This window comes from Dermacentor albipictus, chromosome 2 (assembly GCF_038994185.2).
Source record: "Dermacentor albipictus isolate Rhodes 1998 colony chromosome 2, USDA_Dalb.pri_finalv2, whole genome shotgun sequence".
In the NCBI taxonomy this organism is placed as follows: domain Eukaryota; kingdom Metazoa; phylum Arthropoda; class Arachnida; order Ixodida; family Ixodidae; genus Dermacentor; species Dermacentor albipictus.
The window spans coordinates 129,013,335-129,135,230 of record NC_091822.1 but is presented as its reverse complement, the minus strand read 5'-3'; the positions used below and the strand labels follow the sequence as shown (position 1 = coordinate 129,135,230).

At 48.1% G+C, this 121,896-nt stretch overlaps 2 protein-coding genes and 1 long non-coding RNA gene across 3 annotated transcripts; 2 read left to right on the top strand and 1 right to left on the bottom strand.

The window, feature by feature from the left end:
• The first annotated feature begins 1,108 nt into the window (after positions 1–1,108).
• LOC135897385 (uncharacterized) lies at positions 1,109–45,378 on the top strand. The gene is made up of 16 exons (XM_070533971.1): positions 1,109–1,180; positions 17,567–17,611; positions 19,061–19,124; positions 27,059–27,160; positions 27,232–27,328; positions 27,921–28,046; positions 28,435–28,585; positions 29,566–29,689; positions 30,570–30,812; positions 31,012–31,182; positions 34,534–34,658; positions 35,756–35,817; positions 35,894–36,136; positions 37,159–37,330; positions 38,337–38,485; positions 38,991–45,378. The coding sequence occupies exons 1-16, from the start codon at positions 1,125–1,127 to the stop codon at positions 39,146–39,148; spliced, it is 2,088 nt and encodes a 695-aa protein (XP_070390072.1). The 5' UTR covers positions 1,109–1,124; the 3' UTR covers positions 39,149–45,378.
• Positions 45,379–45,501: 123 nt separating this feature from the next.
• On the bottom strand, positions 45,502–47,159 carry LOC135897384 (P2X purinoceptor 7-like). The gene is made up of 3 exons (XM_065425995.1): positions 46,652–47,159; positions 46,047–46,262; positions 45,502–45,658 (listed from the first exon to the last, which is right to left on the bottom strand). Exons 1-3 carry the CDS (start codon positions 46,942–46,944, stop codon positions 45,502–45,504), a joined length of 666 nt encoding a protein of 221 aa, XP_065282067.1. The 5' UTR covers positions 46,945–47,159.
• A 36,121-nt stretch (positions 47,160–83,280) lies between these two features.
• LOC135897378 (uncharacterized) lies at positions 83,281–106,800 on the top strand. The gene is made up of 3 exons (XR_010563031.1): positions 83,281–83,365; positions 94,956–95,007; positions 106,532–106,800. It is a non-coding gene; the product is annotated as an uncharacterized lncRNA (long non-coding RNA).
• The last annotated feature ends 15,096 nt before the right edge of the window (positions 106,801–121,896 follow it).

The window sequence follows — 121,896 nt, the reverse complement described above, 5'->3', positions numbered from 1 at the left end:
GGCGAAACGCTCGTGGTCCGATCACAAAAACCGTAGTGTGGGGGTATGAGCCATTGTTTAGGGGGGTCTGAGCCATAGCATTCGCCTTACATGACGGACGGAGAAATTTCTTGTTGGGTAGACATAGAAAGGCTTATGCATTTAGAACATATACATAGATGTACGTGTTATTCCAGGAAAGGGACACAGAGGGGGACGGGCTTAAGACAAGATCATGATGTCACAATTATCTCGCAGCAAAAGTGTGGTGGGCCATTGGCTATGCCGATAGTGATGTCATTTCTCTTTCGCAACAGAGCGCACGTGCAGCACTCTCTCTACGACTTCCCAATAGGCTCAAAAATGTCTCCCTGTATTTAATTAAAATGAATGTGCAGCCTGGCCGTTTCACTTCGTAACTACAGTGCATAACCGAGTCATAAATATTATGATTAAAGCATTTCATAACACAAATGCGTAACATAACTTAGAAAGACTGATAAACCCTCAGGATTTAGAGCTTGATGAGGTGGCTCTAATGCCACAAAACTGACGCTACATGTAATAATACAAAAGTGATATATGCTTTCTGTTGTATAACTTGTAAGTGCGAATTCATTTGTTTGATTTGCTTGATTGTATCAGGCCTTTTGTACCCTTAGCTTGGCATTTTTGATGCTTAGGTGCTTAAAATGCTTAGAAATCCATAATTTGTATCCTTAGCAATGCATAACTGCAATATCTTGAATTTGTGCTTGAGCGCACTCACCTCTATAAAAATTCCACTACTAGTTGACAATATATTGAAATAAAATAAATGCCTGTGCTGCACAGCAACCAAGGGCTAAATTCAGTTCGTATGAATTTGCCAACGCTAACCCAATTTTTAGATGGTGTTTTATTTCGTATGTTCGAGCACATGACTCCATCACTGTGTAGCTATTGTTTGGAGCAAGCTGCCCTCGTATTCGAGAAAGTCAAGCCTACAGCTATTGCTCGTCGCTAGAAACAACAATATGTTCTGTATTATCACTGCTTCGCTGTGTGCCAGCTGTGCTTTGCTTCATCACTGGTGTATAAAAAACGCCGCAGTTTCGCGTTAGTTGCTTTCTCCCGTGAAGCATACAAGCAAAGCTGCTAAATTAATGGCTTCACTGAAATATATCACATACGCCATTCTCCTCACTACTGGCTTACTAACGTGAGTACCAGATTAGATTTTTTTTGGTGAAATGACGTTTTATTGTTTTTTATGTCGACACTCGGAAAGTACTTTCTTGGACAAATGCAAAAGTGTAGTAGAAGTAGTGGGAGCAACCTGGGAACACCCAGAACCGGCGCACTTGCTCCTACAGGGAACGAAGATCTACGACTCTTACAAAGGCCCTTTTGCGCAAAACACGTACTTCAGGTTGCGCGACCTCCAACGCTTCGGGGTAGGGTCAGACATGTAGTTTCAGAGGAATAGGACCGAGATTCAGAAACCCGACTCAAGAGAAAGCTCTGGCAAAGAAAAATCTTGCGAAGTGCATGTATATATTCATGAACTTTAAAACATTATTAAGATCAGCAAACATGCGATGCCCGCCACTCTAAAAAATTTGGTTGCCACAACTTCAGTTTAAAATGCAGCGTCAGCACACAGCTCACAAATCATTTCATCAGTTTTCTGCTTATCTGCATCCTTAGCTGTGGTCTAGAATTGAATGAGACTGCTTACATCTTCGCCTAGAATGACACAAGCTTAGTGACTGTATTATGTGTGATTAAATAACTACACCGTGCTTCAACGTCTCAAGTTATTAAATTTATCTCTGTTGAATGATTTCCTTTTCCACGGCAAACTACTCGCCTTCAGTACACTATTATATTACTCCTTCTGCGTATTGCATGTTTACGCGTTGACCGATCATTGGTTGCACCGGTCAGGTGAAGTCTTAACTACTCAGTTCCGAAACCCGTTGGCATGCCTCCTATGCCCGTTCCGGTGTCCGACCTTCGAACGTGGCTTTCCTACAACTCCGAGGAGGAAAACAACTCCGTGGCTTTTCGGGGTCTATTGCTAAGTATCTATGTCTCTAAACATTTTTCCACCTATCTGGGTCTCCGCTTGGTCCATGGTTAAATGGCTAGCGCCTCGGGCTGCTCTGCTGAGGGAGTCGGGTTCGAAACTAATTTTCGGACCAACTTGTGTCACTAAAGCAGGAAACACACGGTACGATTCGGCGTCCGATCCGACGTGCGGCGCCGCATGCTCCGGCATGCGGCATACGATGATTCGGGACACACGGTGCCTGCATCCGAAAAATTGTTCGGCGCGTAGGCTCCGCCCAGATCCAGCCCTCCAGCTTGACTTCAGAGCCACGTCGAGAAACGCAATATAAACAACTCTGCACAACACTGCGTCGCTTTGCGCGAAAACTGCCAATAACATTATGCCCCTGCGATGACAGAACACTTCACGACGGCGCGTCGTCCACTGACGACTCCGCTAACAGCCAGCGATAGGGCCAGTAAGCCTAGCTAGGCAGACGCCACGGCCGACGGCGCTTACGATCCAACCCGAGCTCGTCGAAGAGCGCTTATGTTTGCCAAAACAATTAACACTCTACACTTAGGTCGCCCGTCATCAAATACAATTGGTTTACTCGACGCAGTCGTTGCGAAGGGCAAACGTGCAAGCGAAGCGAGCAGCCTCGCTCAGACGGTCGGTGTGTGCTGTCTGCCGGCGAAATGCCCTCGCCTCGTGGCTCCTGATCTCGCCAGTAGCTTAGTCCTAGTGTACTAGGCGTTGCTTTGAATAACAGGCACACGTTCGAGATAATTTTACTGAACTGGTAACTATTTCATGTCGGAAACAAACTGCAGCAGGCAAGAAAACACTGCGAGAAAAACACTGCGAGAAACCGGCCAGCCAGCGCCGCCTCCTTGGAAGGAACGTCACATGCCAGCCGCGCTGTCATTGGCTGCGGCCAGACGACGGTGTGGTTGTCGGACACGTCGGACGATGAAAATCTGCCCGGTTTGTCGCACGCCGGACGTCCGATCCGGCGCTTCGGCACGGCAAAACACCTCGATTCCGCCTGCCATTCCGGCGCGTCGGACGCCAGATCGGACACCGAATCGGACCGTGTGTCTCCCGCTTAAGTATGTGCAATGTGTACACAGGTGTCGTTCTTCAACGAGCCTTTTTAACGTCTAGATGGACCACTGCAGATGTGCGAATGGGTACGTACCGCTCTTCAAATAAACTTTCGGACACCGAAATGGAGCACTGTATATGTGGCACTGGGTCTGTGTTGGCCTTCAATGAATCTACTTGGCACCACCTTCAATTAACGTCTCTGAGTCCCACTTGTGTAACAGGATATGTGCCATCTGAAATGTTCCACCCTGCAAGGGCAAAAGAAAATCGTCTGAACCAATCTCACGTTGACTGTTGACAGTAATGCGCTTAGAATTGAAGCAATATTGTAGCACAACGTACTGCCACTGTCGAAACGAGTTATGTGTGAGGTGTGTACTGCAACGAGACTCCTCTTTCGCGTTTCGTTAAGAACCCTCGGTGCCACCGAGTGGCGTGGCTGTGGAGCCTGCGCATAGCTTCCGAAACACATGGCATGCTGGTCCGTGGGAACGCTGAGAAACACGTCATGCGGCAGCCGGCCTCTTTTCGCGCGCTTTTTTTTAAACATGCGTTGCCATCTAGTGGCGCAGCCGAGAAATCCGTACATGGCGTCCGAAACAAGCAGCATGACGTGACTGCGGGTGCGAACGCTGAGAGTTGTTGCCTGGCTTGCTGTCCACCCACTGGCACCTAATAAGTAACCCAATTATGCAACAGGTTCAATGAAGAGCGGCACATGCGCAATGCAGTCATGGTGCAGCTCGCTGAAGCGTCGGCGTGAAAAACGTTAATTGAATAGCGGCACATGCCCAGGGCGTTTGTGTTGCAGCCTGCTAAAGCACCAGGTTGCTGTCCTTGAGGAAGCGTGTGACGTGGATTCGATTCCACCCAGCATCGGAGAATTTCAAGTATATGAAATGAATATGAAAGGCATAATGAATATGAAATGAATGAAGTATATGAATATGAAAGGCCCAAGACTGATCGCTCTATGAATACGTAAAATATATAGTTGCAATAAAACTATGACAATAACTACAGTGAGCTGTACTAGGTAAATAGATTAGATATAAACTTGAAACATTTAGTTAATGAGAATTTCCAAGCAGCACTACTGCCTCACTAGGGCCCTCGCGCACAATCACATTGGAGGTGTGTCCTGTAGATACTACTGCTGCAACATATGCCTCTATTGAGGGGCCGTCCTATGAATCGTTCTGTTGTAGAACGTCTAGTATACTAAGACCATTTTAAAAAAATCTAAAACTAATTTCGCGTCAAAGAGCGCGCTTTTGCAGAGAAAGAATGCCGGGCGTAATGGAAGACGAGGTATGTATTCTAGAAGACAGACAATGAACTTTATTTGATCCTGAGGAGCTTCAGCGGAGGCCCCTATCGGGGACCCGCGGAAGCCGCTGGCCGCGTCCAAGTCGGGGCAGGCATACCGTGATGTTCCGCCCTTTCTCGGGCCCTCTGGATTGCCTCTAGTTGTGTCTGGAGCGATGGGCTCCGAAGTGCCTCTTACCAGTCGGCTTCGCTGGAGAGAGGGCCGTTAGGTAACGCGGGGCATTGCCAGAGCATGTGCGCTAAGGAACAATAGATCTCATTACAGTCCGGACAGCTCGAATCGACGTCTGTGTAGATACGGCTGAGAAAGCCCAGCGAAGGGAATGAGCCCGTCTGGAGCACTCTAAGTAAAACTGTCTGAGACCTGTTTAACTTCGGGTGAGGAAGAGGGTAGGCCCTTCTGCTAAGCCGATAGTGAGATGTTATCTCGTGAAAAGTAAGGAGCGGATCGTTCTGCCGGATTTCATCCTGTCCCCATAAGGCCTCCATGCCGCCGCGGCGTGTTAGATCTCGCGCATGGTCATGGGCAAGCTCGTTGAGGTTAGGTATGTTCTGATGAACGTCCGCACCCATATGGGCGAGAAACCAAGAGATGAAGTGAGTGCCAGGGTTTGTTCTCTTTTCCAGAATGGAGGCAGCCTCGTGGGCTAGGTTACCCGATTCGAAAGCTTTGATGGCCGCTCGTGAGTCGGTGAAAACGTTGGTGCGCGAGGGGTCGGTCATGGCCAGGGCTATGGCGACCTGTTCCGCGACTCCACTTGAAGCGAACCTAACCGACGCCGAGGAGCGTAATTCCCCTTTGTCGTCAATGATTGCCAACGCGAACGTGCTAGAGTTGCCGTACTGAGCCGCGTCGACAAAGACAGTCCAATCCTGATTCTCACTTGCCTTCTGTAAAATCGCCCGTGCTCGGGCTTTTCGTCTCCCTACACTGTATTGCGGGTGCATATTCCGAGGGAATGGGCTGACCACAAAGGTTGCCCGTGCCTCCCTGGATAAGGTGATTTTCCGTTCATTGAGTATTCTTGGAGCCATGCCGGCCTCGTCCAGGATGCGTCTCCCTGCCCTGGTTGACGAGAGCCTGACTACCTGAGCGGTGAGCTGCGCTTCGATCACTTCATCAATGTCGCTGTGCATACCGAGTTTGCTTAACCTGTCCGAGCAAGTTGTTACTGGTAACCCCAGTACCTTTTTTGTGCTCTTGCGCATGAGAATGTCCAGCTTATTCTTTTCGGTTTTGGTCCAGTTAAGGGCCGAGGCTACATAGGTGATGTGGCTCATTAGGAAAGCGTGATGGATACTGAGGAGGCTGCCTTCACTTAGTCCCTTCTTTCGTCCGGATACTCTAGCAACTAGTCTCAGCATGCTCTCGGTTTTCGCCGAGATGCGCGTGAGCGTTTTGGCGTTACATCCACGCGCGTCAATCAGTAATCCTAGGATTCGGATATATTCGACTTGAGGAATGGGCTGCCCGTTTCTCGCAAAGAGGGATATGGGAAGTTGGTTTAGAGGGGTGAGCCCCCGAACACCTTGCCTGGCCGGCCTGTAAAGTAACAATTCAGATTTGTTTGGTGATAGTTGGAGGCCTGTGTCTTCCAGGTAGGACTCCGTTGCGTCTAGGGCTGATTGTAGCGAGTGCTCTACCTCTGCAAGTGATCCTCCGGGGCACCAAATCGTGATGTCTTCTGCGTATAGCGAGTGGCTTATATTAGGAAGGGATTTGAGCCTTTCTGACAAGCCCTTCATGACTATGTTGAACAGTAAGGGGGAGATGACTGCTCCTTGGGGAGTGCCTCTGGCCCCTAGTGCGAACTCATCTGACTTGAGTTGTGCAATCCTGATGGTGGCTGTTCTGTTCATGAGGCATGATCTAACAAAAGCCTGAAACCTTGCTCCCAGACCTAGGCTGGCCGTGGCCTGCAGGACAAATAGATGAGATACAGTGTCAAAGGCCTTGGTCAGGTCAAGGGCTAAGATGCCCCTAACATCCCTAGTATTGTTATCGAAAATGTGCTTCTTAAGGAGTAGCATTACATCCTGTGTGGAAAGGCCGGGCCTGAAGCCGACCATGTTGTGCGGGAACAGTTCGTTGCGTTCTATGCAATCCGATATCCTGTGCAGGATCGCATGCTCCGCTACCTTGCCAATGCAAGAGGTTAGCGATATCGGCCTTAGGTGGTCAAGGTTTAGGGGCTTACCCGGTTTCGGGATAAGCACAACCGAGGCCGCTTTCCACTCGTCCGGGACGCACCCATTCTCCCAAGTTTTGTTGACCTCTTTCGTTAGCAGCCCAATTGATCTATCATCCAGGTTCCTAAGCAGTCCCTTTGAGGAAAGTGTTTTTTTTCTTTGATCTTCTACTTCGTGACATTCAAGCCATTCTTGCAGAACAGTTTGCGTTTTTCCACATTTCCGACCGACAGGGGGATTACCGTTGGTTAACTGTTAAGTTTGTGTGCCTTACGTGTGGCTTATTCAAAGACGGCAGAAAGTGACCTCAGTTCGTCGTGTTTTTATCGTTGGTGGCAAACTTCCTAAACGTGGCTTTAATAAATGTAGCTTATTAAATGATCTTGCGTTCAACAAGCGTTCCCAAAAGGCCAGACTAGGGCAAGGAGGGAGCTTTGACGGATATACTTGCCCGGAAGGTGATTTTTGGCATTTCTGGTTCATGAGCAAATAACCTTTCGCACGCAGATATACAGCCCCACCAATTAAGCCGCTGTCGTACCCTAGTGTACATCTTTAAGAGGCAGGCATGTGTTCATTGCTGTTTAATGAGAAAAGCGGCTCATATACCAACACAAGGATGGCGGGGTATGATAAGCAGCTAATTTGGACATTCAGAGAAAGAGTTTCGACGTCAAAGAAGTCCCCAGCGAATCGCGGAGTGGGTAGCCGGGCGGTGAAAAGCGTAGGGAGGTGAAGCGGTGGAGGGGATAGAAAAGATGCTGATAAAAACACTAACCCAAGGGTCTTTGCGCTGCTACTGAGCCATTTTGCGCAATGCCGATGAGGAAAGCTTGTGCTTAAGGATGGAGAGGCAAGCGTTGTTAGCTGATGCTGGTGAGCGTGAAAGCGCGTCGGCACCTTTGTGCTTGCAGCGGGACCAGTAAGGTAGAAAGCGCGGAAGTCGTACTATATAGCTCAGTGCCTAGTAGGCAAGGCGGCGAGATGGCTATTTTGGGGTCGACAGCCAAGAAATGGCGTGATGGTCAGCAATGACATTGAAAGGGTGACCGTAAAAATACGGGCGACATTTTTCTAGAGCCCAGATGATGACAAAACACGCTTTTTTCTGCAACCAAGTAATCAGGCACTGCTTTAGTGAGAGTGTGGCTCCTATAGATTATGACATAATTATTGAACGCTGATTTCGGTTGCACGAGCGCAGCACCGAGTCGAACGACGACGCTTGCATCGGCGTGGACCTCAGTGTTGGCTGCCGGATGGAAATGACAAGGGATGGGTGGCGAGGTTAGCAAGAGAGACAATGTTGTGAAGGAATCATCGCAAGCTGGTAATCAAGCAGAATGATCTGTGTCACCGCGAATGAGGTTCGTAAGGAGACAGCTTATACAGCTACAATTAAAATAAAACATCGTAAATACAAACTTAAATCTATGATGCTCGCGATATTCTTTATTATTTTTCACTTTGGACAGTCTTTGATTGCGTTAACAGTGGTTGTAGCAAGAAGAATGCAATGTTGTCATTCAACGTGACCAAGAATGATGAGCGCTCGGGCAGCGAAACGACGTTTCCTTAAATTCCCGCTTCAGTGAGACATCGCAGAACGCTCTCTACACGGCTGCGCTGATTGTGAAAAACTACGGGAAACACCACTATGCCACCGAGATAACGAAGTCCCGTGTTGCATTTCAGGACCATGAAATTTTGTTCATCATACTCTTGAAATTCGCTCGCGCATTGGATTGTGGAAAAGGCAGGCAGGCAGGCAGGCAGGCAGGCAGGCAGGCAGGCAGGCAGGCAGGCAGGCAGGCAGGCAGGCAGGCAGGCAGGCAGGCAGGCAGGCAGGCAGGCAGGCAGGCAGGCAGGCAGGCAGGCAGGCAGGCAGGCAGGCAGGCAGGCAGGCAGGCAGGCAGGCAGGCAGGCAGGCAGGCAGGCAGGCAGGCAGGCAGGCAGGCAGGCAGGCAGGCAGGCAGGCAGGCAGGCAGGCAGGCAGGCAGGCAGGCAGGCAGGCAGGCAGGCAGGCAGGCAGGCAGGCAGGCAGGCAGGCAGGCAGGCAGGCAGGCAGGCAGGCAGGCAGGCAGGCAGGCAGGCAGGCAGGCAGGCAGGCAGGCAGGCAGGCAGGCAGGCAGGCAGGCAGGCAGGCAGGCAGGCAGGCAGGCAGGCAGGCAGGCAGGCAGGCAGGCAGGCAGGCAGGCAGGCAGGCAGGCAGGCAGGCAGGCAGGCAGGCAGGCAGGCAGGCAGGCAGGCAGGCAGGCAGGCAGGCAGGCAGGCAGGCAGGCAGGCAGGCAGGCAGGCAGGCAGGCAGGCAGGCAGGCAGGCAGGCAGGCAGGCAGGCAGGCAGGCAGGCAGGCAGGCAGGCAGGCAGGCAGGCAGGCAGGCAGGCAGGCAGGCAGGCAGGCAGGCAGGCAGGCAGGCAGGCAGGCAGGCAGGCAGGCAGGCAGGCAGGCAGGCAGGCAGGCAGGCAGGCAGGCAGGCAGGCAGGCAGGCAGGCAGGCAGGCAGGCAGGCAGGCAGGCAGGCAGGCAGGCAGGCAGGCAGGCAGGCAGGCAGGCAGGCAGGCAGGCAGGCAGGCAGGCAGGCAGGCAGGCAGGCAGGCAGGCAGGCAGGCAGGCAGGCAGGCAGGCAGGCAGGCAGGCAGGCAGGCAGGCAGGCAGGCAGGCAGGCAGGCAGGCAGGCAGGCAGGCAGGCAGGCAGGCAGGCAGGCAGGCAGGCAGGCAGGCAGGCAGGCAGGCAGGCAGGCAGGCAGGCAGGCAGGCAGGCAGGCAGGCAGGCAGGCAGGCAGGCAGGCAGGCAGGCAGGCAGGCAGGCAGGCAGGCAGGCAGGCAGGCAGGCAGGCAGGCAGGCAGGCAGGCAGGCAGGCAGGCAGGCAGGCAGGCAGGCAGGCAGGCAGGCAGGCAGGCAGGCAGGCAGGCAGGCAGGCAGGCAGGCAGGCAGGCAGGCAGGCAGGCAGGCAGGCAGGCAGGCAGGCAGGCAGGCAGGCAGGCAGGCAGGCAGGCAGGCAGGCAGGCAGGCAGGCAGGCAGGCAGGCAGGCAGGCAGGCAGGCAGGCAGGCAGGCAGGCAGGCAGGCAGGCAGGCAGGCAGGCAGGCAGGCAGGCAGGCAGGCAGGCAGGCAGGCAGGCAGGCAGGCAGGCAGGCAGGCAGGCAGGCAGGCAGGCAGGCAGGCAGGCAGGCAGGCAGGCAGGCAGGCAGGCAGGCAGGCAGGCAGGCAGGCAGGCAGGCAGGCAGGCAGGCAGGCAGGCAGGCAGGCAGGCAGGCAGGCAGGCAGGCAGGCAGGCAGGCAGGCAGGCAGGCAGGCAGGCAGGCAGGCAGGCAGGCAGGCAGGCAGGCAGGCAGGCAGGCAGGCAGGCAGGCAGGCAGGCAGGCAGGCAGGCAGGCAGGCAGGCAGGCAGGCAGGCAGGCAGGCAGGCAGGCAGGCAGGCAGGCAGGCAGGCAGGCAGGCAGGCAGGCAGGCAGGCAGGCAGGCAGGCAGGCAGGCAGGCAGGCAGGCAGGCAGGCAGGCAGGCAGGCAGGCAGGCAGGCAGGCAGGCAGGCAGGCAGGCAGGCAGGCAGGCAGGCAGGCAGGCAGGCAGGCAGGCAGGCAGGCAGGCAGGCAGGCAGGCAGGCAGGCAGGCAGGCAGGCAGGCAGGCAGGCAGGCAGGCAGGCAGGCAGGCAGGCAGGCAGGCAGGCAGGCAGGCAGGCAGGCAGGCAGGCAGGCAGGCAGGCAGGCAGGCAGGCAGGCAGGCAGGCAGGCAGGCAGGCAGGCAGGCAGGCAGGCAGGCAGGCAGGCAGGCAGGCAGGCAGGCAGGCAGGCAGGCAGGCAGGCAGGCAGGCAGGCAGGCAGGCAGGCAGGCAGGCAGGCAGGCAGGCAGGCAGGCAGGCAGGCAGGCAGGCAGGCAGGCAGGCAGGCAGGCAGGCAGGCAGGCAGGCAGGCAGGCAGGCAGGCAGGCAGGCAGGCAGGCAGGCAGGCAGGCAGGCAGGCAGGCAGGCAGGCAGGCAGGCAGGCAGGCAGGCAGGCAGGCAGGCAGGCAGGCAGGCAGGCAGGCAGGCAGGCAGGCAGGCAGGCAGGCAGGCAGGCAGGCAGGCAGGCAGGCAGGCAGGCAGGCAGGCAGGCAGGCAGGCAGGCAGGCAGGCAGGCAGGCAGGCAGGCAGGCAGGCAGGCAGGCAGGCAGGCAGGCAGGCAGGCAGGCAGGCAGGCAGGCAGGCAGGCAGGCAGGCAGGCAGGCAGGCAGGCAGGCAGGCAGGCAGGCAGGCAGGCAGGCAGGCAGGCAGGCAGGCAGGCAGGCAGGCAGGCAGGCAGGCAGGCAGGCAGGCAGGCAGGCAGGCAGGCAGGCAGGCAGGCAGGCAGGCAGGCAGGCAGGCAGGCAGGCAGGCAGGCAGGCAGGCAGGCAGGCAGGCAGGCAGGCAGGCAGGCAGGCAGGCAGGCAGGCAGGCAGGCAGGCAGGCAGGCAGGCAGGCAGGCAGGCAGGCAGGCAGGCAGGCAGGCAGGCAGGCAGGCAGGCAGGCAGGCAGGCAGGCAGGCAGGCAGGCAGGCAGGCAGGCAGGCAGGCAGGCAGGCAGGCAGGCAGGCAGGCAGGCAGGCAGGCAGGCAGGCAGGCAGGCAGGCAGGCAGGCAGGCAGGCAGGCAGGCAGGCAGGCAGGCAGGCAGGCAGGCAGGCAGGCAGGCAGGCAGGCAGGCAGGCAGGCAGGCAGGCAGGCAGGCAGGCAGGCAGGCAGGCAGGCAGGCAGGCAGGCAGGCAGGCAGGCAGGCAGGCAGGCAGGCAGGCAGGCAGGCAGGCAGGCAGGCAGGCAGGCAGGCAGGCAGGCAGGCAGGCAGGCAGGCAGGCAGGCAGGCAGGCAGGCAGGCAGGCAGGCAGGCAGGCAGGCAGGCAGGCAGGCAGGCAGGCAGGCAGGCAGGCAGGCAGGCAGGCAGGCAGGCAGGCAGGCAGGCAGGCAGGCAGGCAGGCAGGCAGGCAGGCAGGCAGGCAGGCAGGCAGGCAGGCAGGCAGGCAGGCAGGCAGGCAGGCAGGCAGGCAGGCAGGCAGGCAGGCAGGCAGGCAGGCAGGCAGGCAGGCAGGCAGGCAGGCAGGCAGGCAGGCAGGCAGGCAGGCAGGCAGGCAGGCAGGCAGGCAGGCAGGCAGGCAGGCAGGCAGGCAGGCAGGCAGGCAGGCAGGCAGGCAGGCAGGCAGGCAGGCAGGCAGGCAGGCAGGCAGGCAGGCAGGCAGGCAGGCAGGCAGGCAGGCAGGCAGGCAGGCAGGCAGGCAGGCAGGCAGGCAGGCAGGCAGGCAGGCAGGCAGGCAGGCAGGCAGGCAGGCAGGCAGGCAGGCAGGCAGGCAGGCAGGCAGGCAGGCAGGCAGGCAGGCAGGCAGGCAGGCAGGCAGGCAGGCAGGCAGGCAGGCAGGCAGGCAGGCAGGCAGGCAGGCAGGCAGGCAGGCAGGCAGGCAGGCAGGCAGGCAGGCAGGCAGGCAGGCAGGCAGGCAGGCAGGCAGGCAGGCAGGCAGGCAGGCAGGCAGGCAGGCAGGCAGGCAGGCAGGCAGGCAGGCAGGCAGGCAGGCAGGCAGGCAGGCAGGCAGGCAGGCAGGCAGGCAGGCAGGCAGGCAGGCAGGCAGGCAGGCAGGCAGGCAGGCAGGCAGGCAGGCAGGCAGGCAGGCAGGCAGGCAGGCAGGCAGGCAGGCAGGCAGGCAGGCAGGCAGGCAGGCAGGCAGGCAGGCAGGCAGGCAGGCAGGCAGGCAGGCAGGCAGGCAGGCAGGCAGGCAGGCAGGCAGGCAGGCAGGCAGGCAGGCAGGCAGGCAGGCAGGCAGGCAGGCAGGCAGGCAGGCAGGCAGGCAGGCAGGCAGGCAGGCAGGCAGGCAGGCAGGCAGGCAGGCAGGCAGGCAGGCAGGCAGGCAGGCAGGCAGGCAGGCAGGCAGGCAGGCAGGCAGGCAGGCAGGCAGGCAGGCAGGCAGGCAGGCAGGCAGGCAGGCAGGCAGGCAGGCAGGCAGGCAGGCAGGCAGGCAGGCAGGCAGGCAGGCAGGCAGGCAGGCAGGCAGGCAGGCAGGCAGGCAGGCAGGCAGGCAGGCAGGCAGGCAGGCAGGCAGGCAGGCAGGCAGGCAGGCAGGCAGGCAGGCAGGCAGGCAGGCAGGCAGGCAGGCAGGCAGGCAGGCAGGCAGGCAGGCAGGCAGGCAGGCAGGCAGGCAGGCAGGCAGGCAGGCAGGCAGGCAGGCAGGCAGGCAGGCAGGCAGGCAGGCAGGCAGGCAGGCAGGCAGGCAGGCAGGCAGGCAGGCAGGCAGGCAGGCAGGCAGGCAGGCAGGCAGGCAGGCAGGCAGGCAGGCAGGCAGGCAGGCAGGCAGGCAGGCAGGCAGGCAGGCAGGCAGGCAGGCAGGCAGGCAGGCAGGCAGGCAGGCAGGCAGGCAGGCAGGCAGGCAGGCAGGCAGGCAGGCAGGCAGGCAGGCAGGCAGGCAGGCAGGCAGGCAGGCAGGCAGGCAGGCAGGCAGGCAGGCAGGCAGGCAGGCAGGCAGGCAGGCAGGCAGGCAGGCAGGCAGGCAGGCAGGCAGGCAGGCAGGCAGGCAGGCAGGCAGGCAGGCAGGCAGGCAGGCAGGCAGGCAGGCAGGCAGGCAGGCAGGCAGGCAGGCAGGCAGGCAGGCAGGCAGGCAGGCAGGCAGGCAGGCAGGCAGGCAGGCAGGCAGGCAGGCAGGCAGGCAGGCAGGCAGGCAGGCAGGCAGGCAGGCAGGCAGGCAGGCAGGCAGGCAGGCAGGCAGGCAGGCAGGCAGGCAGGCAGGCAGGCAGGCAGGCAGGCAGGCAGGCAGGCAGGCAGGCAGGCAGGCAGGCAGGCAGGCAGGCAGGCAGGCAGGCAGGCAGGCAGGCAGGCAGGCAGGCAGGCAGGCAGGCAGGCAGGCAGGCAGGCAGGCAGGCAGGCAGGCAGGCAGGCAGGCAGGCAGGCAGGCAGGCAGGCAGGCAGGCAGGCAGGCAGGCAGGCAGGCAGGCAGGCAGGCAGGCAGGCAGGCAGGCAGGCAGGCAGGCAGGCAGGCAGGCAGGCAGGCAGGCAGGCAGGCAGGCAGGCAGGCAGGCAGGCAGGCAGGCAGGCAGGCAGGCAGGCAGGCAGGCAGGCAGGCAGGCAGGCAGGCAGGCAGGCAGGCAGGCAGGCAGGCAGGCAGGCAGGCAGGCAGGCAGGCAGGCAGGCAGGCAGGCAGGCAGGCAGGCAGGCAGGCAGGCAGGCAGGCAGGCAGGCAGGCAGGCAGGCAGGCAGGCAGGCAGGCAGGCAGGCAGGCAGGCAGGCAGGCAGGCAGGCAGGCAGGCAGGCAGGCAGGCAGGCAGGCAGGCAGGCAGGCAGGCAGGCAGGCAGGCAGGCAGGCAGGCAGGCAGGCAGGCAGGCAGGCAGGCAGGCAGGCAGGCAGGCAGGCAGGCAGGCAGGCAGGCAGGCAGGCAGGCAGGCAGGCAGGCAGGCAGGCAGGCAGGCAGGCAGGCAGGCAGGCAGGCAGGCAGGCAGGCAGGCAGGCAGGCAGGCAGGCAGGCAGGCAGGCAGGCAGGCAGGCAGGCAGGCAGGCAGGCAGGCAGGCAATGACCTTCATTTAGGTCCTGAAAAGCATCACCAGAAAGTTGTATAAACCGTCGGACTGGCTCCGTTCTGAAGCTGCCTACGTATTGGAGGAGATGCTGGGCCTTCGATTAAGTGATGGAAAGCGTCGAGGAGGGACTGGTCTATCACGGTATCTCACGTAACTGCGTCAATGTCTACAGAAGTTGAAGCACGCCTCAGATGCAAAGGCTGTCGATGGACTGAGCCCGACTAATGCATTCACCATGAAATAACGTTAGGGGCTACGCAAATATGTAGCTTCTTCATCATCATCATCATCATCATCATCATCAGCCTGGTTACGCCCACTGCAGCGCAAAGGCCTCTCCCATACTTCTCCAACTACCCCGGTCATATACTAATTGTGGCCATGTCCTGCCTGCAAACTTCTTAATCCCATCCGCCCACCTAAGTTTCTGCCACCCCCTGCTACGCTTCCCTTCCCTTGGAAGCGTAGCAGGGGGCGGCAGAAAGTTAGGTGGGTGGAAATATGTAGCTTATGAGTTCCTTTATTGCTCCAGTGTGAAGAATGTGGAAAGGAGAGGTCAATCCACAGCATTTGCTGCGGATAAATACTTCGGAGTGCGCAAAGAGGACAATAGTATCAGAAATCGTGGCACGTGACAAAGGCACAAGGACTGAAGAGCACGGAGGAATCGCGGTGTCGTCAGATACAAGCAGTTTATTGCAAACATGACGAATTTTGACAGCCTGAACGTCACGAAGAGCACAAAGGTCGTGTTCGGTGCGACAACAGTGAAGGTTAACAACAGCGTTAAGGTTGGCAAGATAGTCCCAACCTAAAATAATATTATGGAAACAGGAGCAGAACACAATGAACTCTGCAGTTTAAAGAAGTCCTTGAATGGTGAGTCGAGCAGTAAAGACAGCCGGAGCCGTTATGTTTTGGGCGCTCGCCGTTCGAAGGAACATGTCCGACAAAGGCGTCAGAACATTGCGAAGTACGCGGTGCAGTTAAGCGCTCATGACAGCGACGGCGGCTCCTGCATCGACGAGTGCAAGGGCAATGGCTCCTGTGACAGAGTCTTTAATTCTGTTGGCTAGAGAGAGAAGAGAAGTCATGCTTTGCGATGGGAACGAAATTCACGCTTGGGAAACTCTAGCCATCAGTTATCCTGCTCTGTTGACTCGGTGCGGCAAAGCAACGGAGAAAGCGAGCACCCCCGTTGAGATGGCGAGCGACGGGTAGGCACAGGTCTTCGATCTGGGTAAAATTAATATGTAGGAGGGCTGGGAAGTTCCGAAGAAGAACGAGAAGAGCAATATGAAGCATGCGACGACGACATTGGCGCAGCACATGACTAGTACCACCGCAAGCAAAGCATAATGGACAATCGCCCAAGACGCGCCACTGCTGACAGTACGTTCCAAGGTCGGCAAGTCTGGAAAATTTAGCCGTTCTGGTAGCAGCCAAAGTGGCGGCGAGAAATTCGGCGGTCTAAATCTGGCAGCTGTTTCTGCGTACGTGCTAGGTCCAGTCACTGGCGGCTGATCGCAGGCTTTAGAGACTAGCTCTCGGATGAAGCTGCCGACAGTAGGTGTGGGGGACGGTGGCGGCACGCAAGAGACCGAAGAAAGCTGGCGAGCGACCTCTGAGTGAAAGAACTCCTGGACCTTTAGAAGCAGAAGGGCGTGTTCGTCGGTTATGGCGAGCCTTGATAGGGTATCATCTAAAGGTGGAGGGCCCCTTGTTTGCAGACATTGCCTGTGCAACTCGTCGTAGCTTTTAGAAAGAACTACCAATTCGACGGCGGCGCGAGAACTGTTCGCTACCACACTTGGAACGAGTTTATTCAGTTTCATTCATAACAATTGCTTAATCTTATCCGCTTTGGGCACAAACTGGCTCACAGGTTTGCAAAGGTCGACGATGGCTCCTATACGAGTAACGTTTTCGGCGACCTGGTGGTATCTGTCAGGCAAGCGTTGCTCGGCGCGAAGCTTTCCTACTGCTGGGCGACTAAAAACACCGGTGAAACTGGTCCTAAAGACGGACAGTATAGTAAGGTTGGCTTTTTGGTTAAGAAATCATAGCTTGGCAAAGTGCCGTAGGTAAAAAATAGCGCTCCTCAGCTCGGTATTATCATTGAAATTATTATGGGCAAGCGCTCGCTCGTAGAAGGAGACCCAGTCTTCAACACTTTTGTCGTCTGTACCGCTTACGAGGAAGCTTTAGCTCGGGTTGTCCTATCTAAATGCATGCGAAAGGAGAATTGGTGTTTCTCAGGAACCCCTGCACCAAATTTGACGAGGCTTCTTGGTTTTAGAAGAGAAACTTAAAATGTCGTGTATTCTTGCTTCGAATTTTTTCTTTAGGTGGTCAAACTTTTACGAAAAATTAGCAAAGATCGCAAATTTTCTGAAAATGAAACTATCAAGTTTACAGCTGCGTAACTCCGCAATGAAAAATGATATCACAATTCTGTGAATTGAATCTGACAGTACATCTAAAGCAGACAAAATTTATATGTAACAAATGAACCTAAAAAAAAATTAGTAATATGGAACTACAGCTTTTTCAATACCCTTGTACACAACGTAACAAATTCACGAAATATATAGATTCACATATCCAATTTGGCCGCTTTGAATGGCCTTATGGTTGCCGTTTCCAGAACCGCGGTATCTGTTCTTCATGCAGAGCTAACTACTTGTAAACTTCGTGCTTCTATTTGTTTCAAACTTTTGAATGTTTGAACATTTGTGCAACAAAATTCATGTCCTAAATTGACATTCCGCTGCGAATAGTCACTAGAATTTAACTTTTTTTTTTCAAGGACAGCAAATTTCATAAACGTCGGTCCAGGGATTATCTCTGAAAAAAGTGTTCGCGTTTTACGTGTATTTGAATAAGCCTCATCGGAGTTGGGCACGAGCTAAAGCTTCCTTTTAAGGTGGAGGTATTTCACTGACACAAAGCATCGTCAGATATCCACCAGAGTGAGCAAGGTCTACAGAGGAGTGGTACTTGCATCATCGGTCGTGGTAGGGAACAGTCCGCGACTTCGACATTCCAGATTGTACGATGCCCAGCACTTCTACTAGATTAAATTAGGTTTATTGCAACGGGAAGCGGGCGCACGGGTAGCAGTCGGAGACGCTCAGCCAAGCACAGCCACCACGAGCAATTTTGTGCGCCAACACTGCGCATTGGTCTTGCGAGATTTCCACTACAAGGTTTGCTATAATAGCGGTAAACGGCTCATTGATGCTTATTCCTCTACAGCCCCTTCCTTTCCCGATGACTCTTTGTGACTATGCGTATTACATAAAATTTGGTCACTGTTGAAACATGGCATAATGGAGGAATTATACACAATACGCTTATATAAATATTTGTGGTGTAGATGTTCAATGACACAGTAATAGTCTTTAGGACACTTTTCAGGGTCTTTCACGCCTGGGTGTCTGCAGATTTTAATTCACTGCATGGGTAAGTCAATATGACAAGTTCATGACCACAGAACCCATTATTTAAAGCAACGCCAGAGGTGCAAAATTGTGTGCTGTGAAAATGGGGAGCTATAATTTATTACGAAGTTCCTTGCACTCCCATCGGACCTGACACCGATAAAATGTGAGATCGAAGATGACATTGTGCTATGGTGAGGCAGATGACAGGCGAGACTCTAGTTTCATTAGGTTAAAACCACCAGTTACAATCAGTAGGCCATTAGAGTGCGTTTTCCAAATGTTGCATTATGTTAGAATATCGGTATTTGAGATATGTTGGCGATAAACCACGAACAAAGTTAACATGTTGCGTAAGTTTATGCGTGGGTGCGGAATTTCATAATCTCCCCTGAGAAGGTTGAAGATATTTCATGCTTTAGTGTAACAACTACACCACCAACGTGAGGCCTGTCTCTCGTCCACAAATAATTTTAAAAGCATGTACTACGTTTTGATCACGAATTTCTTCGTTACGTCTCGTTGATGCAGAAAATGTGACAAAGCAATCGTTATATAGCATTATAACCTCAAGTTCAGCTATATTGTTAATTGCAGGGCATTCTTCTAGCGCCCAATTTGTAAGCAAACGTATGTATTACAATAAAAATGGTTTTTGAACCACTATTCTTTATATACGCAGCCTAATTGTTCGTTGCCCTAATCACTGAAATGGCATGCCTAACTTCCTGATATATTGAATGAGCATCATAATAAAAAAAGAGTGTCACTGCTGATAGCAAATTGTCTGTGTGGCACTATTTATAAATAATTTGTTATTTTACAAAAATACCAAGGTGTCCACGAACCACATTAATTCCGTCCTTTGTGTTTTGAATCGTTTTTTTTAATAATTTGTATGCACTAAGAAGTGAATAAGCAAATACGAAACCGCAAATGATTGTATTCAGGAGCGCCCTAATGAAACTGAAACGCCACGCTTCACGCCCGCTTCTTTGGAGTTTACACATTCATTGGTATCTTCAAAAACTTAACGCAGTATTCGTTTGCTTATTTTCAAGTGGCAGATGTTCCGCAGCAGTACATGTTTCACATACAGAGTAATGTCGCAGATTGTAACTCTATTTTAAAGGCCCCACTACTTATATAACTTGAACACATTACATAAAATTTGGAAAACATCACTTTCAACATTGAAAATCTTAAAGGCTAATTTTTAATTACATAGCAAAATCAATAAACGACTCTTCTTTGATCTCTATTTGCTGTGTCCGTTTGCAGTGGCATAAAATGTGTAAATCGCAAGTTCGCAATGGGACAATTAATACGTTATAAAATCGCAGGACCGGCACAAGTTCTGATTGGAAATAGAAGGAAAGCTAACGAAACAAACTCCCCAGTTAGTAACAGTCAACGCTTGTTATTCTTAAAATATTGCCAACGTGGTCATTGCTCTATTTCTACATTTCAGAAGCAAGAGTACTGGTATTCGTAACCGGGACCCATTTTTTGTTATATCCAACTGTCACGGAACGGTAAGAAATGTGGTAGCTCAGAAGGACTAACTACTGGGGCAGTTCGTCTTTCATAGCTGATGAGGCGAATTAGAGTAGCAACAGGCGCACGCACTAGAACGAAAGACGAAAACAAGCGCTTGGCTAAAGCATTAGTTTTTCTTATCAGCTGTGTGATAGCGCAGCCATATGAAAGCGTTCACTAGTGTACGTTTAGGTGCGAAGTGGTGCGTTCAATGCGAATTGTGCTCTCTTTCCTGCTTTAGTGTACGATTGGCTGCAATAACTGCTTTAACATGCCCTGTCTGTTACTGCTTCTTAGCCACTGTTACAACAATGCAGATAATAAAAATTATTTTCTTGATCGTCTGCCTAATATTTAAATCTAAAATATAAAGAGCTGCTAAATACAATGATAAATACGATTCTGCTTCACAAAAGCTCAAACAACTTTGCAACGTCACAACTAATTTTCTGATGAAGCCTCGGCTCCATTTCGATCAATGTTAAACTCGTCCCATTTTGCTCCCTCAAGAGATCGAGAGAGGGAAACTTTTATTTCAACCATCGACTCTTGAGGTCGAGTTGGTGGTGTCCTCATTCCAGAACTCTTTTGGCCATGGCTGCTGGACGAAATTGTTGGACGTGCGCTTCTTGGCCCGCCAAGGCATGAAGCCAAGACCAGGATAACATGTATATATAACCATTCTATAGCGCTTCTCAGGGACGAAATAAATATTAACTGCAACCTATAATTAACCTACAAGACTTAAAGGGACACTAAAGGCAAATATTAAGCCAAGCTGAAGTGATAGATTAGTGCTCTAGAATCTCTGAGACGTCAATCTTATTCTAAACATAGCTTTAGTAATCGAGAAATTGAGGTAAATGCACGACATGATTGGATACTCCCCCGGGAAATTCAGGTACTTTCCCGATGACAAAAGCACTCCTCAGTTCAATTCTGCCACTAGTAGTGAACCACTCATTGCACAAAACATCATCGTATTGTATCATAAAACTAAATAAAATGCTACTTGCCCAGTCCTATATCATGTTCAGGCCAAAGAACTCATTGAAATTACTCTTGACCACGACGCGGGTGGTCGAACGGTTTCGTTTTCTCTTGACTCCGTGGCGACCATGCTTTGGCATTTCAGTAGTTATCGCGTAGCGCTGTGCTAGTTTTTGCTGGCTTGCGAAAGTCTCAAAAACTGCAAGTCGCAGAGAATTCAACTTCCATGTGATGTCGTTAGAAGCCCGAACGGTCTACACCACTTGACCAAAAAGCAGGTGCAGCGGAGAATCCGCCGCTCTCACTTTATATGTCATGGCTCGGTGCCGTCGTCTATTGGACGCTGTTTTGCTCATCGACGGCAGCAAAACGCAGTGATGGCGTATAAAACGTCATCCCCTCCCCCGGTTGGGTGGCGGGAGATTTGAATTTCGATCAAGGTATTCGGACGGACGGACGGACGGAAAAAACTTTAATGGAAAAAGGACCTGCGAGGTTGCCAGCCCGGGCTCAGGCCACCCAGGCATTGTGTGCGGTGAGGCATAGCCTTTCCACCGCTGCGCGGGCCCGCTGGATAGCCCATAATTGGTCGTAGTTCTGAGCTAGTCAGAGCGCTTAGCCGTCGCTCCTCGAGAAGGTCCGGTTCTATCTTGTCCTCTACGTATACTGAACCGATATGTGTGCACTTCCACAAGATGTGTGCCATGTCTGCGTGTTCGTGTTTGCAGAGCTTGCAGCTTGCGTCTGGATATTGTGTTGAATTTATTCTGTTTTAGTGTACTGGGTTTCGGAACGTTCTGGTTTGCAATCTTCGGACGCTTCAGATATAATTTTCTCTCAAACTAAGTCTTTTCTTGGCTCTAAACAAGCGTTGCGAGGTTTCTAGAATGGTATTTATAGAGTCCACGTCGACTTAGTATTAGCCTCTAGTGCCCCTTTAAACTGTAGTGCAACGTATCTACTAACATGCCTCCGATTTCTGCCAGATATCAATAATGTACCATGTTTATGTGACCGAGAGCTTCAGGAAGAGCTACGCGTGTCCTATGACACCTAATAATGGCGACATAAAGCTAGCGAAGGGCTTCTGAAAAAACAAAGAAAAAATATGCTGACAGAGCGCACACGTGATGAGCGCACATGTAGGACTCTATAGCTTTAGTATAGTGGTTAATAAGAAGCTCTACAACAAATCGCGACGTGTACAATTTTGTATGCTTTAATTCTATGGAATACGTAACGCCATGCAATATTTATGTTTATGTACCCCAAAGGTCACAACTCTATTCTGTTCAATGTTTGTGTTTATGGACTACATCGCCCACAATCTATGCCAAAATGGAAAGTGCAAATCAGGTGGATGCTCAACTTTAGGTGTGTACGCGTTGGTGTCACGAGGTCGCAGACGATATATGATGCTTGGCAAGCGAAGAATGATTTAACAGGGAGAGGCGGGCTAATTGGTGGTCGATATTGGAATGCATTATGTAACCGCGCAAGCGACAGCGGACGAATAAGGAAACACACATGCATGTGCTGTGTGTTTCCTTCTTCGTCCGTTGTCGTTTCTGCGGTTACACAATGTATTCCAATATTGGCCACCAAATAGCCCGCCTCTCCCTGTTAAATATGTTGCTTCCTAGTTCAATGAGCCCTCTTTTTTGTTCCTTTCCATGTGGGAAAAAAATCAGCACTTGTCATGTGTGTTTCCTTCTTCGTCCGTTGTCCTTTGCGCGGTTACATATTGGAATCCAAGAATGATGATGGCAGGCTTATCCGCAGAATTGGATGACACGTATCAAGCAACATTAAGGTATTCGATTCGTATTGCATCACAGTGGCACATAATCATACTGGAGGATTGACCAAGAACAGGCACACACCTAGCGGCAAATACCGAATGGCCTAATAAAATAAAATAAAGTGATACGAATAACCCAATAAATATTACCACATCTGTTATATTTTGACAAAAAGGGAACGGCGGGAGTTTTAGCACATTCCGTTTCGCTGTCTCGAAGACTCAGACTTAGCCCGGGTGGCACTACGCTTGATTTCTAAACGAGGTAATTTTCCTAATCCGTGTCCTCATCTTCTGTTTTCGGTGCACTAAGGCAATCTCAGTCATCATTTCATTAACAGTTCAGTGTGCTTTACAGATAGATACCCGTGGGGCGGCATTATTGGTTCATGTATTATGTAAGAATTTATTTTTACATAGGACACAGGTACATACACCTGGTTTTTATACTGGTCCGTGCCTAGTACTGTCATTCGGTTCATATATAACCATTGTATCCACACATATTACCCCGAAATATTGAGCGACCCAACCAGCAGTAACTCCTAACCTGGGATAGTTGGGAAAAAAAGCTTCGCTTTAAAAAATGTGCCTTGCCTGCAGCACTAAAGTATCATAGGCACAATATTCCGGGCTAAAGAGATTTTTGTATCTAGAAATTCCGCAGATAAACCGAAAACGGTACAATTTCTTGAGACAAACAACTGCAAGAAACTTTTTGACCGAATGAGAAGCCCAGTTTAAGATATTGTAGATGCAGAAGAGCCTTCATGCAGCATTCTACTTCGAGTATACAAGTGCAAGCGTCATGAAAAACTCTCAAAAATAGCTTTAATACCTATACTGAAAGACAAACGCCGCCATAACCGCTCGGCTAAAGCGACGCATGGCCAAAAACGTGGGCGCCTTAGCGTTACCTACGAAACTAAGCGGCGCCTGCGGAGCGCCAGAAAATCCCCAAAATGGCGTGCTGGGACTTTTGTCATAGCTGCTGTTCATGTGCATGAATATTCTGCTAATATACTATTTAGAGGATCGTAATAAGAAATTGCGGCTTCGCCAAGATTTATTTAAGTAGTACGTACTACTCATTTAAAATACATCGAACAAAAGGGAAGATTGCTAGCATTTGGCTTTCCTTATATCGTTTATTTTAGTCCAATATTACCTGCTAATTTGGGGAGACTGCACACTGAGAAACTTCCGTGTACGGGTGTATACGCAAGGAAAGCGATTTCGAGCCTTTGCTTAACTACGAAAGCAACATTAACCGTGCAGTAAACTTTGAAGTTTGGATGTTGTACACCAGTAATGCTGTTTTTATCATTTTCGTAAAATTTTAATTCTATATTAGTGCAGTGTTCACCTGTGTTCGTGACGTGGGTGGCTCGCGTGATTAAGTTACTATTGAGCTTGGTACGAGACCTCAGACCAGTGGTGGTGCCTGTCTTGTTGCTGCACAACCGATGGCATTTCTAACAATCACTGCCAGAGGACGTTTGATACTGAGACGCAATTCAGCCGCCATGTCGAGTTCTTGGTGTGACATTAATATTGTGCGGTCGGGTGTACTAGGGTTGTCCGGTGTACTGGATGTACTGTGGTTGTTCACGTCAGGGAATTTCGTTAACTTGAGAATGAGTTATAGTTTTCATAAGATATCGTACAAACGCACTATCTAGGATTATTTACCATTTTAATGCTGCGAAAATTCTGAATACTTTACCTGAAACGCTGTAAATATTCGTCAGAATCCATGCTGTGTAAAAAGGGCAAGCATAGCAAGCGCCTTCTTTACACGAGCACTAATCTAGGAACCAATTACAGTTTCGAAACGCACCGGAAAGCCCTATTGGATTCGCAGAACGATCGAAAATGCAGAGAAAGCGATTGTTAAGTATTCGTAACTGCAATACTATTTAGACCCGCATAAGTTCAACATAGTCCACACATTCGAGAAATTTTTATGTGACTACATAACTCCATTCAGTTCACCGGCGACCCTGAGTAAACGTATACCCACTTCTTATAACGGCTGAATATAGGGAAAATGAGTATTCCGTATTTATAGTCCATCTGTCTAACTGACGCAGAAAACTTAACCATAGTACATTTTACGTCTGTACTGCTCCCCATTGCGATTCTGTCAACGTAGTGCGGCGTTTAGTTATTACAGAACGCTGGAAAACTACATATGGTCCGTCTCTTGCTCTCGGATATGTAAGTTGCTGCTAAAGTCACAATTACATCACGCAATTTAATCTTTGTATACACATCCCCCATAACACGTTCCCCGTTCTCATCAAATACAAAATATTGTGTGGCCTTTGTTTGATCCTAGATTTTGGAATACGTCTAAAAAATGGCACGAAAGCGAGTACTCAAAAATTCCCAACAAACATTCAAATAACCCCCCTAGTGCTTGCAACACACAACCATTTCTGCCACGTAAACTCATTGCCGCAATGATTTCTCATCATCATCATCATCATCATCATCATCATCATCAGCCTAGTTACGCCCACGGCAGGGCAAAGGCCTCTCCCATACTTCTCCAACTACCCCGGTCATGTACTAATTGTGGCCATGTTGTCCCTGCAAACGTCTTAATGTCATCCGCCCACCTAACTTTCTGCCGCCCCCTGCTACGCTTCCCTTTCCTTGGAATCCAGTTCGTAACCCTTAGTAACCATCGGTTATCTTCCCTCCTCATTACATGAACGGCCCATGCCCATTTCTTTTTCTTGATTTCAACTACGATGTCGTTTACCCTCGTTTGTTGCCTCACACAATCTGCTCTTTTCTTATCCCTTAACGTTACACCCATCATTCTTCTTTCCATAGCTCGTTGCGTCGTCCTCAGTTTCAGCAGAACCCTTTTCGTAAGCCTCCAGGTTTCTGCACCATATGTGAGTACTGCTAACACACAGCTGTTATACACTTTCCTTTTGAGGGATAGTGGCAACCTGCTGTTCATGGTTTGAGAATGCCTGCCAAACGCACCCCAGCCCACTCTTCTTCTGCTGGTTATTTCAGTCTCATGATCCGGATCCGTGGTCACTACCTGCCCTAAGTAGATGCATTCCCTTACCACTTCCAGTGCTTCGCTACCTATCGTAAACTGCTGTTCTCTTCCGAGACTGTTAAACATTACTTTAGTTTTCTGCAGATTAATTTTGAGACCCACCTTTCTGCTTTGCCTCTCCAGGTTAGTGAGCATGCATTGCAATTTGCAATGATTTCTCTTAGGACACTGAAAAGCGGTGTGGTTAACTGCCTATGTCACTCTACAGTCCGTCAGCGTTACCTCTAGCGTGTGGCTCTTTAACCCAACCAGCCGAGAGATTTATTCAGTTGTTCTCATCAACGATATTTCCGCTTTCTTATTGCGAAGAAATCTTCTCCGTCAACCTAGTTCTTGTGGTGTATGTCGGCGTCTTCATGAGCTAATCCCGAAGGTAGTGCGGCCTAAAAATATGTGCCACTGGCATCGCTGTGTGTTTGCCACTAGGGTCACTGACTGTGTACCACTACATATGAGTACTTGAAGCCACTGCGTACGTGCCACCGGGTGCGACTACTGGATCTGTGTTAATGGGCAGTTGTCACTAGGTATATGCACTGGGGCAAGTGGATATGTGTTGCTCGATATGTGCCCCTTGACTACAGGGCTTCTTCCATTGACTCCACTGGGTATATAAAATTGGGCCTTGTCATGCATGAAGTCTAATATGCACGTCTGGCTTGGCGGAGCGCCAGTGACTTAAAAGAAGAGAAAAAATGGCGGGATGCGGCACAAGCATGCACGACGCGACATTTTGGCCCACAACCAGTCTCGAAATCACATGGATTCTTGAAGGGAGAGGAGAAGAACATGAGGAAGAAAAGGAACGCCTTAGGAAGACTGCCGCTATGCTGAGTGAAAGAAACGAGGCTGTTGGGCTGCGGGAGCGAGCTTCAAGACTTCAGAAGTGTCGGGCAGAGAAGCGTGGCTGCAAGTCTGCTTGAAGTCGCAGAACCTTGTCCGAGCTTGAAGATTTCAGCGGTACCGAAAAAGCCATCTAAAAGTTTATACGAGGCGATCTGGCTTCCGTCGTACCTCAAGAATGTGCTCTTCGCTTGGTCCTGAAATTATGGGGCTGAAGGCAAGCACTACGCTCCACTCATACTCGACACATTGAACGAGCTGTGCCTAATCCTCAAGAAGCGAGCAGCAACTTATCTTCATGCGAATGACGCCCTGCAGCTGCACCGACGCATGTCAAGTAATTAAGGCCAATCTCGGACCTTACTTTCTTTTTATTCTTTAATTGTATAAGAAAACTTCGAGCCGCATGAAGGTTTCTTTTGGTTTTGGGTTCTCGTTTAGTTCATCTGTGTGTCTGATGTTTTCTTTGGTTTATAAGTTCACGCTTCGCTAACACTCGGTTTCGTTGCTTCCTTTCCTCACTGTCAATTCACCTCACTGGTGGCCATAATGATTCGAACTTCGCAAGCCTTAAAGGAGTACTGACACAAAAATTTGAAGTCGAGATAACTTGTGAGATCGATTTAGTGGGTCACACACACATCGTCTATAAAATATCAGCGGCGAATATCGCTTAGAACATATTTAAAATCAATTTTAAAGTACGTGCGCGCAGCCAACCGCAAAACACAGCACCTCGCGACATGGACATCACCGGGGTCGGTAAATAGCCAAAAAAACGCTACGTCATGTGGCCACGTCACGAATTTTCGTTGGCTGCCATGCGGTTTTACACGTGCTTTTCTCCTCTGTTGTTGCTTGTCCTAGCTGTTGTAGTGGTACGCTCTCCCTGTCGCTGGAAGTGCAGTTTTTGTCGTGTCCGTCGGGATATTTCCCACACTATCAGCTTGACTGTGCTGCACTGACCACGCACGAATTGCGAGTACAGCACCATGCCGCGTACATACTGCTGCGTTGACTTCTGCGGAACATATTCAGGGTTGGGTATAACTATGCATAGTTTTCCCCGCGATACCCTTCACTGGCAGAAGTGGACCGAGTTCGTGCGCGCCACTGGACGCTTAGAGTGGACCCCGCAGAAAACCAGCGTTATCTGCTCCCTTCATTTCGAGCGTGCATGCTATAAAGAAAGCCCGCTGGACTTAACGCAGTCCGATTTTCCACCAAGACGACGTATCCTCAAGCCTGGTGCTGTGCCGACTATTTACGCCACCTTGTGTCCTGCTCCATTGCCCAAGCGCCCTCGACGACAGGTTTGTACTACTTTCAGTGGTGCGTACGCATGATGATAGCGTCATATCTGATGATGCCTGATATTGCGCAGTCGTGCTCGGACACGGAGCGTGAGCCAGCTGCCCCCCATCCCGGGTCGATGGACCTCAACGCTGACTACGAGATAAACGAGGCCGCAAATGCATCAGGTGTGTGTTTAGTGCACCGTGCGATGACTAGTCATAAGCGTAGATTACCGTTTTGGCGGTTGCTCAACGTTGCTTCTTGGTGCTGTGCGCGATGTACTGACCAATGACCGTGCGAACGGCAAATCAAGTCACGTTTACAAAAACTGAGCTATGTTTGACTTTTCCTCAGTGAAAGGCTAGGCCGCGCCCCTCGATCGCGTAAACGAGCATCGCCATAGAAATAGGTGATATTACACTAGGGTTAGAACGCAGAAATAAAAGAAAGATATGAAAGTTCTTGCCATTTCAGTGGACATTCTACTGCGCCCGCTCTTTATACGGCTCCGTATTTCTGTAACGCTGCACATGTGCTTTTATCTTTGATGAAGTGCAATAAGTGTAGAACTGCCCAATACATTTCTGTCCAATACATTTGGCAGTTTAAAAGCAAGAAAACGTCCTGGAGACTACCGGAGGCAAGATATATAAAAATCGTGAAGAACATACAGCAAACAGCAGCTACTATGTACTTTTAAAAATCAAGATATAATGGCAAAATGACAATAAATAAAAATTTGATTTAAGGCAGACAGCTGACTACTTGTTTTCACAGGTGAAGTAAAGCTGGATGCACCATCCCAGCGCTTCGTTGAAGTTCGTTCCAAGGCCACTCAGGCGGCTCTGAAGGCTACAACAAAATCTGCAAAGGTGCAAGCAAGCCGAACTGTCAAGGAAGTGGGTGAGTGCCTGTCATGCCATTGTAGTGTGTACTTGTATTGGTGGTATTGAAACTTAAAGCTACCCGCCATGGTTGCTCAGTGGCTATGGTGTTGGGCTGCTGAGCACGAGGTCGTGGGATCGAATCCCGACCACGGCGGTCGCATTTTGATGGGAGCGAAATGCGAAAACACCCGTGTACTTAGATTTAGGTGCACGTGAAAGAACCCCAGGTGGTCGAAATTTCCGGAATCCTCCACTACGGTGTGCCTCATAATCAGAAAGTGGTTTTGGCACGTTAAACCCCATAATTTAATTTAATTTAATAAACTTGAAGCTATTATGGAACCGTTTATGTGCTGATCCCAATGGGGTACCCTTAGCAAATTCATGCCTCTTTGCACTTCCAGCATGCCAGACTGATTTGGAATTGCCGGACATCCTGTTGATGGAGGAAATGCGTCAGCGGTGTTCCACACCTTTATGTTCAGAGCCATCCATGACCTATGAAGACAACACTTATGACAAGACATATGAGCCTACATTGAACAGCTCAGTGGCGTAAGTGACATGACATTTTGTTTTTTTTGTTTGAGCCTGCAGTAGAAAGCACATGAATGTCAGTGGCCTTGAAGTATATCTTTCAACATAACTTCATGTTTTCTCTATGCCACAACAATCCAAGGAGTTCAGTAGCTGCACTGTCTGAGCTTCATTCAAGGGGCATTAAATGTGCACGAGGGAGAAAAGGTTCAGGGGAATGGTTTCTGCCTGCCTCTGTACTTGCTTGACCACGTACTGGCTGTGGCAGTCAAGTCCAGGGACGGCGACCATCATCCTGTTTGCAACTTCCTGCATCGTAGGCATGCACCTGCCGTGGTGACTTATGGGCTATGGCTTTGTGCTGCTAAGCATGAAGTTGTGCGATAAAGCCACAACAGTCTCATTTTGATGGGGGCAAATTGCAAAAATGCCTGTGAACTGTGCATTGGGTGCGCGTCAAAGAAACCCATGTAGTTGAAATTAATCAGGAGTACCCCATTACGTCGTGCCGCATAATCATATTGTGGTTCTGGCATTTGTAAAACCAAACAATTTACTTTTCATTTAATCATGGACATGCTCCTCTCGATAGTAATGTGAAAACTGTATTAATAAGGTACCAGTTGTGCACTTCCTCATTATGTGTTCAGGTAAGCGTGCAGGACAAATAGGCTTGTAATGCCCTAAAGGTTAGCTTGTGTATTGCCATGTTATTTTTGGCGAGAAGTTTATCGCTGTACTTATAGCATCTAATCTCTCATTTCCTCATGCCTTTCTTTGTCATCTGTGTGTATGTGTGTGCGTCACGTCCATGCAGTGAAATTTCATGCACTTCACAATTTGTGCAATTATAGCCTCACCACTTCCTCGTTGTGGGCTGTCGTTGCAGTGCATGGTGGTTGCATCATAATAAAAGCTACTTCTAGCAGGAATATAAGTATATCCACAATTGTGCCAGTTCATGAAAGAACAATGTTTACATATGCTCCAATCAATAGTCTTCTTAACAGATCCTCAGGTGAACCTCTTGCAGCTAGGAAGTTCATTGTGTACGAGGAATGCCTGCTGCAGGTATTCCAAACTTGCAAGACCTGTGGCTTCCCTGCTGAACCTTCACTACAGGTGTGCATGTCTCTTTCTCTCACAAATAAATGGTGTAATTATTAACAGCATTGCAGATACTGTCATGTGTCTTCATGACACAATGCTAATAGCTAAAAAAAAAATTGCACACGCATACAATGACGGACCCAGCAAGTTTGTTTAGATAGGTGTGTGCATGTTCCAAAAGTCTCAAGATTACCTAAGCAGTGGCATGTCATCTCTGCCTTTTTTCCTCTTCGAACAGGACTAACAGTGCCATTTAGAGTACCTACAGGGAAGCTCCAGCTTCAAGTGCTGTCCCCTATCCTCGTGGCATGTCCGTCATTGCGAAAATTATGGTGTTGCCTATGTTAAAAAAGGGGAGGGGGAATGGAACTAGGAATGCAAATTTTCAGCACACCGTCTTGTTGCAGGCTTTCCTGCATCTTTTCTAATGTTGTAAATCCATTGTCACTACCAATACAATGGCAGCAAATGTATTAGACAGAGGTGTTAATCATTCGATCAGAAAAATGTACCTGGTGCCTTCGGCAGAAACCATGTATGTGAACACATAAAATGTTTCCTCGTAACTAAAATAAAGTGACTGTGCACAGCTAGTTTGCCACTATGTAAGGTTGCACGAATGCACTGGCTGTCGTGAGATTGCATAAGCTCAGTAGCATTCGGCTCGATCAGTACTTTGTGAGAGACTCCCTAGGAATGGCACTGTCCTGAATCACTTGTTTCTTCGACCCATGTGCCTTTAATTGGAGCTAGTTTGCAGCCCCCCTGCATGTATGCCTGTTCCCAATGTTCACTCATGTCACAACAGATGACATGCTTTTCAATAATGCAGTGTAGGGTTGTCTCCAGTGTGTATCCAAATACACTATGTGCTGTATTATCCTGCTTGCAGGTGAAAGGTTCTCTTGTCACTGCTTCTGTGATATGCCAGGAAAAGCATGTGAACATCTGGCACAGTCAGCCGAAGAAAGGGAAGCGTGCCGTGGGCGACATTACACTGGCTGCTGCGATTTTTTTCACTGGCTGCAGCGTAGCGCAGTCCTTGCGTTTTCTTAAGAATGCGGGCGTAGCCTGCTTCAGCGAGAGGTCGTACCATCGCTTGCAAAGCAAGTTGTTGCTTCCAGCAGTGAACGAGGTAATGGAATTTCTGTATTACACAAATTGAGATGACCACAATCTGTTGGTGGTTCGGTGTTGCATGCTGAAAAAAATTGTCAATATCATACACACTGCACACTGTAACTGAGGTGTACATTTCATGACGTGGTATACATGGCCTGCCTTTCATATTCAAAGGAATACGTGTCAATAAATGCATTTTATGCATATTCCAGGTCTGGCAGGATGAAAAGAGGCGGCTCGTGCAAACGGTTGTGTCATGTGGAGGAGGAGCAAAAGTAGCAGGCGACAGCCGCGCTGATTCTCCTGGCTACAGTGCCAAGTATGGCGTTTACTCAGTGCTGGAGACAAACTTGAATCGCATCATTGATATCGAGCTTGTGCAGGTGAGAGCTCAGTAATGCACTTATTTCTAGGCACAGGCATATACTTGGTTTTATTGTTTCTTTGCTATTATGTTACATTGTGCATTGCTTTACATTATTTTCTTTCATGTTGCCACCACGTTCTTTCATGGGATAATGCCGGCATTCATTGTACTTGCAACTAACCAGAAATTTCCATTCACCCTGCAGAGTCATTCTTTCTTTATGTGTTATGATGATGTCCATTTATTAGTACTATAGTTACAAATAACTGCTACAAGTGCTGTATTTAAAGAGCACAGAATGTTATTTGGTTGCCACATGCACTGCTCCTTGACCTCTGTTTCCCAGCACAACGCATCGAGCAGAGCGTATGGGCAGTTACCACCTGCAGAGCAGCAAATTTACCTCTTTTCTTCTGGCATTCATTGTAGCGGTCCGGGTAGAATAACCAACCACCAGACATAAGTTCCGCAAGGCGAGTGTTGTCCGCCATTTAGTCTTATTCTCCACCGACCCCCCTTCTTCCTCTTCTTTTAAATTCCAGAAGTAGTCCGCTTCACCCTCCCCAGGTGTTTACACCTCCTGGTGTAATAGTTGAACACATTTCCGATTGAGGCACGCACTGTTTGACCGGTGGCTCCCAGGTACCAAATAGCCTTCAATACATCATGCTGCGATGCCATTTTAAACCACAGGGAAAGGTCTGTAAAACGTAGCGTTGGTACTTCCAATTCCTTTCCTGACTAGGACGCGGTCTTCCACTTCTGTATCTCGTATGTCACTGTTCCGCCTCTTGTCGAAGTTTCCTTTCATGCGCTGTCGATAGGCGTTTTCTTGTCTCTCGCTTTTTTTTTACTTCACTAAGTGTAAGCTTCTCCAGGATGCCGAGTTCGCAATCCACAGGGAGAGTAGACACAATTCCAGCAGTGGCAAAGAGAGGACTGCATCCGTATATGAGAATGGTTGTGGGGTCTTGTAGCAGCTTCAAGGCAGAGCTTCCAGCCACCTCGGAATTTCGGGTACATCTTCATGTATTGCTTGATGTCCCTTATAGCACGTTCAGCAAGGCCGTTTGCTGCAGGATGGTAGGGTGAGCAATATTTTACTTTTATCCCATGATCTCATGTCCAGTTGGCTAACTTTTTGTTTCAAAAGGTCGGGCCATTGCCACCCTCTGTCGTCTTTGTATTCTGGAAGCATTGAGCTTGAAGAGCAATGACACTGTTGGCGTTTTCCTGCCTTGGCCGTGATCATTCTTGTGCATTCGTCAATACTGAGTAAAAATGCTTGAGTTTTCTTTGTGCCTTCTCCCATCTTTTTAAGTTCCCCGACGTCTAAGTGGATGACTTTAAATGGGATGCGTGAATGCTTTGGGGTTACCATCATGTCTGTCGCCTGCTTGAATTTCACTTTGTTCACTTGACATAGGCGGCACGTGCGAATGTAATTTCTGATGTCGTCCTTCATGCTTGGCCGAGTAAACCTTTTCAGCAGTTTGTTGTAAGTGCGCCAGAAGCCGTCATGTCCCCCTGACTCTGGACTGTCGTGGTGTAGTTGAAGTATCTTGGGAACCATTGTCGATGGCATGCAATATTTTCCGTCCACAAACTTTATTTCCTCAGTGGCTTCCCACAACTTCACATGAGTTATTTCTTCTGGGTGTTTGTTCGCTTGTCTCGTAGACAAGTGATCTCGACATAGCGTCCGCATTCGTCAGTAGTGGGCCAGGCCGGTATGATACGGCAAAGTCGAACTGTTGTAGGTAATTAACCCACCTCGCGATTCGACCCTTTGGTTGTGCCTTGCCTAGGAGATGCACCAAAGCTTTATGATCGGTAAAAATGGTGAATTTCGCACCTTCTTGATAGGTTCTAAAGTATTGTACAGCTTTTAAAACTGCCAACGCTTCTTTTTCTGTGGTAGTATGAATTGACTTCAGCAGGCTTCAATGTATAGCTGTAATATCCAACGACGTAGTGCTTTTTATGATCCGATTGTCGTGGCGACTTCTGATATAAAACTGTGCCCATTGCGTAGCCCAAACTGTGCATGTAGTTAGGTGCATAGCTATTCGACGATAGGCACTCCTTATGGTTTTATGGTTACTCAACTTATTCACGTCCTGATTGTTAAAAACCAGTTGTCTCCTCCACACTGAGCCTTCCTGTTCCAGTTCTGTTCCTGTTAACAGATTCTGCAGGCACTGAAAAAGCTCGTCAAGGGTCCTTAGGGCTCTCATCTGAACTTCATTTCGAATGTCTAAACAGAGACCCTGCATCACTAAGGCAAGATCTGCTGTTGAGGCGAGTCTAGGTTCAGCGGCATGCAACAAATTACGCTTCTCAAGGACATACTCTAGAGGAGGTCCTGATGCGTACTGGTAACCTAGAGCAGCATCCAATCTCTTTACAGCACTGATTTCGAAAGCAGCCAGAAAACTCACTTTCTATTTCTCCCAACATGGTGCTGCCTTGTCAAGAAGCTGCAAATTGTACCATGTCCTAGCGGTGGCATGAAGATAACGTCGCATCTTTTAAATTTTTTAATCATCAGAAATCCACATAATTTTTTCCAATGCGTACTTATAGAAGCATAGCCATTGGTGAGGGCTTTGGTGATTGCCTTCAAAAATGTCCGGCTCCGCAAGCTTTTGCACTGGTTTGTCTAGGCTGAGTGACTCAACTAGAGTTTTCATTAGTTGACTGTGTTGCGTCATTTGTCACTGCTGCTCTTCAATAATTTTCATAATGATGCTCATCTCTGCGGTGGTTTCTTGCGCGAAGCGTCCATATCGCATTGGCTCGAGGTTCACTTGTTTCAGTGCCGGTAGTGACAGATGCACCTTCACCGATTCCATTTGAAGAAGTTGCTCTCGTCCTATGGAGGCTTCTTTCATAACTGTGTCGATGAAGTGTGCTGAACTAACATGACATGGACGGTCAGTTGACGGCCCACTTTGCACTTGATAACTCTTGAAGACAACATGCTGTGACGACGTCTGGCCGATGCAGAACGTAACCCACATGTTCGTCGTCGACTGCGCTAAAATATGTAGCAGTCCGGGTAGAATAACCAACCACCAGACATAAGTTCGGTAAGGCAGGTGTGGTCTGCTATTTAATCTTATTAAATAGCTGACCATAAGTACTCCGCTTCATTCCAGAAGTAGTCCGCTTCATTCGTTACCGCTTTTTTATTCCTTTTCACTACTCTTGGCCAATGTTTAGGTGCCATTTGCATGCTAAATAGTTGCGGTGTGAGTAGCAGGCTTTCCTCTTCACCATCAACCAACCATCTCTCTTCAGCTGTTTGTTTCGTCTAGTAGCCGCATTTAGGTGCATCTCATCAAGCATTTTCTTTGGTTTCCAGTGCAACGAGGTATCCTCAAGCACACACATGGAGCTTGAGGGTCTGAAGAGGGCTCTCGCCTCCCTTGATCACAGCGGCATCATTGTCACTGAAGCGGTGACTGACCGGCATCCACAAGTGCGCAGGTCAGTGTTGCCAAATGTAAATGAAAGTGCTAAGTAAAAGTGCCCTCAAATGTAGCCAGAAAACAACCCGGATTAATTAGTATTGTGCTGTAATCATGGCAGCATTCATAAAAGTAAAGAAAGCATGACAGTAGAAAAAAGAGAAATTCTTCACGGCAAAAATAATGCAATAATGTCACGTAGCAGTGGCGTTGAAGAAAACAGGGCTAAAACTGTAAACGACGAAGCTGATTCTTTATTGGGCCATCCTGTGCCCAGCAAAGAAACTAACTAGCTTTACAACAAGAGCGGCATGCACAATCCGTCAGTTTTTGATAAACTGATCTGCAGCGAAACATGTCTACTTTATACATTAGTGATCAAAGGTTCCAGAGTAATCCCTGGTGCCCGCGTGTCTTCCAGAAAGTACTACACGATTCGCGTCACTCATACAATCAGATTACATAAGTGTTGGTGACCACAGACGACAGATAGTAGCATCGATAATGTTCGAGAAACTTCCGATACTTGCAGGCGTGTCCTGCACGTTAGCAGGTAAAAAGGGGTTACTGATGAAAGATGAACAAGTACAGTGGAACCCCGTTGATATGATCTGCTTTGCGGCAGCTTTTGTGGCACGCGTTTTGCCGCCGCCGCCGCGCAGCGCGTATTGATTAAACGTAATTTAATCTAGTACACTTGAATATAAAGCTACGAGTTTCATAAATACGTGTTTGCAGTTGTATCATCCAGCTTCAGGTAAAAACGCGATCGTATCAACCGCGTAAAAACACATTCCTCCATGGGGTGTTGGCTGGGAAACGAAAAAAACAAACGTATTACGCAGAATCATATCAACATGGTTTCACTGTACACGTGTCAATATGACTAACTTATTACATCTACTCTTAATGTGTATGAAAACAGTTCAGTAGTGTGGGAACCATGAAGCACAAGGAAACCATTGTAAGGCCACCACTGTATACATTTCTCACTAGAAGTGAGAGACCAATGTGCAGCAATGACATGTCTCTTTGTCTGGGCCACATACTAACGATTGTAGTGCAGGCTGTAACGCAGCTGTTTGTGAAATGGCAAAGTCTGCAACACTGATGCAGGTACTTCAAGTCTGAGAGGCCTGAAGTGGACCACCTGTTTGATGCATGGCACGTCTGCAAAGGTCAGCATTGTCTGTATTTTCTGCTAGAGACTCCTTTACTATTAGTTGCTTGTTATCTTTCTTTTTCGTTGTACAGGGCTAAACAAGAAGCTGTTGCAGGCTGCTAAATCTACAGGATGCGCTCCCATTGGCCTGTGGACACGTTCAATCGTCAACCACCTATACTTTTCAGTGCACTGTGGGAATGGCAGTGGTGACCTTGCCGTGGCTGTGTGGCTTTCTGTAATGAACCACATCCAAGATAAACACCATGGCCACAGCCTACTTTATGATAGATGCCAGCATGGCGACCTTGAGCCACGGAAATGGATCTTTCCAGGTGCAGCTTTCTTGTACATTTTTACAGAAAATCTTTCTTTGCTTATCCTATCCAGTGGTTACCATAATAACAGCAGCACCTTTCTGAGCGGCGCTTAGGGTACAGTGAGCCTAACAAACTTGCATCATCTAGCATCAAAAATCCCTATTTTTCACCTGTCACAAGAAAATTTTAAAGCAAAAATTGTAGCTGACAATGAGTTAATACAGTATATTCCACAACTGTAATGCACACCTTTTTTTCTAGAACATTCGCCAGGAAACTGCCTGTGTGGTGCAGCCTGATATGAAACTAAAACCGCATACTAGGCAGCGTCAGCAACAGAAAAACATTCTTGCATAGCATGACCAGCATGATTAATGTAGCATGATGACCCACTGCTTTCAGTATAATTACAAAAGCATATTCAAACTATAAGTTATTTATATAGCTAGTGGCAACAGGTTGTGTAGCGTGTTTTTGGTGCAGGACAAACTAGCAAAGGGGTTAGTCTAGGCATGGGCAACCATACCATTTGTAATTGCTGCATGGCTGTTTCATAAATGCAAATTATCACATGCACTGTGGACCACATGTATACAGAGGACATGTTGTTCTTCACAGACAGTAATTAAGTGCAGTCCGGTGTGTTGACACTGGATATTAAGTAAAATTTGTCTCTTGTTTGGTCCACCAAATTATTGGCCATTTCTCAGCCATGTCAGGGCTGAATTGACGGAAGTGTAGAAGCAAAGTATCTGCAACTGCAAAAAGTTTTAGAGCACAGACACCATGAAAAATAAGTGTGCCTGCTCTCCCATGGTAATGTGCATTGGACACTTCCCTTTATGACCGTCACATCGTTCGTGATATTCCAGGGTGAGAACCAAATTAACAAGTAAACTTAACTTTTTCTTGAATTCTGTGCTACAAGACCTTTCACAGTTGGTACATTGAGTAATGCCAGAAAATGACATTTTTTACACAACCACAAACAGGGTAATAGTGTCTTTGTTTTTTCATGTTTGTGTACATTATTGCAGCTACCCATGCTTATGACAAGCTGTCCAGCCTGTCGACGAACAAGAGGCTTTTGACTGACATCCGTCAAATTTCTCCACACATGCAGACCTTTAGTGTGGAATCGTTTCATGCGATAATCAATCGCTTCGCCCCGAAGGCTTATGCTTACTCCTTCCATGGAATGTTTGCAAGGTAAGTTTGTTGTAGAAATTATTGTGAGAAAATGGCAAGCAGTGATAGTAAGGTCAAAACTACATGTGTTAGCATTTCCTGATATCGTTTCGAGTCCTCAGTTCACTGCACTAGGTTAACCGCACCGGTACGCTTAACAACTGTAAATTTTCTTGTGATGAACTCGATGCGTTGAATTTTGAGAATGCTGGAAAACACTAATGGTTATGTGTTTGATGTTCAGGACAAGGAATGCAAAATAATTTGTATAATAATTGGCTTTCCGGATCTGCAGTGTTGTGTAAAGCAGACAGTCTGTATGGAAAGAATGACTTGATTCACTTTCTCCACAGTGGAGTCAGTTTTTGAAGTCAATGGTCTTCTCTTCTTGAATGGTCATCATCTTCAATAGAACAATGACCTTCAAAATTTTTGCGCCATTTGTGCATTGTAGCCTTCCCTCAAACTCAAGTACCAAGAGCTGTTCCTAGCATCTGAGCTGTCTCGGCAAGTAATTTTCGAAGCTTCGTGCTGAGTTTCACAAACCTACTGCTGCCCTGACATGCTCATTTGACATCAGGCAAAATCACCCAAATCGATTAACATCAGTTCACACATACATGGAAGAGAAAAAAAACAGTGCATATATAGACAGCTGCTTTTGCCATCTGCTACACTAAATGTGCTGCTAGATGGTGATACAAGCTCTATTAAAATTTTATTACTTGTGAGATAGTAAATAAATAAAGTTTGCAAATTTTCCAGGCAGAACACATACTTGATTTCAGTTTCTCATTGTTTTTGTTTATGCATTAAGTACACTGCTCAGTCTGGTAAGACTACTTTCCATTTCAGAGTGTCGTTTTCGTTGCCAGGGGAATGCAGCAGTTTCTCCCTATGGTACTGTGCATATTGATGACTGTGAAAGTATATTCAATTAGTTGCCTTACTGCTTGTATGTTGGGCTGGGCAAGTGCACATAAAAAATATAGCATGTACATAGCTATGGCATATTCCTGTACTGCAGGACTGCACTGGCTGCCTTGCATTACAATGAAAATGCCGACAAGGGTCAGGCCGTGACATTGAGTGGAGAACTTCGCTGGAAGGTGAAGCACCCAAAAGCGCGGAACGGAGAAGCAAGTGTCTCCTCTGTCAAGCAGGCGCCGACTTACGGTATGCAAGGGGCTGGTGTCCTTCTTATGGAATTTTGGCAAAATAATCACCAGTGCTACTTCTTAAAGAACTTTTCACAAACTACATGCAACAGCAGCCACGTACATTGAAACTGCTTATTTTCAGAGGCGCTCTTTCTAAATATTGGGCACATGCTCTAAAATTTAGCACACTAGCTTATTGAAGCTTGTAGGAAAATTTAGCTCAACCAGACATATATGAAGACTGCTTTCAGAATCGTAGAAACAAACTGAAACTGGCCAGAAAGTATACAAAATATATTTCGGCATTGTCTTTGTGTAAAGAGCAATTATTGTAATTTGTTTAGAGAAACAGCCTTACGGACATAATTGTTTGCATTTCCAAAAGGTCACAGGAACTCAGAAACGCTTTAGAATTGCTTACCACAATTTCATAGCACATAGTGTAAAATTTACAATTGTGTGTTTTTTTCCACTTGTTTCGTTGCATACTCAGTAATCACGAGTGCCTCTTGGCCATGCAGGTTATGTGAACCGTCTGTTCTGCACACTTGAAGAGTACATCAATGGAGGCACTCCATATGTCCTTCCAGCGAAGCCACCTCATGTCACAAGTTCTTCGGGGCCTGTCGACAAGACGTCACTTGTGCAATCTCGCCTATCTAGGTTTGGGAAGCCGTAATTTCCTGAACCCCCCCCCCTTTTTTTGCTAGGTCTCTGCAGTTCAGTTCTTGCACGAGCATTTCGTCTTCAGCGATATCTTGCTGGAGGAACAATTCGCCTTCCCGAGCGTGTAGTGCGATCTTGCCAGGGTATGTTGGTATGGCACTGCTAGTGATGTTGATTGCTGGAGGTGAAGTTCTCTGAGCGAAATGAGTAGCAGTCCTCAGGTGTTGTGCAGCTGGATTGCCAAACGCCTGGCCTGATATGGAACCGGTTTCTTCTGAATTGCCTTCCATTTGGCTCTGATCACGTACGATCGTGGTTGTGGGCCAACTTGGGCTACAATTCCAGGTTCCCATTTGTTGTTTCGGCGAAAGTACACTTGTTCACCTTGATTCACGGAAGACAATGGCTTCGTATTTGTCTCCATGACTGTTGCTGTGGTTGGCGAACTTGAAAGCATTCTTGGACTGCACCACAATCGTAAAGTGGTTTTAGTTGCTTGGGTGCCACTGGCTTGAGCATTCTTATCTTGTGGCCCATTAGAAGTTCTGCTGGAGACAGTATTAAATTGTCCGCTGGAGTGTCCCTCAGCTCCATGAGAACAAGCGACAGGTCACTACCGTCTTTCAGTGCTTTGGTCAGGCTGGTTTTTTTACTGTTCGTACAGACCTTTCTGCGAGACCATTGAACTTTGGATAATATGGAGAGCTTGGGTTAAAGGAAATATCCCAGCTCCTGATAAAGTTCTTGAACACTTCAGTGTTGAACGGTGGCCCATTGTCTCAGATAATTTCTTCTGGGATACCAAAGTGCGCAAATTCTTTTTTTCAGTATAAAGATCACTTTGGCAGCTGAAATGTCTGTAATTTGCTCAACCACAATGTACTTGCTAAAGTAATCAACTATAAGCAAGTAAGTGTCATTGTTGAAGTGAAAATAATCTATGGCAACCATCTGCTAAGGCGTGGTGGGAAGCTTCCTGTCCATTAGTGGCTCTCATTGGTTTGAGCGCTGGTGCTGCTGACAGAATTTGCAGCTGGTGACCATTTTTTCGATGTCTTTGTTGATTGTCAGCCAATACAATGTTGCACGTGCTTTGCTTTTCGTTGATACAAAGCCTTGATGTGCTGTGTGAAGTCGTTTCAGAGTATCTTGTTGGAAGGATGTAGGAATGATAAGGGGTCTTCCACGAAAAAGAAGGCCATCCGATAGATGGAGCTCATCTTGGCAATGAGCACATGGTCTAGCAGGTGGATCAACACTTTGATGCTTTGGCCACCCATGCTGAACATACTGGGTAACTTTCTGAAGAACTGGATCTTTTTTTCATTGCAATACGAAGCTCTTGCAGCTTTATAGTTGAAGCAGTGATCAGAGTCGTCACTCTGCACTGTTCCAAATCGGATGTGTCAGTGTGGAGAGATGTGTCTGCAGCACATGAAAGGGCATCTGTGACAGTAAGGTGTCTGCCTGGCACATACACAAGATGGACATTGTATCTCTGAAGACGTAGAAATAGACGCTACAGTCTTGGAGTGATTGAATCGAAGTCTATCTTGCAGAGACCAATCAGTGGTTTGTGGTCAGTGTGCACAGTCACAGGTCGGCCATATGTATAAAAGTTAGTGTTCACAAGCAAACACAACTGCAAGAAGTTCTTTCTCTATCTGGGCGTAGTTTATTTGTGCTGATGTCAGTGACGCAGAGACATATGCAACTAGTTGTTGATTTTGTAGCAGCACTGCAACTAGTTTGCTTGCACTAGCATCTACAGAGACCATGACTGGCTCTTTTGGGTGGCTCTTGGTCACACATGAAGTTCTTAATTTGATTTCCTCAGATTGTGCCGGGAATATGACTGCAGCAGCAGAGCTGTTGAGTTTTACTGAGCCATCTGTGTATGCATGTTGCCGGAATCTGTGCACATTGTGAATGTGCTCCAAAGTCGCTTGTTTCAAAGCTTGCAATGGCGCTCCAGCTTTCTTTCCAATTCCTGGAATTATCAGTTGAACTTGCGGCCGGTGCAGACACCACAATGGATCTGACAATCGTGTAGCGGGCGTAAATTCTGATGGCAAGTACGACTGATGTCTTACAATAGTTTTAGCAAAAGCTGAAAGTGGCCTTTGTGCTGGCAAGCAAGCAAGATGGTGTGAGGGAATCCGAGTCAGGTGTCGGATGAGCGCTCTCAGGACATCTGTATCAATGTATACTGTCAAAGGAGCGTCTCTGGCTATGGCCACTGTCGCAATCTATGACATAGTTTTGGGAAGACCGAGACAAGTCCTGAGTGCTTGGGCTTGCACGCTCTGGAGTTTGCGAATATTCGTGGTGCAAGTATTTCCTATTACAGGTAAGCTGTACCGCAGGAAGTCCAAGAACAGTGCTTTATATAGTTGCAACATTGACGGTACTGTTGCGCCCCAGGACTTGCCGCCTAGAAAAGCAAGAAGGTCCACAATGGCGGCCAACCGCTTTGTCATGTACGAGATGTGAGGGCTCCAAGACAAGTCTCTATCAATGATGACGCCAAGAAATCGGTGTGTTCGTCTATATAGTATAATTTCGTCATTAATCCGCAAAACATACGGGACTATCGATTTGCTAGTAAAAGCAACAAGTGCACATTTCTCAGCAGAAAGCTCCAGGCCTTGTCTTCCTAGGTATTTTGACAAAGCCGTTGAGGCTTTCTGAAGTCGTGCGCGAACTTGTACACTTGTCACGCCTGAAGCCCATATGCAAATGTCGTCCGCATATATGGAGAGTTGTACGGTTTGCGGTAATGAAGCAGCGAGACCAACGAGCACCAGGTTGAAAAGGGTAGGGATGAAGTCGAGGTTTTGACGGAAGCCCGTCTGGTCGGGAGGCATCATGAAGAAGGGTAAAAAAAAACACCGACCACTGAATGAATACAAGAAAATACGTTTTGGCTCCCCTGACGGGAGCCTTGTTCACAATGAAATCAAGGGCGTGCGATACAATGTTTATATGGTTTTAAAATATGTTGTAAGCAGCGCGTGTAGATGGGAGGGAGGGTTCCGTCATTCCGGTTGAGGGTGTTATCTGTCATTTGGATTAGGAGAGATTCCAAGTGGTGTCTTGACGTCAAATTTCTTTCTTTTTCTAATATCTTCGCGTTATCCCAATCAATCTTGTGGTCCAAGTCATCTGCATGCTCTGCCAAGGCGTTTGAGGCGACTTTTTTCTTTTTTACATCGTTGATATGCTGCTTCAACCGCTGTTCGAAATTTCCTGTCTCGCCGATATATACGCAGTCGCAGTCTTCACATGGAATCCCGTAGACGATGCCAGGAAACTTAGTCTTTGGAAGCTTGTCTTTCACGTTTACCAGCCGGTGGCGCAATTTTTTTGGGGGGGGGGACGATACGTGAGCTACCTGGACGTCATAACCGCGTAGAACGCGGGCTAAGCCCTCGCTCACACCGGGCACATACGGTATGGGGGCGCGTTTTCTTGGGAGCACACAGTCAGGCCTTGGGGGCTGAGACAGACGGCGTTCAACCGAGTTCACAAACGACTTCGGGTAGCCACATGCCGAGAGATTACGGTGGACCTCTTGTAGGTCGGCAGCACGGCTTTGTGGCGTTGTGCAGATACGCTTGGTTCTGCCAACAAGAGAGGCTACTACCGATCTCTTCTGGTTTATCGGGTGCACTGAATTAAAATGCAGATACCTGCCTGTGTGTGTGCTCTTTCTGTACACGGTGAATGCCAGACTGCGCCTGTCACGCTTTACGAGGACGTCCAGGCCAGGCCTTTAACATCAAGAAATAGGGCCGCAGTGATTCGTTTCAGATGTTCCTGGTGTTGTACATATGTTACCAGGTCGATAACGCTATCTATTGACGAGCGGCCACGTCGAAAACCAGCCATTACCTCTGGATAGACGTTGTAAAATTCCAAGTACCATTCTAACCGTGTAAGGATCATTCTCTCCATTACCTTGCCGACACAGCTGGCCAGTGCTACTGGACGGTAAGATGACAGTTCCAACGGGGATTTGCCAGCCTTGAGGAGAGGAACAAGCCGACTGGATTTCCACTTTGTAGGGACCAGGCCGTCACGTCATGATGCGTTGTATAGGCCAAGAAGGGCATCTCTGGCCTCTTGACCAAGGTTTGCAAGCACAGAGTATGTGATGCCATCGTGTCCTGGTGATGAAGATAGCCTGCACCCAGCAAGTGCGGCCTCCAGTTCTTCGATGGAGAAAGCAGCGTCCATACGAGGATCTCGGGAATGGGAATAAGTGCGCAAGGTGAATACGTGAGCGCCGGACCCGCGATCCTTGCGCAGTAATCTTCGGCTACCTCGACTTCTCAGCGTCCTTGATGTAGGGCTAAACTTAAATGGGCGACGCTGTTGAGGAGGTGATAGAAGTCCACGGATTGTTCTCCAGGCAACCGACAAAGGTTTACGCGGGTCGAGAGACTGACAAAACGATTTCCAGCGTTAATTTTACAGTGCAGCAAGGCGACGCTGAAGTTTCTTTTGAATGCGTCTGGCCTCTCTAAGGTCGTATAATGATTTAGTCCGTCGCTCCGCTCGCCGGCGGATAGCACGGAGGCTCTGCGTTTCCGAATCAAAATCTGTGTATTTCTCTAATGGCTGATATGAGCGCATAGCATCCTGCATAGCCTTGGCGATCTCAAATTCTAGTGTGGACGAAATGCCTTTGTGGCATGCGTCTTCCATAAGCGATTTAAACACGGGCCAATCTATTGTTTGTTTAAAATTTGATGGAACGGATTTTATCTTCATGTAGGTAGGAATGTGGTCGCTTCCGTGGGTTTCTATATCTGCGAACCAATGGTGACGTTGTGACTGTAGACGCTGTGGTTTGTGTCAGAAGTTCTTGGCCTGTTCGTCATTCTCGACCACCTCAGTGACGTTATGTATGTAATCTCTCGTCTCACAAGTACCCATCGCCACTTTAGTAAGAGACAGTTGACTTACGCCGCACGCCTCAAGCTTTACCACCATTGATCCTCTGATTGACTTGCCCACTGGGCATCGTCTGCGAATGGGGAAATGAAACGTGCTAATACAAATGAAGACAATGAAGTTGGACTGTGCTGCGATTATCTGCGTAGATGGCCAACCTTGAGCTATCATCTCTTATCCTGTAAATAATTGTGACACATCGTCCCAATATTTATCTTGGTTTTCTTTTGGAGCTTGTTACGTTTCTTAACCTAATAAACATTTCGGCTGCTACTTCTGCTTTTTGATGTTCTGTAACATTGTGTTTACACTAGTTATTGCTGTGAAAAGGCCATGACATATTTGTCTGACTACAGTATTCTCAGTTTATCATTGTAACCGTAAGTAGAGAGCCCAATACGGTTACAAAAAAAGAAAACTCGAAACTTTCTATTTGAAATTGGTGCCTCTAAGCCCCTTCTGACAGCAACTGCCACTTTCGCATGGTCTGTGCAACATCAGGAAGTGAGGGGCTACTACTTTGTTGTCTCTCGTGTTTTATCTTTTTGAACCACCTTGTAACCTCACCCACTTTGTTTCTGCATCATTCTGACAAAAAACATGAAAAGTGGGCAGTTCTGCCATAGTTAATGAAATCTTCTCTAATATAGCACGACTTTGCATTAGCCTTGGCTGAAATGGCAGAGAGGATGATGGCACATGACTAGAACAGGGGCAGTTGTCTACTCTAATACGCGTCGTCTACTCTTGTGCCATTTGTTGCAAGATGAACATGTACTAAATAGGACAAGAACCCAGACTTTGCACAAGCCAGTTTCCTATTTCTGAGAGCTGCCAATGTAGTTAAATACACACAACTACTAAGCCCTCTAAAAATGTTTTGTGTAGCTATTCCTCAGTGCAATTGTACATGACACGAATACATAATGCGCTCCACTCGCTGCTATAATGTTGCACTTGGGAGTACGCATTTGGTATGCGCGTGTAAAGGAAGCGAATAATTTCTAAATGCATGTCATGTCTCCGAGGGCTTCTTGTTTTCATAGACCGAAATGTATTGCATGAATTGTATGGTAAGAATAAATGAATATGTGATAGGCAGAAGTGAGAATGGCAATGACTGAACTGGTGAGATTACATATAGCCCTTCTATTCACTGAACTTGAAATATTCTACCAGTCTATGCTATCATGTCAGCTGTAGATGTGTAGGCCACAACTGATGCAGACCTTGGTCGTCGCCCTGTTAGCAATAATGCTATATATTTTGTGAATAAAAACTATGTATTTTCCAATTTGTTGAGAAGGCAATTTTTAACTTCATGTGCAATGCAAATTTCATGTCTGAACCATCTTGTTACACAGCATTGCAGCAGCACACACAGGCACATTTTTTTTTCACATTTTTTTAATAATCCGGATATTTAAATCCTGTGTACATCTCAGATGGGAAGGCGTCCCTCACAGCAGCAACGACACAGCTGGGCAGCACCTTCCTGTTGCCCCGTCCTAGCCGATGCCACACCCACCGTGCAAATTGGCGGTATGCGGTGTATCTGTACCGCCTGAAAATAAATAAACAAGGTTAGGAGAATTTTAAAGATAACGATAATTAGCGGCGGGTGATGCCTCCTGTAGCGTACAGCCGGCGTCAAAGTATATAGGTCCGCGGCTTACGAGGAAAGGCTGAATATTTCCATGACCCCTGCAGGAATCGCTGGTAATTCAATGTTGTCCGAGATACCGTGAATCGTAAATTTGTGACGCCGACTGCACGTCTCTTAAAAGTTACGCGCGTGCTACGATTGATGGGCTCGAACACTAACACGGAAGGTTGGACGGACGTATGTCGTGTTGCGAGGCGAGATCAGAAATAGTTCCCGACCGAAAATCTAATATTGCGAACGTCGTGCTTTGAGTCGAGGCCGTGGTGGAAAAGGTGTAAATAAATACCTGTGGATTTCCAGGGCCTCTACAAGCGCCGGGCGGTCTTCCATGAGGGCGTAATACGCCACTTCAAGGGCATGCACGTTCAGGCAAGCCTGAACAAAGGTGGGGTGGCTTGTGATGCACGCCTCGTTGCCCCGGAGTGCGTCCACACGGTCAAGCTCTGTGCAGCACACCGACTCGCGCTGCGTCTCCATTGCCCTGCAGTGTCCACATTGGCACCTGCGATAATCGCGATACATGAAACGTGCGCACTGCTGGCTCCGCACACTGCAATTCGCCGATGTTGCTGAGCATTGCAGTTCTGTTTTACAAACTGCATCCTGAGGGTAACATAAATAAATAAGCTGTCTGCTGTTAGACCGGCATATAAAGCAATTAGCCGTCGCTCATTCGAAAACCAGATTACATGTGGGTACATCGAAGCATGGCAATTACCATGCCTCTAAATACAATGGATACATAGCATATATATGCCGCAGCATTTGTTGCTCTTAAGACGTCATGAAAATTGAGATTAATTATGACATGCGAAGAGTTGAGACCGCTACTACACACTACTGGTTAAATGCCGTGCAGACAACGTTCAACGCCGATTTGTTGTGTCTTACCATTGAACGTGGCCGATGCGAAGGTTTTGTTGAGGTTCGTCCTCGCCGTCGCCGGCCGCAATATCCGAGTCCCTGCTCTCCAGTGGGTCAAATTGAAAATGATTGGCCACGTCTAATACGGCGGCGACTCCCACATGCAGGAAATCGTCACCGCTGGACGACGAAAACGAGGACGACGACGACGATGATGGCGAGGACATGGCAAACCACGTGCAGGCGTAGCAGACGACTAGCAACACGAAGCTCGCGTGCCGGCGCGCCGCACGCTGGCTGCGCGGCAGAGCATACGTCATGGCTTTTTGCGAACACGTGACCAGTTTGTTTACACACCCCGTGAACCGCTTCGTTGCTCTCTGAAACCGAAACTGGGACTGGTCGCTACAAAAAAGACTGCAGATAATTACCTGTCGCGCTCTGAAGTAAATGAGGTCTCGTGCCGTGATTACTGGGTCATTAACTACTTATTAAAGCAAAAAAAACCATGTGGATTTTTTTTGTGTCAGTACTCCTTTAAGGCGCCAATACACTTCGACGTGACCCAGCGCGCGCGCGCGCGCGCGTGGTGGTTGCGCTACGTCACGCCAGGTCGGCTACGCCGCGTCAGGCTATCCGTCCCCCTACAGTACAACGCCGCGCCCCTGCCGCAGCTGGAGTAGCGCATGCGCAGAACACCGCGCCGCTCCGTGGCGCCTGTCGTGGAACATCGAAACTAATCTTTCGCGCGCTTTCTCTGTCGGTAGCGATTGCGACCGCGCACCGGACTGTTACTCACGATTCGGCGTCCGATCCGACGTGCGGCGACACATGCTCCGGCATGCGGCATACGACGATTCGCCGCACACGGTGCGTGCATCCGAAAGATTGAGCGGCGCGTAAGCTCCGCCCAGTTACAGCCCGCCAGCTTCACTTCATATCCACATCGAGAAACACAATACAAACAACTCTGCACAACACTGCTTCGCTTTACGCGAATACTGTCGATAAAATTGTGCCCCTGCGAGTGACGGAACACTTCACAACGGCGCGTTGCCTACTGACGGCTCCGCCAACAACCAGTGATAGGGCCGGTGAGCCTAGGTAGGCGGACGCTGGGCCGACGGCGCTGGCGATCTAACGCGAGCTCGTCAAAGAGCGCTTATTTTTGCCAAAACAATTAACACTTTACATTTAGGTCGCCCGTAATTAAATACAATTCGTTTACTCGACGCAGTCGTTGCGAAGGGCAAACGTGCAAGCGAAGCGAGCAGCCTCGCTCAGACGGTCGGTGTGTGCTGTCTGCCCGCGAAATGCCCTCGCGTCACGGCTCCCGATCTCGCCAGGGGCTTGGTGCTAGTGTATTAGGCGCTGCTTTGCATCACAGGCACACGTTCGAGATAATTTTACTGAACTGGTAACTATTTCGTGTCCGAAACAAACTGCAGCAGGCAAGGAAAAAAAAGACTGCGAGAAACCGGCCAGCCAGCGCCGCCTCCGTGGAGGGAACGTCAGAGAACGTCACATGCCAGCCACGCTGTCAGTGGCTGCGGTCAAACGACGGTGCGGTTGTCGGACGCGTCGGACGATGAAAATCTGCCCGGTTTGTCGCACGCCGGACGTCCGATCCGGCGCTTCGGCACGGCAAAACACCTCGACTCCGGCTGCCGTTCCGGTGCGTCGGATGCCGGATCGGACACCGAATCGGACCGTGTGTCGCGTGGTGTGCGTCGAAAGAGGAACAGGTCTCTCTACATAACAGACACGTAGCCGCTGCCACTCCTTTTCGTCGCTTCAACAGCTTTCAGTTCACGAGCATAGCGGTCCCTCAGCCACTTCCATAGTCTCGGGCACTCTTCGACTGATACAGGGAAAACAAGATAAACAAACAGGCGCTGAATGAATAGCATATCCAGAGACGTATACACACACGTGCGCAGCATTGACGCTCCTGCTGAGAGGCCAGAATACTTGCGTATCTGCTCCCGCGCGTTGTTTTCCCGCTCCGCATCCCAGTAGTCCATTCTTTTGGTGTCGTAAACACACGGGTGTCGTAGACACCAGAAACTTTTCGATTTCGGAGACACAGAAACCTTTCGATTTTGGAGCGGCACAGGTCGGGCACGCTTTCCAGCGAAGAGGCCATCTCGTTCTGGCTCAGCCTGCCGAGTAGTGAGTCTCTACCTCGACGAGAGAGGGCGCTAGGCGCTAACTTGCTCGGCGCGGTCGGCGCGAAGTGCAGTCGGTTGCATTCGGCGCCGGGCGACGTCCGAGCGCGCCGAATGCCGCCGGTCGCGTCGGCGCCAGATGCCGCCGGACTGTAGAGGGTCGTGTTTTCGCCAACGTAACGTCGCCATGACGAGCGCGCGCGCGCGCGCGCGTTACGTAGGAGTGTATTGGCGCCTTTAATGGACTCTGAAGCAAGCGCCCCCACGTTAACGTAGGCACGCCAAGTATTAACTAATTCGCATCCGCCACAAAACAAACCAGGTTGTTCGGTTCGTAGCTGCTAGAACGGAGAGTTATGAGCTTCAGCTTAGCCGAGTTTGTTACTTTGGTTCAGTGTTTGTGGCTATAGCACTGAATTAAGGATTTGAGAGGACGTACAACTCGCCAAGGCTCGTGAGGAAAATGCGAAGGCGCGCGCGGAACGGGCCGCCAAAAGAGAGGCAACCAAACTGCGAATTTAGAGAGAGCTGCAACGAAGGAGCACCCTAGGTTAGAAAAAAAAAAATTCCAGTTGCGTCTCAAGCTCTCTGAGGTAGAAGAGACGAGTCAGAATCCACCAACCCACATATTCTTATCATCCCCAGGCTTAAGTATTCTCTGGATGACCTCGACCTATACATAAACCGCTTTGAACACGTAGCCGTGGGACAAGGTTGGACAAAAGGAAAGTGAGCCAAAGCTTTCAGCTTGTGCTTCAGCGGGGAAGCATAGAATGTACTTGGTTGTTTGTCACCCGAAGGCTCTCTGGATTATAGGAAAGCAAGACTAGCTTTGTTACAGTGGTTTCGGTTTACAGCCGAGGGTTACCGAGAACAATTTTAGCAAGGTAAACCGCTAAATAGGGAAACCATCAAGCAGTATGCTACTAGGCTGTTGTGCTGCTTTAACCGTTTGGTGGAGATTGCAAACCAAGATGTTCCATAAGGCTGGACACTGGATGGTCGCAGAACTAATATGAAACAGCTACCACAGGGGTTTGGCGCTTTTCATTCGTGAGAAAAATGACAAATTCTTGGATGAGGCCTCAAAAGCGGTAGACCTCTAATGGAGGCACAGGGGCAGCGTAATTTTATAACTGCCCAGCAGCGTAAAGTTTTATAACTATAACAATGCACTGGGAAAGGAAAGGACGATAACCAGACGGTGAAGTCTCAAGTCTGTGGCTTCATATATGAAAACATAAGACACAAGACGTCGGATTGTCGTACTAAGAGAAACACTGGCTGAGGTTCAACTCTTGTCAACCTATTTATCACGATCGAAAGGTTTGACTACGTTTCGCAAAGACTATGGGCACAGTATTTAATTAGAGTTAGGCCACAAAATTTCACGCGGGTTACACACGCTGCCGCACGGTTTGCTCGAGAAGTCACGGTGAAACCTGGCCGTCGCAGTCGAGCTTGCCTCCAGCCGAAGAGTGTGGTTCGTCAAACGTTCCTTGTTAGTGCCGTTGTTTGTATCTACGGCTTCGTCTCCTTCTCCTTGATACAGTTCGTGTTGCCGAACGACGGCGGTGGTTGCAGTAGCTTCGATCTTGCATGCTTCCGCGATTGATAAGTTTCTCTATAACGTGCTAATCTGGCCTCCTTTTTCTCCACTGTTCTAGCAGGCAATTTCGCCTTTTCTGCCGTCTAGCTATGTCTATTGGATTATTCGATTCAGCCGATCGTTTGCGCTGAAGCGCACGCGCAGACGGCCCAGCCGGCGCACCATCCAGAGCGAGACTGAGCGACTAAGCGCCGGCGAAGCAGCCGTTAAACTCCAGCCTGGAAACGTGGTACCGCAGCGTCGAGGCTTCGAGCGCAGCACGAAACAACTGAGAAGGAGCTGGAGTAATAGGTTCCGAGGAAGCGCAGCTGCCACGCCTCTCCGCAGCGGGTCATACGGCATGACATCACAACTGCCACGCTTGCGCACCGGAGGCTCAAAGTCGTTGCGATGCGATGAACCATGAGAGGCATGGCGTAGTAGAGCTTTCGCTCTAAAACAGCGATATTGTGACTTTTGCTTCAGATACAGACTCTAAGTAAAATAATGCAACCGGATGGAGTCTGGTGCCAAGGGTGCCTCCCCATGCTGCATACTTCCTCCAGGCCAACAGAGATTCGCCCGAGAAAGCTTTGAAAGTGTTAACAAGCAGCGAGACGAAGATGCCTTATTCAGTGCCTCAAGAGCCTGGCAGAGGAAATCTTACGACACGCTGGCATTGACAGGTGAGCTTTGCACAGACCAGGCGGGTGCTGAGGGATACAGGAAGCAAAAGTATAGTCGTTTGGCAAGCTCTTGTGCCGGATGCAGCAATGACAGGCACAGAGTTTGAAATACTGCTGGCTAATGGTAGCTCCCTTAATGTCCTTAAATTAGAGGCTCACATTTCACTACCACTCTTCTCCGTTGTTTCGGTCGCAAAGTGAATGGAAAGGTCTTTGTATGAAGTGATCATTGCTAGCGTCTCTTGATCACGCAAACTAATGGAACCAAATGCCAATTAGAAAGCAACCTCGTGTATGTATGTACAAACTAAACACGTGAAAAGGTCACACCGAAAGAAGACAACAGCTCTCTGCAGGTTATAGTGGGTACCAAGATCTGGAACCTATGTTCGCCGGTGGTTGTTAGAGCTTTCGAATTATCGAGATAGATGCTTCGGTCAAAGCAGCAGGAAGACGGAACGCTTCAATATTGTGGAAAGAAAGTCAGAAAAAAATATTCGGGTGGAGGTGCAACCACCCATTTTTTTTTTCTACCTCCTAAGGACTTATTGTACCAAACTTATCAAACGTGCTAGGAAACATTTTTCGAACAAGCAGTAGAACGAAGTACTTACGCTTCTAAGTCGTTAAACTGGCACATGACAACATATTGCCTGAGCATCACGGCATTTCGCAAACATGTGGAGCGGGACCTTCCATCATTTTACTGCCCCAGCGTGCGAAAGGACGATAGATGACGTGCGAGACAGTACGATGCCTATCAATCAACCTTTCCAAAGGGTAGAGTGGCAAAGGTTCTGCTTGGTCGAGTCGTCATCATCATCATCATTCACCTGGTTACGCCCACTGCAGGGCAAAAGCCTCTCCCATACTTCTCCAACTACCCCGTTCATGTGCAAATTGTGGCCATGTTGTCCCCGCAAACTTCTTAATCTCATCCGCCCACCTAACTTTCTGCCGCCATCTGCTACGCTTTCCTTCCCTTGCAATCCATTCCGTAACACTTAATGACCATCGGTTATCTTCCCTCCTCAATACGTGTCCGGCCCATGCCCATTTCTTTTTTTTGATTTCAACTAAGATGTCATTTACCCGCGTTTGTTGCCTCACCCAATCTGCTCTTTTCTTATCCCTTAACGTTACAACTATCATTCTTCTTTCCATAGCTCGTTCCGTCGTCCTCAATTTAAGTAGAACCCTTTTGGTAAGCCTCCAGGTTTCTGCCCCGTACGTGAGTACTGGTAAGACACATCTGTTATAAACTTTTCTCTTGAGGCATAATGGCAACCTCCTGTTCATGTCCACCCTTCGGCTTTACCTCTCCAGGTCAGTGAGCATGCATTGCAGTCCGTCCCCTGAGTTACTAAGCAAGGCAATATCATTAGCGAATCGCAAGTTACTAAGGTATTCGCCATTAACTGTTATCCCCAATTCTTCCCAGTCCAGGTCTCTGAATACCTCCTGTAAACACGCTGTGAATAGCATTGGAGAGATCGTATCTCTCTGCCTAACGCCTTTCGTTATTGCGATTTTGCTGCTCTCTTTATGGAGGACTACGGTGGCTTTGGAGCCGCTATATATGTCTTTCAGTATTTTTACATACGGCTCGTCTGCACCCTTATCGCGTAATCACTCCATGACTGCTGAGGTTTCGACAGAATCAAACGCTTTCTCGTAATCAATGAAAGCTATATATAAAGGTTGGTTATACTCCACACATTTTTCTATCACCTGATTAATAGTTTGAATATGGTCTATTGTTGAGTAGCCTTTACGGAATCCTGCCTGGTCCTTTGGTTGACAGAAGTCTAAGGTGTTCCTGATTCTATTTGCGATTACCTTAGTAAATACTTTGTAGGCAACGGACAGTAGTAAGCTGATCGTTCTATAACTTTCCAAGTCTTTGGCGTCCCGTTTTTTATGGATTAGGATTATGTTAGCGTTTTTCCAAGATTCCGGTACGGTCGAAGTCATGAGGCATTGCGTATACAGGGTGGCCAGTTTCTCTAGAACAATCTGCCCACAATCCTTCAAGAAATCTGCTGTTACCTGATCCTCCCCAGCTGCCTTCCTCCTTTGCATAGCTCCCAAGCCTTTCTTTACTTCTTCCGGCGTTACCTGTGGGATTTCGAATTCCTCTAGGCTATTCTCTCTTCCACTATCATCGTGGGTGCCACTGGTACTGTATAAATCTCTATAGAACTCCTCAGCCACTTTAACTATCTCATCCACATTCTATCTATCTCATCCTTGTGCTTTAATAAGCACGAAAGCAAGTTGTTACTGAACACGAACTATGCATTCATAAAGTACGTTCTACTTGCCGCACCATATGCACCATATGCGCTGTCAAATGGAGGAATCAATGACCTGCAAGGCGTTCATTGTACACATTCTGAAACGCATCGGTTTAGCCCTGCGATGGCACGTTAGCATGATTCCGCCAAGAGGGCAAAATTTCCCGCGAATATTACTTCGTCCGTTACCATTGCCGTGGCGCGGTCGATTGTGTACGGTGTTTCAAGCGCGTTCATGTCACGAAATTGAGTTCCTCCTGTCCCACCTGGCCACAGCAAGATCCGGGAGAGCACGTTCCAGATAACGCAGCGTAACAAAACACGGAGACCAACGCAAACCTGCCCGCACGGCGTCTTTGCCACGGTATGAAACCTACGGAGCAACACCTGTGAGCGCACACAACCACAACAAAGCCACCATTGCTGCCAGAAAGGTGTGGCCTCTACAGCAAAGAAATAAAAAAAACATCCAGAAAAAGGAGAACCTACTACGTCATTTTCTCCACACTTTTCTCTTAGCACGCGGAGGGGTAGGGCCTCTCCTCAGTTTCCTTCCTCCATGAGCTGTCGCCTTTTCTCCCATAGCATGCGGTGAACTTTAGTTCCGTGATGCTTCACTTACCGTGGTAAGAAGGCACATCAGGCCGCAGTCAATGAATCTAAACGCAAAGTGAGAAATTACAATCTGCCTCGTCGCCGGCGCACTGTCGCCGGTGATGCGCGTGTTTGTTCAATAAAACACGACGATTCCTCAAGCGAGAATGTGTTTGTGCTCATAAACTCCGAATGGATTGGTGTGTCGTACGTGTCTCCATTGCGTGCTTGCAGTGGAGTGAGAATGCGCACATTTTTTTTTTTTCGTATCACCAGACATCCAGCTCGCAAGACCTATAGCCCAAGCGGAGAAAAGCAAAGAAAAGGCAGCGATAAAGGTGACCTTTCTTTTAAAAAAAACGCGAAAACTGGGCAGCGGCCGATACCTGCAGTTGATGAAAACAGTTCAGTGGGCTGGCCTGTCTATTGGTCTATTGCTGAGTAGCCTTTACGGAATCCTGCCTGGTCCTTTGGTTCACAGAAGTCTAAGGTGTTCCTGATTCTATTTGCGATTACTTTAGTAAATACTTTGTAGGCAACGGACAGTAAGCTGATCGGTCTATAATTTTTCAAATCTTTGGCGTCCCCTTTCTTATGGATTAGGATTATGTTAGCGTTCTTCCAAGATTCCGGTACGCTCGAGGCATTGCGTATACAGGGTGGCCAGTTTCTCTAGAACAATCTGACCGTCATCCTTCAACAAATCTGCTGTTACCTGATCCTTCCCAGCTGCCTTCCCCCTTTGCATAGCTCCCAAGGCTTTCTTTACTTCTTCTGGCGTTACCTGTGGGATTTCGAATTCCTTTAGGCTATTCTCTCTTGCACTATGGTCGTGGGTGCCATTGGTACTGTATAAATCTCTATAGAACTCCTCAGCCACTTGAACTATCTCATCCATATTAGTAACGATATTGCCGGCTTTGTCTCTCAACGCACACATCTGATTCTTGCCTATTCCTAGTTTCTTCTTCACTGTTTTTAGGCTTCGTCCATTCCTGAGAGCCTGTTCAATTCTATCCATATTACAGTTCCTGATGTCCGCAGTCTTACGCTTGTTGATCAGCTTAGAAAGTTCTGCCAGTTCTATTCTAGCTGTAGGGTTAGAGGCTTTCATACATTGGCGTTTCTTGATCAGATCTTTCGTCTCCTGCGATAGCTTACTGGTTTCCTGTCTAACGGCGTTACCACCGACTTCTATTGCGCACTCCTTAATGATGCCCATGAGATTGTTGTTCATTGCTTCAACACTAAGGTCCTCATCCTGAGTTAAAGACGAATATCTGTTCTGTAGCTTGACCCGGAATTCCTCTTATTTCCCTCTTACCGCTAACTCATTGATTGGCTTCTTGTGTACCAGTTTCTTGCGTTCCCTCCTCAAGTCTAGGATAATTCGAGTTCTTACCATCCTATGGTCACTGCAGCATACCTTGCCGAGCACGTCTAGATCTTGTATAATGCCAGAGTTCGCGCAGAGTATAAAGTCGATTTCATTTCTAGTCTCACCATTCGGGCTCCTCCACGTCCACTTTCGGCTAACCCGCTTGCGGAAAAAGGTATTCATTATCCGCATATTATTCTGTTCTGCAAACTCTACTAATAACTCTCATCTGCTATTCCTAGAGCCTATGCCATATTCCCCCACTGACTTGTCTCCAGCCTGCTTCTTGCCTACCCTGGCATTGAAGTCGCCCATCAGTATAGTATATTTTGTTTTCACTTTACCCATCGCCGATTACACGTCTTCATAAAAGGTTTCGACTTCCTGGTCATCATGACTGCATGTAGGGGCATACACTTGTACCACCTTCAATTTGTACCTCTTATTAAGTTTCACAACGAGACCTGCCACCCTATCGTTAATGCTATAGAATTCCTGTATGTTACCAGCTATTTCCTTATTAATCAGGAATCCGACTCCTAGTTCTCGTCTCTCCGCTAAGCCCCGGTAGCACAGTACGTGCCCGCTTTTTAGCACTGTATATGCTTCTTTTGTCCTCCTAACCTGACCACGGAATGCGCGAAGACTTGTCTGTCGACCCGCCGTGGTTGCTCAGTGGCTATGGTGTTAGGCTGCTGAGCACGAGGTCGCGGGATCGAATCCTGGCCACGGCGGCCGCATTTCGATGGGGGCGAAATGCGAAAACACCCGTGTATTTAGGCTACGTTCACACTTGGGAAACCGCAAGCGGACGGAAAAGCCAAAGCGGCCGGATAATCTTTTTCGCGCATGTACAAAACGTTCACATTTGTTTCGCCACTGCAGCGGAAATCACTTCCGCTTTCGCCCACATCTATCTAGTTTGCGTACGTTTGTCCGCGTGGTGGCACTGTTCATCACACTATTTCAAGACACACGTTCATTCATTGACCCATCAGTTACTAAAAGCTACCATTTCGCGCAACTACACGTGTTGTTTTTAACTTTCGTCTACCATGGAAGATAAACAAGACATAGTTTCGATAGCTGTAGCTAGTTGCTTTTCCTAAATATAGACAATGAGCAACGGAAAATGTTGAATTTTACGACCGGATGTTTACATGCGATTGCATCTTCCGGTAAAGCGGAACGTCTTTCCGCTTCGCCTGGGCGAAAAAATCGGTCCGAGACCGATTTTTTCGCCGCCTGGTTTTCCGCTCATTTCTCCGCCTAGGCGGGCGGATTTTGTCAAGTTTTTTCCGCTTCCGCCTGCTCCGAGACCAAGTGTGAACGCAGCCTTAGATTTAGGTGCACGTTAAAGAACCCCAGGTGGTCGAAATTTCCGGAGTCCTCCACTACGGCGTGTCTCATAATCAGAAAGTGGTTTTGGCACGTAAAACCCCATAATTTAATTTTTTTTACTTGTCTCATGTCCTAGGCGCTACGACGTAGTACACGCAAGTACACGCGCAAGTGCGTCACACGGCCGAACAGGTTTTCGCTTACTGCGTCAATAAGCCCGGCGCGGCAAGCGTGCCCAAAAACTACCGAAATAAGTTACAGTAATGTTGGGGCTCATGGAAAGCGTCGCAAGGATATCCCAGGACGAGGCATTAACTCAAATTAACTGCGCCAGGACGGCGGAGCTGTTTTTTGCTAACTGCGCCACTCGAACTAAGCCTAAATGTACCCCCTTCAATTTGTTCCTCTTATTAAGTTTCACAACAAGACCTGCCACCCTCTCGTTAATGCTATAGAATTTCTGTATGTTACCAGCTATATTCTTATTAATCAGGAATCCGACTTCTAGTTCTCGTCTCTCCGCTAAGCCCCGACACATCCCATTCCAATGGGTCACGGATGACATCATCAGTCCCTGGAGTCCAACATTGACTAAAGGCAACCGGTATATACTCCCTCTTTTGGAATTCGCAACACGATTCGCGAGCGCCATCTCATTACTATCGATCGATTCAGCATCCATAGTCGAAGATCTGGTTGAGGGGTTTAAATTAATCGTCTTCCTTCCCACGTGAGATTCTTTGTGACCAGGCATTTTTTTACATCAGAGCTGATTAGAGAAATAGATTAGTTACTCGCGATCAAGCACCTAGGTTCCACGCCTCCTCATCATATGTGTAGTGGAATGGTGGAGCGCTTCAGCAGTATCTTTAATGTGACGCTGCGGAAGCTCTGCGAAGAAACGAAAATTCACTCGCCTTCCTGGCACTGCAAAAGTGGGTGTCCAGCGAAGCTGTAGAAAACAGCCACTACAACTGCTGAACGGCACAGCGGGATATTCAAGGCTTTATTGCTTTAAATGAAAGATATTCATGGTAATTTTCAGTATGGTAGCAATGCGAGTAATGGTCATTTCGACATCACGCCGCTGTTGGTTGTATTGCCGTTTCATTTTACCTGAGCCGCTCCCCGTATTCGCGCTGCTCCTCGGGAATCCTCACTATGCGTTGCCTACCCATAGCGGTGCTTTAATACGGAAGGCTAGTAACGTGACTCCCCACGTCGCAAGCTCCCGTCGCCACGGCAGCTTGCGCAAGAGTAATCTTTACCGGGAAACGTATGCAGGGAGCGCTATGTGCTTCGCATTGTTATCAGGAACGCCTTATTGTCAAATATATGGTTTGTATGTTTGTTTTTTGTTTTACTTAATTGAAGCGAGTGCTGTCCATTTTGGTGCATGCATGATTCCAAAGAATGTATGCGCTTTTCGCTCCACTTTGCTGAGCGCTTGAAGCCTGCTTCACCTCCGCACCGGCTGGATTCGGTATTGCACGACCTTCAAGATCAGCCCAAACTTTTCTGAGGGATCAGGAGACGATATATATATATATATATATATATATATATATATATATATATATATATATATATATATATATGTGTGTGTGTGTGTGTGTGTGTGTGTGTGTGTGTGTGGGTGGGTGGGTGGGTGGGTGGGTGGGTGGGTGTGCGTGTGTGTGGACAGTGGGCATAGTGCTTGTGAAAGTGAGCACAACGACAATTGCTGGCTTCCCCGTTTCGCCATAGTACCGACCTGTTTAAGCCTACCACTACAACCTAAAACTAGTGCTGCTGGGCAAACACCCCCGTTGTATTTGGTGGAGATGCTGGGCTTCTCTTCGACATCCTGGAACTCCTCATTCGGACGCTACCACCAGCTCTTTAATGGATGAACCGAGACCATCCCACGCTGCTGCTCCCGCGCCCCTGTTTGCTCTGGTGTCATCCGGCAGCGCGATCCTGCCATATTTAGCGGCACAGATGACCACGACGTGGAAGACTGGCTCGCCGTATATGACTGTGTAAACCCCTATAACAAGTGGGACGACCGCGCCAAGCTCACAAATGTCATCTTTTACTTGACTGGCGTGGCAAACCTATGGTTCCGCAATCATGAAGCCGATTTTACCACCTGGTCGGCTTTCACGACAACTTTCCCGACAATGTCGTCGGCCGTCCCGCCGATCACCGGCTTCGCGCTGAACAGCGCTTGCGTGGCCGAATGCAACGCCAGGACGAGACTTTCACCAGTTACATTGAAGACGTAAGATTACACTTCCGATGACGACTTCCAGCTTGTACAGAGCCGCAGAGCGAAGCGACGGAACACCAGGACGTCCTCATCGTCAAGCACGGAAACAGTGAGACAGACACAGAGGCCGGCCGCCAATACCATCATCTTTGTGCCCCTGCTTCCCAACGTCAACATGAAGCTACTTAACAGGCAATCTGTGTCGATGTCACTAGAAGCCTTGGTGCCAAATGAAATATCGGACATTCGAGTGAACACCCGAAAAAATCTTCTGGCGGTTGATGTCCAGCATGCGGCTGCTTTGACCACTCTACGCAGCGTAACGGACCTCGATGGCATTCAGGTGCGCTCTTACATCCCTCTGGGATCTGACGTAGTCACCGGCGTTATCTACGACGTAGACGTCGCCATCCTTAATAACGACTTGCCGATTCTTATCAAGCCAGCCAATGATGAGGTCATCGTTGATGTTAAGCGGCTAGGCAGTTCACGCTGCGTGAAAATAGCATTCAAGGGCAAACATATACCCTCGCATGTCAAGGTTGGACACTTCAGACATGCAGTGCGGCCTGTCATTGCGAAACCTCTCCAGTGCCGCAAATGCATGAAACTGGGACACGTGAGCAGCGTCTGCGAAAATCAGGCAGCATGCCCCCGCTGCGGAGAGCCCCACGCTGCAGATAAATGTGGCGCGACTGTGGTGAAGTGTTCAAACTGCGGAGGATCACATGAAGCTTCATCGAAGAAATGCCCACATATTAAGAAGGAAATGGCCATCTTGAAAGAGATGGCGAGAGATCATTCATCTCATCGCGAAGCCGCCGAAAAAATCAGGAAGCGACGTTCACGTCACCGGCGCTCCTCAAGACAGGCTTCTCAAGGAAGGCGCATGCCACTTCCTACAACACCACCTCCTCCTCCACCGCCTAGGCCAGACAATGTGGAAAGGACCGCGAAGAGCAAGTCCACTGAGAAGGCCACATCCGCCGAATCTTGGCCGGCTCTACCAAAACGACAACATTCACCAACAGAATCACAGCAAACTTTCGCTGGACAACCCCCGACGTCTACTGTCGGCGATGTGTGCGACCAAGACAGGCAGGTGGCTGATATGCTGCAATCGCTAATTAATACAATGCGCATTATACTGAACAAGCTGCAAACACCAGCAGCTCGAAGCGCTCTGCAAATACTGGATGCACTAAATCCAGTGCTTGCTAGCATCGTTTAAGCACGATGGCTCGACCAATAGTCCCCTTCCGCACTGAACTTAAAAGTGCGTCGATCTTTCAATGGAATGCCAGGGGTCTAAGGACCCGTATATCAGACTTTCGCCAATTCATTTTCACAAATCGCTTCCCCATACTGGTCATTTGCGAACCAAATACATCAACTCCACTCAGACTGTCCGGTTATGAATCTTTCGTCTCGTCCACACGCGGTGCGAGCACGAAAGTGATCATCTACATCCGCACAGACTTCACATATGTCGCTAACGCAATAGAGCCTCATGACGACAACCAATATGTCTGCCTAAATGTCCAAAAGAAGAATGTGTCATTTACACTAATTGGTGCCTACATATCCCCAGCGGGTCACTTTGACGGCGAACGACTCAAGAAAATATTACTAATGAACAATGGTCCCTGGGTTATCACAGGTGACTTCAACGCGCATCACCAGCTATGGGGAAGCACTAAAATGGACTCCAAAGGCAGGAGCCTTGCCTCCTTTGCTGCCGACCATGATTTGTGCTGTGTAAATGACGGCAGCCCTACATTTCTGCGAGGCACGACCTACAGTAGCTGCTTGGACTTGACTTTGGTGTCACGGCGCTTTGCCTCGAGCGTCCAATGGTTTACAGACGTAGAAACACATGGAAGCGACCATATTCCAACATACATAACGATTAGAGGAATTGACCAACGCTCCTCTACTGTGTTGCGTACAGTTGATTGGACAAAATTTAAGAAGGATATGGATGACACTTGTCGGGAAGGCCTCTCACACACTTTCGAAGAAACAATCGCAGAGGCATTGAAAACGTCCATGTGCTCGCTTACAAGGTCAACAAGGCGAACAGACTTGGACGTGGAACTGGATAGGCTGCGTGCGACACGCCGACAGGCGGAGAGGAGGTATCGGCGCACGAAGTCCGTCTTGGATCTGAGGGCTTCACGGCGCATACAAAAGAAAATCCAGCATCGCATGGATAAATTGGAAGATAAGCGATGGAAAACATTCTGTCAGTCGCTTGATCCCCGAAAATCGCTCTCGCACATATGGAGAACGGTTAGGGGTCTTCGCTCATCTCCGCATCAAAGGAAGCCCTTCGCTGCTCTGGCCCTCTGCCAACTTCGCTCGGAACTTCAATTGGCTGAAGAGTTCTGCGCACGGATTGCTGGGTCCGTGGCCATCATTACTGACGCAGCATTGAGACATCCCTGAGGCACGTGTACCAGAAATCAACGTGCTATTTTCACTCGAAGAGCTCGATGCTGCGTTGGCGACTTGCAGGCGTTCTTCGTCACCAGGACCTGATGGCATCACGTATGCTGCCCTATGCCACCTTGGACATGAGGCACGTGATGAGCTTCTCAACTACTACAATGAGTCTTGGCAGAACGGCGCCGTTCCTAAACAATGGAAATCGAGCCGCTTGATCCCCATTCTGAAACCTGGAAAGTCACCGCTCGAGATCTCATCATATCGTCCGATTGCGCTTTCGAGCTGCGTCGGCAAAGTGATGGAAAGAATGATTCTTGCCCGATTGGAATGGTACCTAGAACGATTCAACATCTATCCGAACGCCATGACAGGCTTCCGTCGGGGTCGCACGTCCATAGACAACGTCATTGACATCGTAACATGGGTCCAAAATCAAAAAAGCCTCAAGCGCCTGTCTGCGGCACTTTTTCTGGATATAAAAGGAGCCTATGATAACGTCACCCATGAGGCCATACTAAACTCACTTGAGGCTGTTGGAGTTGGTGGCCGGATGTATCAATGGATTCAAGACTATTTGACTGAAAGGCGTTTTTTCTTACAGACCGAAGACGGCCCAACTTCAGACCATTACATCTGCCGTGGTGTGCCGCAAGGTGGAGTGTTGAGCCCTATTTTGTTCAACCTCGTCCTGGTAGGACTAGCGGATTACCTACCGCAGACAGTACATGTCTCAATACACGCCGACGACATTTGCATCTGGGCCTCTGCGGTGACTCGCCCTCAGCTAAGAGCCAGGCTTCAGCGGGCGGCAACCATGACGGCTTCTTATCTCCGAGAACAAGGCCTCAGTATGTCTACTGAGAAGTGCGCATTACTTGGTTTTACGCGGAAACAAATGTCATCGTATCCTGTTACCATCAATGGTCAAGCTGTATTCTATGTTAAGACACATCGGTTTCTGGGCGTCATCATTGACCGCAACCTCTCGTGGAGCCCTCACTGCGTCTATCTGAAGAAGAAGCTAGTCGCCATTGCTCAAGTCTTCAAATTTCTATGCGGGAAAAACTGGGGTACACCAGTCCATTCTATGTTGCAGCTGTACAGGGTTCTGTTTCTCGGACTCCTACGTTACAGCCTACCAGTGTTGTCCAATGCATGCAAGACGAACTTTCGCACCTTGGAGAGCATACAAGGTCAAGCCCTACGCACGTGTTTGGGGCTGCCTCGGTGCACGTCAACAGCAGCAACAATTGCCATCGCAGGAGACCATACAATCCAGACACATGTAGCTGTCGACTCTCTCAGAGCGCACATTCGCCATCTGTCAAGGATCCCCGACCACCATTTGGCCTCCCTCCCAGCCGAGAGACCTCAAGCGACCTTTTCACGAATGATTAACGCTCATCAAGAGTACATACCAGCAAGTTTTACACCGGCGGCGAAGCCTTCCTCCCCCCTGTGGTGCCTGCGACAGCCTCAAGTGAATTTTGATATTCCTGGAATTACAAAAAAGTCCAATCATCCATCGCCGGCTCTGAAGCAACTTACACTCCTATTACTGCACCAGACGTATCATGACCGCATACACATATATACCGATGGTTCAACCTCACCTACCAGCTCAACTGCCGCATTCGTCATTCCAGCCAAGAACGTTACAGTTAAATTCAAACTGTCGCACACGACTACATCTACATCGGCAGAACTTGCAGCTCTCCATGCCGCTATGATGTACATCACCGAAGAGCCAACAGAGAAGTGGGTCGTATTTTGTGACTCCAAGGCAGCCCTTCATAGCATCAAGTCCGCGTCACGTCACAGAACTTACGAGCAAATGACATCTGAAATCAGGGAACTGCACCACCATGCTCTGGAAAGAGGACACCACATTGTATTTCAGTGGATTCCTGCTCACTGTGGCATCGTCGGCAACAACCTAGCTGACAAGGCTGCCCGGTGTGCCCACGAAGATACAAAGACGCGTCCAACACCTTTGGCGAGGTCGGACGCTGCCAGAGAACTTCGCCTACTTGCGCGCAAGAAGTCCCAAGATCTCTGGACATCAAGTGGCTTCAATTGCAGATTACGTCAACTGGACCCCACGCTACGGCTACAACTGCCACCTAGCCTTTCCCGCGGCGAAGCAACCTTGTTGTGTCGCTTGTGGTTGGGAGTGGCGTTCACGAACGCATACTCCTACCGTATGGGAATGGCCGAGAGCCCGATGTGCGACTCCTGCGGGTGCGAGGAGTCCATCGAGCACGTATTGTGTACCTGCCCTCGCTACGATGTCCACCGCCTCCCTCTGCGGGCAACTTTACAAAGACTAGACTCGAGACCATTCACCGAGTCAAAGATACTCGGACCGTGGCCACAACCGTCACTGGCTCGAAAAGCGATTCGTGCACTAGTGCGGTACTTAAAGTGCACGGGCTTAAGAGACCGCTTATAGTGTCATTGTGTAAGGTGTCCCTCCCACATGTACTCAGTGCTGACTCTCTCCCTTTCTTCCTCTTTCTATTCCCATTTCCCCCACCCCCAGTGTAGGGTAGCAAACCGGATGCTGTTCTGGTTGACCTCCCTGCCTTCCCTACCCTTGCTTTCTCTCTCTCTTTCTCTTGAAGACGTGCTCTCGCTTTGCAAGCGCTTCAACACATCTATGGATAAAGCAGACAACATCAAGCACGTCACGAAAGGCATCGATGACCATGCCTTCCAGATGCTCGTCGCGAAGAGTCCTCGGACGATTGCCGAGGTCATACAGCTCTGTCAGCAGTACGACGAGCTGCGCAAGCAGCGTGCATCAACACGGGCTGCTTAGCAGGACTCCGCGGATCTACGGATCCGCGGAACAGGACGTCGCTGATTTCGGCCGCGACGCTGCCGACATCTCTGTTTTAATGCCAGAGATAAAGCAGTTCATCCGTCAGGAAGTCGCACGCCAGCTTTCTCTGGCGAATAGCGCAATCGAGCCGTCGACAACCTTGGCTCCTTGATTTCGTCACGTCCTACAGATGCAAGTTGCCGCGGCGCTACCATCTGCCCCTCCTCCGCAGCCTGCAACCGGACTACTAACTTACGCTGACGTTGTCGCCAGGCCTTACGCTCCACCTGTTCCTGAGGCCTACCGGACCACCGGCATCTTCCATGCGCCGCCGCCACCTTCGCGTCCGATTGCTGTCCCTTACTCGGCCGCTGGAACCCCTGTTGTCAACCCATGGCGTGCACCTGATAACCAGCCAGTATGCTACTACTGCCATTTTCCAGGCCACGTAGCACGATTCTGCCGCCGTGGCAGCCACAGTTTACATGACGGTGCCTCAAGCTACAGGCCTGCTCGACTTCCACGTCAGGACCCACCTAACCTTCCTCCGGACTCCTCCTACAGTCGCCACCCCTTCGATTGACGACGGTCGCCTTCCCCACGTCACCGATCCATTTCCCCGATGGTTCGCCGACCCAGCCCAGCCCGAGAGGAAAACTAACAGTCGCAGTTCCAGAGGCAAGAACTGCGTTTACGTCGAACATTTCAAGGCCTCATTCTGCCCCGGGGAACGAAATGGACCATTTCGGAAAGTTGCGCGCGCCCCCTACGCGACCACCGCAAAGCAGGCTGGGAATTGTGAGCGATCTTGGCGGGCAGGATCCGGCGCAGGAGCTGTACGACATGGACGTTGCGCAACAGCAGGTAAAAAAACGTTTTTTGGAGTGCTAGTAATATTTTTGTTGCATGTTTGCGCCGCGCAAGTGATCTTTACATCGCCGTACAACTTTCTTGTGGTTATGCAGCCGACGCTACGAGCGTGAAGCGAGTATTTTCGCACGTGAAGCGCGCACATGTGCCAATGTCTCGCGCTCGGGGCTTGCGTTGCATAGCAACACCTTTGTCAGCGTTTTATAGCTATGCTACTGAAGGCACGAGCGCGATCCTACGGCTGGCAGGCGTGTTTTGCTGGTGAGCACGCGCTAACAGTGCATTTATTTACTAGTCGCCCATCGCAAACCTTCGAAGTTTGTGCGGCTGCTCCGGTGGCAGGCTTAGTACGTAGCGTACTGTACATTCATGTTTGTTTCAACAGTGCGACACCCTCTTGTGAGAATTTATGCGCTGTATTTCAGCAAAATACCTCGTTATCGAGCACTGCCCATTCAGTCTTTTGGTTACATCAGGCTATTTAATCTACGGCCGAGTCTGAAACAAGCATATGGTCGAAAGGAACGGACAGCGCATACGTTCAAAAATGTACATCTTGCAAGAAATAAGTAGCTGAGTTGGCGCTTAGCTTGTGCCAGTGCATTTTCTTGCCTATAGTGTTGTTTGAATAGCACGCAGCAAGTACGAAGTAGAACCAACAAGCTCTTGTATTACTACTGTTACATTCAGTGTATATATCTGAGCATAGCATTGCGGTACAGATAGCAGTTGCTGTTTGTTTGAGAGCTCGTACCATCTCGGTCGCGGTGTACATTACTTACTACCGTGGAGTGCAGATAGACGCATCCAAAATATGAACGTGCCTCGGTGGCTACAAGTAACGCGAACGCGGTCTAAAAAAACTGCGGCGGATGTTCTGGCTAACCTGAAAAGTATTGAACGCGCCAGTACCTTGTACTAGGGTGGCCTCAGAGTTTTAAGTTAGCTAGTGGCTTACGGAGCCCGTCCTTGTGCAACATTCTTCACGACCGCGCATAGTGAACGAAACGGGTTCAGCGTTGCTTTTCAAGCATGCTTGCCACAAGTGACCAGGACAAAATGAATGAATACTCTTTTAATTCAAGATCGCATTGATGATCCCATGATCAGCTGTGTATGCTTCCATGCTCTGTTTATATGTGGAGTGCCGAAGAAAACATTTTGACGCTTGCTTATACCCATGTTGCAGGAACCACTACGAGCCATTGAAAATACTCATCCTCTTCAAGTAAGGTTACCGAAAGGACCATGGACAAAGCAGTTAAAAGACGTGCCGGAAGTTTCTCAGAGCAAGAAATCTTGGCACATCAGAATGCACATAGTGCTCAGAAGCATACTATAAGCGGATACAGGATGTTTAAAGCAGATAAGGTTCACAATGTTCTTATTTGCAAGGCTGACAGTTCCACTTTTCTTAAAGCAACCGTGGAGGCATCGTTCTCTTTGGCAAAATTATATAACACTGCTGCTGCGCTCTCGTCAAATGGAACTGTGGTTGAAGGAACCTGCAACTGCTGGGCTGGAGCTGCAGGTGTTTGTAAACATGTAGCTGCCTTACTATGGTTTGTACTAGACCTAAAGCGCTCTGGGGCAGCCTACGTGCGAGACACACAGTCGTGTACAGACAAACCCAGAGCATGGGGTACTGGCGCTAAGAAGGCCAACATGCACTCACGCGAGTTCTGTTTCACATATGTTTCACAACTACGTTTTGTGAAACATATGCCAATGAAAGCTGGCAGGCATCTGACTCAAGAAACCACAGTTTCTCTGACAGTGACAGAAGACCATATTAAGAGAATGTTTCAGACACAGAAAAATATTCCAAACGCCATGCTATGCAAGACGCTGGAGGACAACCACTTTCTGCCCGTACCAGTGAAAAGAGCACTTCACGAGGATGCTCTTAGCCAGATGCCAATCAGGTTACCGGTGCAAGCCCTGTGGGTTGAGCATGTGCTAGCTGGATACAAGTTCGGCTCCTGTGAGCTTACTTTAGAAGATTCATGGGCCTTTGAGCAAGCGACTAGGATGCAGAGCGGCTCTATAACATGGAGCTTCGAGAGATCCAAGCGCCTGACTGCTTCACACTTCGGAGATGTGGTGTCACGGAAGAAGCCAGCTGACGAGAAGTTTTTCAAGAGGCTGTTTGGGTCTAGCCAGATGCAGACCAAATACATGGCTGATGGTTTAAGGAATGAAGCTGCAGCCGTGCAGCGTTACATAGAGAAGAGAGAGGTCCCAGTTAGGATTTACTGTTGCGGGTTGTGCGTCAACCCTGGGGTCCCTGTTCTTGGTGCGACGCCAGACCGTGTTGTAGAGGAGGGAGGAGATATTGGTCTCCTTGAAGTTAAGACCCTCTCAGCTGCCAAGGAACGGGGTCATGAATTAGAAAATGCTGTGAATACGGCATCCTACCTGAAGAATGGAGTTCTTAAACCGACCCACAAGTACTTTTACCAGGTCCAGGGGCAAATGGCTTTGACTGGACTCTCCTGGTGTGACTTTGTGGTTGATAATGGCACAAACTGCACTCTTCAGAGGATCACTTTTGACAGCTCGCTTTGGATTTCACAAATGCTGCCACGGCTTCTGGAAAGTTTCAAGAACTACCAGGAGCACTGTGCTTGTGTGTGAATTTCAACGACTTAGTTAAGTCACATTGGTCTGCAGGACAAAGATGCTCGGACTCATAACATGCTTTGGCATATGTTCATCTTACATATATTTGGTTTTTAAATATGTTGTATTGCATTAGTCTCCATGAAGAAATGAAGAAAGTGTTTTTCTGTGTAATATCGTTAAGGCTACGCGTATGTGTTGCCACCACCTATTGAAATGCGTGTGCAACTAATCGGTGTGTAAAAAGTAAAGCAAGCACCACACGTCTTGCTGCCTTGTCATTGAACACATACATAACGCACTCTTAGACACAGGAATCTGGGCAGCTACACACTGCAACATTTCCTATACTTGATGGCGATAGTGACTTCACATTGGTCTCTGTAAAGAAACCGCATTGAAAGTTGCAAGCAAAATATTTGCGAAGTGACAAGTGTGTTCTCCTTAGTGTAGGTACTCTTGCACTCGGTACGACTTGCAACATACGTGGAGTGAACCAATGAAGGTTTATGCTTTACAGTAATCAATGTGCCATCATAGAGAGTGCCCAAGGTGCAGATTGAGCATACTTCATCTCTGCTCTGAGGGGCTAATGCACAAGTTTCGAGCTGCACTGGGCTCGCACTGCTTTGACGACCAAGCTCAAACCTACCGCATCTCGAGTATTGCATACTGATACTGAGTGCGATAGCAGTTATTTCATAAGTTCTTCCTCGAGAATTCCATGCAGGACATTACATGAGAGTTTGTAATAAAGGTCTCAAATTTCATTGCCATGAAATACTCGCATACATATACAAATTTTTTTACATATACAGTACAGAAATATGCAATACATATACATATCACAATTTTTTGAAACATGAGCGCGTCACTAACACATGCAAAAATGACAAAGCGAAATTCACTTTACAGATTTCACTCCAGAAAGTTAGGAAAGAAAATCTGTGGTAGAAAAGACAATGGCTGCAAACACCAACTTTCCATCTTGTCTGTGTAGCTCAGCAATGAGACTGGTGATTTCGTTTTTAGTCATGACTCAGATATAGTACTGCCACATTCTATGCTCGAATCATTTGCACAACACCGACACAGAAATAAGGCATTGTAGCGCTATATAGCCTGTACAGTGACTTCAGGCTTAGTTCAGCAGAGCAAGAAATGCTGCTCTAGTCTGCTGTACATGAAGTAGTGTACTTTAACGCAAGTTCAATGCCTTGCACTGTAGCAGGGATTCTCAAACTGCGCTTTGTGCAACTCTTGGGTTTCTTGGAACACTTCCTAGAATCGCCAAGCATATGTTCATGCATGTCTTCATCCGCCTTAGCCAGTTATTTCGGGACTAATGCTCTAGCCGCTTACTGCTATCTCACTATACAGCCAGTCATAACTGAATTTAAGTATTTGTTCAGGTGCTGTGCAGCTTGCGTACCCCTTTTACATAATCCGGCCAACACCTTTTCAAGTCTCGGTCGCAGCGGTCGAATTTCGACGGAGGCAAAATACTAGAGGCCTGTGTACTGTGCGATGTCACTGCCCGTTAAAGAACCCCAGGTGGTCGAAATCTCCGGGGCCCTTCACTACGGCGTCCCTCATAGTGTAAGTCGCTTTGGGACGTTAAACCCCCATAAAGCAAATATTTTCAATACAGGCTCCGTGACCGAAGCTGGCCAAAACAGAAATGAAACATGGTAGGAGCCTACTCCATTTTAGCCAACTGAGTTTGGTCTTTCTTCAACTGAAAAGTTTGAGCACCCCTGCTTTACAGTAGATCATGCACAACGTACAAAACATTAAAAACACCACCATCGCTCATCTGTTTAGAATGGGCTAATGCATGAAATTATTGAAATAACAAATTTTCCATATCTTGTTCAGCTTCTCTGCCATAACATTCGGAAAAACAGCACGGAGTATTCTGAAGTTTTAACTTCCCTGATGACACGCTCAACATGGATTCGCAAACTGGCTATCTGCCGTGTTGCTAACTCCTCTGCCAGTGACAACTGCGAGCGGCCATTCAACATAGGTGGCATGTTCAATTCGACTCCAAGCTGACGGAGGTCATCTTCAATGAGGAATCCTCTATCCGCCATTACACTGTCCCCTTTCTCGAGCAACTCATGCAGGCCACTGTGTCTTGTGAGTTTTCGATCAGAAAGTCTTCCAGGAGCAAGATTAGACACGAAAGAAACGAAGCCGTTCGGAGTGATGCCAATGAGCCCTTTTGCGGTGTTGTGTCCTTTATACGAGCTGAAAGTGTCGCTCTGTGTATTGTAGTCAGACGGGTTCTCGATAAAAATTTCTGTGCAGTCCAATACAATGCGTGTAGATGGGTACAATTCTTTAAAATTGTCTGGCATGAACAGGTCTACTGTCTTACGGGATGGCCACATTGGCATCTGGACTAGCATTTCAAACAAAAAATTAACCCAAAATGTGTACATGGCACTCACGGTCGACACAGACACTTTCAGGCGATATGCCAAATCTTGTTCCAGTAACCCAACACTGAGCCTGCAAAGCACTGCAATGAGCTGTTCTTTCATTGTCAGTGCTGGTGGCCTGCCAGCACCCGTTTTCAGCGCCTCGTACATGCCTTCAACATGTTCCACAAACGCATCAAATTTTTTGAAGGAGTTAAACCCCGTATAAAACACGAGTCGTTTCTCATCTGAAACAAAATCGTGAACTTTAGAGACAGGAGCTTTTAGTTTCAGCTTCTGTATGAGCGCCTCAACTTTCATATCGTGCAACTGAGCCTTCAGATCCTCAACCTCTTTCTGGAGCACAGATTTGTCTTTGCGGAGCAAGCTGTTTTCATGCTCGAGTTTTCCACAGACTTCGAGAAGGTGGTTGACTTTTCTTAGTGTGGCAGCAGATGCTGCGTCTGAAGGCCCCATGGAGTACGAGTGGTCGGCACCTAAAAAAAAAGAACTGCTTATTGATTTGCGAACGGTTAGGCCCTACTTTAATGCAGATTTCAGGGTTTAAAATAGTCACTTCAGCCCACAATGTGTGTTCTGAACCTTTGCTCTCGGCTTACATTGATATACAGACAAGAAAGAACCAGGATGCCAAAGCGATAGAGCCCAGCTCTCTTTCACTCCACTGATCCACCTGCGCCAGCAGCTTACCAACCAGCAAGCCCAGATTAATGCTATCCATTTATACTCGTAAACCTCATGAGCTGTCTGTGCCCCTCCTGAGCATGCAGTTCGACGACATTGCAGCTTGTGCTACCAGTGTATTGTTCCGCCAAATTTGCACTACATTTGGATAGCCTGACTTTTGAGTCGTTTTTCCAAGCTGGGGTAAAGGGAATAATACCGAGGTGAAAGAAATGAAATAGGTAAGTTTCACAATGCGTGCACTGGTGGAAGAGGTACCACGTTTATCAGAAAACTCGCTGAAGTAATAACACATGGACGGTACAAATCACTGATGACATTTACGTCACAAAACATACGAGGTTCTGCCACTCCTAACATGCAGACTTCCCATGGCTAGTTGCAAAAGCTTGCGAAAAACTGGCTTCGCGGGAAGAAATTTCGTCAATTTTCACTGGATAAGAAAGTCGCTCGCTATTAATATACCGGCTGCCACAGCACCCGTGGACCCCGGCATCCTGGGCGCGATAGGGGTCCATTAAATGCGGAAAATAAGTTTTCATAGTGGAATGTAGAAAGCGAGAATTTTGAATTCTCACTAACCTTCCGTTTCCGTGCGAGGCGAAGCCGGTGCACCGAATGTCAGCTGGGTGGGCTCCTGGGAAACAAAGTCGCTTTCTGCGTATAATACACTTTCGTGAAAATGCGTACACACAAAGCCGAAGCCTCAGAAAAAAGATGGCACAGTTAAAGCGTCTCTTACGTTGATCGCAGTGGGGCACGTCAACTACGCAGCCGATATCCAGCTCGTTCAGAAGGAGCACCGGGCTGGCAGAGGCAGTTTGGGAGCTCGTCTTCTTGCGTTTCGCGACTGGAAAAGATTTGGAAGTTATGATAACATGCAATAACCGTCTGAATATATATACTTACTGGTATTAAAGGAAGGAGATAGTTGATTGATGACCTTATGGGGGAAAATTGTTGGCAGCGGGTCCAGATAACCACGGCGTCCACTTGCGTTGAAGTGAGCTGCGCATATCCGGTGGTGCTTAGAAGGTTGCCACAAAGAGAAGCGACCAGCACTTCCTTGGCGGTTGATTCTTCTCACCCACTCCTTTTTTTTCTTTTTCATTTGCAGGGAACGCATGAAATGAAACGTTCTTGTCTTTCAGCGTGTTGTTGTCGCAACCAGGCACACAAGTCTGACCGCCGCCACGGCACTTCGACGACATCACGCGCAGTAGTGGCTAGTAGTGGCGCAGTAGTGTTCCCAAACTGTCTGCTGCCAAATACTGTAGGGGCAGGGGCCTTTGTCAAGCGGCTTAAAATAGCGGCTTTTTGCTCCTGTCCTAGCATTTGTGCATCTAAAGTTGAATGCTGAAAATAAAGGAAAGGAAAGGAAAGGTCACTAAGTAACCCACAGGCACGTAACAGTTAATATAACGCACCTGCAACCACCCACCACCCAAAAGTACACGAAATCTCTAACCAAACAAAGCACGCGCACACACACACACCGCAGCTATGCGAACGCAGGAGCCAGCCAAGACGTGCGGTTGGTCGGCGCTCGCTCACTTTTCCCATAATGCGTCGCGCGCCCGCTAGGTTTTCTCGCGGCGCTGCGATTTCCGAAATGGTCCATTGAACTGTCCGTAGACAGCGTCACCGTACACGCACTTATCGACACCGCAGCCGCCGTTTCTATTATTAGTGAAAAGCTTTGCCACGTTTTGAACAAAGTGACCATTCCCCTTACATCGCTTTCTCTGCGTACGGCAACTTCGCATCGCGTTCAGCCTTCAGCGTCTTGCAAAGCCCGGTTTGTCATTGAAAGCGTTATGTGTGTTATCGAATTTGTCGCCCTTCCTCTTTCCTCGCACGACGTTATCCTCGGATGAAATTTCCTATCTGTCAATCAAGCTCTTATCGACTGCGGTCGTGCCGAATTTACGTTATCAGTACCGTGCTTTGGCCCCTACGACCATTATTCTCCTAAAGTTGTTGCAGCCTCTGACATCAATATTGAACCTTTCTCCGCGCTCTGGTTCCTGGGTTATGTAACTCTGCTGCGAACTCTTCTGTTCTGTTTACGCCATCGGCCACTTGTGCGCGCCGCCGGAACTTTCTGCTTCCGTTTGCTGTCATCACTTTTTGCGAATGTTCTGCTGCCCTTCACGTGTGCAATCCGGCTGCCTGCCTATCTTCCCTACTCCGCGGCGAGTGCCTGGGTATCTCTTAACCTTTCGATTGCGTTCTCTCGGCCACCATGTTTGGTGATACGGAGACACTTCCGATTTGAGCCGTCACTCCCCCGCCACGGCCGATGCCCCTGTAGACGTCTTCGCTCGTGCCGTCGACGCAGAACTCACACCTGCGCAGCACACAGTAATCAAGCTCCTCCAACGTTTTCGTGCCTCATTTGACGTTGACCGACTATCCTTGGGTCGCCTTGGGTCGACTATCCTTGTGTTGATACGGTGAACGACTGCGTCCGCAGTCGTTCACCGTATCGACACCGGTCAACAAACACCATTGTGCCAGTGTCCATATTGTGTGTCGGCAGCTGAACGCCGTATTACCGACCAGCACGTTGACGACATGCTGGAGCGTGGCATCATCCAGCCCTCTAACAGTCCATGGGAATCTCCGGTAGTCCTCGTTAAAAAAAAGATGGCTCCATTCGGTTCTGCATCGACTACCGCCGCCTTAACAGAATAACGCGCAAAGATGTCTATCCTCTGCCGCGCATCGACGATGCCTTGGACAGTCTGCAGGGAGCGGAATTATTTCCCTCGCTGGATCTGCGCTCTGGGTAATGGCAAGTGCCAATGGCCAAAGCCAATCGCCAAAAGATAGCTTTTGTAACACCTGATGGACTACATAAATTTACCGTCATGCCGTTCGGCCTCTGCAACGCGCCTGCCATTCTCGAGCGAATGGTGGACACCGTTCTTCGAGGGCTGAAGCGGAAAACGTGCCTCTGTTATTTAGATGACATTTTGGTTTTTTCCACCGAGTTTGCGTCGAACCTCAGCCGCCTGGAGCAAGTCCTTGCGTGCCTCTCCACGGCAGGCCTGCAACTAAATCTGAACAAATGCCACTTCGGCGCTCACACGCTTACTATTCTTGGCCACGTAATTCCAAAGGAGGGTATCTTCCTGGACCCCACGAAACTTAGCGCTGTATCCGAGTTTCCTGAACCAACCACCATGAAAGAGCTTCGCAGCTTCATCGGCATTTGCTCATATTTCTGACGCTTCGTCTCTAACTTTGCCTCTATCATTGGCCCCTTGACGCACATTCTCACCGGATGTTCTAACCTGTCAGCCTGGACCCCGGCGTGTGATGACGCATTCCAAAAATTGCGACGCGTTCTCACCTCTCCTCCAGTACTGCGACACTTTGATCCCTCTGCTCCAACTGAGATCCATACAGACGCTAGTGGTGTAGAGGTCGGCACTGTTCTTGCACAACGCAAGGACGGCTTTGAAGAGTACGTCGTCGCGTATGCCAGCCGCACCCTTACCAAAGCCGAGGCGAACTACTCGGTTACTGAGAAGGAATGTCGGGCCATCATTTGGGCTATAGGAGAATTTAGTCCTTATGTGTACGGGCGTCTATTTGACATCGTGACCGACCATCATGCCCTATGCTGACTATCTTCACTAAAAGATCCAACTGGTCGGCTCACCCGTTGGGCATTGCGCCTACAAGAGTACGACATCCGCGTTGTTTATCGCTCAGGCCGAAAGCATTCAGACACAGACGCTCTATCCCGGTCACCCCTGCCCTCTGGTCCTGTCCACTCATCTATTTCCACTTGCGTTGCCTTCGCCCTCAATTTTTCCGACATGCCATCAAAGCAGCGCAAGGACCCATGGATCCATTCGCTTATTGACTTCCTGTCTAGACAGTCGCCAGCGCCTATCTCTCGGACGCTCCGTCGTCAAGCCGCGCACTTCATCATTCGAGATAACTTACTGTACCGCCGCAACTACAATCCGAACGGCCGCAAGTGGTGGCTTGTTATACCCCGACCCCTCCGCTCCGACACCTGCGCTACGTTCCACGACGACCCACAATGCGGCCACGCTGGTGTATTAAAGACATACTCTCGCCTCCAGCTTGGGTATACTACTGGCGCGGTATGTACCGTTTCGTTCGCCAGTATGTCCGGTCATGCCTCATAGGCCAACGACGTAAGACGCCAACTCAACATGCCTCCGGCCTCTTGCAACCCTTACCATGCCCCGCGCGCGCGTTCGAGCGCGTCGGCATTGACTTATACGGTCCGCTTCCCAACACTCCAAGCGGCAACCGCCAGGATATTGTTGCTATCGACCGCCTTACGCGGTACGCTGAAACGTCAGCCCTTGCATCTGCCACAACAAAAGACGTCGCCAGTTTTATCCTTCAACACCTGATTTTACGCCATGGAGCACCTCGAGAATTCGACGACGTCATTTCACAGTTGCTGAAGGAGTGTCGTGTCATTCACCGCACTACCACGGCATATCATCCTCAAACTAATGGAATGATAGAACGTTTCAACCGCGCCCTTGGCGACATGTTGTCCATGTATATTTCTTCTGACCCCTCGAATAGGGATCGCATTCTGCCTTTCATCACCTACGCTCACAATACCGCCACGCAAAGCACCACTGGGTTCTCCACTTTGTTTCTCCTGTACGGACACGAACCTTCATGTGCTATGGACACGATTTTACCTTACCGGCCGGATGCTTCGGAGTGGACGACTGTTTCTAGAACGGCTGATTACGCCGAAGAATGTCACCAGCTCGCTCGTTCGTTCACATCCCAGGACCAGTGGCACCAAAAGCATCGCCACGATTCATCCACTACGGCTACGTGCTTTGCTCCCAGCTCGCTGGTCTGGTTGTGGGTGCCCTCTACGCCTCCAGGCCTTTCCTCCAAGCTGCTCTCCAAGTACCGTCCTTATCGGGTACTGAAACAAACATCAGCGGTCAACTACCTTATTGAGCCAATGGAAGCGCCTTCGGACGAGCGTCGTCGCGACCAGGAAATCGTCCACGTCTCCCGGCTCAAGCAGTGCCATGTCCCCCCTGTTTTCTCCTACCCTTAGTTCGCCAGGATGGCTCCTCTTGCGGTGGATATTGATTGTACTGAAGGCACTGGGCAGTGGGCATAGTGCTTGTGAAAGTGAAGACAACGGGAATTGCTGGCTTCCCCGTTTCGCCATAGTACCGACCTGTTTAAGCCTACCGCTACAACCTAGAACCAGGGCTGCTAGCCAAACACCCACGCTGTAATATATATATATATATATATATATATATATATATATATATATATATATATATATATATATATATATATATATATAAAAATAGAGAGAGAGAGAGAGAGAGAGAGAAACGGGATTATTATTTTTTTATTTTACGGAATGAATTTTGATCAGTTTCTGCTGGCAGACGGCGCAATTTTTTTCCTTTGAGCTGAATTATTCAAAGAGCCGGACTTTACTAGCGTCGAAAATTGAACCATAAATTCACTAATTAATAAAACTTTGCCAATTAAATAGCTTACGGCACATTGAAGGTTTACAAAATGTAGCTGGTGAGCACGACACATCCCCATGAAATGAATCTCTATTATATCACCAGTTTCGAGATATTATTTCCGAAACGAGCACGAGAAGCACCCATAGGCGTTCCAGTTACTTTTGCCCTTCGATACATAAAAGAGCTTTCTGTCAAAAAAGTGGCATCACAGTGTAGTTACACGGCGAGTTTTATGGCGCATATCTCCAAACTGCCGTAACAAGTAAGTCATTAGCTGCGGACATGTCCTGCAACCTCACCTGCTACAATTGCAATGTGCACTGTAACCTAATTATGTCAGAAGTTAATTAATAAAGCTTTCTTAATTAGTCTAGCATGTGTTTCCATTTCTCGTGCTACTAATGTCCGCCTCTCTGAATATCCTTGCTCAGAGATTGGAATTATGTTATCTGCAACAGACACGTTTAAAGATTCCGAAATACTTAAAGATTATCACCCCGTGTGTACCGTACGTCACTGAGCTTCTAATCAACCCTCTCTCCGGTACTATAGCTTGTAAAAACAAGTAGGAAGTTACCAAATCATTTAAATTTGTACATTTCCCTTCATTTTTTGCAGTGTACGCCGAAGCCAAGAGCGCCCAATCAGGGATGTGAGAGCGGTTGCCAGTGTGCTCCACTTACTCGTGGACGAAATAACTCCAGAGGCGAATGCGTCACCCTGCCACCTAATCGGACATTGTCATCTATTTGGTCTGCCGGGCGAAAATAAACTAATACGCGGTACTTTATTTCTTATGTTAAATTGCCCTGTTTTCTTCCAAACACGCACTGGGTATCATCCAAGTAGTATTACGGGCGAGAGCCACCGGGAAATTCTCCAAAAAATGTCCCTTGAAGGAAAGCGCGTTAAAACTGTACAGTTTAAAGGGACACACAGATAGTTACATTCGTGAAATAGTGCTTAAGTATGGAATTACCTAGCAGCCTGCACAGAAATATCGTTCGATGCGCGCATATTCTCTTTGCTCGTCGGAACCTACTGCGCTGTCCTCTGCAAGTATGCCGCTTATGCGACTAGCTTGAATGAGAAACAATTGCACGGCCAGTTGATGTGGAACCATGGTGAATGTGCAGAGCACAAACGAAAAATGCAGCTTGCCTCCCTTTGTGACTCCGTGTCTCTTCAGTTGTCTTGCGCATTTTACCACAACAATTAACCATATGTCGATATAAGACTACTACATGCACTGACAAACTCTCCTCACGTATCACGCATAATTTCCACCACCGATCTACCATAGTTGCAAAATACCTTCCCCAAATAAGAAGCATTCATGAAAAGAGAAGCGAACGCAAACAAACACAAGACAAGGACAGTACATGCGCTACTATCGGACAACACGTGTAGCACCAGTGTTGTCCGATCTTACGTTTTTTGTGTTCATTTTTATTGCCGCTTGAATAGCTTCACCAACTATCAACCAACTAGCCCAAAAGCAAATTAAGAAAGCTTGGCGAACATAACCAAGCCATGAAGCAGAAACAAACTTTCGCTAGAGGTGCCGCGTATAACTCTTGGTTCTTCATTCTAGCCTTTACTCCAAGTCGACTAAGTTAATAAAATAGGTAGACTCCATTTCATGATTACGGTCACCAGTAATGCATTTAGCATTTTACCAGTATAGTGGCACATCGTATTGCCCCTGTCGAAACGAGTCCTTCATTAAGCAGTTACTGCAGCGAGACTCCCCTTTCCAGCTTCCGTGAGAACACTCGGTGCTATATAGCAAAGGTTCCTAAGTGCGCAGGCAAACGCAGAGAAACACGTCATGTGGCAATGGGACTCCTCTCTTGCGCTTCATTATGGACGCTGTGTGACATGTAGTGGCGCTGCCGAGCAGCCAGCGCGTCACCTCTAAGACTAGAAGAATGGGGTGCCGATGTTCGTGAATGCTGCGAATTGCTCCCTCGCTTGCCCGTTGGCAGAGTGCTCGGGCGAGCTCGTGAGCGGCTTCGTTGCCTGGGACTTCTTCATGGGCCGGTATCCAAATAAAAGTTATGTCCATCCTGGGTGGAGTTTTGAGTAGAATGTGGAGGGCTTCTTCCGAGATTCTCCCTTTGTTAAAATTTCGGATAGCTAATTTGTTATCGCATAATATTACTCCCGCTTTTGTACCCGCACAGGCGAGCGCTACTGCAACCTCCTCGGCTGTACAGGTGTCCTTCGTGCACGCGGAGCACGCTATCTTTAAGCACTCGTCGCCATCAACCACCGACGACACCGGCGAGAGGGGTGCCCCGACTGACAAGAAAGACATTTCGTTGGACGTGCGTAAGCGCTTCCGAATCGCCCCCCTACCTGAAAATATGCATCCTATCTACAACAAAGAGAGGATAGCTCATACGGCTAAGGCTCTAGTAAATAAACTTAAAAACGCTCCGGCTACTGGTGAAATCTTTTTGAGCGAGACCCACTTTACCTGCCTGTAACGTAGTGTCACAAAACCACGAGAAATTAAATTATGGGGTTTTACGTGCCAAAAACACTTTCTCATTATAAGGCACGCTGTAGTGGAGGACTCCGGAAATTTCGGCCACCTGGGGTTCCTTAACGTGCACCTAACTCTAAGTACACGGGTGTTTTCGCATTTCGCCCCCAACGATATGCGGCCGCCGTAGCCGGGATTCTATCCCGCGACCTCGTGCTCAGCAGCCTAACACCATAGCCGCTGAGCAACCACGACGGGCAAAACCACGAGAACTCACCGCGCCAATGTGTAGTGCACGCGTTAAAGATGCATTAATACACCGAAGAAACTGAATTTTATTTTGAATAGCCACAGGCTGCCCCGTTCCGAAAGGAATAAAAAATGGCAGCCGCCGATGACTCAGCCACTAGCTACTCGCACCTGCCAGAGAGCATGGGTTTATTTGCGTACAACAAAACTTTTTGCATGGCCATGTAACTTTTGCGAGCACTTTCGGCACGTTTGCGACCTCGTTCTGCCAACTCTTCTTTGCTTAGGATTCGTTTTAGCGGCATTCTTAACCTTCCGTTGCATGCCGTCGTGATTTTCGACCAGCCACCGCAAGCTAATTAAGGGAAAGCGGACCAATCACAAACACCGGCACCTCCATATTCATCCGGTTATCGATTCTCAGTGCACCGGCTCGGCCACATTGAAAGCCTCTCCACTTCAGCGTGCTCCTTGCCTCTGGTCCGCCAATTAGATAAGACAAGCCGCTCACTGTAGGCAATGTTATTCGCTTTTAAAGGAAAGAAAAGTGAGCTCCTATAAATGAGGAGAGCATTTGATTGGTCTGTTCACCCAACCCTGCAGGTCACCACCCGTTGCTTGCGTCATAGGCTACACAAATTTCACGTCCAGGAGATTGGAATAAAAGATATTGAAATAGTTTTGCGAGATGGCGCCCCAGATATGCCTCATGAGAAGAATAAGAGAAAAATGTTTTTAGCAATGATTCCGGTAGTGCAAATTTAGGGTATCGCCTGATTGCCTGCATAGATCTGTGTTCTAACAGTGAACAATCGTTCTGGAATAAGCTTCTGTACTTTACATTTGTGCGGAACGTGTTTATTGAACCAGCTTGCCTGCACTCACAATAGACGGCGTTGAGACAGTCCTACAAGGTCTTCAATGAGAAAGAAGCGCTTGCGGCAGCTCTTTGTTCTGGATTTAAAGTTAGCAAATGTGCTATACTCTCAGCTGATTCAATCGTCATCGCTTGAAGGACCACTTGAACATGATATGGATGTCATCGTGAAAGCGCATTGTTGTTGCTGCGCTCACAGTCGAGGCGAACAGCATAACCGAGCTCTGTTAGGAGCAATCTCGTTAGTGTACGCAAAGACGGGCGGTGCCAGCAAAAGTTTATCAAGCCAGCCGTTCAAACCGAACGTAACCACAGGGAACGGACTCACAAGGGCATTCAGAATCCAGTCACAAGTAGAAACAAAGCACTGACTGCTCGTAGTAGACACAGATCACAGTGCTGGAAACAGAGAGCGGAAACAATCGGCGCTTAGCACTAACCTCGCCTATTTTGCTGCCTCGCTTTTTACAAGTTTTCTTGAAACTACACTGTCGACAGTAGATAGATACGTTTAAATAACAAGTCGCACTAGTGGTTCACAAGTCCATTCCGCTTGACTGTGATAATGCCTTCCCCAATTTTTCATGTCGAATTAGAGCCATCTTTACAATAACACAAATACTCTTGTCTTGGACACATGTGTGGCGCTACGTGGGACGAAGTTTTAGTGAAGCGGCAATAATGTTTCAAACAGCCAAATGCGGTCCGTGGAATAATGTTCATGTTCATCCTGTGCAACGTGTAACCTCTTTCGATGCTTCTGCTTACGCCCTATACAAGTGAAAAGTAAGGGTAAAAATTATTAAAACGAATATATGCAGATAGAATGCGCATATTGGAATTTGTGCGAAGCTTTCGTGATGCAGTTAACATCACACAGCCTCTACGTCACTTTGAAATTAATCTTAAGCATGTCGCAGGTGTAGCCGGGCACCTGGTGTCGTCAGGCGTTCTTCAAGACATTGTCAGGTGGGCCAAAGTGCGAGCAATGTCAGCACTTGTGTGTGCGGCGCAAACATGTGTGTATGACTGCAGCATGATAACGACGGCGACGGCATACAACGACTACATGTTGCACTAGAATGAAAAAACCTGACAAGCTGTTCTGTGGCGGCCTCAACCAATTCCGAAAGTAGTACACCGTTGCCTAAGGCGTGCGGTGTGGTAGCTGCTATGTAGGAAGGGCTGGGTAATGTGGGTCGATTTCGAAGACACCCCCTCCCCGCCCTTACAGTGCAGCGTACAACCCTTCTCTTACGGGCGAATTTATTGTCACTTTGGGCTAGTGTACATTCATGGTAAAGTTACTCGTAGGCTGTCACATGGAAACGTTTAGTGGCTCTCATTGTGGAACCCAGAAGCCTCGATACAGAGCCTCAAAAATAAATTACACTCAGTCCAGGTTTAGCACTCACTTTTAAACCACCTCTTTGTGACTTCGAGTGCTATAGCCTACCGCTGTTTGTGGAACGTGAAGATATTCATCTGCCTACAAAAACCAACTTGTTTTATATGCGCTGATGTTTAGACATTCTATACACTTTGAAATGCGCAGTGCGTCACGCGCTTGTGTTCGCAAATACTGAACGATGTTGTAATATAGAACAAAATGACAAATATTGCCTAAACCATAAACAATTCGCTGGCTTGATTTAAATTTTGTATTTTAAATTTTAAATATCAGTTTCTTATGCTATCTAGCATTACGCCTCCAAAGTAACACTCGATGTGCGAAAGCAAACTCGCTTGAAGTGTTATTGATTTCATCACCTCATTTGGGTACACCATGGCGTCTCAACGCACTGGGTACATCAAGGTAAGAATGGCAGAGATTCACATGCCCTCGTTTCCTACATTCCAAAATTGCGGCATTACAAGGGTTGTCTAAATTGTTGCTATGGGACATGTGAAATGCGGAAGTACGTTTGGGCTCCATTCGCACATTTTATTGATGCGTTTGTGGCTATTTCATGTTCGAGGTGCGAACTCGTGCATTAAGTCGTGTTTTGCGACCTCGCGAACACGCCAATCGTTTGGCGTCGGCAAGAGAAAATTGGTTTGAGCATTGGGCTGTTGTGCAGAGATATCGAAGTTACGAGCATTTGACCATTTAATTACTTCCACAACAGTTCTCGTGCCCCGATGTGTTCAGTGTAAACAATCCATCAAGGAACTGTGAAAAACGCAGCCTAAACCGGAGCACCTAAGCGGCTGTAAAGCTGGGGCATCTGTGAGAATGCGCAATCGGAATACAGGGGAGAACAGAAGCGTTCTTAGGTACACGCAATACGAGAAACTCATACATTAGTGATAGTGAAGTTGTATGATCGAGTTCCAACTGCCTTTGGTTGTACTATGGATCTGCTTTGCCACAGTTCAATATCTTCCCAATATTTTGCAAACGCCTTTACTTTATTCGCTGCAGTTCAATCGCCAAACCAGATCCTCGCTATATACCCTCTATCCGAGCATACCACCTCTCTCTATAATATTCAATATAATTTTCTGTATTCTGCGCTGGTTCCACCGACGGCGTCTTTTGGCAGCGTACTTGCACGCCGTCGCAAGACTACCTTACTGGCTTTTCTTTGTAATGATTCATTACCTTCGTCGGCTGCGCGGTCTCACTGATGCCATGACTTCAGGGCTCCAGCGCAGGCTTCATTGCTGGCTTCGCTTTGTCTGATACGTTTGGCCTTAAAAATGTAACCGCCTCTAAGCAGTAACTTCATTTTGTAAATAAAATATCACAGGCGGAAACAAGTACATCTATGACTTGTTTAGAAGCAATGCACATATTGCAACTTTTGGAAGCCAGTTTGTTGTGTGGTCTCACTCGGAAATATTTATGTAAAGACACCTGGCAGTGAAAAGTGAGCGCAATATCAGCTTGGACGCTTGCTCATATCACCTACATTTCAGGCCCCAAAGCTGAACGCCGCTACTTGCTCATTATTCACGTAATTCCGTAGTGGCAGAAATTCGCTTGTGAACTCCTGCTTCTTTTTTGGAGTCTACATCAGCGAATCTGTAATAACAGACTAGCAGGTACTATCTATGGGCCTTCGCAATGCTGTCCCTGTACTTTTCCGCGCAAATCCATCAGGCCCATTGTGTTAGGCTAGCGAAGGCTACTTTCAGCGAGCGTCAACTGGATGGGTGCTTCTTGTAGGACAGAACAATGTGTATTTCATGTATCTCTGCTAAGGCGGCTCCTCGTTTTAAAAGAAGCTCCGTTGAAGGCCATGTAAGGCAAGCGTGAGGAATAATGCCTCAATAGAACATCAAGATTTTAGAAGAACCCAGTGGCAAATAAAAAAAAAACGACAACTGGCAGGTCGATCCTATCTTGCGATGTCTGAACTGAATGCATCCGTGTTACTGGCACTTTTTATACTTTCGACGTAAGTATCACAGGGTACGCATATGTTTGATTTGTTCATTGGCATTATTGAGTTTCATATTGCTATCATACTCATTTCTTTTTACTGCTTTAGTGGCATATCCGCAAATTTCGTCGATGACTGGAAATATTGCCCGCAGTATCTGATTTGTGTCGATGTGTTAACGGCGTTCTTTGTGAAATTTGGATCATTGTCTTTTGGCTTACGTGGCTTTCGGGTAAGGAAATAATTCGATAGAGAGGGGGCGTACAAAGTCCTTATTGCGCTTATACCTTAATATTAACTTCATCAATCCCTGTGCTGCTGTTCATAACTTGAGGGTGACCGGACATATGTGCTTCAACCTACCGTTATTGTTTTAGAGTGCATCTACTAGGTGCCCGTTCTTGCGGCAAGCGTTGGCGTCGTCTCTCTCTTGGCGTCCTCGTAACCGAGCGAACGAGCAGCGCCATGCTGCGCACGACTGGCTTTTCGCCTACGAAAGATACGCGATGGCGCCAGCGTAGCGCACGTTCTCTCTACGGAAGCAGAGTGCTGCATGAGCGTAAGACCCGCTGTGGCGGCTGCTCTGAATGGCACCCACGCGTCAGGACTAGCGAGACAGTCACGCGGCACTTCACTCCGTTTTCAACGTGCCGCACCCAACAGATTGTCCGCGTTGGCAACAAAATGGCAACAAACTTCTTCAGATAGACAGAGGGGGGGGGGGGGGGGCTCCACGAGAGGTTGGGTCAATGAAAACGCCCAGAAAGCGATGCGTCTCAACATACATCTTGGTTATTGTACAATGACATTTGTTGGCGCGTAAAACCAACCAATGCGCACTTTTCAGATGACACACTGAGGCCTTGTTCTCGGAGATAACACGCCGTCATCGTTGCCGCCCGCTGGATCCTAGCTCGTACCTGAGGATGAGTCACCGAAGAGGCCCAGACGCAAATGTCGTCTGCGTATATTGACACGTATAGTTATCTTTATCGGGCAACCACGTTTCGCAGTCTAACAAAAGTAATCGCACAGCGTGGGGCGCGCCTGTATGTACCGAAGTTTCTGGAACGTTATCGATGCTTCTATCTGCTGTCTGTTGTCGCTGAACGTTATGTTATCTGATTGCATCACTTGACGCGAATGGTGTAGAACTTTGTGGAAGGCATGCGGGTCCGAACGATTAGTCTGGAACATTCGATGACTGCTCTATAAAAGCTTACGCGCTTGACCCGCTGATCAGTTTTTCCGACGATCGCCGACCGTGTTCGCCGCTATCGTTGTGTGTGCTATAAGTGTAGCCTGTTTTTGTGGGCACAGGTTCGCCCAATAAAAGCTAGTTTTGTTTTCCACCGTATTGCTTCTTTCTTCACCGTCACTACCACGTGACATCTGGTGGAGGTGCTGGGTAGTGACGGTGAAGAAAGAAGCAATACGGTGGAAAACAAAACTAGCTTTTATTAGGAACATGAACACGTGATAGCTTACGCTAGCCGGTCGTTGTCAAAAGCGGAAGGCAATTATTCCACAACGGAAAAGGAATGCCTCGCCATCGTTTGGGCTACAGCGAAATTTCGCCCCTACCTATATGGCAGGCCATTCAGAGTGGTCAGCGACCATCACGCGTTGTGTTGGCTAGCTAACTTAAAGGACCCTTCAGGACGGCTGGCACGGTGGAGCCTCAGACTACAAGAATACGACATTACTGTAACATACAAGTCCGGACGAAAACACTCAGATGCCGATTGCCTATCATGCGCCCCCATTGACCCGCCGCCGCAAGATAACGAGAATGACGACGCCTTCCTTGGAATAATAAGCGCGGAAGACTTCGCTGATCAACAACGAGGGGACCCGGAGCTAACAGCCCTTGTCGAGTATTTGGAAGGGCACACCGACGTTGTCCCTAGGGCATTTAAGCGTGGACTATCTTCGTTCACGCTTCAAAACAACCTACTCGTGAAGAAAAACTTTTCACCAGTCCGCGCCAACTACCTTCTTGTTGTTCCGTCGGCGCTGCGTCCAGAAGTACTGCACGCCTTACACGACGATCCAACCGCTGGGCACCTCGGATTCTCCCGGACGCTGTCGAGAATACAGGAAAGGTATTACTGGCCGCGTCTGACCGCCGACGTCGCCCGTTACGTTAAGACATGCCGAGACTGTCAACGACGCAAGACACCACCGACAAGGCCAGCAGGGTTACTACAACCGATCGAACCTCCTCGTCGACCATTCGAGCAGATTGGGATGGATTTGTTGGGGCCGTTTCCGACGTCAACATCCGGGAATAAGTGGATCGTCGTGGCGACGGACTATCTCACCCGCTTCGCTGAAACAAAAGCTCTACCGAAAGGCAGCGCAGCCGAGGTGGCGAAATTTTTCGTCGAGAACATCCTGCTGCGACATGGCGCCCCAAAAGTCCTCATTACCGACAGAGGAACGGCTTTTACAGCAGAGCTCACCCAAGCCATTCTGCAATATAGCCAGACAAGCCACAGGAGGACAACTGCCTACCATCCGCAAACGAATGGTCTCACGGAGCGCCTGAATAAGACCCTCGCCGACATGCTAGCGATGTACGTCGACGTTGAGCACAAGACATGGGACGCGGTCCTGCCGTATGTAACCTTCGCTTACAACACGGCGGTGCAAGAAACAACACAGATCACGCCGTTTAAGCTGGTTTACGGCAGGAACCCGACGACGACGCTTGACGCCATGCTGCCCCACGTCATTGACGAAGAGAATGTTGACGTCGGTAGCTATCTCCAGCGCGCCGAAGAAGCCCGACAGCTCGCCCGCCTGCGGATCAAGGACCAACAGAGGACCGACAGCCGATACTACAACCTCCGACGACGCTTCGTCGAGTACCAGCCCGGCGACCGTGTTTGCGTATGGACCCCGATACGCCGACGAGGACTCAGTGAGAAACTACTCCGACGCTATTTCGGACCCTACAAGGTCATCCGACGCATTGGCGCTCTGGACTATGAGGTCGTGCCAGACGGCATTTCGCATTCACAGCGGCGCCGCGCACGATCTGAAGTGGTCCACGTGGTGCGCCTTAAACCCTTTTACGGACGCTGATAAACTTCGCCATTTTTTTGTTCTTTTCTTTGCTACGAGTGCTTTTGTTCATTACCTTCGTTTCTTTGCAGCATCGGGTCGATGCTTTTTAAGAGGGGGGTATTGACACGTATAGTTATCTTTATCGGGCAACACGTTTCGCAGTCTAACAAAAGTAATCGCACAGCGTGGGGCGCGCCTGTATGTACCGAAGTTTCTGGAACGTTATCGATGCTTCTATCTGCTGTCTGTTGTCGCTGAACGTTATGTTATCTGATTGCATCACTTGACGCGAATGGTGTAGAACTTTGTGGAAGGCATGCGGGTCCGAACGATTAGTCTGGAACATTCTATGACTGCTCTATAAAAGCTTACGCGCTTGACCCGCTGATCAGTTTTTCCGACGATCGCCGACCGTGTTCGCCGCTATCGTTGTGTGTGCTATAAGTGTAGCCTGTTTTTGTGGGCACAGGTTCGCCCAATAAAAGCTAGTTTTGTTTTCCACCGTATTGCTTCTTTCTTCACCGTCACTACCACGTGACAATATTGAGACATGAACTGCCTGCGGTAGGTACTCCGCTAGTCCTACCAGGACAAGGTTGAACAAAATAGGGCTCAACACTTCACCGTGAGCCACACCACGGCAGATGTTGTGGTCTGGAGTTGGGCCGTCTACCGTCTGTAAGAAAAAGCAACTCTCAGTGAAATAATCCTGAATCCATTGATAATTCCGGCCACCTACTCCGACAGCCACAAGTGAGTTCATTATGGCCTCATGGGCGACGTTGTCGTATGCTCATTTTATATCTAGAAAAGGTGCCACTGATAGGCACTTGAGGCTTTCTTTATTTTGGACCCAGGTTACGGTGTCAATGACGTTGTCGATGGACGAGCGACCTCGACGAAAGCCCGTCATGGCGCCCGGATAGATGTTGAATCGTTCTAGGTACCATTCCAAGCACGCAAGAATAATTTTTTCATCACTTTGCTGACGCATCTCGAAAGCGCAATCGGACGATATGATGAGAGCTCAAGCGGAGACTTTCCAGGTTTCAGAATAGGGATAAAGCGGCTCGATTTCCATTGTTTCGGAATGGCGCCGTTCTGCCAAGACTCATTGTAGTAGTTGAGCAGCTCATCACGCGCGTCATGTCCAAAGTGTCATAGGGCAGCGTACGTGATGCCATCAGGTACGCTGCGCATATAGGTCCTGGTAATGAAGGATGCCTGCAGGTCGCCAAAGCAGCACCGAGGTCTGCGAGTGAACACAGCACGCTCATTTCCGGTACACGTTCCTCAGGGATCTCCTTCAGTGCTGGGTTTGTAATGACGGCCATCGACCCAGCAACCCGTGCACAGAACTCTTCAGCCACTTGAAGTTCCGAGCTGAGTTGGTAGAGGGCCAGAGCAGCAAAGGGCTTCCTTTTATGCGGAGATGAGTGAAGACCCCTAACCGTTCCCCATATGTGCGAGAGTGATTTTAGGGAATCAGTCGACTCACAGAAAGTTTTCCATCACATGTTTTACAATTTATCCATATGACGCTGCACTATCTTTTGTATGCGTCGTGAAGCCCTCAGATCCAAGACGGACTTCGTGCGCCGATACATCTTCTCCGCCTTTCGGCATGCCGCATGCAGCCTATCCAGTTCCATGTCCAAGTCTGTTCGCCTTGCTGACCTTCTAAGCGAGCAGATGAGTGTTTTCAATGACTCTGTGATTGTTTCTTCGTTAGTCTGTGAAAGGCCCTCCCGACATGTGTCATCCATATCCTTCTTAAACTTCGCCCAATCAACTGTACACAAGACTGTAGAGAAGTGTTGCTCAACACCTCTAATTTTTATGTACGTAGAAATATGGTCGCTTCCATGTGTTTCTATGTTCGTAAACCATTGGACGCCCGAGGCAAATTGTCGTGACACCAAAGTTAAGTCCAAGCAGCTGCTGTAGGTCGTGCCTCGCAGAAATGTAGGGCTGCCGTCACTCACACAGCCCAAATCATGGTCGGCAGCATAGCAGGCAAGACACCTGCCTTTGGAGTCAATGTTAGTGCTTCCCCATAGCTGGTGATGCGCGTTGAAGTCACCTGTGAAAACCCAGGCGCCATTGTTCACTAGTAATATTTTCTTAAGTCGTTCGCCGTCAAAGTGACCCTCTGGGGATATGTATGCTCCAATTAATGTAAATGACACATCCTTCTTTTGGACATTCAGGCAGACATATTGGTTGTCGTCATGAGGCTCTACCACATTGGTGGCATATGTAAAGTCTGTACGGATGTAAATGATTACTTTCGTGCTTGCACCGCATGTGGACGAGACGAAAGATTCGTAACCGGAAAGTCTGAGTGGAGTTGATTCATTTACTTCGCAAATGACCAGTATTGGGAAGCGATTTGTAATAATGAATTGGCAGAAGTCTACTATACGGGTCCCTAGACCCCTGGCATTCCACTGAAAGATGGACGCACCTTTAACTTCAGTGCAGAAGGGGACTATTGGTCGAGTCATGATGCTTAAACAATGCTAGCAAGCACTGCATATAGTGCTTCCAGTATTTGCAGTGCACTTCGAGCTGCTGCTGCTTGCAGTTTGTCCAGTATAATGCACATTGTATTAATCAGCGATTGCAGCATATTAGCCACCTGCCTGCCTTTGTCACACAGGTCGCCGACAGTAGACGTCGGGGGTTGTCCAGCAAAAGTTCGCTGTGATTCTGTTGCTGAATGCTGTCGTTTCGGTAGAGTCGGCCAAGATTCGGCAGATGTGCTCTTCTCAGTGGACTTGCTCTTCGCGGTCCTTTCCACAGTGTCTGGCTGGGGCGGTGGAGGAGGAGGAGGTGGGATTGTAGGAAGTGGCATGCGCGTCGCAGAGGCAACAGTCTTCCTTTAGGAGTGCCGGCGGCGTGATCATACATCTCATCGCTGAAACAACTTTGCGAAGCAGTTGTTGTGCCATGCGCCTCTTCACGTACTACAATAACTCCGGTCATTATCTCACACATGCCCCGAGCTACAGCGAGAGCATGAAATCGGAAGCTCTGTGTTACAGGTCTGCTTAAAGAAAGAATTAGTAGAAAAATTTGTGGGACAGACGTGTAAGGAGACAGCGTGCCGCAGAAATCGCGCCAGCGCCGTTTGACTAAATTTTCTATGCGTCTGCAGATGTTCCATGCGTTTGCAGATGCAGTTGCAGATGGATTTTGTGAGCCTATTTCCAGACCTGCTTTTTCATCGCAGTGTGCAGAATTTCATATTTCAGTGGCGTTCGCTGAGCAGAAAATTACTGCTTCCTACTGGGCCCAACATCCTCAATTAGATCATACTTTCGCATTAAGCGAGCTTGAATGAGGAATCGCATCATGTCGCCACACGTCCGCTGCTGGGCCGGACGGCATTACGTGCCATATGCTAAGAAACCTCGGTCTGACTGGTACAAATGCTCTCCTAGACATCTGTAATAATTTATCGATAGAAGAAACTGTACCTGACTCTTGGAAAGTCACTCGAATTATACCAATTTTAAAACCTGGTAAGACGCCCTTCTGCCTTGAATCCTTCCGCCCTGTTATTTTGACAACTTGTTTATGCAAAGTAATGGAGAAAATGATTGGCGCTCGACTTCAATGGTGGTGTAATGAAACGGATGTGTTGTTCGACTACTTGGTAGGTTTTAGAAAACATAGATGCACAATGGATGTAATATTAGATATAGTAACCTGTGTGGAACACGAGCGTGCACGTGGAAACATGACGATAGCAGTATTCCTTGACATCGAGAGGCCATTTGACACTGTTAGCCACGTTAATGTTCTGCTAAGCATGTTGGAACATGGAATGTCTGGCAGGTTCGCGGGCAACCTATAAAGCGCGTCCCGACCGCACGCATACTAGGTATGCACATCCAGGAGAACAACGGCATAACGCTAGCCTCAGAGAAATTAAATCACGTTATAAGAAGCACCGCATCACTCATCGCCAGAGTAGCGCGCAGCAAAGATGGTTTCACAGAGGACGAAACCTTAAGACTGGTACAAGCCCTCGTCATCAGCCGTGTCACGTACTCGCTACCTTATCAAGTCAAGCGCAAAAGCGAGACAGAACGCGTGGACACTCTTATAAGAACGGCGTACAAAACGACCTTGCAGCTACCGTCAAGCACAAGCACAAAGAAATTACTAGCGCTAGGCGTATACAACACCTTTGAGGAGCTAGCAAGTGCCACGCTCATAGCGCAGAGGGAGCGCCTCAACAAGACTCAACAGGGAAGACACCTTCTTCAACGGCTAGGGTACCCACTGACACCTCAGTACTGCAAAGAAGAAACACAACTCTTGCCTAACCACATTAGAGAGAACATTGCAGTAGACCCTATCCCCAAGAACATGCACCCCACCCACAATCAGGAGAGAAGAGCAGCGCGTGCCCGCATGTTGCACAAACGTTGTTTCAGAGACCCGGATACGTACTACACGGACGCTAGCCCGTACCCCTCGTCGCCACTTTGCGGGCTCAAATACACACTCGCCGTTGTCAATCAGGGGAACCTGGTAGCCTCAGCCTGCATCCGCGCCACATGCAGTGCAGCAGCAGAAGCAGCAGCAATCGCTCTCGCACTTCGCGACGCTGAGAGCAAGGGAAGGTCCGCCCGTGTCCTCACTGACTCACAAGCGGCTTGTCGTTTATACCTGAATGGAACACTCCCTATACAAGCCATTCGAATCCTAGGTCGCACACTACAATGGACCCACGGTATCGTCTGGTGCCCCGGGCACGAAGGCCTGCGGGGCAACGAAGAGGCGGACTGCGCAGCTCGAGGTCTCACTAGCCGAGCGGCAGACCACACCGTTCTTCAGCCCCCGACAGACCGACGAGCGACCCACGAGTTATTAACGACAGGTCAACAAATACTGCAGAACCAACGGCTCGGAAGAACGCAATACGCTCCCCCACACAAAGCTCTCAATAAACTCCAGGCAAGGGACTGGCGCCGCCTGCAAACTAACACATACCCACACTTGTCTCGTCTACACGCAATCTACCCAGACAGTTATACGTCCCGAACATGTCCCTGGTGTAGCAACCACACAGCGACACTCGCGCACATAACACACGAATGCACTGACCATCCGGGCGACGCAATTTCGCCACGAGTCACAACACACACACTCACTACGTGGTCTTGGGAGGCGAGACTCTCCGAACTGGACCTGGGAAGCCAACTGGTGACCTTCGACCAGGCCCGGCGAGCCGCGATCGCCACTGGAGCCTGTCAGAGGGAACCACCCAGGAATAAACCGCGCAACGGTTTCTCCAATAATAAAGTTCCTCCTCCTCCTCCTCGCGATGCATTTCTAAATTTTCATCAGGTCCCAAAATTTTGTTCAGATGGGTGAAAGAAAGAGTGCTGAACATGTTGCCAAGCAGGAGGTCGCACAGGGAAGCGGACTCAGCCCCTTTCTTTTTAACTGCGTCATGGCTGATTAAACAAGAAGGCTGCCATTACAGTTAAGGTTTTCTCTGTATGCAGATGATGTGTTTATTTGGACCATTTGGGTCAAATGCTCAACTAGTTCAGAGAGCATTGCAAGGCGGCATAAATACCATTAACCAATTTTCGAGGCAGAAAGGAATGGTTCTATCCCACGCAAAAACAGCTGTATTTCCTTTCTCTCGGCCGTAGTTAAAAAATGTCACTCTCAATATGGAAGGACAACCTCTAATGATTGTCACACAGCATCGATTTCTTCTTATATTACTTGATAGGCAGCTATCCTGGGCACCCCGCATAAAGAACTCGAAAACGAGGTCAATGCCATAGTGAATGTGCTTCGCAGACTTGCAGGCACGTCATGAGGCTGATCAGTATCGTCCATGCTGACTGTTTACAATGCATTAATACGACAATAAAGTGCGTATTCCGCGCCAATCTTACACGGACTTTCCTACACGTCAGAAGAGCGACTTCAAAGACTTTTAGGTAAAGCACTACGCATATGTCAAGGAGTTCCGCGATCGACTTCTAGCTCTCTTCTAATAGCTGAGGGTCGCCAATCACCATTTCCAGTTATGCGTACGACAGAAACATGCAGATATTATTTCCGTCTTCAAACACAGCACAAAAACCACCCATTAGCTCTAGACATAATGAAACGAGATAGAAGTTATGTTCATATAGAAATTCGAGAAAATCTTTGCATATTGCCAAGAAATTAATTTTTGAATTAAGTCGTCGAATATCCTCCATGGCTGCTTGCACTTCAAAAATCGAGTTGTCAGTAGATGGGACATTCAGAAAAAGAGACTTGTTCATTCAGGCTGCTCAACAGCTAACACCTTACCAGATATATGTGCAATATTCAGGATACACACAGGTCTGTGCAGATGGCTCCCATACAGCAACTTCTTCAACTTCATCATTCGTTATACCGCCCATCAACAAACAAGAATCATTTATGTTATCTCGTGCGACTTCATCCACAACGGCTGAACTCATCGGAATGCTATGAGCGATAAAATTCATATTGTCAGTAAGACATGCCCAAAAATGGGTAATTTTCAGCGATTCACAGGCAGCTCTAACATCACTCTGTAGCACAAAAGAAAAAACATTCAGGTATAGTATAATATACGAAACACTTAAACACCTCACAAAGGCAAGCGAAGCGAAACATGCAATAGCATTCTCTAGGATACCAGGGCATTGCAACATTCCTGGAAACACAGCAGCCGATGAAGCAGCACGACAAGCACACTTCATAGATGATGCGGTTCCCCTCACAATATCAAAGAATGAATTACGCTGCATTAAAAGGAAAACATCTTTCAAAATGTGTTGAAACACTTGGTTTGACCAGAATTCAAAGATCTCGGTCTTATACAATATTGATCCGTTTATTGAATTCAAATTTTCATTGTAATTAGACAGAACTATGAAAACCCTTATTCATCGATTAAGGCTTGGCACTGCCTACACAAAGCATTTCTTACACAGAATTGGCTGTGCGGAAACCCCCGAATGTGATTCTGGATTTGTAGAAGAAGATATATATCACATCCTTCTAGGTTGCCCACATCACGACACACCAAGATGCCGACTTAAATCAACCCTAATTAAATTAGGCCGCAGACCTTTCAGTTTAAAGAAACTTTTGGGTCTCTGGCCGACAACGTCGTTGCAGAAGAGCGCTTTAAAAGCACTAAATACTTTTCTTAAAGACAGCGTCATCATTGGACGTTATTAACGCTTTTATTGTTCCTTTCATTTCAATGTCGCTGCATATATGCATGTGTTTGTGAAATACGTTATTTTGACTGTTCTGTTGTAACTATCCATGATAAAGTGTTTACGCGATGTATGTCCCAACCCGCTGACTATAGCCTGTGTTATTAGGCGACAGTATCGTTTATATTTTTGAGAGATTTATCTACATAACTGTGGAGACATTTACCTTGTATATTGTATGTACGATGTGTTTATTACGTCACAGTCTTCCTGTGAAAACGTTGCGTGATAAGTCCTGGTACTTCTGTGAAAAGGTTATTTGATACGTAATCTTAAACCCTGTATGCTCTACGATGGAACCATTCAAGAGATAAGGAGTAGCCGACGCCTTAAATTGTGCGTCAACATCTCCTTATATCATATCAATAACAAAAGAAACAGTAATGCGCCCGAAGGAATGGAATTGAATAGCATTTTTCTCGCTTAGAACGAAATGAGTGTTCGGTCCTTGTGGAAGACAAAACTTGAACTTTCCGATTCTTATGGGTTGGCTTGAAATTCGATTTTATAGCCCATAAATTTAATATCATTGTGGTTGTCATTTCCCTTCGGGACATGCCTCCACCTTTTCACAATATTATTGATGCTTTCATTACAGAATTCTTTAAACTTCAAGTTATTTTCTAACAGATGATGGCAGCACCATTAAGATGTGCACTTTGATTTGCTTAATTAACTCGTGTGTGCGTTTCCGGTTCACTACCGATGTGTTTTATTTTTGTTTTGTTTTGCTACAGTATATAAAAGCCATGTTGTGGCATAGATTGTGTCATGGTTCCCAGCTTGTAGTTGTTGGGAAGCTAGTTGTTGTTTTGCGTTCCTTCTAGTTTGTTAAAATATGCACTATCGCGCTAGTCTAGTAAATGAAAGCAAGAGTTCCACAGCATCCGTAATGCACACCTCGTTAGGTCTCCTTGACAGTGTACTTGTTATTTTAGCCTTTTTCTTCTTTCAATGATTTTTCGTACCCTCCGCTTAACCCAGCTGTCATGCGCCATACGGAAAACTCCGTTAAGAGTACCAACGCCTCGAAAAGAAAGCTCATGCTGCATAAAATTATGTGTTGGACAAGAGAAGCAAATAAAGTATGCTGTAGAATCAGTGAATGTGCTTTTCAAGGTTAGGTGCCAGGTCACACAAGAGGCGCGTTTCTGTGACGTGCATACAGATCGTAATGAATTGTTATGCGACTGCAGTTTTGCTGGCGTGGATTTCTTATACGAATAAAAAACCAGCGCCCTTTACCCTTTCAGAACACAGATTTCCTATTCATACAGTTATTGCAACTTGGAGTACATTGGCATGGTAAGAGGTTTTTTTTAACCATGTTTTTCGTTTCGTTGAAATTCCATAACACATTATGCTTGCGTTTCTTCCTCCTTAACGCTCAATATTCTAGACGGCTGGAAATAATTGTTTCAGAATTAAGCAGTGTGGCATGCGAAGAATTTCGCGGTCAGAATGTCCGTCCAGATATTGTAGAAAGATCGACATTCCGGCTAAATGATTATGACTCATACTCGTTAGCGCACACACACAAGAAAACAAAAACGTAAGGATAATAAATGGAAAAACGCTGACTAAGCAGGCAAGCCTAATTGGGAAAAAGAGGGAATACTAAAAGATCAACCCTCCTGTGAGACAGAATCACATTTGAAAAAAAGACTAGCGAACACCAAGTGATCGCAATTAAAATTTAATCACACATCTCTTCGAATATATACCTTGGTCGTTGAAAGTTTATATTAGGCAAACAGACTATTGCATAAGCGAGCAGTAGCGGCAGCCTATGAGCAAAATGAAAGGTCCGCATTGCTCATATCCGCTTACCGTCTCCCAGGCGATCTTACGCTGCTCCTCGAAGCCCTCCGAACCACCCTTGGGGGCGAGGCCGCGGAAAATCGCGCTTCCAAAGAACTCCCATGGACGCGAGTACATTCTATTCGCCGCGATTCAGCGACGACAGCAGCTGAACACAGTGGCAGACTCTCGTTAGACATACCTGTTCTGCTCGATGGTCTCCCTGTTAGGGCGTTATTACACACAGAGGCCGTCTAGTCAATCTTCTGCGGTAAACTAGTGGCCTGACTTAGGAAATTTAAGCTTTCACGTCTTGGTCTAGAATGTAGATTCGTACTGCTGACGGGCACATCGTAACATCACCGGGTAAGTGCACAGTAAGAGTACAAATACGTGGGTGTACGTTTCCGGCCAGCTGCCTTATACTCCGCGATTGTTCTCTAGACGTCATCTTCGGCGTCAAATTTCTGCGAAAATATGGAGCCATTGTAGACCACCGGAAGCGCACAGTGACTTTCTCGACCAAAATAGCAGCGAACAGCCTCGACAATTTCTGTCGTAACGCGCTTCAGGTTTACGCCGACAATGTAACGTTACCAGCACGCGCAAGTGTCATGGCAGCGGTCATGGACGACGTACTAGGTGACGTTGAAGATGTTGCAGAGGGAAATTTCTCCCTTATGCTGTTCCATGTTGTTTGTGCAGCCCGCAGTCTCGTCATGCTTCGAGGCGTACGTTCTGCGCTCGTCGTAATAAATTTCAACCACAAGCTGCAGAACCTATTTCGTCATACTGCTATCAGTTTCGCTGAGCCCTTAGCAGGCATTGCAGACTGCTTTGCGTCTGTGAGAATGGACGGCCCATCTGCGACGCTCAACAATATTGACATTAATTCAGGCCTTTCGGAGGAAAAGCAGAAAGCGCAGCGCGAATTGTTACTTCGGTTCAAAGACTGCTTCGCATTTTCCGAGGTACGCCCGACACCCATCACGAGACACCGAATAATCATGTAAGACGATCGTCGTCCCATACAACTATGCCTCACCGCATTTTGGCTGAAGAGCGCAACGCGCTTAACGCACAAGTCAAATATATGTTTGACGATGGCGTTATACAACCGTCCTAAAGCCCGTGGTTGTCGCCGGTGGTCCTCGTCAAAACGAAAAAAACGGAACGTTTCGGTTCTGTGATGACTGCAGAAAGTTAAAGAAAAATTATGCGGTTTTACGTGCCAAAACCACTTTCTGATTATGAGGCACGCCGTAGTGGAGGACTCCGGAAGTTTTGACCACCTGGAGTTGGTCCAAACTTCCAGTTGGTCCAAACGTGCATTTAAATCTAAGTACACGGGTGTCTTCGCATGTCACCCCCAACAAAATGCGACCGCCGTGGCAGGGTTTCAATCCCGCGACCTCGTGCTCAGGAGCTCAACACCATAGCCACTGAGCAACCATGGCGGGTGACCACAGGCAGTTGAATAATGTCAGGAAAAAGACGTCTACCCCTTCCGTGGATGGATAACTCATTAGACCGACTCTGGCGAGCCAGGTATTTTTCATCGATGCATCTGAAGAGTGGATAGTGGAAAATTGAAGTTGACAAATGAGATCATAAAAAAACGGCCATTGTTACCCCGTGTCGAGTGTACGAGTTTATTTTGTGCTCCCATTCGCTCGGTGTTCTGCGCCGTCCACGTTCCAGAGAAGGATGCACACTGTCCTGACCAGTCTAAAGTGGCACAAATGTTTAGTGTACCTAGATGACGTCGCCTTAATCGCAGTGACCTTCGAAGAACATCTGAAGCGTTCAAAGGCGGTACTTGAGGCACTCCGCTCCGCTAATCTCACGCTAAAGCCAGTATAGTGTCACTTCGGTTAAGAACAGCTAAAGTTTCTCGAGTATGTCGCGAGCACCGACAGCGTTGACCCCGACAAAATATCCGCTGTTGCTACTTTTCCTCTCTGTCGTACAAAGAAATCGGCATGCTGCTTTCTCAGTGTCTGTGCGTGCTACCGCCGCTTCATCGCCAATTTATTCCGGATCGCTGAAGCGCTTATTCGCCTCACGCGAGAAGACACACCCTTGGTTTGGACTGATAAGCAAGAGGCAGCTTTCACCGAGCTGCGGCAGTGCCTACAGGAACCACCCGTGCTTGCTCAATATGAAGAGGACGCTGACATTGAGGTGCTTACCGAGGCAAGTAACATCGCTCTTGGCGCTGTACTCGTTCAACACGAGGAAGGCGTTGCGCGAGTGATCCGGCCCTTACGCCATCTGCACTCTTTCACGTGCCAAAATCAGCGACCCAGCACCACCACAAGTTTTGTGAGCAAATTACACTTGCAAATGTGCACAGCGTCGGCAAGACATACAGCTGGACAAGATGGCGTGGGATTGCTTAACCCCGCACCCTCAGTGTCCAATTATTTTTCAGCACCATATCTTGCAGAGCACGCATCCCTGTAGCAATTTCTTTTTAGCGCTCAGTCCTGATACGTAGTGGCAATATCAGTTCACGGCCAATGGCAGCGCTCCGTATGAACACCCACAATGGCGCAAAGGGGTAGCCGCCTGCAGCTCGAAACAGATGAGTAGGCCTCTGTTTGAAAAGAGGGTTTCTGAAGAAAATTTAAATTAGCGCTCCGCTTGTGAGCTCCGCGCCACGCATGACTATAAAATTTGGCTGAGATGTTCAAAGCAATGTATGCTATCTGCGGAATGTGCTTTTCAATTAGGCTGAGAACTTGTAATGGGCCCTTTAAAGGAATACACGCCCTTGCACATTTGTTGAAACCGGGAATTGCTTACCTTGTTTATTGATGCGACTAATGCAATAGCTACATCATGAGGGCACGCATTTTAGCGAAACATCAAAAGATTATGCACGGCTTCAGTGGGCGAATCGCAGTGAGAAGGCGGAGACAGTACATGGTATTATTTCCCGAAGTCAGCATTTCCTTTCGACGCACCACACATATGTGATAAATAAGACAACTGAACGAGAAGAAAGGCGGCTAACTGAGGTGCCCGATAATAATTAATTATAGCATAAGAGGCGAACAAACAGTCACCAAGGTCAACACAAGGGAAACCACTTGTGCTTATTAACTGGATAAAATAAATGATAAATTAATGGAAATGAAAGTGGATTGGAAGTGGAAATGGGAGTGGATCTCTTGTCTTTGCATTACGCGTGATATGCTCTACCAATTGAGCTACCGCGACGCCGTCTTCACATCCACTTTCCGGAGTATTTATATGTTACTACTATAACTAACCCTGGAAGTGTTAGATGCCGCAATAAAGACAGCGTCGCTTTCAGTGCAGCAGTAGCTCAATTGGTAGACCATTGCACGCGTAATGCGAACACGAAGGGTCGTTCCCCACTTGCGGCAAGTTGTTTTTTCATTCAGTTTCATTTTCATTATTTCATCATTTCTTTATTTCATTTAGTAAGTACAAGTCATTTCCCCTGTGTTGTCCTTGGTGTTTTTGTTTGTTGGCCTGTTATGCTATATACAGGACAGCTGTAACTTGAATCACTTCAGTGTGGTCAGGCCGTGACCTGTTTACTGAAGCAGTTTCTCCACAAGCGCTATTTTGCAGCTGTGCCTGTCGTCTGCCTAACCAAAGTGAAGCGAGAAACCTTCTGCGACGTGTTTGTTACTTCTTAATGCCATGGAAATATGTAGCTAATGGTTCCTTGAAGCTCAGCACTTTACTAAATACCATCAATAAAGGAAAACACCTGGATTGCCTGAGAGAACATAAGACATAACAAGTCTGGTGTCTGGAAATAATCTATCGCCATTTGGAAAGAGACAAGAGGTGCTGCTGCTGATCAACACTAGGCACTTGCGGTCGTGCTACAGGGAACACCGTGGACTATTTCTGGCTTAGCGAAAGACAAACATGCACTTAGTGTTTGGCGCAGTGGGCAAAAGTGCGTTCAGTTGTGCAGTACCTTAGGTCACGGTGAAATCAGGCCAGTGGTTTACACCATCTTATCTCATGTATACTATCTTAGGGCTAAAGGATGAATGATTTTATTCAACGGAAGAACTAGAAAGTTTATGAAAATTTCAATCGAAGGCGTCTTGTCACCCATAGTTTCTGTCAATCATGCGGGCAAGGCTGTGTGCATGAAAAGATACACGGAAAACTGTCCTCCCAATATTCACGCACCTGCCTTATCCATTAAAGAGTAGCACTTAACGCATACCGTTGGAAGACAGCACTACCTGGCATGCATACATGTTTTCCAAGAGTGCACGCAGTGGACCCACACAGCAATCCCTACAACGTTAGGAGCATTTACATCCTATTATGCTACCGCAAACACCGAGTGAGCGAGCCACCCAGTGAGTACACAAAACGCACAGAGTGCCACCTATGCCATCATGTTCCAGCTCAATAGGATCCCCATGTCAACCAGGTGCTCACACTGAGCAGCCCGTTGAGTTACGCCCAGGTAGTCGTTACTCATGCCACATCATCAACAACCGCTGCAATGAGCACGTCCTATCTGAGAACAGCGGTCTCCACGGCACCATGGAGTATTACGTATAATGAATATCCGAGGGCTGACAAGTGTGGGCTAGTCCTCAGCGTTGCAGTGTTAATGATCTGTGCCAGTGTGTTAAGGTGCGTCGGCAGTGCCAGTGCAAGTGAGCCAAAGCACCCGCATACAACGTCCCCACCTGTCATGCTCCCCACGGAAAAAAAGAGACTGACTGAACTTTGTGAAGGTGGCAGTCACATACTTTTGGTCTTGTTCTATCTTGGACTTTCTATCTTGATGCTACTTCAACATTTATGTCGGACGGCACCTGGGGACGCCCCATTATTACTATAAAACATCATTTTTTTGCATGCGGCAGCCGTATGTAGACGGACTACAATGCCTTTTATTCAATGTTTATTCGTCCCGTTTGTGGCTGCGGCATATTAAAAGCCACATGAAGTCTCTGACTACACAACACTGTTATAGTGAAAAAGATGAACTACAACAACGCCTCTAACGTGCAGATTCATTTGCTCTTTCCCCACTGGGAACTGTAAGGATTACCATTTGATTAAAGTTGATATACGGAAGCTCCTCGTTGCACAGAAACTTTTATGCTAAATTTTCAACGTTTGCGGTGCTGCTTTGAATGAATGCATCGTTCTAACGGAAAGACCATACCCATAGTTAAGCAATATAGATAGGTGGCAGTATATATAAACAAAGACGTACTGATGCACCAATCACGAAAATCTGAGAACGAAAGGCAAGTTGAACGCGGCAAACACGATACATAGAGCACTTTGGGCCTACAATACATACGAGGTGGTGCGAGGAATTCGGAAAGGAGCAACGGTGCTGGCATTTGGGGAGGGGGGGGGGCGGCTAGCAAACGCCAATCTGTGCTTACATTCAGGCATCTTGTCGGGGTTGGAAGGAAGCCAGCGATCGGACGGCTGTTTGGTTCTTAGGGTCCACGGTAAAGCCAAAAATGTTACATTGCAGCCCGACATGGGTTGGGCATCATTTGAAAACAGAGAAGCACAGAACAAAATTAGTTAAGAAAGACTCTGAAACACGGGTGCGTCTAATATACACAAATATTTGAAATTCAAAAGTGCGGACACGGCATGCAGGAAAAGTCGAGAAAGTTAGATACCAAATACAGTTTAATACAAATTGTAAACTCACAACGAAGTGTCATGAAAAATAAAGTGAGAGAAACAGAGACAGTGCACTGGATGCAATGAATGAAACCGAAAGAAGACCACGGAGGTTTACATGAATAGAAAGAACGAAATTATAAAGACAAATTTGTAATATAACCCAAAAGCCAGTGCCTTGCTATTTGAGGCTTAGGCTAGTTGCCTAAAGGCAAAAACATACTGGAGCAAATATTCGCAACAAGATGAAGACTGGGACTGCTGCACGAACAATGCGGAGCCAAGTCATCACATCTTAATTCAGTGCGAAGGTATTTAACCAGTGATACCCGTAGGCAACTTCCACTTTTCCGTAGCACTTCGATTCGAAGCGTATGGAAGCATTAACCGATCAGTAGTGCAGATATACTACAAGATATTTAGAATATTGGAGCAAGAAACGAAGACACTTATGGGACGAAGTTCATTACCATCACAGGTGAATTGTTCAAGGTATATATAGATGTTTTTTTTTTTTCAAAAAAAGGAAGAAGACGACATGGAGGCGATATGCTAGACTAATAAGCTCGCATAGTTTAGGCGAACAGCTCAAGCAGGCAATAGGTGAATATGTCAGCGCCCCGCTTGCAAGGGGGTGCTAATAAATTACTATTATCGGGGTTGGAAGACATGGTGCGTTAATTGTAACGCAAGTTTCGTTCCTCCAAGCCACCGACAGTGCACGGCGCTTCCCTTCATAAGTACCACAATTAGTTACTTGAATGTCACTGCTCCTTTGCAAACAAGCAACTACTACTTGCTTGAGGTATCGCGCCCACAAAAATAAATTATATGGTTTAACGTTCCAAAACCACTTTTTTATTTTTAGGCACGCCATATAGGATGACTCCGGAAATTTGTACCAGCTGGGATTCTTTAACGTGCACCTAAATCTAAGTACACGGATGTCTTCGCACTTCGCCCCCATCGAAATGAGACCGCCGCGGCCGGAATTCGATCCCGCTATCTCGTACTCAGCAGACCAACGCCATAACTACAGAGCAACCAGGGCGGGTGCTGTGCTCAACTGATTTTCTTGATTCCCTAGAGCAAGCGCGAGCTTTTCAAAATAATTTTTTTTCTTTGTTTGAGCTTTTTCTTGTGCAGTCTGGTGTCGTCGAATGAAACCCTTGTTCAAAGAGCAAAGCGGAGACGAAACAATCCGTCGTCGAGAGGAAGCACAAACCGATAAAATAAAGATATACGCATGTTTCCGGAAGGCAGGCTAGTAAGCTCGCGGAACGAAATCATGTAAGTCATTAATGTGCAGCTTTTTTGGAGTGGGTGTGTGAAATGAAACAAGGGAACACGACTTTAAATGGCGATCCACAGTTAGGCAACATCAATAGTCAACATCATGCGGCAGAACAGTGTTATTTCATGCGAATGTTCTTGAAATACAGCAAAATTTTGTACTCTAAACGGCACAGCAGATTCGAACATGGCATCTGATACGTTACGCATTTTTTCTGAGCAGAAAAAAAATTGCTTCTCTATGCGACGTGCTAACATGCCGTTCTCAAGAATAAAAGTGTCTTCTAAGCAAGACTGGGCTGCTTCACAGAAGTTAATAAATTCCTTTTGTTCTGAAAAATTTAGTATTGCTGAAAGGGGTGCGCCATGTGACAGAGAAAGACTGGGGAAGCTTTTCGGTTATGGGCTCAAAATCTTCACGTGATAAAATCATGACACCAATATAAGGTACGTATTGACGACCCGGGATTATATGCTACTTATATCTATCCAAGGAACACAATTACTAGTGTACTGCTGAGGTTCAGGTTATGGGCAACTCCTGTAAAGCACCTTCTAGTTAAAAACACCAATGCCTCCCTGGCGTGGGCAGCAGCGTAAACAAAACATAATTCGACTAAATTGAATTGCACGTGTCAAATGTGTTTCCTGCTGCAGTGATTTCTTAACTAATACAATAATAAAATAAAACTTTTATTGCCTGAAATAACCGAGAGCGCTTGTCCTTTCCTTCACTTCACTTTGAAAGTCTACCAATTTCACTGAGACGGCTGACGCTGGCTCAGCTTAGCTGCTTAGCTGGTTCAGCTTAGCAATACCCACAACTGCATGCGTGTTGTGGGTATTGTTGAACATAGACCGCGTTGTCCTTGCCCTATGCGGCAATTTCCGCTTTTATTGAATTACCGGCCATGAGGAACTTCGGAACCATTGGAATTTGCGAGGTGTCAAGGAACGACTAATGCAGACGAGCTCCGATCTGAAGACGAGATGGCCATAAGTATGCTTTCCCTGTGATTGCTTATTTGTACAGTTAAAAAAACGTTTGGAAATATGCACCAACTCGCCCAACAACAAATTGTTCTAAACTATATAAGGAGAGAACCTTCATGGAAAATTAGGGCACATAACAGACCGCATAAAGGAGGGCGGAAGGGGAAAACCAGAGAGTGTTGACATCACCGCCATGTTTGTTCTGTTTGTGACATACTTTTACGCCGTCTACCGCCCCGGGGCTGATTGTAGGCCGGATGTAATTGTGACGTGATTTTACACAGCAAATGGGAGCCATATGGAGCTTCCATTCCCTGACGAGGGCTTGACCCTGGCTGCGGCCGCAACGTTCTCATGAGGCGAAATGCAAGAAACGCTCGTGTGAACTGATTATTGCAGGCGTTAAAGTACCCCAGCTACTCAAAATAAATCCGGAGCGCCCCTACAGCGTCTCTCATAGACATCATATATATCTCACTTCAATGTGTGCAATAAGAATGTCATTATTGGAAAGTTTTATTTTACATTTTGGTGACACACAAGGGTCAGAAAAATATTTATTGCAATTGTTTTTGTACAAATATATATGAACTCAAAAACCGTTTCCTTCGGATCCTGCTGAGCCATATTCGGCGAAGATAACCCTTTTTAAAAAAGTATGTGAATATCTGGCAGTTGTTTGGACAATATCTGTTAGTTAGGCCATCATCTATTTCTTTTTTCAATAGCATAACCCTACTGCGGCATTTATTGCTCTGGCCACAACACACCTTAAAGAAGATTGAAATAAAAACATAAAATACCGTGGGTTAGAATAAACAGTGCCATATCTCGCCAGGTTGCAAAATTGTAACTCTACGTGTCTATTTACTCTGGCGCTAATTTTTTTTTTAGTGTAGGTGACTGATCCTTGTACAATGCATATCATTCATTTTGAATATTTTACAAAATAGCGTCTAGAAAAGTAGCAACAGGATCGGTCAAAAAATGAATATTCAGAATGCTATATTTGTGAACATAAACGTTCGACAACATGATTACCAGCATGTCTAAAACTGGAATTTTTCCGTGCACCTTTAAGAAGACAAAAGTCATACCCATATTTAAGAAAGGTGATAGGCCTATTAGTACTCATCACTGACCTAGTTCTATGTTATCCTCTGCTAGAAAACTCATTGAGAAGCTATTTGTTAGTCGCTTGAATAATTATATGAAAAAGTTTAATCTCTTGAATAACTCCCAATTTGGTTTCTGTTCAAGTAGCTAAACCGACTTGGCGGTAAACTCATTAACAGTCTGCACTAAGAATTCTATTGACAAAGGACTTAGTGTTGGTTCCATATTTTTAGACTTCTCGAAACGTACGACCCAATTAATCACGGGATGTTACTGAAGATTGAGATGCGTATGGAATAGCAGGTCCAGCGTTAATCTTTTTGGGAAACAACTGGTGTAACAGAGAACTAATGGATTATTTATCGGGCAAGTTTTCAGACACCAAAACAATTAATCAAGGGGTCCACAGGACTCCATTCTGCGACAATTATTATTTATTCTGTACATAAATGACCTTCCGCAACATGCTTCACCTTCACAATGCATGTTGTATGCTGATGACACAACTACCTCAGACTCATATATTTTTAACCTCATCAACTCATAAATTAAACAGTGCGTTAGCTAAAATTTTTACTTGGTGTCGCAGTAATCACTAGATTTTCAATCCAAACAAAACTAAATTCATGGTTTCTCGCTCCGCTCAAAGAAAACTACCATTTTCACGTCAGATTTTCCTTGACCCGTACTTTATTTCTACTACTGACTGTGTATCATTTCCTAGTACCTACCTCGATCAACAACTAAAATGTCACAAATGTATCGCACAAGTTAACAAAATAATTTCTTTCGGTATACGAGCACTCATAAACGCTAGAACTTGCCTCTCTACTCCTGCTCTCTTTTCACTTCACTATGCATTCATTTGTAGTCATTTTAATTACGCGATTGCTGCATATGGCAACACATATCAGTGCCACTTAACATCTGTTCAGTACATACAAAACCAAGCAAAACCAATTTCTAACTTCAGTCGAGATAATAATGTTATCATACGCATAGAGTATAAGTTGCTGACAACTACAGATTCATTCGCACTCAACTTAATTACTTTGCTAGTTAGATTGATTAATAAAGATCTCACACACAATTTCATTTCCTTAGATTCCTTGAAGAATACCATCCCTACTCCATTTGCTCAGAAAAAATTATTTCTTTCTGCCTAAAGGTTCTACTAATTACGTTGAGATGACAGCATCATCCTGCGCTAACAAAATGTCCAATTCAATTCCCTACCTAATGAAAACATCATTTCTTACTGCATTTAAGAAAACGCTTAAACCTCTTCTTTTAAATAAGAAATGCTGTTATGATTTATTTTATTTACTCTGTTCTCTTGTTTGTTTGTTGCTTTTCTTTCTTCTTTCTAGTTTATCTTGTTGATTTTTTGGACGTGATAACAAGGCACTGTTAGGGTTTATGGTAATTTTGCATGCATATTTTCAGTGTTAGTCTGAATTTACATTTTCCTATCACATATTGGGGCCATAATGACACAAACTTATATATATATATATATATATATATATATATATATATATATATATATATATACATATATATATATATATATATATATACATATATATATATATATATATATATATATATATATATATATATATATATATATATATATATATATATATATATATATATATATATATATACCCGTTTTTTTTCTGTTGACTTCGCTAATTCTCTATTCCTCTGCTAATTTCGAAATTTGTATCCAATAATCACATAGAGAGAGTCCCGGTACGGTCTTGTGACCTTAGGACCGTCTTCTGCATATCCTTCCTGTTGTAATCATGCTTTGAAAAAACAAATAAATGATTGATTTCGTTTGATTTGAAAATCATAAATAAAACATGAGTGATGATTAAGTCGAACAGACTTTTGATTCGTTGTTCTATTCCACTGCCATACCTGACATTTTTATTTTCATGTATCTTTCTAGGATTGCAGTTCTGGCAATCACACCTGCCCACCAGGTTGCCAATGCAGTCGTTACACACCCGTTGGAAGGAAAGTCGAAAAATGGTTGTGTGGTCCACATAAGGTTAACAGGTTTATGTAGACTGCCATGTATGCTTCATAGCACGTGATGAAAACGAGATTCGGGCATCCTCTTTGAACTACGATTAGTTATAAAAAACAAGGGTGCTGATCCAATGTACGTGTTCGAGTCCACGGAAAGCGAACTTTGAGGAAAAGGGAGAAATAAATGCTTTACCACTTAGGGTGATGCGTACAATTCATTTTACTTCCATCGCGTGCCATAGTTCTGCTTATACACAGTGAAGGTATTGGCTAACATATACCTTTTGTCCCATCGGCATATACATGTGGATATATTTAGGAGTTCTGTACGTCTTCTGCCACTGTTGGTTTGCCCATTCCGGAGTGGCACATGCCAATTCTGTAGTATTAGCACAGAATGAGCACACACTTAGTGATACACAGTGAATTGTTAATTCATAAAAGGCAAAGTAAAGAATAGGAGTCACTGAGCGTAATGAGCAATTCGATTATAAGGTCGATGTGCATTATAGAAGCCGATGGGCCGATGGTATCGGGTCGTATTTATAGTAAAAATTTAATTTTAATGCGAACAATTCGCCGAGTAAGGTCACTTATTTGTGAGCGAGCCTATCTCGCCATTTTCGTGCGCCAATCCCAGTGATAGTGGCAGCTATCTTGCCGGTTTAATCAGCCGGTCACGGTAGTAGTGAGGGCTAAGTCTAGGTGGCACAGGCCAACCGCGTATGTGCCTTTGAGTGAAATGGTAAGTGCATTGGGTTCCGAATCAAGAAATTTGTCATTACTGGGTAAGCTGGGTTGGCATTACGTGACTGAGTCCTTAGAGGCGAGCTGCATGCCCGGGCTTCACTATTTCGAACTTTTCCTGCCGTTCCTATTTTTAGACAAAATACAGAGGGCCTCATCCATAAGAGGGTCTCGTTGAAAGCGGATCCTGGTAGCTGAAATCACAAGAATAGGTGCCATCACATCGGAGGCTACGAAGAAATAGCTCATTCTTAGCACCCCCCTTGTGATTGTACCATTGTCACCCCGATGTCACTTAGGTGAAGCTTAGCCTTATGTGCCTTGCTGACAAATTCGTCCTTCTTTGTGCGGGAACAGAATCTAGCCACGATGTTTTTCTTGTCTTGCACTTTTGTAGGGACCTGATGAGGGACATCGATGCCAGCAGCCATTACCGGGCACCCAATTTTAGTGCCAATGGTTTGCATGACTGCGATGCAGTCCTCCCCTTTGGTGCAGGGGACGCCCCTGACCTCAACATTGTTCATTCTAGAGTATTGTTCCATCTCAGCCACCCTTTCAGACAGTGCTTTGTTGTCTGAGATGAGCACAAAAGGAAAAAAAGTAACTGTGGCAGCAGCGAGAGCGAACAGGTCACACACAAAAATCAGGCAAGATATAACGCAACTAACCTGCACATTCAGAGAAAAATACGTGAAGTAGTGTTTGCTGCGCCGTCGCTGCCACCAGTGAAGCCTCGGCGATGGTCCTGCTTCTTATGAGTGGTGCTCAACGGAGCCGACGAAACCCGTTGGGCTTGCAGGAACCTGCCGTCCACGGATCCGAGCGCTTGATTCCCATGTGCGGTGCGAACGTTGATAGGAAGCTGGCCAAGGTAACTGCACATTCAGAGAAAAATACGCGAGGCAGTGTTTGCTGCACCGTCGCTGCCACCAGTGAAGCCTCGGTGATGGTCCTGCTTCTTATGAGTGGTGCTCAACGAAACCGACGACACCTGTCAGGCTTGCAGGAAGCTGTCGTCCACGGATCCGAGTGCTTGATTTCCACGTGCGGTGCGAAGGTTGATAGGAAGCTGGCCAAGATAACTGCACATTCAGAGAAAAATACGTGAGGCAGTGCTTGCTGCGCCATCACTGCCGCCAGTCATATGGTATATGAACCATAAAATAGCGTTCGTTTCATGCAAAGTTATCACATATATTTCAACTCAGTGTCAATTTCGTTCTCTTAGGACACCGGAAATGGTTGTATAGTGCTCTATATTGCTTTTGAGTGGTCGAAGGAGTACTTCCCTACCGTAATCAGCCACAAAACATTAGACATTGGCTAGAAATCATCTCTAATACTCCACCTTCCCCAATTCGCATCAATATGAACTTGATGCGACATGTTGTTTTCCTCGAAGAATGGAAAATTTTGCATATTCTGGCTGCATACCTTATTTAAACTACCATAAACATACATTTCGAAAAACTCGTCATAAAATGGCAATCTTTAAACTTTTTTCGCGCATCAGCAACATGACGAGTGAAGAACTCTGTAATTCAGCAATAAGCGATGACGTCACAACTCTGTCTACTGAACCTATTTAGACATCTAATAGAACAAATATGGCGTAATGTACACCCTTCCTAAAATAGCAACATATTGTGAATAAGTTTTTTTCATAATGATCGCATTAGTTAGTAATTTAATTAGGTGTCAAAAACGTTCACTGAAGAGCGCGACACAAACACCTGCCACATACTCCGTGACCCAAGTTCGTACAAAGATGCTCATTGAAGAGCACAGACGGATTTACAGGAGCACAGTGCTTCAAGTCGGCGTGGCGCACACCCAGTGATGAAGTTTGTTCACTGGGTATATGCGAGTGGATGGGTGGCGCACTTCAAAGAACGTATTTGACAACTTCGTTAAATAGGTATGTGTCACAGGGAATCTGCGGCTACACAGTAAAGAATCATCATCATCATCATCAGCCCAGTTACGCCCACTTCCGGGCAAAGGCCTCTCCCATACTTCTCCAACTACCCCAGTCATGTACTAATTGTGGCCATGTTGTACCTGCAAACGTCTTAATGTCATCCGCCCGCCTAACTTTCTGCCGCCCCCTACTACGCTTCCCTGCCCTTGGAATTCAGTCCGTAACCCTTAATGACCATCGGTTATTTTCCCTCCTCATTACATGTCCGGCCCATGCCCATTTCCTTTTCTTGATTTCAACTAAGATGTCATTTACCCGCGTTTGTTCCCTCACCCAATCTGCTCTTTTCTTATCCCTTAACGTTACACCTATCATTCTTCTTTCCATAGCTCGTTGCGTCGTCCTCAATTTCTGCAGAACCCCTTTCGTAAGCCTCCAGGTTTCTGCCCCATACGTGAGTACTGGTAAGACACAGCTGCTATATACTTTTTTCTTGAGGGATAGTGGCAACCTGCTGTTCTTGATTTGAGAATGCGTGCCAAACGCACCCCAGCCCATTCTTATTCTTCTGGTTATTTCAGTCTCATGATCTGGATCCGTGGTTACTACCTGCCCTAAGTAGGTGTATTCACTTACCACTTCCAGTGCCTCGCTACCTATCGTAAACTGCTGTTCTCTTCCGAGACTGTTAAACATTACTTTAGTTTTCTGCAGATTAATTTGCAGGCCCGCCCTTCTTCTTTGCCTCTCCAGGTCAGTGAGCATGCATTGCAATTGGTCTCCTGAGTTACTAATACTAAGCAAGGCAATATCATCAGCGAATCTCAAGTTGCTAAGGTATTCTCCATCGACTTTTATCCCCAATTCTTCCCACTCCAGGTCTCTGAATACCTCCTGTAAACATGCTGTGAATAGCATTGGAAAGATCGTGTCTCCCTGTCTGACGCCTTTCTTTATTGGATTTTGTTGATTTCTTTGTGGAGCACTATGGTGGCTGTGGAACGGCCATAGGATAGGATAGGAATAAACTTTATTTATCCAGCAGTTGTTGATGTTGGCGCCCGGGGCTAGGCTGCCAGTGGACCATCGCCCGAGGAAGATCTTTCGAGATCCTCGGCAACGGCCCTGGCCCGCTGGACGGCCCACTCCTGGTCTTCGGGTGCCTCGCTGAGGAGGGCGGCTTGCCATCTCTCAGCGAGGCGCCCCGCTTCAGAGGGTTCCGCTGTTGTATTCCCCCGGCCTCTTTGTCCTTGTTCCACGTGGCGTTGGCATTCCCAAAGCACATGGGCCATATCAGCCCGTTCGTGCTCGCACCACGGGCAGCCGGGCGACGGGTGCAGCGCGGGCCACAGGCGGTGCAGGTGGTAGGGGTTGGTGAAAGTGCCCGTCTGCAACCGTCTCAGGTCGACCGCCTGGGACCTGTCGAGACGCCCGTGGGGTTGTGGATATTTTCTTCTTTCTTTCCGATAGTGAGCAATCACCTCTCTGTACGTTGCCGGAAACTCCCTGACATCGCAGTCGGCGTCCGCGTGATCCCCAGCTCCGTCCGCCGCGATTTGTGTTGTATTGGTAACGACAGCGGCCGCGCCAGACGGGGTGGCAGCCGCCGTCGCCGCCACTCCTCCGCTGGGGTCCCGCGCAACAACGGCAGCGGCTGCCCTCTGGGTGACCACGTCGCGGCGGGTAAGCTGCCTCGCGACGAGGTGGGCGCGCTCGTTGTGGTTGGGTGGAGTGTCGTTGCGTCTTCGGCCGTTAGCAATGTTGGTGTCATAGTTGCGGTTACTGCCAAGCTCCCCGATGTGCGCGGGGAACCACTTGAGGGACTTGTTTGTAATGGTGCCGGATGCGAAGTCCCCGGCCCGGGCGTTGAGCATACGCGCCACATCCGCGGACACCCAACCTTTGATGTAATTCCGAATCGCTGATTTGGAGTCGCTGATAATCAGGCTATCCTCCGCACCTCCGTGGAGTACCGCGAGGGCTATGGCCATCTCTTCCGCTGCTTCGGCCGACGGCAGCCTCGCTGATGCCGTGACTCGGATCGTTCCCTTTGTATCTATGACGGCCATGGAAAAGGCGGGCGCCGCCGCCGTCGGTCGGCCGTGTTGACGTTGCCGTTGTTGCTGCTGCCGTTGTTGTCGTAGTAAGAGTAGGGGTGGTGGAACGGCCATAGATATCTTCCAGTATCTTTACATATGGCTCATCTACACCCTGATTCCGTAGTGCCTTCATGACTGCTGAGGTTTCGACTGAATCAATTGCTTTTTTTGTAATCAATGAAGGCTATATATAAGGGTTGGTTATATTCCGCACATTTCTCTATCACCTGATTGATAGTGTGAATATGGTCTATTGTTGAATAGCCTTTACGGAATCCTGCCTGGTCATTTGGTTGACAGAAGTGTAAGGTATTCCTGATTCTGTTTGCGATTACCTTAGTGAATACTTTGTAGGCAACGGACAGTAAGCTGATCGGTCTATAATTTTTCAAGTCCTTGGCGTCCCCTTTCTTATGGATTAGGATTATGTTAGCGTTCTTCCAAGATTCCAGTACGTTCGACGTCATGAGGCATTGCGTATATAGGGCGGCCAATCTTTCTAGGACAGTGTTCTCACCATCCTTCAACAAATCTGCTGTTACCTGATCCTCCCCAGCTGCCTTCTCCCTTTGCATAGCTCCCAAGGAGCTCTTTACCTCTTCCGGCGTTACTTGTGCGATTTCAAGTTCCTCTAGACTATTCTCTCTCACCTTATCGTCGTGGGTGTTACTGGTATTGTATAAATCTCTATAAAACTCTAACGTAAAACTCTATAACGTAAAAACGTAACGTAAAACTATAAAACTCTAAACAGTAACGAATAAGATCCCTTAAATTTCTCCTTTGGGGAGCACACTGAAACCCAGATCACATGCGCCCGTCAAGGCCAGCAACCAGATGCTTGAGCAGACTCCGTCACAAATGCACTGAGTATATGTGGCTTTTCAATGAACGTCTTTCACGCAAACAATTTAGGGAGCTGAGCCATGAATGCACTGGGTATCTGCCGCTCTCAAAAGAGCCTCTCGCTAGCTTTGACCACTCAGTATGCGCTACTGGTTGTGTGGCAAACGAGGGAAAAATTTTCAGTGTCTGCAGGAACCGGTCCGCCACCATTCTCCTCTCAGAGACCATGAGTGGACTTTTCCGCAGAGCCATTAGATCGCGCAGTGTGGCTTGCAGAAAGTGCGAGAGGGCAGCGCGGTTTTCGCATCACGCTTTTATCAGCGTTCGAACGCACCGGTCAGTCAGTCAGTCAACAAACTTTATTAAGGTCCTAAGGAACTACTAAGTCGTAGTTGCGGGCCGCCCCCACGTTGGGGCCGGAAGACCATGCTCCTCCGCCCGTTCGCGGGCCCTTTGGACAGCCCTTAGTTGGCCCTGGGCATCGCCGCTTTTAAGGGCCTCTTCCCAGTCCTCTTGTTGATTAAAAGATGCGTTTTGTAACGCATAGCATTGGCACAGCATGTGTGCTAACGAGCAATACTCTTCATTGCACTCGGGGCAGTGTGGGTCGATGTCCGGAGCAAAGCGGCTAAACTTTCCTATCGAAGGGAAAGATTCCGTTTGTAACATTCTCAATGTGGAAGATTGAGGTCTAGTTAGCTGTGGCTGTGGCAGCGGGAATCGCCTGCACCCAAGCTGATAGTGTTTAACTATTTCATTAAAAGAGAGTAGAGGGTCACAGTTATGCTCACAATTCCGACTGCTTAGCGTATCAGGACCATTGCGGAATGTTAGACCTCGCGCCTGGTCATGAACTAGCTCATTCGGGTTGGGTTTGCTGGAATGTACATTGGATCCCATGTGCGCCGGGAACCATGCGATAGTGTGAACAGCATCAGGCGGTCTTTGCTTGATTATAGCCGCCGCCTCTTTCGAGATTAGGCCAGATAGAAAGGCTCGTATGGCTGATCTCGAGTCAGTGTAGATGTAAGGCCGTGAGGGGTCATTCATAGCTAGTGCGATGGCAGCCGGTGAACTGTACATTTAGGAGACTACGCGCACGCTTCGCGGTGGTGGCGTCAGATAGAATAGAGTGTTTTTTAATCGCAAGAGAAGTACCATCCCAGTACACGCCTCATAGGTAACCTGTTTTGACGGTGGCAGCATACTCTGTCGCTATATTGACACTATATTGGCTGCATACTCTGTCTGTCTAACCATATTCCCCCACCAATCTGGGTCACTGGGTAATCCAACGCAGAATGGGTAGCGCATAGGGCTGCTGTGCTAAAGGATGAGGATTCAAAACCAAGGAAGGAAGGAAGGAAATCAACTTTATTCAGCTCCTGCAGGCCACGAGAGTTTGGGCTCTCGTGTAGTGGGCGTCTCACACGACGGAACCGGGTGGTTGAGTTTCCTGGCGGCGTCGTGGACCTGCTGGACGACCCCGAGTTGGGGAGCGAGTTCTTCGCTCCGGATTGCTTTTTGAAACTTGCGCTTGTCCGGTTCGGAGTTTATGTGAGCTTGCGAGCACGGCCAGAGTAAATGATATACGTTAAGGGATGTGTTGCAATCGGTGCAATGAGACTTGTCGGAGAGCTCAGGCATGTAATGGTGTAGTCTGTTTTGCGTGGGGTATGTGTCTGTTTGTAGAATTCTGAGTGTAACCGCTTGAGCTCGAGTGAGCGTGCGGTGTGGCGTGCTATACTGTCTACGTTGTAGATAGTAGTGTTTAGTGATTTCATCGTATGTAGTGGGGGCGTCCTTTTCTCCGAGTGGTCGGGTGAAGCCGTGCGGTCTGTAAGCGCGCGCGCAGCCTCGTGTGCCACCTCATAAAGGTTGGGGACGCCGCCGATCTTTGGTCCTAAGTGTGCCGGGAACCAGTATGTGACGCAGTTCTCAATCTCTTTCTTTGAAACAATACTGAGAGCCTGTGCTCATGCCGTGCCCTTTTGGAAAGCTCTGATTGCGGCTATGGAGCCGCTGTAGATATGGGAAAGGTTGTCGTCGGCGAGCGCAACAGCAATCGCAACCTGTTCGGCCTGTTCAGGCTTCCTTGCAATTACCGTCGCTGCGTATCTTGTGGATCCGCGGCCGTCCACAACCACCACTGCGAAAGCTTTGTTTCCCACGTATGCCGCCCCGTCCACAAAAGCTAAGCGCTCACGGTTCGCCAAGGCTTGGTTAAGAAGGAATTGTCCTCTCGCTTGTCGTCTGCCCCTGTTGTTTTAGGGATGTACGTTTCTGGGTATAGGTTGGACCGTGATCTTGGCGCGGATGTCCCGTGGGAAGTCCGCAAAGTATTTTTCTATGTCTCCTTGAGCAAAGCCTAGCTTCTCTAGGATCGTGCGCCCCGGAGGCGTCGTCGAAAGCCTAGCAAGCTGGGCGCGCTGCTGGGCTTCGGCAATTTCTTCTAGGGTGTCGTGCATACCCAGGTGCCCCAGCTTCTCGTTGCTGGCGCTGGTTGGAATGCCGAGGGCTTGCTTGGTGACCTTTCTGATTTGGGCGTTAAGTCTGTCGGTTTCGGATCATGTCGAATTGATCATTGCCGCAACGTATGCGAAGTGACAGGTGACGAACGCGTGTATGAGTTTGATGAGGTTATGTTCCTCGAGGCGCCTGTGTCTATTGGCAATTCTGCTGATGAGCCCGATAGCGTTGTTGGTTTTGGTGATGAGCTTCTGAACCGTAGAGGCATTGACGTCTTTAGACTCTACGACCATACGCAAGACTCTGATTTTGTCGACGCACGGTATGGCGTGTCCCGAATTGGTTTGTACGGTAATTTCCTGATTATAATCGAAGTCTGACGAGTATGGCCTGCGGCCCTTCTGCGTGGGTCTGCGTACGAGCAGCTCCGACTTGGTAGGCGAGCATCTACATTACCGGATTTCACACTGCTGGGCGACAATTCTGTGCTGTGGCACACTGGGACACATACAGAGAGGCGTTGGATTCCCCTGGTGAGCTGTTCGCAAATCTGCTGCGGAGCAAAAGAGTGGCTACCTCAATGTTGAAACTGCCAGATCATTTCCCTACTCCTGATTTGAAACTAAAGAACCTCTGCGCAGCGCGTAGGAGAGCGGAGTGAAAACTAACGAGAAAAACGGGAAATCCATCTGCGAAAACTGAATACAACAGGATAAATGCTGTCATCCGTCGTCACACAAAAAGATTAAGACGAGTTCAATGGGCTGCTTTCTGTGAGAGCTTATCGGCGTTTACTCCCATGACAAGGATATGGGGAGTAATGAATAGCCTATACGGAAAGATTCGCCTACACAGGCCATTCGAAGTACTTACTTTAAAGCAAGGAAAAGATTTGCAAACCCTTGCAGAAGATTTTGCAGATGTATACACATCTGGCAGATCAGCAGGAGTATCGAACCCTCTGTTGTCTGAAGCATTCCATACCATGGATACGCCGGTCACCTTTCGTGAGTTGGATTTGGCACTCAGCAAATTAAGAAGACGCTGTGCTGTGGGTCCTGATTCGATCAGCAATCAAATGCTGACAACTCTGCCATATGAACGAAAGCGAGCCCTTCTGGACATATTTAATCACGTCAGGAGCACAGGAGAGATCCCAGAAGCATGGAAGACAGCATGGGTGGTGCCAGTGCTCAAGTCCGGAAAGGATCCTGCAAACCTCACCTCATATCGGCCAGTATCGCTAACATCATGCGTATCAAAGTTGATGGAAAGAGTAATATGTACGAGGCTAACATGGTATCTTGAGCAAGGAAATGGACTGCCATCATGTATGACCGGATTTCGTCCACGGTTGAGTGCCCAGGACAGTGGCTTGGATATACTAAGCCATATCGAGCACCATCGCGCAGACGGCCTTTCCACACTCGCCATCTTTATGGACGTTGCCAAGGCATACGACTGTATGCTTCATACAGGCATTATCAACGAACTCCAAGCCATGGGCGTCTGGGGAAATGCTCTTCGATTCTTCCATTAATTTCTCAGTGATCGATGTGTCCAAGTTAAGCTCGGAAGTATAATGAGTGACAAGCGACGAATTTCCCTCGGCGTCCCACAAGGAAGTGTCCTATCTCCCTTGCTTTTTAACGTTGCCATGGCTAGCCTTCCAGATGCCCTGAAAACAGCTGCCACGCAGCACAGGCTGCCACAGGAAACTGAGCCCATGGCAACGGCATACCCATGAACCCTTTCTAGTGAAGCTAACTTAGCGGGGTTCTTTGAGAAACTATAATGCATAATGTATGATATTGTTGGCCTTCGTGAGGTTAGAAGAACTGGTGAGGCCTATACAGTGCTAACTAATGGCCACGTTCTCAAGTATAGAGGACTCCCAGATAAGAAGCAATACGGGTTAAGATTCCTTATCCATACGGACATAGCGCGCAACATTACCGAATTCTACAAAATAATTGATGGAGCAGCAGTAGTTGTAACAAAACTACATAGGAGGTATGGAATAAAGGTAATAAAAGCCTACCCTCCAACCACCAGTTACGATGATCGAAAATTAGTTTTATGAAGATGTGGAATTAAGGATGAGGAATGGGCAACTCAGTATGCTGTAGTCTTGGGCGACTTCAATGCAAAAATAGGGAAAAAGCAGGATGGTGAACAAGCAATTGGCAACTACTGCATCAATACTAGGAACACTAGAAAATAGATGTTGGTAGAATTCGCGGAAAGGAATAAAGTCGGAACAATGAATGTCTTTTTCAGGAAGCATAGCAACAGAAGGTGGACCCGGAAAAGCCCAAATGGAGAATAAAGGAATGAGATAGACTTTAGACTTTCTGCCAATCCCAACATAGTGTATGATGTAGAAGTTCTGGGTTTGATAATGTGCATTGATCATTGGTTAGTGAGGTTTAGGATTTCCCTAAATGTGACAAGAGAAAGAGTAAAACTAGTCAAGAAGAAAGAGGCCAACCTAGACGCAATAAGGGTAAAGGCAGACCAAATCAGGCTGGTGCTTGCAAACATATATGCAGCCGAATATGACATAGAGGTAATGAATGAAACCGTAACTAGGCCGGCTTCAAAAGCAGCAACTTAAGTGGGAGATAAGGCACCAAGGCAACCAGTAGGTAAGCTCTCTCAAGTAACGAAAGACCTAATAAAGAAACGCAAAAAAATGAAAGTGTCCAACACAGGGGATCAGATAGGATTCGCGGAAATGTCAAAAGTGATCAACAAGTAGGAGGGAAGGCATATTCGAAATTATAACCTGAGGAAGACTGAGGAAGCAGGTAAGATATGGACATAGCTTAAAATTAGTGAGAACAAAGCATGACATAGGACAAGGCAAGGTCTATTCTCTGAAAGATAACCATGGTGATAGTAACAGTGCCAGAAAAATTTTATACTGATCTATGCAGTACAAAAAAAGCCACGCTACCTCCATTTGAAGTAATAATAGACACCTTCCAGGGGCTCTTTCTATAACGATGAAGTTATAAGGGCCTTACAGAACATGAACCATAGAAAAATGACAGACTATGTAATAACAGCCGATTTAGTCAAAGATGGAGGAGATATGTTTGAAACGCTTGTCGCCCTTTATACGAAATGTCTTCTTACTTCGAGAGATCCACGGAACAGAAAGAATCCACCGCTATACTATTCCACAAAAGGGATGCATTAGAGAATTGAAAAATGATAGGCCAATCAGCTTAATTCCAGTAATTCCAACCTCCGTCCAGCGATCCTCCGTGGCTGAGCGACGAGAGGGGGCCGGTAATGGTGGTATGATGCGTCACCTTGTGTTTGACGGGCAGCAAATCGTTTCGGGGCTTGGTGAGTTGCGGGTACTCAGCTAGTATCTTGTGGTAAATTGAGACCAGCCGAAACGCCTGGATGCCAGATGAGGTAAGGTTAGGTTGCAGGCCACGCACATTGATGGATGTGACCATATCCTTTAAGCGCCAATCGTGAACACTCACATCTAGGTTTAAATGGCTGAGGAAGTTCACTCCCAGTATGGCAAAGCTGACGTCAAAGATCACAAAGATCACAAATAACGAACAGATAATATAGATCTCTGCAAGCGTCAGAGTCCGATATCTAGCGCTATTGGCCGGAGCGCATAACGACGCGATGACATAATTGTTCACTGCGTGAAGCGTGGGTGTGAACTTGCCGCGTCGGCGATCTGCCGCCGTGGCGGGAACGATAGCCAGCTCGGCTTCAGTGTCGACAAGGAGGCGGGTGCCGGTGATGCAGTCGACCAGGATGAATAGGCCGCTTGAGCGCGGGCTGATGTTGCATGCCACTGTTATCGACAGGCTGCTGCGTTTCCCGTCCACGAACAGGGCTGGGTGCAGCGACTTGCTTGTTCGCGAAAGCGACGGGAGTACCAGCATAACTGGCGCAGCGGGTTCATAGGTGCGTTGTGAGACTTTCAAGGAGAATGGTTGCGCCGAAGTTGGTTACCAATGTATCAAGCCGTCGTCAGCTCCTCGACTGCACTGGTAAGGTGGTCGACTGTTTCCTCCAGGAGCGAGAGTCGGTCTCCTGGCTTTGAGACTCTCGCAGCGACGATAGGCAGCTATGCCGCAGAGGAGCAGTCGCATATGCGGTCAGTGAGTGCAGCTATCCGATGGAGACTCGTCTCGTTGGAACCCACGAGCACCACCCGTGCGGAATGTGAGAGGCACCGCAAAAACAGCTCGTGCAAAATTGGAATCTGGCTTTCGCTTGCTGAGTAGCCACCCAACACGTGACACAACCAGTGAAGGAATTCTGGTGGTCGTTCGTCACTGAGTTCCCTGGAGAGCACCTGTTGATGCCTACTTTTTTCCAAGGGTTCGAGGCGCTGCAAGTCACCTAGCAAGTAATACCGTGCCAGCTAGCAAGACGTCTATGGCATCGGCGATGTCGGAGGGTAGCGCGGTGGCCACGTGCAGGTACCTTGCTGCCTGTGGAGTGATGCACCGGAGTTGAAAACTGGCCTCGGCTTCCGCAAACCAAACTCGATGGTTCTTGGGCCGAAAGCTGGGAAGCTGAAGCTCTGCAGCGGTGACAGTTAATGTAACCATGGCAATGTCTCTGTCAGCAGAATAGCAGCAGCGCCCCCTATGGCTAGTGTTCGTAAAAAAACATTTCCTGGGTCCCCATTTCTTGAGAGCTCGGTTTAGCGGACACGAGTAATACACGTTTTGAGAGATTGAGAACAGAGATTCGACTGCGTTTATTCAGAAGTAAAATCAGGTTTACCGAGTGGCTTTAGTGGCGCCCCCATCGGGCGAGTAGAGGCCAACGACCCCCACGTAGTCAATGCACGGCAAACGAGGCAAACTAACCTTCCGCGGAGCGGGCACAACGTATAGACGGACGTCCGCTACAAGGTTCTTTGCAAACTGCGTACAACCAATGGCCGTTTGTCCTTGAGCGATGTGTCCTTGCAATTGGACCACACGTGCTTATACTGTCGTTCTTTGCTCGCATTGCCCAAAACGTTTAGCTGGCTTGTGGATACGTAGAACAGTTGCCGGTCTGAGAGCGCGATAGCATTCTCCTTCTTTGACATATTATTTAATTACTGCAATATGCCGGTTATATGTATAGTGTAAAACACGTTCTTTGCTGAGTGATTGCGGCCTCACCATACTCCTGAGATTAAGGTTTGCTTTTTCGGTCGTTAAAGACCAACTGCAACGCAAATTTGTCTAAATTTGTTTTAATGAGTTGTGTACGACCTTGGCGCCATATTGTTAAAGCCACATGGCTGGTATTAGTAGAGATTTCGTGTTAAGACCTCTTAGACAGCGCCAAAACAGACAACGCGCACACCTGGTGGCTGTCGCTATGACGTAACCCCTAGAATGTCATTTCCGGGATTCTTCAGCGTGCCGTGGGCAGATGCGGGCGCCGGCTTGTCCCAGAGATAATGCGGAAAATCACGAAGTCTAGTTGATGCGTCAGTTCCGGTGAGTGGTAATGGTTTCTGAAGTACTTCAAGTGTTCAATATTGCACCGAGGCTCCTTTATATCTACACTACCGTAAACCAGGCTTTTTAGGCGGTCGAAAATTTCCTTCCAGTCCGTCTTTAGGTCGCAATTTCTTAACTGTTGTTAGATATGGAGCTGTTTCCTGCGATTACTTCGAGTTCCCCAGACCACATCGGATTGCAGCACAGCTAATTGAGGAATGCAGAAGCAGGAAAGTGCATTCCAGAGAAGCGGCCGAGCAAACAAGTTTAAGGCAACAAGTTCACGTGCCAACAAGTTCGTGCGTCGCCGGGATTAGAAGGGGGCCTCGTACAATGGAGCTCAATCGTCCCCCTTCGGCTTTGAAGAAGGCATCTGCTACCGCTGCGGAGCCGAGCCACCGGGTGCAGGTGGGCCCTTGTGCAATGAAGCATGAGCGCCCCCCCTCCTTCTCCAGCCTAGAAGTGGATTGCCAGTCTGCGAGGCAAGACCGCAGAGAGCCGCCAGGTGCGACACCGCGACACGGGCGCCTACCATTGGCTGAAAGTGGCGTCATCGGAGCGGACTCTCCCATTGGTGAAACATGACGTGACTTACAGTGCTCGAAGGGTTTATAAGAAGCCTTCCAGAGAGACCTGAGGATTCTGGGACATTCCCTGATTCCCTGATTCACCTCTCTCGAACTTCTTGCCGCGGGCCGCAGCGTCCGAGTTGCTGCCGGCCCGTAATGTCAGTACGAATGTTACTTGTCGCTCACCTCCCTGTACATAATGTAGAATAAACCTCCTCCCAAGTTGTGGTTTCCATCCCGGAGTCCGTCCCTCAACCCCTACATCTGGTTGGCAGCGGTAGGATCGCCTCCGAATGCATCAGCTGGTGGCAGCGCTACGGATAAACCTTCGTCAAGAGAGATCCTAAGGAACCGGGAAGAGCGAAGAAGAGAGAGCCTTCGTCGAAAGAGGTCCGAAGAAACTGGGAGTAGCGAAGAAGGAGCGAGCCTTCGACCCAGGGAATCCGGAGGAACCGGTAACAGCGGACAAATGAACCGGATGGCAGGGTGCTGCAACCGTAAGTGAGCGCGTGGTTTTTTTCCTTATGATTCGCCAGACTCAAAGGTTGTGTGTTCAATTTTGTAGTTCTGGGAATCGGGAGTTTGTTGCATTGTGTGTTTGCACAAATTAATTAAGGAAAACAGTTTTGGCCACCTGTCGGGGCAGCTGCCATGGATCTTAGAAGGTTGACGAGGTTAGACTTGTTGTTGGTGTGCGACGATTTGGGAGTTGAGGCGGACGAACGGATGAAAACGCCAGCTATCATAAAGGCGATTAACGATAGTGGCAATGATGATGAAAGCATTAAGCTTGCTTGGGAGGTGATACAGGAGCCTCGGCAGCGTGAGCGTCGTGTACGTTTGCGAGAGCGTCGTGAGCTTAGGAGTAAGCATAAGCGTGAAGAACGCGAGAATGAACGGAAGCATGAGCTTCAAGAACTTACCCTTAGGTGTGAGCTTCACGATCGTGAGAATCAACGTAAGCTTGAGCGTGAGCAAAAGTATGAGAGAGAGAAGGCAGCACTGATCAAAGAGATACAGCATTGTGATCAGTTATTGGCACAGAGACAACGGCTGTCTGAGAATTCTGTAAGTAGTACAGAGCGAAAGAATGAGGAAGCATCTAGCAGATTTTCGCCAGAAGCCGACGAAAAGAG

Bases quoted from the DNA above. Each gene is read 5' to 3' on its own strand.
- LOC135897385 (XM_070533971.1), top strand. From the start codon at position 1,125: ATGGCTTCACTGAAATATATCACATACGCCATTCTCCTCACTACTGGC. The intron at 27,329-27,920 runs GTGTGTGTTTAG...TTGTTTTCACAG, and splicing joins CGAGGCCGCAAATGCATCAG to GTGAAGTAAAGCTGGATGCA. The intron at 38,486-38,990 runs GTATGCAAGGGG...TTGGCCATGCAG, and splicing joins CAAGCAGGCGCCGACTTACG to GTTATGTGAACCGTCTGTTC.
- LOC135897384 (XM_065425995.1), bottom strand. From the start codon at position 46,944: ATGACGTATGCTCTGCCGCGCAGCCAGCGTGCGGCGCGCCGGCACGCG. The intron at 46,263-46,651 runs GTAAGACACAAC...CGATTATCGCAG, and splicing joins CGCATCGGCCACGTTCAATG to GTGCCAATGTGGACACTGCA. The intron at 45,659-46,046 runs GTATTTATTTAC...ATTTATTTTCAG, and splicing joins GAGGCCCTGGAAATCCACAG to GCGGTACAGATACACCGCAT.